The 144,179-nt window shown below is 38.2% G+C and overlaps 1 protein-coding gene across 9 annotated transcripts; it reads left to right on the top strand.

Annotated features, from left to right (window-relative positions):
- The first annotated feature begins 44,849 nt into the window (after window positions 1-44,849).
- Window positions 44,850-123,343, top strand: TLE1 (TLE family member 1, transcriptional corepressor). Of its 9 annotated transcripts, none has more exons than XM_038170651.2 (21): window positions 44,850-45,882; window positions 46,190-46,290; window positions 47,782-47,845; window positions 47,938-47,982; window positions 67,214-67,276; window positions 68,207-68,281; window positions 87,047-87,100; window positions 88,641-88,845; window positions 89,597-89,613; window positions 98,052-98,168; window positions 101,288-101,341; window positions 102,819-102,971; window positions 103,800-103,944; window positions 104,624-104,814; window positions 106,212-106,288; window positions 117,070-117,319; window positions 118,923-119,188; window positions 121,184-121,331; window positions 121,700-121,850; window positions 122,179-122,255; window positions 122,444-123,343. In XM_038170651.2, the coding sequence occupies exons 1-21, from the start codon at window positions 45,859-45,861 to the stop codon at window positions 122,549-122,551; spliced, it is 2,385 nt and encodes a 794-aa protein (XP_038026579.1). In that variant the 5' UTR covers window positions 44,850-45,858; the 3' UTR covers window positions 122,552-123,343. The 9 variants fall into 9 exon arrangements, with proteins under 9 accessions (XP_038026579.1, XP_038026583.1, XP_038026580.1 ...); XM_038170652.2 differs by having other exon boundaries at window positions 44,851-45,882; window positions 118,941-119,188; XM_038170655.2 differs by lacking the exon at window positions 87,047-87,100 and having other exon boundaries at window positions 68,207-68,311; window positions 88,644-88,845.
- Window positions 123,344-144,179: the final 20,836 nt, after the last annotated feature.

The raw sequence follows: 144,179 nt of genomic DNA, 5'->3' as shown, positions 1-144,179 counted from the left end.
TTGCCTTCTTTGAACAGAGTAGCATATTTTTTTTTTGTGAAATTTATTTTAACTTTTTATAATTTTTATACAATAAATACAGATTTATTGCTTATACTCATGTTGACTTTGAATTGTTTCAAAATTACTCATTATTATGACGAATAAAAAATGAGCACTTTGAATTATAAATAATGGTACATATAAAAATCTTATCAATTTTCATAAGAATACATCTGTTTCATTTCATATGAAAATCTTTGTGGTTTGGGTGTATAGTTGTAGGTACATAACACAATAGTCTTCCCATGTAACTTTATGCCATATGTTGAGATGTGAGTGTTTTCTATAGGAATTGCAAACACTTTACTTGGTTTATTATTTTCCTCTCAAGAGGAAAAAAACCTGTTTCTTAAATCTGTGGGCTTATTTTTATAAAATAAAGCAGAAATATTCTGATTCAAAAACAAAGCAACAACAACAACAACAACAAAATAAAATATTCATCTTTAAGCCACAGGGGGAAAAATAGAATTACATGTATATACATAGCTTTGGGTAAATACAACAGATCTTATTTCTTCCAACCATAATCCACAACATCAAGTAGTCCTTAAAGACTTTGCAAGGAAGTGGTTTCCAAAATGCCTGGATTGTCATGTTTGAATTCTGACTATTACTCATTTCAGTTAGGCTCAGTTTCAGGAAATCTGAAAAGTATTGAAACAACATACGTGCTTACATTTCTAACTGTTTTTATTTTGTTGTTGTTGATTTTTTCTTTCTTTCTTTCTTTTTTTTTTTTTTTTTACTATTCCTTTCATTATGTTCTCAACAACCTTTTCATCATTTCCCTTGACTTCATTCAACTTTCTCGTGCTGGCAACCATAATGAATATATTCACTGGTATAGGTAGGAATATATTACTGTTGAATATTCCCTGGAGCAAAGTTCCATCAACACTGCTTATCAGTGACACATGCCTACCCAGAGATGCAAAACTGCCTGATTCAGTCCTCCCTTTGCTACCCATTCTTGGTATATATGAATGAAAATGGAAGTGGGAAGAAGACATTCTTTGCCTTTAAGGTACAAATCTTTAAGTGTTTTAATTATTCTGATTCTCATCCAAGCTGCTGGGAGTTTACCTTAACCATGTGCACTGGCATCATCTAGCCAGCTAAAATAAGACTAGCCTGAATAACCTCATTGTTTGAACTCTGCTTTCCACAATTAATGCTCTCAGGATATTCTTTCAAAACAAAAATAAAAAATAAAAAATAAATAAAAAATAAAAATTAAAAAATAAAAAAGGAAATGCATAGGAAATAACACTCTTAAAATAACACTCTTAATTTGAATGACTATTTCCTGATTCACTCAAGTCTGTACACACAGTGCATTGCTATCAATTTCTCCAATGATGGGTTCAGTTATTTGCTTCCTTTTTTTTTTTCTTTTTTTTTGCCACCTTTTTTTTTTTTTTTTTCTTTTCTGAAGAACTGAAAACTTTTCCTTCTTTAACTCTAATAAACTGCACAATTACAAAATTAAGCCATCACTTCTACAGACAGTACTTCAGATGCAACCCTAATATCAATACACATGCTGCCTTTAGAGGATAGCAAAGCACTTCACACGTGCTGGTAAACAGCACTATGAGAAGGCAAGAGTATGGAAGTACCTTTGTACTCTCAGCTCTTTTGTGGATGTAGTTTGTTCTAGAATGTTGGCATAGGTGTATAAAACACTCATCATCTTAGGAGGAAATATGACCAGGATGGACTTAAAGAGTTATTCATCCCAATCCACCCAAAGATGGAAGGTTGTTTTAGGCACTGGCTTCCCAGTGTGCACCCACTGATACATTCCGTGTATAGCACATCTCTTGTGTAAGGAACAGTCTAGTTATTGATTAGAAATGGAGACAGAGGTACAAAAGCCTGTTTTATCAAAACTCATGTTCCACTGTTTAGCAAATCGGAGCTGCTTTGCATTTTTGGGGGAGGGGGGTTAACAAAATGAGAAGTTTTGCCTGGTTTTGGTATGCACAAACTATATTAAATCTGGTTATTTGGGGTACTTTTATTTTTTTCTTCTTTCTTTCTTTCATATTTGAAAAACAACCACATGCTGTCAGGCTCAAGTAGTTTATTTTGTATCAAGACAGTGGAGCAAATAAGCAGTTTCCAGAGAACGCAAATTGCTAGTATGTCTTTTACTCTATTGCAGACTGTATCTCAATTTGAAAGAGCCACTCTCTTCCACTAAATTAAGTTAGTGCCAGTCTTAAAGAGGCAGCATTTTCAGGGAAGTAGACAAAACTGCTGAAACATCTGTACACCCTAAATAATAAATAAATAAATCCATTATTATTATTATTATTATTATTATTATTATTATTATTATTATTATTATTATTATTATGTACTGTTTACTCAAAATGAAATAACTGAAGCAACAAAAACAAAAAAAAGCTATGCATTTGCCACTTATACCTTGTTGAAAGTTATGCATTCTGCACACTTATAATAATGTTGATTGCAACATGCTCTGTACCTGGGTTCAAAGTGAAATTTATGCCTTTGTTCTCTTGCCAAAATTTTTCTTCTTCACCAAAAGACTACTGCATCCTCCTTTGCCATTGTAGATCTGCAGTATTATTTTTATTTTTGAGCTTGGAGAAAAATGTATTTTAATATGTTTGCAACAAATGAGTGAAAGGGATTTTAAACCAAATCATTCTAGGCTTATAGTACTGGGGAGGCATAAAATTAATGTGAGCTCTTGTACTGATGAGAGTAAAGAGGAATTAAGATGCAATTGTCCAGACCAGCTTTCCACAAGAAGGAAGTGTTGAATGCTACTGAAAACAGTTTTCCCTTTCCCTCTCAATTTCTCTCTTTCCTTCCCTCCCCATGTTGTTAATTCACCCCCATGTTGTTAATTCAGCTCAAAGATATTTTGCACAGGTGTTTAAGTAACTGTGATACACTGGGAAAATTCCAACTCAAATTGATTCTGCTCAGAGATATCCTAACCACATTTCCATCACTGTTGTGAGGTGGTCTAGTACCCTTATACACTGGTAAATGACCAGTTCAAGAAAGTCTGCAGGCTTTTTCTAACTTCCAAAAATGGGCTCTTTAGCCCATGGTGTGTATCAATGCATCTATTTCTAGTAATGAATTTCCTGTTAGGAAAAATATTACACTCCTGATGCAACCAGGGTAAGAGTTTAAGTGACTGTCTTGCTTTTTCTTTCCCCTGTGGTATAACTGGAAAACAAATCTCTGTTTTACCATAAGTAAAGTTGTTTCACCCAATTGTCACTACATATTTTAGGGTGGGTCAAGGAGTTATTTAGGTTTCAACTTTTTTCAAAACTTTACCCTGCTATGCTGCAAAGATTAACTCTAAGAAATAAAATCAGCCTGTGTAATAAAGATATTTATTCACCATTATAAAAGCTAAATGCTTAATAATTTTTTTATACAAAATAAAAAATACATATATTGGGGGAAACGACCCTCTTGGCAAAGTTGCATACATTCATTTGAAACAAAGGGTCATTTAAAAGCAAAAAAAAAAAAAAGAAAGAAAGAAAGAAAGAAAGAAAGAAAGAAAGAAAAAAGGAACCTGCAGAGCACGTAGTCATTGAGAGTCTTTGGCTGTAAATGTTCCTGCTTTTTCTCCATGGAAGCACATGTCTTTGCCTGCTGTTCATCAGCCTTGAGTTTGATGGGGTGATTTTTAGTCAGCTGTCTCTATCATTTTGGCACAGACAAAAATCCTTTAAAAAATGTTACACTTCATCAAAGTGTATCATGAGACTTCACGGTCATTATCTCAATGGCCGCTCTGATGTGCTACAATTGGCAGGGCCACAGACGGTGGGGGGTGTATTAGAAGAAAGCCAGTGTTTCATGTGGAAAGCTGGCAAGCCTCTCCAAGCTTCTGTCAACAACTCAGCGGTCTGATCCGATGCACTGAGTGTTGATTATGCTCTTGTTTCTGTAGGAAGTAAACAAGAAAATGAATTCCACAGCACAACACAGCCTCTTTGTATCTTCAAAATGGTGTGGCTGGAAGCTGGCCAGCCTTGTCGAAAGTTTAGCCATTTGTGTCATCAGGGTGCTGGTACTGATGGAGGCTTTGATTACAGCTTGGATTCAGCATGGAGACCTTTCACGGACAACCACTCAGCAAATAAAGGCATTGATAGGTTGTTGGGTCAATTTAGCCATAAGGGTGCAGAGCAAGGTCCTTTTGAAAAGACTAATGGATTAGCTGCATAACCAGTCCCACTGTAGGGCCTTATTTCTCAAGTAACTTCATGACTGCTTTCCAGCTTGGCAGGAACTCTCTTCTTCTAAAGCTAGCTTCAGTACATTCTTGTTATCAATAGTGCAGCTCAAAGGATTAGATACAAAGAGCTTTACAATTTAATGAAAACAGCTGTTGAAACAACAATTAAGGCAAACAATAGTTTGCATGAAAAAGTATTAATTATGCAAAGTTATGCAGAATGTAGAATACTCTTTTATTCATAACTGCCTTACATGACTGACAGAAAGTTAGACACCTTCTCCACTGTTGATTTAAAGGTGTCAGCAAGTGGTGTCGCTTATCATAATATTCACCATCTTTTTGTTTTGTTAACATTTGAGCAGCTAATGATTTAAAGCCTGTCAATTCTCTGTGGCATGGCTGCAGCAGGAACAAGTAAAACAATAATCTAATGAGCTAATATTTCAAGTCAAAGCAGTGCTGAGCTCTCAAGTTTACTGTGCTACTTTACTAAGAGCAATGCTTTATGCAAGCAGTAGATGCCATAGCATTGCTTAAACATATTCCTCTGCACAAGTTTCTTCACCCCTTGCCCAGTCTCTTCCAGTGTGTGCCTTTATGGAAGAGCTTTAAAGGCAGTCACTTGGCCAAGTCATTCACCAAAGATTGCTCCAGCAGGACCCACTTTACAACCCCTTCAAATCCCCAGCTTTTCTTCTTCCACTGAACTGTTAGCATCCTACCTTCTTGTCTTCCTTCTCACTGACTTTCAAAAATTCATTGCTTCTCTATTTGCATTCTCCATCCTTGACTAGCAGTGCTGAGAATTGACTTGCAGTCTTTTTGAATACAGTATGTTCCACATTTTGCCTTCATACAGCACCTTGAGCCATCGTACCAAGCAGTCCCATTTAAAATGTTATTAACTTTGCAGATATAAACACTGTCTTATGCCTCCAACTATAGTTTATTTCAGGCTGCCAGTTAATTGGCATGCTCTAACACCCTTATTAAGCCAACTTGAAAATATTGCTTCAGAATGCCTTGGGAATTTAACTAATTTCATGCTAGAACTTAATAAGTAGGATCTGACACTCTTTCATATTTTCAGTAATCCATTAGGTGACTGTAACTTCTTTTAGTGACTGGATGAAAGCTTTATTAGTCATAGGGTCTCTACTCTAAACATGTCACCAGAATTTAGTACAGTATCAGCACTAAAATGCAATTGACTTTCTGACTAAATAGACTTCCAATGATGTCCTAGAAAGTAGTTTCAGATAACCACTTTGAAAGCTTTCTGCTAAACAGGATTATAATTTTATTCAACCATTCATTTCTGTTTTCCTGAGCAATTTTAATCTAACAACAAATATGTAGTGGTTACATAAAGTGATGTAAAATAAAGGAAAATAATAATTAAAAAAAAAAATCTATACTGGATCAGTTCCTCAAATAATGTAAGTGGATCTCTGCCAACTTGTGTTATTTAAGGATCTCACCCAATATTTTAATTGATGTCCTGTAAAGCTGTTTCTGTCTAAAATCCACTGCATAAACTTTCTTCCTTCCCCCATTTCATCTGTTAAATATCTTCATTTTCCTCTCTCTCTCTTTAATTAATTAATTAATTAATTTTAATTTATTTCACTCAAGTTCATAAAGTGAAGAGTTGTTTCATCCATACTGGCTGATACTTTAAGATTTGTTTTTCTGTCACCACTGTGTCTCTAGCAGGCTAAGAAAGTTCATTAGCACATTTCCTGGCAATAATCTATTTAATGTGTATTTATTTAAAATCTCTGAAATATTTTATTTTATTTATTTTATTTTTAATCAGAATATGCAAACTAATTTTCCAATGAGTTAGACTGAAATTAAATGTCCCATACAGAAAGTTGTAATTTTTATTTTACACTAGAGACTTCTCAACAACACCTGAAACTTGAAAGCAATTATGCCAGTTATCCACATGTGGATTTTATTATTTATTTTATTTTATTTTATTTTATTTTATTTTATTTTATTTTATTTTATTTTATTTTATTTTATTTTATTTTATTTTATTTTATTTTATTTTATTTTAAACAGTGGTATGTTTCATAGCTGTCATGCTGGCACAGTGCTCCCATCTCTTCATTACTCATTCAGCTCATGGAGCTTAATTGGACAAGGGTAGAGCGAATTTGACAAACATCACAGCAGCAGAAAAAGCAATCACTCTTTCAAGATGAAAATTTGTTTGATGTCTTACTGTGTAACTCATTTACTCTCCTTGGGCATCATGTGACCTGAATGTTAATCAGCCATTGATTGGCTTCTCTCTGTGGACAGTCACGTGGCAAGAATATTAACAGGATGGGACTGGTAGCAACACTGGTAGGCAACCTTTGGATTGGCTGCCAGGTTAAGATAGGGAGATAAGTGGGTGCTTGATGAACACTTGACAGAACTTCACAGAAAATTAAGACCCTAAAATAGCATGAGAAAGTCTTGTCAAATCAAGCATGATTATCATCGAATGCTTAAGGAATTCATCATCTGCATGAAATTGATACACTTCAGCACCAGCAGGCCCTGCAGTCAGCAGGGACTCATCAGACTTTTATTTATATGTGTTCACCAAATCACATTAATTCTGAGAGCTAAAACATGCTAAGGATGAAGGTTATTTTCTGTTCAATCTAATTTATCTATGACAATAATCATCACTAATAACATGTCAAATTAGATTGCAGTCATTTTATGCATGCATGCTGATTTGGAAAATAGCGTTAAACCGTCCCATAGTAATTAACAATTGGTAAAGGTATGCAGGGCCTGAAGTCATCAGTCTATCTAGATGGAAAATTACATTTTATAGATGCAATTTATAGATATGTATCCTTAGTTAATTCTGAATATAAATTATAAACAGTAAAAGCAGATGTATTTCTTTATGATGCCATTAGGGCTAATAATCATTGAGGGAAGTGTGGCCTTCTTTCCAAATTTCATGTCAAATTCTGATTCTCACAAAATTGAAAGGTATTATATTATGGTTTCATGGAAAAAAAAATTCTTTGTTCTTTGAACTGTCCTTTTTCTATCTTTCTAATAATTTACCAACAGCTTCTAGGTTTTAACACAGATCTAGCAAGGCTCTGTAGGTATTTATACATGATTTTATTCACTGTACAAGCATTCATAGCAGTGTTGGCATGTAATTACATGTATTATAACAAAGCACATTCAGAAACATCTGCCAGTGTTATTAATGTATTACATATTGATCATTATGCAAAGTTGGTGTGGGTTTTCTTTTGTTTGTTTTCTTTCTTTTTTTTTTTTCTCTCATTATCTCTTTTAGTTGAAAAAAACATCAGAAATTGTACAGATTAACCCACTCAGAACCCTCTATTCTTAAGAAATTGTTAAAGAAAAACAAAACAAAACAAAACAAACAAAAAAACCTGCTGAAACATTCTTAACTGAAGTTCTTTTTTTCACAGTAGGTATTTCATGGTACTGATTGCTTTAATAATACTTTTATAGTCACTTGACTTATAAAGTATTACTGTATTACAAAATACTTGGTTTTAAACTGTCTGCTTGGTAATGAAGTTTTAAGAGAGCATATGTATCCTTTTTGGTTGATGTCGTTACAAGAATTTTCACACACACATACACACACACATAATCATATTTTGGCTCACAGAATTACTTTTTAAAAATAAGAGGAAAATAATCTGTTATTTCTTATTTTCCTTATCCTAATCTCTTGTGATCCTGGTACTGCTTCTCTCTCTCTTTGGAAGCCCTCTTTATTGATTAAATGAATCTGTTCGAAAGACTGGTTCCCAGGCTCTTTGATCTAATCCGATCTGATCTTATCCGATCGCTTCAGCAGGACATTGGGGAATTAACAATAAGCAGCTTTACCACAAGTGTTTAATAACTCAACACAATCTCCTTATGGCTCCGAGCTGCTCATGTTCTCATCCAGTCAACAGCTCACGGTGTAACAGATTGGACATCCCTCTGAACCTGAGGAATTTTCATGCACTGTGAAACTAATCGCTTCAAGTTCCTTCATAAATCACACAAAGCAGATTTTAGCATCTTAACAAATTGAAAAAAAAAAAAAAAAAAAAAAAAAAAAGGAATGGGAGGGGAGGGGAGGGGAGGGAGGAATTCATCTACTGAACTAAAAACCAGGAAAGGGCACGAGCAGGGGCGGAGGTATAATTTAAATTCTGTCATCTCATTTAATGTGTTTCTCATCTGCTTAACTTTCACAAGCATAAAATAATTCAGGCAGGCTAAAGCTTTACAACCATTCAAGCCCACATTGACCTTATTTTTTTTTTCCATTATTGTAGAAAACGTGATTTCTACAGCAGTTGTGTTATTTTTGTTCCTGCAACAGCCCTTGAGATTTCTGGCAACATGCAATTAAGCAGGTAACATGTGATATGGAGTAGTGAGGTGTTTTAACTTCTTATTACATGTATCAAAGTTTGAATAGATGAGCAGAAGGGATGTCTTGATGTTGACAGGAGAAGCAGGGTTGTTTTTTCCTTTTTTGAAAGTCAAGAGCAGTAGCACCTTCACAATGGATCCAGTGTGAATTTGTTTAGTACTTAGACCTTTCCATGTCACTTCCCTCCAGAGAAAATGAGTTTTATTTCCACTTTCCAAACATCAAAAGAAGAGTCAAAGCCAGTGATATTTAGGCTGTGACTATCATTTTCAAACACCCAGACATCTGAATCTGTATAGGAGGAAGAGGTGATTTAACAGAAAACACCACACTTGAGAAATGGTTCACTGAATGTTAGAATTGGGAGCTAGACTTTTTATAGCCACAAGGAAGGAAAACCTGGCACTATTGTTGTAGATCTAGCTCATCTGGTCTGTGCCTTTGGTATTCAACTGAACTAGTTTAAAATGTTTCCAACATCTCAAAATGAAATTCTCTAAGTCCTTTCACAGAGTTGGGAAGAATTCCAGAGAAAAAAATAAATAGCAATATCCATGCAAATGTAACATATCATTCTATGTACATCTTAAAGATTTCTGAACACAGTTTTTACCAAGAGATCTTACAGTTCTAAGGAGATGTGAAAGATGCTTGATTATTGGTTTTGGGGCCAACATATTTATCAAATTATGAAGATGAAGTATGGATTTGTAACAAGCATTCTAAATACCATTTCTAAATCTTGCTATTAATTTAGTCTTGCTGTGGAAAACAGTTATTTACTGTTAGAAAATTCCTTTCTGGATTATTTATATTCAGAGGTTACTATTTATGTTGTAGCTTGTAACTGAGGATGGTTTTCTAGACCAGGTATAGTAAAGGTATCTCATCTTGCTCAGATCTTAGACTAATTGGAACTACTCAAGGTATTGAGGCAGCAGTTTATATCCAAAAGCATTTTTGAAATTCAAGTTTTAGATTCAGATACGGATATGAAATTCAAGTGCAATTAAATTCTTCTTCTACTACTCTCCTGTAAAGAGAAAACAGCTACTACTGAAAACATCTCCAGAAAGGATTTAAGGTCAATAGCAAATTCTTTTGATTTACAGTTCAATCAAGAAGCATGTAAGTCTTGAAGACTAGTTTATGTCTGCACCGTTGAAGTAATTTGAATATAAAATGATGACAAGGAGTGGCCAAATCACCTATTTATTGAGTCTTTTTCTATACTTAGGTTTGTTTTCTAATTATGAACAATGATTTTTGTCTGTTTATTATAATGGAACCAGCATGTAAGGAATGTTTAGTTGTTATTTCTTGCTCCGTAGCAATCAACAGTGACTACAGACTAGAGAATCATCCTGTATTTAATTGAATTTGGCATTAACCATTGATGATGGCTCTGCCATGGAAAACTTTGCTGAGTTATGATGTTATAGAGTTATGATGTTATAGTTAAGAGTTATAATTTCAAAACCATCCACAGAAAATCAAAAATAATGTACACTCATCCTAGATGATTACTGGAAACCAGTCCAAGGAAAAAACAAAATATAACATATGTTCTTAAATTGATTTAGATAGAGATGTTTTCCTAGCAATAATGCAGTATTTATAAAATTGAGATATTAGGCAGATGTTTCAGTAGGGGGATTTGTTCTGTTGCTGTTGTGCTTGGAGTCCCCTGGGACTTAGTGTTGATTTAAAACATTTACACCTAAATATTTTCCAGAAAGTATTGTTCTATTTGGAGACCGCATATTTCAAATATCACCAAATTAACCATATTGCCCTTTGTAAGTGAATGTAAGGACATTTTTTTTCACTATTCTTCCTCAGAGAAATAACCACAAAGAGAAAAAATAAAAATAAAATAAAATAAAATAAAATAAATAAAATAAAATAAAATAAAATAAAATAAAATAAAATAAATAATAAAATAAAATAAAATAAAATAAAATAAAATAAAACAAAACAAAACAAACCAAAACAAAGCAAAACAAAGCAAAACAAAATAATTAAAAACCACTGACCTTGGAAAATAATTTTGGAAAATATTGTTTTAAGACTGATAGTTTGGGAACAATTTTATGATACTGGCTGAGAATTTTCCAACAAAACATTTTTTTCAAAGCACAGATTTCATTAAAGCTTCTGTTGTGTCAGAGGAAGAACAAAACTTCATTTTTATGGGCTTTTGATGAAATACGGGCAGCATTCCTTTGGAAAGATATTTCTTGTCCTGACATCTCACCTATTGTGGTTCTTTAAGCCTAAAACTCAAAGAGTTTCAGTAGCATACCTGTTGTACAATTTGCCCTGCAGGTGCTGGACTGTGTCACTAGACAGCTTGATTTGTGGGGTTCATAGCATTTCAAAACTAGAGTCTGAAAGCCTGAGAAATCCCAGCAGCTCAACAGGAAGCTTAGAGGTCTCACAAACAATAGTTTGAACTGAAGTATACTTGATTTCTATGCCTCCTCACATAGTTGAAAACCAGACTTATGTCTTTATGTTTCCTACACCAAATATTTTGATTAATTTAGAATACTTTTTATGGATTATTTTCCATTCCATGTTATTTTATTTTTTTTTTTTTTTTAACAGCTTCTATGTGTTCCAAAACCTTAACTCTGAGTTTTTGTTATTTTGGGGTTTAGTTTCTGCTTTTCCAATTTTTCAACCAAAATAGAGGCCCTGAACTTTGATATTATGTTTGCAACCATTGTGATCCAATATGATTGTGGGATTGTGTCATTTTAACATCTTTCAAAATCGCAACACCTCATTTGATATTCCCAGGAAATGCAGCAATGACAGTGCATGATTGCCTGTATCTGTTTTCCTTCATGGTTTATGACAAAGAAGATGCAGGAAGAGCTAGAATTTTTCCTTAATTTCAGGGCCAAATGTGACAGCGAACCTTTCTCTCTGAACCATAAACACTAGGGCTCATCAGCTCCAAATCCTGACTTCACATAGGACAGCCTAAGAGTTAAACTGTGTATCAAGAATGTAGTCCAGATGCTTCTTGAACATCAACATGCTGGTACCATGACACTTCCCTGGAAAGCCCATTTCAATGCCTGACCACCTTCTCAGTGAAGAATACTTTAAACTTCACCCTCATATAAAGAAAACAGTACTGAATCTATAAAGAAATCTATAGAAAATCTAAGAAAATATAAGAAATCTATAAAGAAAAATCTACTAAAACTATAAGGCTAAATACATCAGCCTCTGAAGAAATCTGTCCTATAAAGAAAACTGCAGTGGTGTCCTTAGTTGCATGGGCTGTCATAAAGGTATCTAGTGTGCTGTACTCATAAGCTGGTTTATCAGAGAACCAGAAGACAAGCTAAAGTTTTAGGCATCTATATTTATCATGCTCAATGTTCAAAGTCTCATCGTATCTAAGAGATATATACCAGAATAAAGACCAAGACTGACTGCCAGTACCCCTGGAATAACAGAATTTCCTACTTCAAAACCTATTAATCACTATAGATTTATTATTAGTAGTAATAGTATTCATTTATTTATCTGGAAATACTGTAAGAATAAGAAATAAAACTAAAGGTCTTCACAAATTTTAACATTTTCTTCTCATATTTCCAAGAGCAAGTGCTTTGATTACATGAATATAACACATGCTTATGTAAGTATAATAAAAATAAGTAAACCCTACTAAAGTGAAAGACTGTGTTGTGTTTATAGGAGGAAGGGGAAGAGGAAACCAAACATGGCAAATATTAGTCAAGGTTTTTTAAAGCACAGCTGAAGGCAAATCAGATATGTAATGATGAGAAAGGTGTAAGAATTAAGTGCAAAAATGTTAGATCATTTGTTCATCTATACTATTTTTCCTGAAGTTACATTTCTGTAGTTAACTTATGACCATACACAAGTCTAATAACTAAGTTGGTAAAGAATGTGCTTTTTAGTGAAGTACTGAGTAGATAAGCCTGCAAAGTATGAAGCAGTGACTTCCAGAGATATGATAGTGAGGTATTATAACTGGAATTGAACTGAAGCAGTGCAGCTGTGTCCTTGCAGCCCAGCCTGTGGCTACACAACTGTTTTGCAAGACACTACATTGTGCTGTGTTAACACAACATGTCTCTGAATGTGATATAGACTCTCCTTGCATACCTTACTAGTCAAGGATTGCAAAATACCAGATAAGTATGACTTTTTGCTGGAGAATTATAACAAACAATACTTTTTCTGCTTTTCTCTGCTATTTGTCCACATTAAAATGACTGAAATTTGCAGATATCCTACTAACTATACTGACTATTATACCTGAACTCTGTATTTATCAAAACCTTAATACACAAGTTTCATGGTAGAACATCTGATTCTTTCTCTTTTCTATAAGCCTTTATAGCCTTTATCATTATTATAAAAATCCAACACTGATTTTATATTTTTTTAATTTGGAGTATCCAGAAAGATTTGGAAAACAAACTCTTTGTTCAGAATAGAACACCAAGCTTTGTCAATTATTTTAGTTTTAGTTTTAAAAAATACAGCACCAGCATTGTAAGAAACTTCCTCTTTCCAAGGTGACCAAATAGAACAAAGAAAGTAATTATGCAATGAGTAATTAAAGTCTAAATTCAAAGCAAGCACCTCTGTTTATATCAGAAATGGTAGTGAATTATACTCAGGACTGTTAAAGCTGAGTAGCTGAGAAAACTGTGTACTGACACACTGCTTATCAGGTATTTTTCTTCAGGTCAACCTTGAACACCCTGAGTACTATGTTAGGTTAGGTTATATTTTCTTCTTTATTAACCATGTAACTGAGGCCAATGATATTATTGTTATTATTGTTATTGTTATTAATGAGATATGATCTGAGTTGAGGCAATTACTTGATAAACAAATCCAAAGTTCTTTAGTCTTTGAAGGAACAGGAACCACAGTGTTTGGGTGATGGTCTAATGCTTAAGCAAGGCATCTTATCTAAGCAAGTTTCTAGGGAGATAAAAGTGTGTGTTTTTTTTGTTGTTGTTGTTGTTTGTTTTTGTTTGTTTGTTTGTTTTGGAGGGGGTGGGTGTAAAGTTACCTAAGAATATGATAGAAATAAAGCATAAATGTAGGGACTTATTCTGAAGATTCTGCAATGTTTAAAAATGAAACTCTTGATGGGATGGATTACTCTGTCCAAATCAAGATGTCTACATGTAAACTATTTTTCTAAGCTTCCTTATAGTCAGTAAAGAGAAGCAACTCATTCCCTTCAACCTATAAAGAAATAAAAATAAAAATGTTAGAGCTTAAATGAACCATGTTCTAAAAGTTTCCTTCTCACTCAGTTGACTGTAACAGGTTCTTATCTAAGACTTAGATGTCCATACTGTAAGCTATCTAGGTAAACTGCATCTTGCCCTCAATTCCCACTGGCATCTCTTTACACTAAAGAAACTCTACAAATCATACCAATGTGTTTACAGATCCATTCAACCTTTACGTACTTAGTTAAAATTGTCATTACCATCCAGGTTCCATAGTCAAATTCTTTACTGTTTATCAATTACCAATTCAAGGTTACTTGATGATGTGAATCAGTACAATATTCATGGCTTTAGGATTGTTACAACACAATAATACACACAACATCAAATATTGCAAAATATATATGTATATATTGTTTTGTAGCAGGTTGTTCACATTCATATGTAAAATAAAAGTGTTACTAAAAAAATATAAATAAATAAATACAAAAAAAAAAAGAAAAACCTTTCAAAACAAAACAACAGAAAAAAAAAAAGAGCAAAAAATAAAGCACTCTTTCACAGATGAAAGCCACAAATTGCAAAGGAAGCCTATAAAAAATGCATTACACTCTGTCTGGTTTTGAAATATGGCCAGACTGAACCATTAAATGCAGATCCTATTGCACAAAGTCTGTAGAATTCAACTACGAAGCCACTACAGCAAGAGTGTTGTGCCAAAAAAAATATATCAGGACTAGTTATGCTCAATAAAATCTCTAAATCAAATGGAAGTTCCGTATACGTAGAACACTTCCTCACACTTAGAATATTTCCTAATGTCAAGGAAAATACATGTTACTTTGTTTAAATATGGAAAGTCTTTTGATGTCATGTCATTTGTCAAAAATTTTCTAAAAAAGTCTAAATTCATAATATGAAAAAGAAATAAATTCCCAGTATTTCTTTATTAAGTTTAAGAGTGTACAGATTTTAGTGTACTTTTTAGTACACTTTTCTTTTTTTTGCACCAGTCAAAGGTTCACATGGGCTAAAGGTTTCCAGAAGCGAAGTGAGAATCTCTTTCACTTCTGATTAAACTTTAGAACAATTTGAGGATAAATGAAGCAGTGCAACTGAATAGTTTGTATGAATATTTATATATATATATATATAAATATATATGTGTATATACATATGTACATACATATGGGTACAGTCTAAGGGAGAGTCATATAGCCTTAATCTTGAGAAAAGTCAGGTAGTCTTCCTGTGTCATGGCCTATAACAGAAATAAAGACAAGCATTTGCTATTTTTCCAATACAAACACATGTGACTGAGAGTGTACAAAAATATTTTATAGGTATAATAATGTTATAGCCTGACCTTGACCAGAAGCCAACCACACACACATCTGTTTGCTTACTCCTTCCTCCCCAGTGGGATGGAAGAGACGATAAGAAGCATAAAAGCGAGAAACTCATGGGCTGAGATAAAGACATATTCCTCAATTAGTAAATGAAGGAAAAAGGAAAAAAAAAATTAGTCAGCACCTCCCACAAACAAACTGGGATTTCCCACAAGCAGCCACTCGCTCAGTAACAGCCACCCTGGAAAAACAAACAAACAAAATCTGCTTTGCTACCTCAGCCTTATTGCAAGCAAGGTATGGCAAAGTGTGGCAAGTATGGTGACTAGTTCTTGTCAGCTGGTCTGTCTGTGTCCCTTTCCAATTTCTTGCCAGCACACAGCCTACTCATTGTGGATGGGTGGGAAAGAAGAGAAAACCTTGACACTCTGCAAGGATTGTTCAGTGACAGCCAAAACATAGCTCTGTTATTAGTTCTGTTTTACTCACAAATCCAAAACATAGCACTGTACTGGCAGCTATGAAGAAAGTTATCTACATGCCAGACAGACACAATACAAACACTGAAACAGTTAAATGGCAGAATTTGTAATACATTCAGATAATGTCTCTCTTTGAAATACATAGGAGTTTATCTGTCTGATTCAAGTATTTCTGCCAACTACCTAAATAATGAAGAATAAAAGAAAGTATTACATTAAGTACTATATCAGACTTTCCTAAGTCAGCTTCAGAAACATATTAAGACGTTGTCTTTATTTGGAGAAGAAGCAGATCTCATTACTCACCTCATTGTAAAACTTCTATTCCTGGCAGTCCTGACCTTCCTACCTAAGCAAGGTGTGGAGATGGCTAACAAATTGTTTGGAAGTGACTGGTAACAGAAGCTTACACATAACATAATCCTTTTCAGAAAACTATTTGGCTTTCTAGACACAATGATCAAGGATGTTCTATAAAATCAGGTTCTTGATTATTTTTGAGTGACCTTATTTATTTATTTATTTATTTATTTTTCTATCATCGCTGGTCTGAACTGATGATAGAATGTTGTCAAGCAACATGAATTTCATTAGACATTTCACGTTCCCCTGCTCCATGAAAAAACAAACTAGCTAACTAACTAAAAACACTAAAATACATGTCACCTTTTTATGTACTGATCACCATGTAATTTGTGGATGATTTTTTTTTCCATTTTGGAAAAAAATAATTAAAGACAGACTTTATATTTTAAATCATTCAAATCAGGTCTTTTAAATTTTTTCTTATATGTTGAACTCATTAATATTGATGGCGTATAATGTCTGCCTGTGTAGTAAAAAGATCTGTTAGCAATGCTTCAAAATCTTGAAAAAGATAGTGGCCAAAACACACTAACTTACACAGACATCTATTAAATAAATAATTTATTTGATAAATAAATTTGATAAATAAATCCATTTGATAAATAAATCGGTTTCTCCACTTACACATCTATGTGTTTACGTGTATCATGCCTATGATGATTTCATATGAAATAGATGTTTTGGCCTGAAAATCAGAATATTAATTTTATAGGGAAAACTATGGCCAAGTTTCCATGAAAAATCTGCATATCCAAAATGAAAATGATACTGTGGAGGAGGAATAATCCTCTATTTTAATGTTAATCCAGTTCTTCATCTGGACCTGTCTGCAACACATGATAATTTTCAGTGAGCAAAGTTTATAAAAGTTCTTCAAAGCTTGGTAGTTTTTTACAGTTCTGAATACATCTCTTTATATCTGCCAACTTCATAAACAAAACTTTTCTCTTGCAAACATGGTTTCTGAGATTCATGAACTTAGTCATATGCATAATTTGAAGAAGATATGTGAACATTCATGTAAACTAATGCAGCATATTTTAAAAATAATTTAAAACTAATATATTTCACTTTAAAATAATCTCTGTAAGTATACAACACACAGTTAAGAAATTGAGTGTATTAGATATCTCTTTGAGGGATATTTGTTAGAAAGCTGACTGAGATAACTGGCATGAATACCCTAGTTTTCAGAACCATGTGTAATATAAATTTAATTGATTACTCTGTAAGTAGCTACAAAATCTATGAACCAGAGTGTGCTTTACATTGTTCACGTCAGATGCCAGTTTTTTTTAAAAAACAGAAGATAGCATAACTGAGACTAAAGATTTATTTTGCAGTTACCATTTTGAGATAAAGAAAAAAAATTATTCAGAAAGCAACCCAAATTATTTTTTTTCCTATGACTGCCTTATGTGTATTCTGGCATCCTGAGCTTCTCCTTGTCTCTACTCACATTGTATTAATGGAAAAAAAAAACAAAAAACAAAAAAAACATCCTTTTATTTGCTGCTTCTCAAAAGAGAGGAGAGATAAAGCAGTTTTGGTAATAAATTAGCATTCCCTGAAGCACATACATATATTTGGAGGCTCTCATGGAGTCTTAGGCAAATAGGAAAAATTGCTTGAACATTTTTCTGAAAAAGTCTGGTACTCTTTATTAAGAGGTATTTTTACCTCATCATCATGGTTTATGAACAGGGTTATGAAAAACCTGGCTGCCAAGTGCATAATCTGTGCGATTTGGTAGGTGGGGACCCTTGAGGTCCCACCCTTTAGGGGCTGCACTGGGGGCTGCAAGGTAGCTGCCTGTTTGCAATGGCACAACACATTTTTTGGCTGTACACTCACTTTTCAGTTCAGTCTACAGACATCAAGGAAGTGACAAAGAAGAAGTTGTGTATGGTCCCGGATCAAGTGGCTGAGACACTTTCCATCATCAAATTATCTGAATTAGAAATGTGAATGGCTTTCATGTCACAAAGAAAATTATACATCAACACAAAAAGGAGGACTAAGTAGAAACTCCATCCTTTACTGGATGCAGGAGGAAACTTCGTTACAAGAGATGAGGAAAAGGCTGAGGTGCTTTATGCCTTCTTTGCCTCAGTCTTTAGTGGCAAGAACGGTTGTTCTCTGGATACCCAGAACCCTGACCTGGTGGAAGGGGATGGGGAGCAGAATGAGGCCCTCATAATGCATGAGGAAATGGCTGGAGACCTACTACAGCACTTGGATGTATGCAAGTCGATGGGGCCAGATGGGATCCAACCGAGGATGCTGAGAGAACTGCTGGAGGAGCTGGCCAAGCCACTATCCATCTTTTATCAGCAGTCCTGGCTATCAGGGGAGGTTCCAGTCAACTAGTGGCTAGCAAACGTGACGCCCATCTACAAGAAGGGCCAGAGGGTATACCCTGGGGAACTATAGGCCTGTCAGTTTGACCTCAGTGCCAGGGAAGCTTATGGAGCAGATTATCATGAATGTCATCATGAGGCACTTGCAGGGCAAGCAGGTGATCAGGCCCAGTCAGCATGGGTTTATGAAAGGCAGGTCCTGCTTAACAAACCTGATCTCCTTCTATGACAAAGTGACATGCTGGGTGAATGAGGGAAAGGCTGTGAATGTAGTCTACCTTGACACTATTGACAGTAAGACCTTTGACACTATTCCCCACAACATTCTCCTCAAGAAACTGGCTGCTCACAGCTTGGACAGGCGTACATTTCGTTGGGTTAAAACTGGCTAGATAGCTGGGCCCAAAGAGTCGTGGTGAATGGAGTCAAATCCAGTTGGAGGCTGGTCACTACTGGAGTCCCCCAGGGCTCAGTACTAGGGCCAGTTCTCTTTAATATCTTCATCAATGATCTGGACGAGGGGATCGAGTGCACCCTCAGTAAGTTTGCACAGGACACCAAGGTAGGTGCGTGTGTCGGTCTGCTTCAGGGTAGGAAGGCTCTGCAGGAGGATCTGGATAGGCTGGACAGATGGGCTGAGGCCAACTGTATGAAGTTCAACAAGGCCAAGTGCCGGGTCCTGCACCTGGGCCGCAACAACTCCAAGCAGAGCTACAGGCTGGGAGAGGAGAGGTTGGAAAGCTGCCTGGTGGAGAAGGACCTGGGAGTATTGGCTGATAGTCAGCTGAATATGAGCCAGCAGTGTGCTCAGGTGGCCAAGAAGGCCAACAGCATCCTGGCTTGTATAAGAAGTAGCGTGTCCAGCAGGGCTAGGGAAGTGATTGTCCCCCTGTACTCGGCTCTGGTGAGGTTGCACCTCGAGTACTGTGTTCAGTTTTGGGCCCCTCACTACAAGAAGGACATGGAGGTGCTCGAGAGAGTCCAGAGAAGGGCGACGAAGCTGGTGAGGGGTCTGGAGAAAAAGGCTTATGAGGAGCAACTGAGGACCTGGAGCTGTTTCATCTGGAGAAGAGGATGCTCAGGGGCGACCTTATTGCTTTCTATAGGTACATTAAAGGAGGCTGTAGAGAGGTGGGGATTGGTCTATTCTCCCACGTGCCTGGTGACAGGATGAGGGGGAAAGGGCTAAAGTCGCACCAGGGGTGTTTTAGGTTGGACATTGGGAAGAACTTCTTTACTGAAAGGGTTGTTAGTCATTGTAATGGGCTGCCCAGGGAAATGTTTGAGTCACCATCCCTGGAGGTCTTTAAACGACATTAAATAAAGAGCTTAGTGATGTGGTTTAGTGGAGGACTTGCTATTGTTAGGTCAGAGGTTGGACTAGGTGATCTTGGAGGTCTCTTCCAACCGAGATGATTCTCTGATCGATTCTGTGATTCTGTGAAGGTTGCGCCCGTGTACACAAACTTGTTTCGCTGCTGTCTTCCCAAATAGCCTGACATTTTTTCTTAATGCAGATGGCTTTGAGATGTTAGCAATCTGCCAAAAGCTGAAGACTTGGCCAGGGCAACTTTGGGTTAGCTAATTGGTCAGCATGTGTTTCCAATATGTATGCTATTGGCTTAATTAGATTTAATTAACAAGTGTTTATATCTGTTATATGGGACAATGCCTATCTAGTGAAGGCTTATTTATTGGCACCATATGGCTTTCTGGTGAATGATTGCCAGAATAATGAAATGAAGCATTTAAAAGAACTTGTTCAGTTCTGCAACAGACTTTTGTAATATTAAAAATGTTTTGTAGATGTTGGTGTAGATTGGAAGGTGCCTATTAGCTCATTTATTTGAAAATGAGCATCTCACTCCTTTTAGCACCTTGTGATCTACAGGGAAGGGAGGCAGAAAAAAAAAAAGTATTGTAATAATGTAAAATAAGCGTAAATTTTCATATGAAACAAGAGATGTGCCACAAAGTATACCTAATATTATTCTCTATATATATTTTAAAAGGTTAAAACTCCTTTTCTATATTCTAAAATGGTTATATAACTTTTACTTTCAGTGGCATCAAAACAGGTAGAAACTCCATGTCAAGTGACACTGAAATGTAGCATTAACTTTAAGCAACTTTCAAAGCAGGTCACAGTCAGAAACTTATACTGTTTATAGACTCTCTACAGCCACAGATACTAACATTAGTTAAATAAATAAATAAATAAAATAAATAAAATAAATAAAATAAATAAATCTAGAATGTATTTAAGAAAATAAATAATAATTGGAAATATTAATAATTGGAAAATAAATAATTGGAAAATATTAATAATTGGAAAATAAATAATAATAATGGACACTGGTCTAAGTAAATACATATTTTATAACATAAAGCTTTTTAATGGATTGGCCAGTAAAAACCAAATTCCGAACAATAGTTTTTTATTAAGATTAATCTTCTGATCCAGAGTCAATGGTGACTGCATTTCTGTCTGAATTTTAACAAAGAGCTTGTTGTCAGCTTAACTGCCTCAGAATAAGAATCTTGTTTATTTTATGGATTTATCTTGAATTTTGCTGGAAACAATGGGGGTATTAGTCTTCATCAAAGTTCTCTCTTCAACTTCAAACTCTTGCTCTTTGGCCTGTATTTGCAAGCCCACAGTGGAAAAAAGTCACACCAGTTCTGGCACTCTGTGGAATAAAGTGGGATGTAAACTGAATTTACAAGCTTATGTGGAAGTTGCCTTATAAATGGAAATTTCCAGGAGTAATTCATCTTCATTCTGCCTTAATATTCTTACCATCAGCCACATCTCTGATACTACTCAGACTATCCATATCTTGACTCCTCCCCATATCTCACAAAAAGAAAAAGATGTCTCCTGTCTATGGGCAGTTACCATATCTCCTTTCTCTGAATTGTCAAAGTATGTGGTTAGTCTCTGAGGCTCGCAAGCATGGGCAGATATTTACATGCAGTCCATAAGGTCAAGACTCTTGGCCACCCATGCATTACACAGCTAAATTGTCATGTCCCCACTTTCACAAAATTCTGCACGTATTAGCTCAGCCACAGATTAGGTAAGGGCTAGCATCTTTTGCCTTTAAACTTTAAAAGCTCCATGGGTCCTGTTTCTCCAAGGCAGTGATGGTTTCTGCACCTCAGCAGAAAATACTGTAACTATGAGCTTAGTTGTAAGAGTTTTAGGATGAATCTGACAATGTCCTTCAAAATAAAAGGAATCAAGTTTACACTCAGGTTTGAAATACTGAAGTTATTATTATTATTATTATTATTTACAACAAAAAAGCTCATTGTTTATTTCATGTGGCTAGTGATTGAAGAAAGGAGAAGTATTCTTAGAGTGACTGAATGTGATTTAATATGATGATGGTAAATGAGACTGTATCTTCAGGTTATGTTTTATTACTGATTTACTCTCCTATACTTACAGTTCTTTCCTGCTTGTCCACTTGAGCTTTCTTTTGGAGCTGCTTTTTGACTTGGCTTCACACATACATAATTTTATGGATCATCTTTCCTATAATTAAGAAAAAAAATCTTAAAGAATTTATTTAATAGCAAAATATTTGCCCTTTACTGAGTCACTGTTATTTTACACCTAGAGAGGTGCAGGTATTATAAACACTTGTACTTTATAAAAGTAGATAGTTACAAAAGTAGTTTTTTATTGTAGGAGGAAGTAGGATCATTATTGCTATTTTGATAGCTAAGCAATCAGATTCTCTTCTTTTGTGTACTCATAGAGTGGCTTATTATTTTCCTCAGACAAATGATGCTGTTCTTGTATGGTTTCTACTTAGGCAATATGAGCAGCTCCTATGTATAAAGAACATTACCTTTAGCATGAAGTAGTAACATGTGATAAAATGATAAAACACTTCTGGTAACTAAACAATATCCATAGGAGGCAACAAATAAATACAACTTGAAAGTGGGGGATGGGGAAGAGGGAGGGGGGTGAAATACTATGTTCTTAAATAGTAAACTTTATTTTCTTCTTACAGGTCTTAATATGTGACAATCTTAGACTAGACAAACTTAGTAATATGCTCTAATTCAAAGTGATCTTTTTCTGTCCTATTTATATTGTTTTTCTACTTTACAGATAATTCCACTGAAACTGGAACTGGTATTTGAAAAGAATAGTTTCATTTAACATGAAAAAGGGTAAGGAAACTTATTCAGCTTGTCTAATTATAGTCTAGCATACTGTAAAGTCTTTGCCAAGAGCTAAATATTATCAAATAGTGAAATGGTATTTACAAGTGACAGATAAGATATATCAGTGTCAAGGGAAAGTGTGGTTCAGAGGTGTGCCCATAGGACACATACACCACCTGTTTAAAGACTGCTGGTTGAAGTGTGGACAAAGAGAGTCATAGGATAAGTCCTATGTGATTATTTCTGTAAAAGTTATTATTTCTTTTATCACTGTATCACTTACAAAGAGATGTCACAAAACTCCTAAATCATGGAAATTTGTGAAAAACTAGCTGAAAACAGATGGCATTTGAGTTTCTTGTTCTGTGAAAATAATATAAAATACTCTGAGGGAGTAAACTAAGTTTAATCTTGGCAATGTGCTTTCAAGAGGAAAAGGGAGGTTCTGTTTTCTACTAATCAAAATGCTATTACTCATATACAATATGTAGGACAGAGTTGTTTTTAAAACTATCACAGTCCTTCAGTGCCTTGATTCATGTGAATGATGCGAATGATTCATGTGAAATTTAAACATGCAGGACCAGTACAGCCCCCTCCCCCCCCCCAAACAAACAAACAAACAAAAGCTATGTCGGTGAAATTATACCTCTTACACCATATTTGATTTTAGTATACACTTGCTTGTTTTGATAAGTAGACCTAATGCTTGATTGATATTACAGTCACAGAAAATAAATAAATAAATGAATAGAAACTAAGAAAGTTAAAAGATAATTATTTGAAGTTATGACTATTGTCATAACTACTGTAGTTTGGAATCCAAGTCGTCATTATTACTGAAATACTTGCAGATGTGTGCACCATTAAGAATGTAGAAAATATGGATATTATCTAGGTTTCTTCATCAAAGTCTTATCAAAACTGTTTTAGCAAAATATGTTCTCAAAATAACAGTTTACTAATACTATGGTAGAGAGGAACAGCTCAGCAGCTTTGTTACATTGTTCAGTTGTTTGATAGGATGCTATGTATATGAGAAAAGCAGTCTTCTGAAACACATTCTTATTTGTAGAATGTTGAGAAACATCTGAGAAATGCTGGTGTGGCAGGAGTATTTCTTCAGTAAATAAAGAAGTACTTTGGGAGGTTGAAGTGTAACTAGGGCTGTTTTTTTAATCACTCAAAGGAAGACAAGATAAAAGTAATATACATATAAAAATGATACTTGAACATTAATATGGAAATTCTTGTTGTCCGAAAAATAAAGAAGCTTCAGGCCAAGTTTTTTTTTTTTTTCTCATCGTAATGGTGTGCCTCTCCATTTATGAAGTTTATGGGATTTTAATTGTTCATAATTTCCTAACACAAACACTAGACTTAATAAATCATAACTTAATGATTGACAGGGTAAAAACAGATCCTTCCTATTCTATAACTTGCTGACCAAAGTTTTACAGAGGTCCTTTAGGTGTACTACAATAAAAATGGAAAAGGTAGAATGGGAGTCACATGGGAGTAGTTTTGATTCCCCCTAGGCCAGCTCTGAACCCCCTCTAGAGGGAGGTTGCCAATGGCCAACGTTCTACTGAAGCAAGGCACCATGATGAAGAAAAGGATGGAAATCCCCCTTTTCCTCTCTCCCTCTTTTCACTCAATACTGAAGACAGTCTGCCTTGCACAGTTTTCATGAGAAAAAGGCTGATATTATCATGGTTGTGGTTGCAGGTATTCCATGTGAGAAATATTCCGCTGCAGCTCCAAGGCAAAGTGATGGACAGAGACAACAAGTAAGATGCTTACTGTCTTGAAATCTTCCTGCATCCTAGTTCAGGTAGCAATAGTTTCTACCCAGTGCTTTGAAGGGGCCTAGCTCTTCACACACATTGTTACCAATAGCCTGGATGCATAACTCCAAACCCGATGTTGACTATGGACAAAGAGGAACAAACACCTAAAAACAATGTGCTCCAATGCTCATCATTAAAATTCTGCATGGACCAGGGTCTCAATTATGTCTTGAAAATATCTCTACCCAGGTCAACAGGGGACAAAGAAAGATTATAACTAACATTTGATTTTTCTTCAAATGGGGGAAAGCATAACTACATGGTATTGGAAATACTTTTTTTTTTTCTTTTTCTTTTTTCTTTTTTTCCCCACAAGTCTTTTAAAATCATTTTCTTTCCTACATTCTTCAAAATCCCTATCATTGAGGCTTTCATCTTAAAACCAGGCACAATATTGCACAAAACCAAGATTAATGTTGTCATAGTGAAAAATAACCATCTGGCATTCTTGTTACAGTATAGCATTGTACTACTTTGAAAACAAACAGCTCATTTTAATTATCAATAATTAGTTTCATATGTAGTACTCTGACTATATTTGAAAATAACTTTAATTATTTTTACTTTCAATAAGGGGATCAATGACTTTTTTCCATAAGAAAATGGGTGGTGACAAAATGGAGGGATGTATGTGCAATGAAATTTAAAATTTTATTCCTCCATTTAAAATTCCGCTTACCTGCAGAAAATTATCAAATATAAAATAAAATAAAATCTAGTATCTGCCAGAAATTCAATTCCAGGTGTCAGCTTTCTGCCTCAGAGCAGTATTTCCATTTGCCACTCCTCTTCTGAACATGTCAGGCAGCCAGGCAAGCACTGGTGCTGACACGACCCTGATACACTGACATATGAACAGAAATGAAAATTATGATGTTCAGTCTCCCACTCATTGCCTGCATGCCCTTATAAAGATACTATTCAGAATGAGCATCTACTGTTGAAAAAGCATGTTTGCTTTGTTTATTTTGTGTAAGAATACCACTATTTTAAAGTGACATTCAGAACATGTTTTAAATGCTGGAGAAGAAGGATTAAAATTAGGAGACTACTTCCCTTCTATATGCTTATTCAAATCAAAAGTAGATGACAGTGAACTATTCTTAATAGTCTTATCTTGTTCTTGTAGGTTAAATTATATAAGGGAAAACTTCTGCACATAAAATAGAAGGATAGAGAGTAATTCAGTATCGGGTGCTTGAATATACATGCCTTGAATTTCTGCAACAGAATGGCTACATATAGTAAAAGCTGATGTTAAAAAGCAATGACTTTCAGATGAGCAGAGTTTTAGACTCTGATCAACTGTAGTTTCTGCAGTTTCTGTACTTTCTGCAGTTTCTGACCAATTTTGTAAAATCAACAAAAAACAGAGTCAGATAAGAGTAATTCAGAAGCTTCCTTCCTTCCTTCCTTCCTTCCTTCCTTCCTTCCTTCCTTCCTTCCTTCCTTCCTTCCTTCCTTCCTTCCTTCCTTCCTTCCTTCCTTCCTTCCTTCCTTCCTTCCTTCCTTCCTTCCTTCCTTCCTTCCTTCCTTCCTTCCTTTTTCTTTTTTTTTTTTTTTCCATTTAAAAATGATGGAAAATCTAGATGATGATTACACTCTTAACTCAAATTATGACTGGAGGTCTTAAAATGGCTCATCTCTCTATCCAATTAAAGAGCTTACCCAACATTTATTCCCCATGTATATTTCTTGATTTTCCATTATAGCAGTATTCAGCATCTTGGCGTGTATTTGTTATGTTCAGTTCATGTAAAGACATTTAGAGAGAGACTAGCTTTCACTTTTCTCTTCCTGTATTACATCTTTTATTATGATTCAATCTACAAAGAAGGTAAATGAGATCTTGTTTACCTCCTAGAGAGGAAAACGCATTCAAGGAGAGAGGAAATGTAAAGCCTAATTTCAAATTTTGAGTCTCTGAGGCAGGAAGTTTCTTGTCTTTTGTTTCTGTTGTGTGTATTACAGATGGATACTAAACTGTTCCTGGGGTCTTTACAGTAAGGAGACATTAATGATCTGTAAAAGACACATAGAAATGCAATCATATGAGCATGGCTGTTGCAGCATAAAATGGCTATCATACACATAAGAATTCATTTTTTTCAGCATGAAACAGTTCCTATTTTTAGAAAACAACAGGAGAAACACATAGTTCAGGGTGCCTAATGTGCAGTACTGCCTAAAAAGATTTTTTAACTTCTATAAATTAAAATGAGAATTATACCAACATAAGTTAGTAAAGTTAGTATGTGCAACTGGAAACCCATGAAAGAAAAGAAAAAAAAAAAAAAAAAAAGGGTTCCATATTGTAGAAATGGGAAATGTGGAGCTCTAGCAATTATCTTGAAACAGAAACCAAAAATGACTTGTGATATTTAAAAGAAAATTATTTAAATTAGGAAGAAAATAATAATAATAACAAAGATTTAAGATATACACAAAGTTCATAAAGATTTTTAAAATTACTAAATTTATGTTTAAAATTGAATCATCTTTCAATTTCAAAGAGTTTTGTTTTCTTTAAGTAAATTGAATTTACTTTGAGGTTCAATCAAAATTAATTTGTAATATAGGATAATGAAGTTCCACACTATAAAAGTGATACCCAGAGCTGAAACTTGCATGTGGGCAGTCTTATTTATTTAAATATTATATACAGAATTCTCAAGGCAGACATTTAAATTTTATGATTCACAAAATTATATTTTTATGATGTAACACGTCTCTATCCTATTCATCTAAAAACCTCTCCTCTCCTCTCCTCTCCTCTCCTCTCCTCTCCTCTCCTCTCCTCTCCTCTCCTCTCCTCTCCTCTCCTCTCCTCTCCTCTCCTCTCCTCTCCTCTCCTCTCCTCTCCTCTCCTCTCCTCTCCTCTCCTCTCCTCTCCTCTCCTCTCCTCTCCTCTCCTCTCCTCTCCTCTCCTCTCCTCTCCTCTCCTCTCCTCTCCTCTCCTCTCCTCTCCTCTCCTCTCCTCTCCTCTCCTCTCCTCTCCTCTCCCTCTCATTTCTCATTAGACACTTGGTTTTATGCAATCCAGAATATACATCTATATACACACAAGCACACACCAGTACACATATATATCTCAGAAGTAAAAGAAAACACAAATTATATAAAGATAGATAAAGAGGTATTACTAATAAAAGGGTTTCAGCAGTTAGCTCACTTTCTATAAAACTAGGTTATTTTATAAACTGTATTTACTCATAGAAGAGGATTACTGGAAACCAGAGACAGATAACTGTTTCTTTCAGTGGTAAACGTGAATTACCACTTTGTTTCCAAAGCAGTTTCACACGTCCTCTAAAAGCAGAACAACATGTAAGGTGAAGGCCAAGACTGGAAATATAGAGAAGTTGGTTTGGTTGTTGGCTTGAAGCTTACTGGAGAAGACAAAGGTGCAATAGACCCATATGTTGGCATCAGGCCATATATGGTACATCAGGTACAGTGCAGGATCATTAGTCATGTAAGCAAGGGAAACTAAAAGGATTAATAGGATAAATTATACCTTAGTTATCTCTACCTGAAAGTCTGGAATAAAATATTCTATTTAAACAGCATGTTAAACACTTCAGAAACAACGATAAAATGTGATAGTCTAGCTAATAAAACAGATTCTTACATCTAAGGTACTGATTAAACAAGAATAGAGTCAATGTTACAGTTTTTGCAGTGGTATGTATGTGTCTGCTTCTTTAGCATGGTGACATTTCTCTTTTAAGTGAAATATAATTTCAAACATTTTTTTAACATTTAGACATGTTGTAATATAATTTATTAATTGTTCAAATAATCTGAACCAGGTTATCATAAAATTTTTGTTTACTTTTTTGTCAAACTAAAACTAATATATGATGTGTAATGTATTAACATCAATCCATAATACATTCAATTAAAGTGCTTTTTGTTTGTTTGTATACTTTTGTCTAAATAATTTATCTTTCAGGGCTTGAAAACTATCTTACATGTATTACTGTCACTGCTTTAACTCATTAAAGACCTGATTTCTCATAATTTAGTTAATAGAATATTTTGTCATTAACTATGACAGGCATGGGATTAATCCACAAATGAAAATGGATTGATATTCTTTGCACTGGGATACCTACATGTACAATAAGAGACTCAGAAAGAAGAAATTCTACTTGGTAGACTTCTGCAGAGTTTTTATTAAACATTGACTTAGAGCAATCAGGATTGAGCTGAACATAAATTTTGTTCTCTCTCTCTCTCTCTTTTCTTTAAAAAAAAAAAATGTTTTAGGAAGTATTTTGTTGGATACTCAGACCAAGAAAAAATATAACACACACTTTTTTTTTTTTTTTTTTTTTTTCAAAGGAAAAATTCACTTTTAGCTCCGTAGATCAAGGAATCTTAGCCACAAAATGGAAATTCTGTTTTTCACCTAGCTTCAACTGCTGTGTTAACATTTTGCCTCACCCAGCAGCAACCCTGGGCTACCTGTCTACCTGGTGTACATTCAGCGTTACAAGAGTCAACATATTCTCACGGAATTTTTTTGATTTTGCAGAATCAGCATTTTGAGATGAAATACTGTTCCGCTGGATTTTTTTTAGTGATCTCTAATGGCATCAGTTCTAATCTCACAGATCTACCACAAGAAACCAAGGCTACTTGTCTCCAGGTCATATGCCTAAGCACAGGCTCTGTGGCTTTATGCTGCTCCCAAATATTTCTCAGAAGTATGAGCACTTTCTACATTGCTTTTTATTTTGATGTTGGACCAGAATTTTTCATGTTGCATTCTATTTTTTGAGGCCTGCCCACAGTCTGTCTTTGGGATTTATCTACCTCTCTTGTGTGAATCCTTCTGAGTCCTCTTAAGAGAGTACTTCCATGCAACAGGCAAGACCTATAGAAATGCAAGCCATGTGCTTCACGTTGCCTGGTCAGCAACCTATTTGTCCTGTTTTCAGAATATGTTTTATTCTGTATAGCTACATTTGTTGACAGTTGCTGCCATGAAATTCTTCCAGGGTTTTCACAGGGATCCATGACAGGGAAGCATGCTTACTTAGCCTCCTACAAATATGGATTAATAGAAGAAAGATTCTTTGTAGTGTCATCCAAATGCATTTCTAGTCTCTTCTGAGGTGAACGGCTGTATAATATTTTTAATGGTCTTCTGGGACCCCATATATGTTAGTTCTTTACAGGCAAAATTAACTGTTAGAGGCTTAACATTATGGTAATGTCCCTCCTCTGGTGATTAGAGTCTAGAGAGACTATTAGCACAATAGAAGATATATCTAGTGATGTATGGTAACAAGTTGGTATTTTCTATTTGTCAAAGTTATAAAGCACCTTTAAATTTATAATGTTTTAAGAGCATCTGTCATTTTTTTAAATCAGATAATACAGTATTTTACAAAGGAAACATGTTGTGCTACCTCATAAATACCTTACTTTTTCTTTCTATATGTTCCTTCTTTGTACTTCTCTCATAACAGCAATAACAACAACAAAGCCATTTTTCAAGTTTAAGGAAGTGAGTCTTCTTTTTTTTTTTTTTTTTTTTTTTCCAAAAAAACTCTGTAGAGAGATACAGAATAACATATGTTTCCACATAAATATTTATATTTATTTCCAGAGACTTAACTTTTGAAAGGAAATAAGTCTTTCAACAGTAATGTTCCCTTTGGACTACTGCACAACAAAATTTGTGACTTTTCATTGCTAATAAGTCCTTTGTGGGTATTTCTCCATGTGTTGATGTGCAGCAATGATGCTTGTATGTAAAAAACAGGAGGTGACTCAGGGGGTCTTTGAAGTTTTTTGAAAAGTTAACCAGATAATTTTAAGCAAAAAGAAATGTATCACTTTTTAGGAAAAGTGATATATTTGAGTTTAAATTTTTAAGTGTTTTTAACACCAGTATTGTGTATTGAGAGGTATAGCACGAAAATGTTATCATGAAGCCATGCCATTATATTACAAGATGTATGTCTCTTCTTTCAATAAAAAGAGCCTAAATAGTTGCTTTCTGAAGGACAGGAATGCAAATTCAAGGTAATTGAAGTAAAATACCAGAAAATTCCACCAAGGTCATTGAGAACTTAAATCTGTGACCATTTGTTGATCAATCTCCTAATTCCAGCTAAAAGTACTATACAAAATGTGTGTCTCAGTCCCAAAGAAATATCATTTATGACTGACAGAGATATATTTTTTTTTCTGATTAGAAAGAGTCAGGCTTCCTTGGGGAGGAACTGGCTCTTTTCTTTCCCTCAGACTGGCTCTTTTCTTTCCCTCTCTATGCTGGATTTCAGAAGTGAGACTCTAAATGAAGGACACCTGGTAGAGGTTTGAAACAGTGTCATGGTAGATAGAGAACTGAATAATTGAAAGATAACTGAATTTGACTTCTACCACAGAACACCAACTCACAGGCATTAACATTCTTTCTTACCTAAGCAACACTTACTAATTCCAACTAAGTTTCATTCACAAGCTTGGGACACCTGAGTCAATCCTTATATTTCATGTTATCATGAAAATAATATTCTGGAAGATGCCTTTTTTGAAAAATTCTGAACCTGAACAACAGGATTAAGAGAATCATATAATAAATTACCTTTAATATGTCAAACCTATAAATATATACGAATGACTGTGCATAGTTTTTTTATGAAAAAGTTCAACATATATCATGCTTAAAGTTAGATCTAAATCTATTTTGTTTGTTTGTTTGTTTGTTTTTAATGTTTTCTTAAAAGACAGCTTTTAAGAAAAAAAAAAAAATGCACTCTCTATAGAAATACCTGTTTATATTCCCAAAATTGCTATGAATTCCCACAAAAAAAATTGTTTTCAAGTTCTGTTAGGTCAGAGACAGGGAGCAACTCCACTAGAAAGAAAACATGGCTTAAAATCATACATTGGCTATGTGTAATGGTGTTGCTATTATGAAATCTGTATGCGTGTTGATGTGGCTCCTTCTCTTTGCAGTTATTGTAGCTCCATTAGATCTAGCTGTATAAGTGCACAAAGCTGTTATCCCTGATACCTGGGGTCCTTTCTTCTCTTAGTGGGTTTGTTGCTCTACCTCTGGGTACATCAGCTATCATTTTCTATATTTGTTTTCAATTCCATCTGTTCTTCTATCTTGAATTTGTGTTTAAAATATCAAACTTAATATTTGATGAAAACAGACAAATAAACAAACAAACAAACAAAAAAAAAAAAAGGAAAAGAAGTGAAGCACCTTCACGACCATATTTGACTATTCACCCACAACTTTTCAAGAGTTAGAAGCAAATTGTGGTAGTACAGAAGAACCTGCATAGGACATTTGACCAACAGCTACACCTTTGTGTAGCTACCAAGTACCAGAATGATACCCTCCATGTCACAAGGAGTAGGGAACCACATACTGTCTTATTTAAAATGCAACTTAAATGATACTCTATTTTAGACAATCAAGCTTTTCCTCCTGATGCTGTACTTACTGGCTACCCTTATATTCTGTGGAAATGTAGGAATTTCCTTCCCCTTCCCCTTCCCCTTCCCCTTCCCCTTCCCCTTCCCCTTCCCCTTCCCCTTCCCCTTCCCCTTCCCCTTCCCCTTCCCCTTCCCCTTCCCCTTCCCCTTCCCCTTCCCCTTCCCCTTCCCCTTCCCCTTCCCCTTCCCCTTCCCCTTCCCCTTCCCCGTCCCCTTCTCCTTCCCCTTCCCCTTCCCCTTTCCCTTCCCCTTCCCTTTCCCCTTCTCCCTTCCTCTTGTTTAGGTCTCTTTTTGTTGTTGTTTTTGTTTAGGTATTTTTTTTATTGCAGCATGACTCCTATTACATTTTAAATTTCCTTTTCCATATCTGCTGTGAGCATAGAACTGTATCATCTATCAGTGGTCATGGTCATCTGGAGAGGTTTCAGATGACTGAAGACTTGCTAATGTGATGCCCATCTAGAAGAACGGTTGTAAGGAGGAACCAGGGAACTAACTGTAAGGAGGAACCAGGAACTAACTGTCAGCCTGACCTTGGTGCGAGGATAGGGGATGGAACAGGTCATCTTGAATGTAATCACACAACATATGTGGGACAATTGGATCAGGCCCAGTCAGCATGAAAGGCAAGTCCTGCCTGACCAACCTCATCTCCTTCTATGACCAGGTGACCCGCCTAGTGGATGAGGGAAAGCCTGTTGATGTAATCTAACTAGACTTCAACAAGGCCTTTGACATAGTGTCCTATAGTATCCTCCTGGAGAAGCTGACAGCCCATGGCTTGGACAGGTACACTATTTGTTGGATTAAAAACTGGCTGGACGGCCAGGCCCAGAGAGTGGCAGTAAACAGAATGAAATCCAGCCAGTGACTGGTCACCAGTGGTGTTCCCCAGGAGTCAGTGTTGGGTCCCATCTTTATTGATAATTTGTGTGAGGGAATTGAGTGCACCCTCAGTAAGTTTGAAGAAGACACTAAGTTGGGGGGAAGTGTTGATGTGCTAGAGGGTAGGAAGACCCTGAAAATGGACCTGGACAGAATGGGCCAATAGGCAGAGGCCAGTGGAATGAGGTTCAACATGGCTAAGCATCTGGTCCTGAACTTTGGCCACAACAACCCCATGAAGCACTACAGGGTTGTGGCAGAGTGGCTGGAAAGTTGTGCAGAGGAAAGGGGTCTGGGGGTGTTGGTCAATGTTTGCCTGAACATGAGCTGGCAGTGAGCAAGAAGGCCAAAGGCTTGTATCAGGAATAGTGTAGCCAGCAGAACCAGGGTGGTGATCGTCTCCTTGTACTCAGCTCTGGTTAGGTCACACCTTGAGTACTGTGTTCAGCTTTGGGCTGAACAAGAAGGACACCAAGGACAAGAAGACCTTACAAGAAGGACATCAAGGCCCTGGAGCATGTCCAGAGAAGGGCTACAAAGCTGGTGAAGGGCCTGGAACAGAAGTCCTGTGAGGAATAGCTGAGGGACTTGAAGCTGTTTTCAGTCTGCAGAAGAGAAGGCTGAGAGGAGACCTTATTGCTCTCTACAGCTAACTGAAAGGAAGTTGTGGGGAGTGAGGGGTCAACCTCTTCTCGCAGATAACTAACGATAGGACTAGAGGGAATGGCCTCAAGTTACACCAGTGGAGGCTGGAAATTAGGAGAAGTTTCTTCTTAGAAAGAGTAGGCAAGCAGTGGAAAAGATTGCCAAGGGAAGTGATGGAGTCACCATTTGTGGGGGTGTTTAAGGAAAGGTTGGACACAGTGCTTTGGGCTATGGTTTAGTGGGTGACATTGGTAATAAGGGGATGGTTGGACTAGATGATCTTGGAGGTCTTTTCCAATCTTAATGATTCTATGATTCTATATATTTTGAATCAGAATCTTAAATAGTGCTTGTGAAGAACAATCTGGTTACATGAGTTTTTGTTTTTACCCCTTGAAAATCCACCTCTGAGTGTATGGAAGAAAAAAATACCTATTTTTAATATTCTAAATACATCCTCAGTTCTTATAAAGAAACACTTACTAACAAACTTTTCCAATGTATTTCTCTGTCTCTGGAGTTGGAACATCTTGTTCTGAATGCCATCTCCAAGCAACTGGAAAATAAGAAGTTTATGAGGAGTAGTCAACATGGATTCAACAAGAGGAAATCATGCTCAACCAACCTTGTTGCCTTCTATAATGACACCACCAGCAGTGGATGACCTTGACTTCAGCAAGGCTTTTGATACTGTCTCCCATGACATTCTGATAGCAAAGCTGAGAAAGTGTGGGATAGAGGAGTGGACAGTAAGGTAGGCTGAGAACTGGCTGACTGGCCGAGCTCAGAGGGTGGTAATTGGAGGCACAGAGTCTGGCTGGAGACCTGTGCCTAGCAGTGTTCCCCAGGGCTTGGTGCTGGGTCTGGTCTTGTTCAACATCTTCATTGACTACCTTGATGAAGGAATAGTGTCTGCCCTCAGCAAGTATGCCAATGACACAAAGTTGGGAGGAGTGGCTGACACGCCAGAAGGCTGTGCTGCCATTCAGCGAGACCTGGTCCGGCTGGAGAGATGGGCAGGAAGAAACCAAATGAGGTTTAACATGAGCAAATGTAGAGTCCTGCAACTGGGAAAGAACAACCACATGTATCAGTACAGGCTGGGGGACAACCTGCTGGAGAGGAGCTCTGAGGAGAAGGTCCTGGGGGTTCTGGTGGACAACAGGTTGACCATGAGCCAGCACTGTGCCCTGGTGGCCAAAAGGGCCAATGGGATCCTGGTGTGCATAAAAAGAATCATGCCCAGCAGGTCAAGGGAGGTGATCCTCCCCCTCTACTCTGCCCTGGTCCTCACCTGGAGTACTGTGTCCAGTTCTGGGCTCCCCAGTACAAAAAAGACAGGGATCTCCTGGAAAGAGTCCAGTGGAGGGCCACAAAGATGGTACGGGGCCTGGAGCATCTTCCCTATGAAGAAAGGCTGAGAGACCTGGGTCTGCTCAGCCTGGAGAAAAGAAGACTGAGAGGGGATGTCATCAATGTATATAAATAACTGAGGTGTGGGAGACAGAGGGATTTCGCCAACCTCTTTTCAGTGGTTTGTGGGGAGAGGTCAAGGGGTAATGGCCACAAGATGGAGCACAGGAAGTTCTGCACAAACGTGAGAAAGAACTTCACAGTGAGAGTGATGGAGCACTGTAACAGGCTGCAACATCCAGGGATGTTGTGGAGTCTCCTTCTCTGGACATATTTAAGGCCTGTCTGAATGCCTACCTGCTCTAGGGAACTTGCTTTGTCAGGAGGATTGGACCCAATGATCTCTGGAGGTCCATTCCAACCCTTGCAATTCTGTGATTCTTGTGAAAATATAACCCTAAAGTCAAACTCGATGTGATCCTTCCCTTCCCTTCCCTTCCCTTCCCTTCCCTTCCCTTCCCTTCCCTTCCCTTCCCTTCCCTTCCCTTCCCTTCCCTTCCCTTCCCTTCCCTTCCCTTCCCTTCCCTTCCCTTCCCTTCCCTTCCCTTCCCTTCCCTTCCCTTCCCTTCCCTTCCCTTCCCTTCCCTTCCCTTCCCTTCCCTTCCCTTCCCTTCCCTTCCCTTCCCTTCCCTTCCCTTCCCTTCCCTTCCCTTCCCTTCCCTTCCCTTCCCTTCCCTTCCCTTCCCTTCCCTTCCCTTCCCTTCATATAGGCTCATATTCAGCCGACTATCAGCCAATACTCCCAGGTCCTTCTCTGCCAGGCAGCTTTCCAACCTTTCTAAAGGGAAGGGAAGGGAAGGGAAGCAGCAAAGGCTGTCTAGAGAAATACTTTCTTTTTTTTAAGCTCTACATCTGCTGATAAAATATTTTTCAGTACTGTATTCTAGATAAACTATATTCTAGCACTTCTTTGTACAAGTAAGTAACAAGATCCAGATGTACTTTACAGCCTAAAGAAGGCATTAATTCTGGGCAGCAAAATTATGAAAGACTTTACAATGAGAAAGAGTGGATTAGGAGAAACAAATATTCCCCACAGTAAAGTTCTGCTAACTACATCCAGCAACAATTCTGCAGTTGCTCAGGTTGCTAGAGAAGAAAGCTATACTTGACAGTTAGGTTAAGATGGCTGAATCTGTATGTTTGCTTTTATCTCTCATTACATATCCTGACCAGGAAATCTCACAGTCTGTCTTAGGACACTCAGTTTATTCTGCTAGATGTCTAAGGTACCTGCGATGAAATCCTAACCCAGATAAGTCAATGGGAACTGTCAAATGAGTGGAACATGATACCTACAGAGTTGGTATGCTTGTACTTAGATTTGCAGGTCACGGTTTGATAATATCTCTTGTGATTTATGACCTAGTGGACAGCCCGGTTTGTGATATTAAACAAGTTCTCAAGGGACAAACACATGGAGACAGGGCTTATGGCTGTGCAGTTCAAAGCAAACCATCAGAAGACAACCATCTTGATGCTATACCCCTCCTTCCTTGTATGACCTTCTCTCCTACTGTGAGCTTCTGAGAGGTGTCTCACAGTTTGGGATAGAAGTAAGTTGGGAAATACAGTTCCCATTCCTATTGTTTTCAAACACAGGGGCAAAATGTGCCAGGCTTTGTTGAGCAATTTGCTTGTGGGAGTTTTGCTCAATTGATGATTCAGAATTTGTCTTGTGGTTTGGCTGACTAGCAGGGATAGAAACAACCAATATTCAAAAATTATTTAAAAACATGTGTGACCTTGTCTGCACCATCTGGACAGTTCAGCAAGAGCCCTGTTTTTAGAAGATGGCCTTTTCTCTTTCCATAGATTCTACCTCAACCTATGACAGAGCTAAAGTTGATCAATGACCTGTGATTAGCTTTTTCTCTCCCAACATTTATTTGCTTTTTCAGTGGAATTGATAACATATGAAAATAAACTGTGCAACCCTCTAATTCAAGCTAGAGTATGTGATTTCAAAAATTAATTTATTAAATAAATAAGTAAATAAATAAAAATATCTACTTAAAAGGCAAGTTGTGATAGCCTTTCATCTACAGCTCTCTGCATTCAGAGGTATCACAATTTATAAGAAACAGGAAAAATTAAGCTTGCAAGAAAACATTGTAAGTAATAATAATAATAAAAAGGATGAAGCTTTACAAGGTTAATGAAATGAATCAGATATCTTAGCACTTTTAAAGGATTTGTCTGAATATGTCTACCATCACTGTACATAGTACCTTCCACTTGAAAATTAAATGGCATATTCTGAAATGCTCTGCAAAACTGAAGAATATGCCTTGCAAAGTGCATCTAGAAAATACCCCTAAATGCTTACCTGTGTCTTCCTTTTAGTAGATGAATATTCTCTAGCTTTGCTCACCTAAAGCACAATACAGGGAAAAAAAGCATATTGTTGGTATGTTATGAAGCAATATTTTTTTTTTTCAGAAAAGGTGCCCAGCTTCATTGGACCTCATTAATAATGGTCTAAGCAGCCAGCAGCTTCTGTAAATCCCCAAATACTGTTTTAGTTTTTCAAGGACATCTCACTTGCAGATGTGAAGGGCACTGGTAAATGCGTTCTCAGATTGGACTGGCTTCGGAGGACCAATCATATATTCCCTCATTTGAGTGAAATACTGTAATTCAAAAGCAAAATACTGACATTTAAATGTTATCTGATCATGTGGACACTTAATATATGATTATATATAAGGACACTTAATATATAATTATGCCAAAAGCTGAATATGCACATCTATATACCTTGTCCTGCTTACTCCCTGCCTTTCATGGTTTGTACTGGTGGGATTTGCAAACTATTTTATCTCAAGTTGAATGATGAAGCAATGATTTCTTTTATGTGATACGGTCTGTTCCCACAGTACAATTCAGTGCCAGTTTCAGGACATTGGCATTCTTCTGGACTTCACTTGGGGAGTCATGTGATATCAAGATTTTCTTCTGTAAAAATGCTTCTGAACCCAGATGGTAGCTGAGCATCTGACTATGCATAAGCACATTAGCAGACAGCAAAACCAGAGCACAATGCAAACCACACTGTCCTCCCCTTCCCACCCGAGCAATTTAGCACACACCAGCACATCTACACTGTACTCATTAGGTGTGTTTTTATACATAAAATGTTCTTTCATTGACTTCGGCAGCTCCTTCCTCAACCACTAGTATTAATATCTTCATCTTATTTTCTACCTGGTAAATATGGAGATATTTGGATTAGGATTACTACTGCATGGTTACTCTGCTGTCTGTGTCATCATATCATGTGGTTTTCTTGAGTAGAGGTTTTACTGATAGTTCAAATGCAGTAATATTAAAGACTAACTGCAAGGGATAGATCTATTTTTCATCTCCTTTAACACCATTTTTATACCTGGTAACGCCATTGATTACACACGTTATAGTTGCAAGACTTTTGTCTTATTTTGCAACTGCAGTTGCAATTCTATTTGGTGGGGTGCTTCATTTGAGCATTCACTTGTTCCACGTTAGTGATAGATCCAAGCTGTGTCAAACTACCAAATTTAAGACTTATTCTGGGGAATGAATATGCCCTATTAATGATTACAGTTGTGGTTACACATTAGCTGCCTAGGATGCAAACCAAGACACTTGCATTGAAACAAGTGGAAAAGCAGCAAGTTCAGAGCATGAGGAGAAGCTGAAGTAGACAGTGCTGGGTGGCTGAGACATGTAATGATTTTCTGTTTATGCTTTGAGTACTTTGAGTAACAGTAATTCTGTTAGCAATCTTGCCTGAAGTTCTTTCTCTCCTCCCCCCCGCTCCCCCCCCCCCAATTGCATCAAATTCGTATTGAAATATTCTCTCCCTATAGAATTCCCCTCCCTCTTCCCAGATCTCCTCCTCATCACTATCCCTGTCCAGTAACTTCTTTCTCATAATATCTCCACTTCACATTGGATCCTAAAAGACATATTGGTAAATAAATTCCCATGAAAATATGGGAGCTCAAAACTTTTACAGCATGGGGAAAGTTGGAAACAGACCTCGTGTCTCCATGTCACCAGTGCTGGAAGAGCATCTCTGCAGATGTTGCGGCTGTAGCATGCCAGTGCATTACAGCATCAGCATTATGAAGAGACAGCAGGATAGCACAATCTGCTCTCATCTAGACTCCACCAGCCTGAAAGCTGAGGTCTGGAGTAGAAGGCTGGTATGAGAGCAGGTTTATAACCTCAGTGCAGACAAGAACGCAAATTCTGAAGGATTGAGGCAGAAGTATTAGAGAAACAGCTCCCAAGTCCCAGCCAACTTCCAGTTGAATCAAATTCCTATTGGCTCTCAGAGAGCCATGATTTTTCACACAGTGTTTCTGCATCACATCTGTACTTAAATAATTCCTCAACACTGCTGCTTTTGTACAGAGGGAGAACAGGTATCAGGGTAAATGGCAGGCCTTCATGTATCCCTGAAGGAGTAAGTATTTGGCATTTCTCACCATGAAATGCCAGCACACCTGGCACCATCTCTCCCTCTCTCAAATAGCCTTTCTATTTCTGAGATGAAACTTCCTACATCAATTTCAATATCTGTTGTGGAAGAAACATTTCCACTAGACCATTTGTCTCAATGGTATTTCCCCAGTTTATTCACGTCTATAGATGTTTGGTGGTCTGTAGACTATTTTAAAGATGTTACAGACAGCTTAAGGAAAAAAAAATCCTACTATCAGTATAAAAAGAAAATACATAGGGAACCAAATTGTCTTGGAAAAGTTTTAGGATTTTGCAAGTTGAAGAAAAATAAATTATTTACCATAACTACTCCACTGAAGTGGAACAGTTAACTAAGTTTCTCTAACGCCATTTCCTTTTAGGTAAATCCCCCCAAAGAGTGTAAGCCTCAGTCTTCTATGCCTTGAAAGCCTTGTTGGTGCAAACATACGGGTTTTACACGTGTATGCCACACACAACCTGCACACACAGAACACTGGCCTGATCTGATGAAATCCAACACATCTTTCGTTGACTGAGATGTCCTTTTTCATGTAAGCATTGTCATTGACTTCAGAGGGACGATTTCCACGAGTAAACTTAGTCATGTGTGTGATGACAGTACCAGGGAGTGGGCATGAGCACATGATCCTGCTTTCTGTACAGAACGGACACACATTGCCCCTTTTGTTATGATTTCCCATGGTGGAAACCTCATTCTGCACCAGGCTGGAGCGTGATAGACCGACAGGTGGTCCTTGTTAGGGAGGTCACTGACACTGCCAAGCAGCTTTTGAAAGGCAACATTACACCTAGAAGGTTATCAGGCTAGAGACACGAAGTCTAAAACAATTTCTCTGACAATGTTGTAAACAGGTAGTATATCTGGCGCATTTTCAGACTTAACAAAGCACAGGAGATTAAATTTCATCTTCACCTCTGTCCCCCCCTTGCCATCAGAGCACACACCTCCCCTACGCTTTGTCTAGAAGCACCTACGCTTTGTCTAGAAGCACCTTGCAGATGTAGTGAAGTTCTGAAAGAGCTACTTTAATTATAAGTGCTACAGTAATGAATTCAAGTACACTCATTTATCATAGAGGGCTTCCCCATCTGTCTCTAAAGTATGCTCAAAAATGTTGTGTATTTGATAACAAGAGGGTTGAGAATTTATCACATTTTAGTTTTAAACACTCCATTTTGGTTAGCTTTTTGTTAAGACCGTACAACTACATTTTGACTGAAAGAACAGATTGGTGTGTGTGTGAGCGTGCGTGTGTGTGCGCGCACGCATGTGTGTGGTCTCTTCCTAATTTATTTGCACTTCAACCCATTGGGATCAAGCTGCAATCCCTGTAGGCAAAGGAAGATTAGGGAAAGCGACTGCCTGTTTTTTCCCAGACACAGAAGGGAAAGCGACTTCTCAAGTACCGCAAGTTTTTCTGGCCAGTGTACAAATTGTTCCTGAGTATGGAGAGTTTCCAAAAGACCTAATTAGCAACTCGCTGCAAACATTTCTTTGCATTAGCTAATGATCCGGCTACACTTGTAAGCAAACAGTACCAACATATCTAATCAATGCAGAAAAACCAACAGAATGCCTATTAAACATCTGGATGTAATTTTCTAGTTACACTTAGAACAAAATGAAAACATATGCAGGTTTCTTTGATCTATGCCTCAACAAAGAAATTGTCGATAAAAAAAAATAAAAAATAAAAAAACCCACACACAAAAAAAACACACTGCCCAGTCAATGTGTCATTTTCATAAAGCCTGGTCATTTCTCTTCAAATGTTCCCAGTTTAATTTTGTTGGTTTCCTGCAATCTCTAATTTTACCATATTGTGTGAAACCACAAGGGATTCTTTGGATTTGATTTTATTTGAGGTTTTACTGCTGCACGATCTGCTACTGACTTTTTTTTTTTTTTTTTTTTTTTTTTTTAAGTTCAGCTTGGGGAATTTTTAAGGGTGAGAGAATGGAGGAAGGGAATACAGACTTGGTGGTAAAATGACCTTCTGATTTATTTATTTATTTATTTTAATTTTATTTTTATTTTTAACATTCTTGCCTACAAGGAAAGCTACTAATTAAAAAGAAATCAAATTACAAAGAGGGTACGCAATGGCTATTAGCCAAAAGATAGCGAATAATTAGAAATGTAATTGCTTTACCCTGCTCATATAATTTGCACTTCATAAATAAAGAAATATTTTAAAAGTTAAATTGTTTTGCATACTCTCATAATAATTATTTTTCTTGCAGATGAATTCATAGAAGTTCACTTCTATTCCACATGCACTGTGTGAATCAGATACTATTTTTTTCTCTATTCCACCTGTCCTGCCATTAAAAAAGACAAAAACATAACAACACCCTCCCCCCACGCAGATATACATAATTTTGTAAAGTACTCTGTTTCTCTTTTGGTTGAAAATCCAATGATCTCTCAGTCTCAAATTTACAAGTGCAAAATCTATTGAATTTTATAATTGCTTCCTACGCTGATGTGCTCTAACTACATAGGTAGTTGAGTGGTGAGATAAATCACAAATTCACTAAATTGTGTCCCAGCCCCCTGCTGCAAACTCTTGGTGATCAACATCATCAACATTTTTATTATATGTGCTGGCTTGTGGGAAGTTAAAAAATATTGCTTGTAAATAGTACTGCTAACAGTGAAGGAAAAAATACAAAACTATGGTAATTTGAACATCATACAATACATCATTTCCCTAAAGAGCAGATGCTACATCTGAAGCTCTTTCAGTACAGTCAAACTAAATTTTGGGCCCTGATACCACTTTTTTGTTGTTGTTGACTTAAAGCTCAAACTGCTTTCAGCGTGAATTTTGAGTACGTAGTCAATGAAGGATTAAGCCTTCTGCTATATGAGGTAAGAACACTACATTAAAATCCTTACAGTGAAAAATAATTGCTTTGAAAAGCAGATCAGAACTGATGATATAACAGAAGGGCTGGGGGTGGGGGTTAAAGACCATCTTCTTAGTGTACTTTTTAGAACAGAACTGTGGTATAAGCACAGCTATTTGCAATTCAAAATTAAAATTGTGTAGGGTAATTACAGTACTGTGGTGTAACAATCTCGTATAAAACACTACCTTGAGTCAAACACAGCTCTTTACAACATGCTTAGCCAAATTTTGGCCTACCTCTCAGTGGTGTAATTTTGCATTGCTGTGAAGTGAGGATGTTAAATTTTTTTTGCGGGATTAATCCAGATTTATAGCCAAATTAATCCTGATTTTTTCTAACAGGCAAATGTTGTGCTCCAATTGGCCAGAGATGATGAATTATAAATTAGCTAAATATCAGACAAAAAAAGATTCTATTGCTGCTTTTGCTGCTTTTACAGCTCTTCTATCTTGATTATGATGAAGAAGATTCAAAATGCCATTAAGTGTCTGATTTCAGAATCTAAGTGGGTTAAAGGCACTTGTTAAAAGAAATCAGAAAAGTAGAACTTTTCTACTTCTGTTAAAACATGCCTTGAACATTTTAATGATGACAAATAAAGATTACAAGACATTTCGACTTTCATGTAGGTGAGCAATTATATATATATATATATATATATATATATATAAACTTTTGTTTAGGTTCCAAAACATAGTGTGGTTTTAATGTCATATCTGTTAATATCTCATTAACAACCTGTGCCAGCAGGTTAAGCACAGCACAACCAAAGTTAGGTAAGCGTTACGTTATTACAGACTCCATAGCTACCAGGTACACACACAAAGTATATAATAATACACTTGTGTTTTATGGCATCTTTCATCTGAGGATCTAAGTACTTTATAAGCATTAATTAATTAAGCTTTCTAATACCATGAAGAGAGCTGTGAGTTGGCTTGTCCAAGGGAAGAGCTGGGAACAGAACTCAAGATGTTTAGCTCTACTCATGCATGTGCAATGCCAGGTTAAGTCTGCATTCCCATCCTGGGAAACACAATGCAATAACACCGAGATTCGACTCTCATCTTTAAAAAAAAAAAAAAAAAGAGAGAGAAAGAAAAGTCCTTGTTTGCTTGCATTTATTTTTATATTCACAACTGTATCAACGCACATATATTGGTCCTGAGGGGGTCCCCAGGGGTGTCTCGGGGAGGCATGCCGGGAGACCTCCGCACTCTGGCAGGGCACCTGCACCCTGGGGATATGCAGTGTGGCCGTGGTAGCAGAGAGAGACAGGATGGGTGAGGAGAGGGAGAGGGGGAGCGGAGAAGGTAAAAAGATCAAAAAAAAATGGAAAAGAGATGGAAAAAAAAAAAGGAAAAAGATAGAAAAGAAGAGAAAAAGGGGAGGGGGGAAGAAACTAAGAAAAGGAAAAGAAAGGGAAAGAAAAGGAAAGAAAGAAAAAGGAAAAGAAAAAGGGAAAAGGAAAAAATATAAAGAAAAAAGAAAAGAGAAAAAAGAAAAAAGAAAAGAGAAAAAAGAAAAAAAGAGAAAAAAGAAAAGAGAAAAAGAAAAAATAGAAGGAAAAAAGGTAAAATGACAAAAGAAAAAATGAAAACAACAAAAAAAAAGCGAAATGACAAAAAAGGGCAAAAATGTAAATGACAAAAAAGCAAAACGACGAAAAAAAGGGAAAAAAATAAAGAGCAAAAAAAAAGCAAAACGACAGGGAAAAAAAAAAAAAGAAAAAAAAATTTACCTGGAGAGGAAAATGACGAAAAGAAGGAAAAAAAAATAATTAAAAAGCAAAACGGCAGGGGAAAAAAAAAAGACAAAAAAAAAAAGAAAAACGAGAAAAAAAAAAAAAGAGAGAAAAAAAAAAAGAGAGAAAAAAAAAAAAAAAAAGAAAAACATGCAGGAAAAAGAAAAAAAAAAAAGAATAATAAAAAACCAGCCCCCACACCCCCAAGCTCGACCACCACCCGCGTGGGAACGCGGCCGTGCCGCCGGGCTCTGCTCGCCCCGCCCCGCCCCGCCCCGCGGAGCCGGCAGCCCCGGCCGCGGGCACGCGCAGGCGCCGCGCAGGGTGCGCGCAGGCAGCCCCGCCGCCCCGCCCCGCCCCGCCCCGCCCCTCCTCTCCCTTCTCCCCGCCCCTTCCCGCCCGCCCGCCCGGCGGCCCCACGTTACTTTGACTGACAGCTCGGCCTCCCCGCTCTCCTTCCCACCGACCTTCCCCTCCTCCCCGCCGCTCGGCGCGCCCCGCGCCCTCCCATTGGCCGGCGCCGAGCGCTCCCGCCGCCCCGCCACAAACGCTTCCCAGCGAAAGGCAGAGCGCCGCTCCGCCGGCCGCTCTCCCCATTGGCCCGCGGCCCCGCCACGCGTCACGGCCCCACGTTGGCGGCGGCGCCGGCGATTGGGCGGGCGGCGGCGGCGGCGCGCCCCCCCCCCCCCTCCAGCCCCGCGCGGCGGCGTGGGCGGGGCCGTGCGGCTGGTTAGCTGGCCGAGTGTGAAACCGCGTGTTAATGCAAGCGGCGCGCGCGGCTCGGCTCGGCTCGGCTCGGCGCGTCCCGCACGGACACGGCCGCGCGCCCGGCCCCGCACCCGCACCCGCACCGCTCAGCGCCGCCCGCCCCAGCCCAGCCCGACCCGGCCCGGCCCGGCCCGCCGGACGTCCCGAAGTCCATCGCGGAGCGGAGCGGAGCCGTGCGGTGGGGCGGGGGGAGGAGGAAGAGGAGCAGCAGGAGGAGGAGGAGGAAGAGGAGGATGCAGCCGCCGCCGCCGCGATGCGCCGCCCTCGGGGGGCTCTGCTGAGATGTGCGCCCCGGTGCGCGCCCGCCCGCAGCAGGCTGCAGCCGAGCCGTGGCGAGGAGGAGCGCCCCGTCTGAGATAGCCCCGACAAGGACGCTTCCAGCCTTTTGCTTTTCTTTTTCTTTTTTTTTTTAATTATTTTTCAATTATTTTTTTTTCCCCCGTCCGACGGGGCGGGCGGCTTTTGTGTCCCTTTTGTCCCGGGCTCCCCCTCCGCAGCTCCTCCGGGCTCTGCGCGCCGTGCATGTGCTGCCGGCGCTGCTCCGGCCGGGGCCGGCTGCGCGCAACCCCCCCTCGCCCCCTTCCTCCTCCTCCTCCTCCTCCTCCTCCTCGTTGTCCCGCCGCCCTCCCGTGCTCGGCGCCCCGCGGGCTGCCCATGCCCCGTCCCCCCCGCCGGCGCCCGGGAGCAGCTCGGCCCTCCCCGGAGACTTTCCCTGTGCCCCCCGGCCTGTGACGGTCCCGTGCTCGCCGCTCCCCGCCGCCTGGATTCCCCCAGCAGCCGAGGAGCCGCCCGGCCGTCGGGGCCGTCTGGTCCCGTCCCGTCCCCGGAGCGACAGCGACACAACCCCGGGGATGTCCCCGCGGCGGGGGCACTGAGCGCCGCCGCCGCCGCCCCCCCGCTGCCCCTCGGGGCTTGAGCCGCGCTGCGAGGGAGCCCCCGCGGCGGCCGGAGCCATGTTCCCGCAGAGCCGGCACCCCGTAAGTGCGGGACGGGGCGGGGGGGGTGCGGGACGGGGCCACGTCCCCGCTTTGTTCGGCGGCGGGGCTGTGCTGGGCTGAGCCGAGCCCCACGGCGGGCGGGACGGGGACAGGGACCGGGACCGGGACGGGGCGGCCCCGCGGGAGCCTCGTCCCCGGCGATGAGGGACGGGAAGGTGGGGAACAAGTGCCTGGGGGTGGGCCGGGCTCCCCGCATCCCTCCCCGCATCCCTCCTCCCCGCATCCTCCCTCCGGCCCCCGGCTCTCAACGTGCCTCTCTCTCCCGGTCCGGCCGCCGCCGCGCCAGACCCCGCACCAGGCTGCGGGCCAGCCTTTCAAATTCACCATCCCGGAGTCGCTCGACCGCATCAAGGAGGAGTTCCAGTTCCTCCAGGCGCAGTACCACAGGTGAGCGGGATGAGGGTGGGGGGGGGGGGGGTCAGGGGCCGGGGCCGGGCTGGGCTGGGCTGGGGTCGTTCCACCCCCCCCCCACCCCCCCGGGGCTCGGGGGGCTGCAGCGAGCGGCGGCGTCCAGGCGGTGGCGTGCGGAGTCGCGGCGGAGCCCCGGCTGGGGGCCGCGGGGTTTTGCGGGCCCCGCTGCCCTCGGAGCATCCCCCGGGGGCGAGCGGCGGGGCAGGGGGCGGCCGAGACCCGTGCCGGGTGCCCCGCACCCGCCGCCTCCTGCTAGTGTGGGTGCGAGGTGGCTGTGCCGTACGCCGTGGGTTTTGGGGGTTTCGGAGGGAGACCAGCGCGGATCCTGCGGCACAGAGCGATAAGGAGGTGACATCTGGGGCTTGCTCCTTCGTGTGAAGGCATGGTGAGGATTGTAGGAAGGAGCACACGAGTACCGGAGTTAACACAAAGTTAATGTGAGCCTGCCGAAGCCGTGGCTGCGTTTCCAGTTGCAGTGCTGCTCTCCTGACGTTCCCGTTGAAAGGGTTTGCTCTTGCTGCGGGAGAGCCCGCAGGGATTTAGGGAACGGGTTCTTGCGTGCAAAAGGTGTTTGTCCATAATCTTCTTGTATTTTGTACTCATGTGCACCTGGATAGGAAAAAGACTTCTGTGACCTTCCATGATAGAAATCGCTTGGTTTTGATTAGGCTTCCCTTTTCCCCCTGATGATGCTGTAGTCTGAGTCTTATCTAAGATTGTTACATTGTCTAAGCCATTTATTACGTTAGAAACACAGTGTAAGCTATAAACATTGCAACTGTAAATGGAAAATGGTGGCTTACACACTAATTGCTCCATAGGATGCTTCTTTGTTTCATTTAAAAAAAAAAAGAGAGAGAACAAAAGAGAAAAATCAGTTTGCCAGAGAACAAAGGGAATGTTTTGACTTTTGCCCTCAGTGAAAGTAGTCAAAATTATACTGCTGTTAGTGATAAGATAGGCAACTTGTTTTTCTCCTCTGAAAACAAAAATAGAAAACAAACTTGGTAGTAATTGATAGTCAAAGCTACTTACATCAAGCTGCGGGTGAGATAACAGAAGCTAGAGGTTCTTTAAGGTTAGGAATTGCAGACGTGCCCAAGTTGTAATTCCAACCGTGAATGGTGTTACTTGGCTGCGCCTTACTGAACGTCATATGCAAAGAAGTACTTTGGCTACTCAGAAGAACTTTGGAGAAAGTCTGTTCCTGTCATAACCTGAGAGTTGTAGTGCTTCGTCTGTGTAGCAGTTCTGGAGGCGGTTTCGGGGCTCTCATGCAGTACTCATGAAATACCTCCTAAATTTCCCGTTCAGCCCTTGTATTTAAAGTACGAATTAAGACTTTTCTCTCTGTGTTTGCATGTTTATGAGTTTCTTTAATTATCTGTTTCTGTCAAAATACAAATAAAGTGGTGAATGTCAAAACAATGACATAACAGTTACATTAAAGTGTGATCTATTTTGTAGCCTTAAATTGGAATGTGAGAAACTGGCAAGCGAAAAGACAGAAATGCAGAGGCACTATGTGATGGTATGTATGTTTGTTTTTCTTTGTTTCAGTAAATATCTTCTAATGCAATGTAAGCCCGCATAACCAAATAATGTATGCTCCTTTATTTGCAGTATTATGAAATGTCATATGGATTAAACATTGAAATGCACAAACAGGTAAGGCATTTTGTTTTCTAACCCACATAATCTACAGTCTGTCTAGTGTGTTTAAATGTAGCTGTGCTGTTTGTATTCAGATGACCTCAGCATGTGTCTGAATAGGCTGATTTGTAGCAGTGATTAGCAGACCTTTGCCTACCTGCTGTCAGGTGAGGTATAGGTTAGGTTAATCCACAGGACTTCCTTGGTATTGGTCCTGAAAGATGGTGTGAGACGTAGGAAAGGTCTTGTCTCTGTGGTTTTTAAAAACGTAATTCAGTGCCTTGTGTGGTTCTGTTTTGTCACTGGTAAGAGCCTTTGATTATGTAGAACTGGTCCTACGCGTGTGTAGCATATGTAGCGATAGTTGCTCAAATCCTTGCCATTTAGAGGTATGAAAAGATTAGTGGCTTGGAAAGCTCAAGTTATGACTATAAGTTTGCAAGTTCCCATAAAATTCACACTTACGGCCACTATAATGGTGAATAAAAAGAGTATTGAAGTGGAACAAGACACTAAGGACCTCATAAGAGAAGAAAAGCTAAATGATTGCTCAGCCCGGAGGACCCTCAATTGAGTAGTCATTGTCTGCCAAATAAAGCATTAATGGCAGGGTGTAAGTATTCTGTAGATACGCTGACATTCACTTTTTCATCAAGATGCCGGTACAATAAGTCTTTCAGAAATCGATGGCCTCTTAAAAAAATTATCATTAGATGAAGTTGCACAGTTGGACACATTTCAAAGTGCAACAATACAATTCTTTCTTGAAGTGTATGTGCTATTTCATCTAAAACTCTTGTTTCATTAAATTAAAGAGCATGGCTGACCGGTTAGGGCACAGCGAAGAAATTGATTAGTTCAGGCTTCGGATCTTCAGTATATTCAAAGACTTTCATTAAGTGAGTGAATTGCAGAGTTGAATTTTGCTTTTGTAACTCAAACTCTTTGATTTTTGTTTTGTTTTCCAGTAAAAATATTGCATTTCTTAAGGGTGGGATGGTAGTTCCACAATAACTTTCTGTTTGCAAAGCTGAGTAGGTATTCCATGTTGCTTTTTTTAGAGGTGTGCTTGTTTGAATCCAAAATGCTGGTAAAAGCAGGAATAAAAACAAGGAATAAAAACAAGGAAACCTCCTTGTTTTTAAAGTGATGCACTGTTGAGGCAAGTGGAACAACTGGAGTGGTGGCTGACTTGTTCCTATACCGTAGCTGCTGTAGTATTCTCTTCTGTGTGTGTGTTAGAAGAATATCATTCTTTCTGTAAGGCAGTTCTTTCATGCTCTGTGATTTTTGGAATCCTCTCTATTAATTTATTCTTAACTTCATGGCAGGCTAACTTGTGAGGAAGCCAACATCCATAAAGAAGCTTCATTTGGTTCAAAATGTGTGTTATTTTCGTAAGATTTTGACAGTAAATGTACTAGGAATTAACTTCAGGTAAAATCAATTAAGCCCACAAGATTAAAGAGTGTCAGAACTGAGGTTTCCACTTTGACCTTAACATCTGTGTATTGCAAGGGTTTAATGCTCTCTGTATGTATGGCAACTATAATTACATACCGAGTATTCAGTGATACTTTGGAAGCTTTTAAGATTTATGGCAGAGCATTATACCTGCATTGGTTCTAGCTGGGGAAAATAGAGCACATTTACTCTGTGTGCTCTTAGCAGAAGAAAAAGCATTTGAAGGGATAAATAATTTTCCCTGGTTATGAGTCTTAGATACCATGCTTTTACATGTTAAGTATTCTGATTAAAAGTAGCACCTTCATATTAAAGACTCTTGATTTAGATGCCTGCAGTGAGGATGCCTAACACTGTTAGAATTCAGTACGTAGGTGGTCTCAGCTTACAGGAGACAAAAAAAAAAAAAAGCCACCAATGACATTCTTTTGAATTTCCACTGCTAACGATAAGTTCTGAGGAGGCTTTTGGCAGATAGTAATCATAATTCTTATTAAAACTGGTGACGTCTAGCCCCAAGGGTGTAGCCAGGCTCAAATTGATGCTTTTTGCTGGCTGATCACCAGCATGGCCTAAGTGCTCATTATGTTGTAGAGAGGGCCTTTGGAGCTCTCATTACGTTTGACAGGAATTCTCTCTAGGGGGAAACTGGGCATTAGCTAGACTCCTGACAGGCTGAAATTATTCCTGCTTTATGGCTTATAACCAAATGCTAGCAAGGCATCATCAGGGGACACGAAAAATTGTCATTTCTGACAACATCTTTGTTACTGAAAAATGCAGTGATGGGGAAACTTTCCACTGAACAAGCTTTAATGTTCTTAAGGCCTGCCTCCTATGTGGATGCTGTACTCGCTCTGTGTGAAGCTCTTCAGTGTGCTTGGGCTGCTGATTTAAAAATAAAAAATTACACTGAGCTGGTGTTCCTTTATGCAGTGCGCTGCTTACATCATTGTTGAAGGTAGGGTCACTTCAATAAAATGATGTAGTTGTAGTTTGCCTGCTGATGAAAGGGTTGACTTCTTGTACAGATAAAGTTGCATCAGCAGTTTATTAAATGAAGAGTTATTTAACTCTCAATTCAATTCTGTAATCTGTTATAATCTCGCTAAAATAAAAATAGTTAGGACTTGAGTGGTGCTATAAACACAGTTCCTTGAGGTGAACTTTCCGTACACGAGCAGCTGTACTGCAGAGTTTTTCACTTGAGTATGTGACAGTATGTTTAAATACAGGTACTACTGTTGCATTTCAGCCAGTTGTCTAAACACTGGTCAAGAAATAATCTTCTGGGTGCATTTTTGGCTGGCTTGTATGGTGTTTTTTTTTTTTTTTGTTTGTTTGTTTTTTTGCTTTTGTTCTTGTTTCTGTTTTAATAAGACTTTCAAATCAGTTCTTAAGAGGATGTTGTGTCTGGATTTTTATACTGTTTTCAGAGGTAATTATCTTAAGGTGGTATATGGTTACTAATGTTAGCATTTCTGAAACAGAAACAAGTATCGGAGGATTTGTTTAGGATAGGTGCATTTCATGCAGATACCGTTTTCATGTTTGTCAAGAAGACAGAGTGAATAAGGATGTTTTGTATGGTCTTAAGTTTCTCATCTGGTATTTCATCCAAGTCAGATTTTCCCACTGTGACATCCGTGGCTGGCAAAGCAGATGCATCAACTACTAGTGCCAAGATGTAGAGTCTGTTGGGCGTTAAAAATCCCACTGTACTTAAAGGGTTGCTGCCCTTGGCTATTAGGGCAGCACCTCTTTATTTTCACCAGCTCTGTCTGTCATCCTCTGTCATAAGTCAGGAGATAAGACTTCCTGTGCGTTTAATGCCTAGATTGTTCAGGTGCAAGATTAGCTTTTGTTCAGTGGCAGGCAGCCAAAGAAAGAAAAATTCATCACTGCTGAACCAACTGACAGACTATATAAACTACTACGGTATTTGGGTGTCTGCTATCCCAATGGTGACAGCTGGGTTTCCTTCTCTTTGGGTGGGTTATTGTGATCTTTGTGACCTGCCTTGAGGCAGACCTGTCATTTAGTACCTTGCCTCTCATGGAAAAGTATACAAACTCCTAAACTGTGTTATGTTAACCAGTTGTACAGGAATTAAATGTCTGTTTTATCCTGGACTGTTTTATGAAATCATTTCTAATGCTATGTGTTCAAGGACCGAGTCTTCTACTGATATCTCATTAGAATATTAGTCTTCAGGAGTGGGTTAAATAGAAGGGAATTAAGAAGCTTAGTTAGCTCTCTACAGCTCCTGAGTAGGACGGCTGTGCTGTTGAAAGGGATTTGAAGATAAATTAATTTTTTTTTCTTTTTTCCTACTTGCATTTTAATTACTGAAATGAAAAAAATTCATGAATCCTAAAGGTTTTGATGGTGTGCAGTAAGTGTTTCAAGGGGATTTTGTAGTTGGCTCTGTCACGTATACGTGCAGAACCTGCTTTTGTTTTAAAAGAGAACATGGTAAATTTAATTGGGGCATATTTTTCCCTCAAAAATTGTACATACTCTACAACTATTGGACTTCAAAATGAGCGCAGTTGTATCACCAGCGTAGCCATTTCAGATGCGACTGGAGGTGCCAGTTTGAACAGAGAGGAAAGCCTGGAGTAATGAGCTCGACTTTCTCAACTTTTGAACCGCATTCAAGCTCAAGACTGACATTGTTAAGAAGTTTTCTGACAGATTCAGGGCACTCAGTGAAATATGTCTCCATGTGGCTTTTAGATAACCATATTGTCAGATACCATCTATTATGTCAACTTCATATACAACTTAATCAAAAAGTATGTCATAGTATTAACACTGTACATATGTTAAATACTGCCAGATCATCTCTCGTTTTAGACTTGGTCTGCCAGATTTCAGGTTCATCACAGAGCCACCGAGGGAAAGAAGGAGCTCTTTCCTACCAGCTGTGCTGTCAAACTTCCCTTGCATTGCCAGGACTTAAGTTACTAAATTTATGTTGGTGTGCTTTATTTGTGCATTGTTTCAAACAGGGAAAACAAAACAAACCAACCAAACAAAAACAAACAGCTGGTATTTTCTGGGGCAGGGAGAAGAAAAGGAAGGAAGATTCTTTGTGAAGCAGTAACTCTTCTCTGACAACAGATTCTGGGGAGAAAGCTAAACACTTTTACTCTTTTGCTGGTTGTAATACCAACTAAGCTGACAAGTATTTGAATTGCCTTTCACCCCTGCTCTACTCCAGCACTCCAGTTCTGTAACAAAGGGTAAAATTGCATTGCATCTCCTATGCAAAATGGAAGATAGTATCTGCTGGGTTTGATAGTGGGTCACCATTAGTACACAGTGAATGAATCTAAAACCAACTGTAGGTTAACTTACGTTTATCAGAAGACACTATTTTAAAAGCGATAGCAGACTTGAGTAGAGTTAATGACGTCACCTTTCCACTGAATGTAAGATTTGGGAGTACCTAATGGCAGTTTTGTCAAACACTATTTTCATCTTTTACATCGTGCTTCTTAGTTGGACCCTGGATGTATCTATTTGAACAATTGCAGTTACTGATATACTTTCAGAAAGGGGAAAACAAAAGCTGATGGGAAGAATTGCTGATTTTTCTAACAGGTAGTTTAACAAATTGGTCCTTGTTGTTATTCTTAGGCTGTAGCTTGTCAAGTGTTTGAATAAAGGTTGACCCATGTTCAGCCTGAATGTATGACTTTTTGCTGGTATGTTGTGTACTCTGACTCCCCGATCATCTTACTGGCGTCACACAGTGACTTGCTCCAGTTTGCTTCCTTCTCGACAAAAAAGGGGAACAAGAAGGGCAACATTTTTTTGTCTGTTTGTTTGTTTTGTTGTTGTGTGTTTTTTTTCCCCCTTCTCAACCAGCAGTTTATACTCTTACCATTGTGTTCTCCTAGGAGGTATTGCCATCATCATCAAAAGGTTGTGAGGCTGGTGCGTGTTCAAGTTGTCCTCTTCTGTAAAATTGCTTTCTAATGTGTTTTTCACCCTCGGTTGTGCTGTTCTGGGGAGAAGGTTGTCCCAAATGCAGGACAAGCAGGGCAATTGTTTGTTTGTTTGTGAAGGGAAACTTGATTTTCTTTGACCTAGTTAATATTATATTTATTTGATAGCCTCTAGTTCTCAAGGAAGTTTGGTTGTTCATCTCTAGCTGCCTTTTCCGTTCACTTGAAATTTTAGACCTCAGTCGTATGCTGCCTGTGGTGACTCATTTTGAGATTGGGCAGTCTCAGCCTACACAGCTCTTTAAAGTACGAGTTGTTCCATAGCTTTGATCTTCTTCCTTGCCTTTCCGTGAACCTTTTCCATTTTTAGTCTACCCTGTTGGAATGAGGGCACGAGAACTAAATGCAGTTCTCTGGGTCTAGGTGAACCAGAGATTTATATGACAGCATAATTGTTTTCAGGATTTTTTTCTTCTCTAATAAAGTTTTTGATATCTGATTTCTTGGCTACCAAGAAATGCTGAGCTGTTGAAGCCACCTTTCACGTTTGAGTTCATGCTCGTGAATGGTGATGGTTCCATCACTTACCACTTTATACTGAGGCTAGGGGTGGCTGCTCCCAGTGTGTCCCAGTGTATTCTATTTAAATGCGTTATTTTTACTGCCCACTTCAACTTGTAAGGTTTGTTTGCATTTCTTCAGTAAGTCCTTGTCCCTCTTTTGAATGAATCCTCTTATTGGGAAAAAAAAAAATATCTTGTATGCAGTCTTCTTTTGTACGCTGTCTTTTTCTAGACTGCACTGCAGAACAAACCTGTAAACCAGTAAAGATCCATATGAAGCTCCACTGCTTGACCTCACACTTTTATGAGAGCTGACAATTTTCCTTTGCCCTGTTTCCTATTTTTTGGCAATTATTTGTCTGTTTATGACACAGTGCTAGAGGTGATTGGGTAGGTTAGAACTTAAAAAACAGAGTCTATTCTTAACTGAGCACTAGTTTAAATCTGACTAGATTTAAAAAGCAGTTATTTCCTAAAGTCATTTATTTTAAAAGAAGGCCTAGTGATTAAATTATTTTTTCCCCCTGTACTTGGAACAGCAACAGGGAAGGTTGTTTTTTTTTAAGATTCATATGAACAAATCCATATAACATTGGATCCTCTTGCTTAGGAGCATAATCACAGTATGCTTAAATGCAAATGGAATGGAGTAAAGGTTTATAGCTTTATTTCTTAGAGTACTGGTGAGGATTTAGTTGCTAGCAAAACTGGTTATTAGCAAATATACTTTTTTGGGGGGATAGTTGAAGAAATGAATCAGTTTGGTAGGTTTCATTGAAGTTCTTATAATGATAACAGTATTTTGTGGCTAATAATGAATTGCACAGCATTTAAGAGGCCTCTAATCTCTAATTGGGCATTGACTGAGTTTCTCTTATTCTTTGTTCTTCCGGAGCAAGAACAAATCTGCACAGATGATTAAATTACAAATTAAAGTTCTTTGAGGTGCTGGAGGGTTTATCCGTCAGGGCTGCTTATCTGGAAATATCACATGCTACTTAAGTGATCAGAAGAGCTAACTAGCCTTTTTGGCTAACTAGCCTTTTTAGCGAAACAGAGGGCAGGTTAATTTGTGTTTTGTTGTGTTTTGTTTGTTTGTCTGTTTTTGTTGGTGCCTCCATCTTCCCCCAAGCATCATGGATTTTTTTTTTTCTATTTAGTATTTTTTTTACTTATCTTGAAGCTTTCTGGTGTTTGTATAAACAGTCGGTCAAAGCAACTTACTTGTAAGGTGACCAGTCAGTGTATTGACAAGAACAGACACAATAGAAAACTGCATTAGGAGGCAAGCCGTTGGGATTTGCAGTAAATATATTACAGAACACAAGTGAATTGCCGATACTGCTTGTTTAGCAGTTTGCAAGGGCAATGGTAGTATGGATTTTTGAATTAGAAGGGAAGGACTGTTCTTTCTCTGTGCTGGAACATCTACTTGATGGCTGAGGATAAAATTGATTTAGAGAGCAAAATGCTGCTGCCTGTATTTGTGCCATTTTAAAGGCTTCTATGGATTAGTAAGCAAAAACAAAAAGGGAGCTTTCAGTTTTGGAGAAGGGACCAAGAATGGGTATGCTTGTTTGGCTGCATCTTGATTAGGTATTAAGTCTGTGAGGAAACCTGCTTTTGTTAGGTCAGGAAAAGGAAAGGACATCTGAAAACAGCTATTTTTTTGTGATGAGTGACAGTCTGTCTATTTATGAATTTGTTTTTAAGTATGATAAAAATCCCAAATTGTTGTGGTTTTCACTTCATTATATACTGATAGCAACCTTCTTAAATGCAGAAATTTGAAATAAAAGAGGAAACACAAGCATTTCTTGGGAAAAATAAATAATGGAAAGATCATTCTTTTGTAGTTTTGCCACAACAATTTCTGTTTACAACAGGTGTGTTTGTTCTTCTTCTTCTTCATGTGTGAATTTGAGTGTAAAGTCGCTCTGAATTTCTACTTTTTAATTGATTTTTAAGGTTGCTAGCCATCACTTAGCAAACAGCTAGCTGACTATGGTCTCATATAATGGACATAAATTGCCAGTTAAGCAAACAAAAAATCTTCAATTAACAAGACCCGTGGGAAGCTTTTAGGTTGTTCCTTTAAACTTAAATACAATCTGTACAATGGCAGTGCTAGGAAGAGATGGGTACCTCCCTCTGTCCTAGCAGGATCAGCCCTACTTACCAGTGTTATTCCTGACAGGAGTCTCGTCTGATCTGTTGATTTAACAGATCAGACAGCAGTGACTTTAACAGCAGTGACTTGCAGGCCCTCTAGGTAGTGGAGCATCTTTCTGTGCTTTGTACTGAAGCGCTTCTTCAATTCTAGACACTTTTTTTTTTTATGTTGAAGCCTTAGCTCTTTTCTGCTTTTCTTCACCATGGATATATGGATATGGAGAGCATATCATTCCCTTTCCTTCCAGAAGCATTTGTGGACCTCTGCAGCCTAATGTTAATTCTCTGAATGCTTTTGCTCAGCTGAAGAACAATCCTAAAATAAGCACAGTCCTCCGTGGGGGAGTCACCATGCTGAGTGGCACGGAAGGTTTTCTTAGTTTATGGCTTACACTGATGGCACCCTTTTTAATGGTACACCACTGTTGTCTGGCTTTAACTTCTGAACTGCTGTGATGGAGAGATTCCTTCCTGGGTTATTGTTTCCCTATCCTTTATGTCCCTGTCTAGGCATGTTGTGGTTCTTCATGCATGTTTTTCCCTATCCTTCTTTTTGCTTTTCAGTCCATTTTTTTTTCATTCACTGCAAAGTAAGTTCTGAAGCTCTCCTCTAGCATATTCTGTCTTTCTCTGTTTGCAGCTCTCTGAAAATTAAGAATTAGGGCAAGTGAATAGATTTTTATGCTTGTTATCAGAAATATTAAAAAATACAGGACCTACCATCCATGCAGAACTTCTTAATTCTCAAAAGAGAGGGATGTATTAGTATTTGGTTTAATCGTGAAGCAGTTTTGCACATGTTCTCATGAAGTTCCACCTGAATTGTGCTGTTTGTTGCTCCTAAGAGTGCTATTCTACAAGTGTAAAAATCTTAATGAAGAAGGTAACATCATGTGCTTCACTTATCCATAAAGGCTTTACCTTGTTGGTCTTTAGTTGTTTCAGATACTTTCTGCTGTTGAAAAATCCTTAACAGTTGTAATTTGTATTCCTATTTCACCTAGCTGTTTACAGATGAGAGGTATTTTAATGCCTCATATTTAATAGTTATTAAGCTGGAGTGTCTTTTGCTTTTTTTTAGTTGCTGTTCTCTGTCAGGCATTGTCTTTTTACAATTTCATTTCTGCATGACACTTTTAGGTTCTGCAAGGTGTCCGCTATTTCAGACTTCACAAGCGTGCTCTTCTTTTTATGTATGAACTTTACTAGCCCTGGTTAACTTGAACACAATTTTACCTGAATGCTCTGATCTGTTCCTTTGCTGTTTGAGCTGCAGTATTGACCTTAGGTAGCTAGCAATTTATATTAATGTGTAGCCGAATACTGCTTGTTGTTTTTTGCAGTTAGGTGCCAAAAAAATACAGGCTTTGTGGCCTCGTTGGTGTGACTTGACCATACCTTTCCTTCTCTAAGTGAACAGATCAAACATGCTTTGTTCTCCTATATTTCATCACATTGAGTACCAGATTTACTTTTGCTGTCACTTACTAGTGACATGTAATTTTGTAGAGATGTTTCTGTGCTGTGTATATTTGTACCTGGCATAGTTTTGACTTCCTGTATGCTTTCCTGTTTGTACAACCTCAGCTGGAGGTTTACTCTTGGCATCATTGCATTCTTACCCTTTTTCCTCTGTCCATTCCTTTTCCATTCTCAGATGTATTATGTCTCACCCATATCCTTCATATTGTTTTATAAAGAAACTGTTAGCTTTCCATAGTGCATTTGTTATCTCCCTTCTCAGTAGCAGATCTTAGAAGGCTGACCTTACCAGTTGATACTTACTTTCCTGAAGACTTAAGAGCTTTATTATACTTACTTCTTGTACTGATGGTTGTAAACTCTTAACAATTGTCAGTCTCAATCAAATTACTTTCTATTTGGATGGTTTCAGTCAGTTCTTCCCTATTAGAAGGTAATCTAGGTGGCATTGTTCCTAGTTTTCTTTATTTTGTAAGCAAGAGAATGTGAAAAATGCATAATAAAACAGGGAGGAAATTTATTGACGTTCCCAGGTTTTGCTGAAAGACTTCCTAACTTTTTTCCTGTATAGTGAAAATCGCCATTATTTTCACCTTCCTTTCAAGTTGTGTGTGGTGCCTAATTGTGCTGTTTGCTAACAGAAGAGTTGTTGATCCTCTTAACTTGCTATTCATTAGTGAGTCACCTGAGAGCACCTGATGTGAGCGCTTTTTAAGGCCTTAAATTGATTCAGTGACTTGACAGAGTTTTGAAACTGAGCTGTGAATATAGTAAGTATTGTAAAAGTCTGGAATCACCTCTTAGTTACACAAGTGCATGTGACATTTGATACATCCATCTTGATTTGGTACTTATAAAGGCCCAGTGAACGTAGCTTATTCATTTTTTCCCCATGTCTGTCCCTTCTGTAGATACGTGGTGTCTTGTTTTTTGTCAGATTGCATACTCGTTGTTCTTTCAAGTCCAGATTCTACTGCTGTTAATGTCGTGAGTACTGTATGTGCTTGGCTGGAGGAACTTTGTGCTAAGCTTTGGAAGCTATGTTGTTACAGGCACTTTTGCAGTGATGTTAGAGCTCTAACTTTTTACCGCCATCCCAACAAAGCAGTTCTGTGTGCCAAGTGGTGCAAGGACGCATGCAGAAATTTGGTTGTGGCTTGTGGGAGCAGGAACAAAATAGGAAGTGTCTTTGGAGTATGTTCTAAACCACATGAAAAATCAAGGGTGAAAAGCCTTCTGATAAGGGTGTAGTAGTTACAAATATACTATTTTTATGGCTTCGTTCTTTTTCCTTTTTCTTTTGTCTACTCTTTCTTGTATAGAGTAGTGTTGCTCAGCTGTTCTAGTGTAAGTTAAGTTCTTAACGCCCTTGATAGTTCTTAATGCAAAGCATGGAACCATAGAATGGCCTGGGTTGGAAGGGACCTCATATAGTTCCAACCCCCCTGCCATAAGCAGGGATGCCACCCACTAGATCAGGTTGTTCAGGACCTCATCTAACCTGGTCTTGAACACCTCCAAGGGTGGGACATCCACTGCCTCTCTGGGCAAACCTGTTTCAGTGCCTCAGCACCTCTGAGTGAAAAATTTATTTCTAACCTCTAATCTAAATCTCTCCTCTTTCATTTTAAAATCATTTAAAACCTTGTCCATCATTATCTGACTGAGGAAGAAGTTCCTATTCATCTTTCTCATAAGCCCCCTTTAAGTACTGAAAAGCTGCAATGAGGTCTCCCTGGAGCCTTCTCCAGGCTGAACATCCCCAGCTCTCAGCCTTTCTTCACAGGAGAGGTGCTCCAGCCCTCTGATCATCTTCATGGTCCTCCTCTGGACCCACTCTAACAGCCCCACATCCTTCTTGTGCTGGGGGCCCAGCCCTGGATGCAGGACTCCAGGTGGGGCCTCATGAGGGCAGAACAGAGGGGCACAATCACCTGTCTTCACCTGCTGCCCACCCCTCTGTTGATGCAGCCCAGGATGCAGTTGGCCTTCTAGGCTGCAGACACACACTGCTGGCTTGTGATGAGCTTTTCATCCATCAGAACTCCCAAGTCCTTCTCTGCAGGGCTTGTTGGATAATTACAGAGAGCGTGTTTCCTCTAGAAGAACACTACAAGCATGGTGCATTAGAGTGCAGTACTGTGGGATGAGAGGAGCTCATCCAATAGTTCACTGCTGCCCAAACCCCCACTTCTTTCAGATGGGTTCTTCTGGTTCTTCCTTGGGCTACTCTGCTACCTGCTCACTTTACTCACTGATCTATCGGTCTCCTAAGCTGGTAGTTCTCCCACCTCCTTTAGTAACGTTTTCTGCTTGACGAGTGATTTAAGATGTTGGACAAATCCAAATGACTCTAGCACTGCTTTGAAAGAAAGTGAGGGATGTGTGCTTGTGGAAATGAAGATGGCGAGACCTTCTCTTTTGGATAGGAGTCAGCCTCTGGCTTGCTCAACATCTCATGAAATCTAAATAAATGGGAATGGTGTTAGCTGGAAAACAACTGGGAAGTAAAAATAAAGCTCTGTCCTGGCTTCGGAGATTTAAACACTATGTGTATTGAAGGTTGGCTTAGTCATGGAAACAAAACTGTGGAACTAAAATTTGGATGAACGTACCTCTTGTAATTTGAGTACTTGAGCAAGATGGGCTAAAGTTAGATTAAAAGCGAAATGTGATAACAGTCCCTTTTAGCCAAGTTTGAGAAGAGTCTTGACATAGTGAAGATGTGTGAGAGAAGCACTTTAACATCCTGACAACAGCTTCGTTGTTGCCAGTTGGCTTGGGTTCAACAGGATTTACAGCTGCAAATGGGATGGGCAGTTGTTTACAGTGGTTCATTGAGAGCTGTGTAGTGGCTCTCTCTATTAAAGAATGGATTGAAATTAGACATCTGAAATATATCCAGTCACTGCACTTTACAGTTGAACAGAGTCCAAACCTGTAGTAGATGTTTGGTAAGTGTAGCTGCTGACTTGTGCATCAAATGTAGCTTAAGTTTAAATTAATGTGACCTTTCTGTAATTTATACTGACATCTAAGAGGCTTCAGATAAATGTAGTTTAGGTACTGAATTAAAAACCAGTAATTTCATTTAGAATTTTTCTAGCATTCTGTCGCTTTGTCAATTTGAGCTTTTATTCTGTTAATATTTCTGTTGCTTCTTCCTCTCCCTACTCCCACTTGCAATATGGTGGTGTTTTGTTTTTTTGTTTTTTTTTTTTTTTTTCATGCTAAAGATTTTTCATGCCAGTCTGCTGGGATTTTAGCATCATCATCTCGTGGGTGGCTGACCTTGCGATTAAAATGAGTAGTACAAACGTGGGGCAGAGGGAAAACTGTATTTGTTAATATGTCATTTTAAACTGACAGCCTATCCCCAAAATACAGAGATTGTTCCTGTCGCTGAAATGAGCACTACCCATTGCTGCTTGTCAGATTGAATTTCAAATATCTGTTGAGAATAAACCTTCCCACCCCCTCCTATTGGTGTGAATGTTAGTAATGACAGTGTTTATAATTTAAAATACAGTTTGAAGGCCAACTTCCACAGTTTGTCGCATGGTGGTTAATACGGCTGTAAAGGGGAGATGAATGTGGCTACTTCTCCTGGTCTATTACTCAGGAGGCCAGTAAATTTGATTGGCTGCTGCAGTTCTAGCAGAATCATTCGATTTGAGAGCAATAGAAAGATAAGATATCCAATTACCCAAATGATTTGCAGGGTTAGCCAATGTTGTCATGGAGACGCGAGTTGGAACAAATTAAATTTTAAGCAATAAAATAATCTTAAAGCACGTCTGGGAACAAGAAAATTTGGCAGTGGCACTTACCTGAATTGAATCTTAGCTTGACACGCTGTTGTTTGACATTGATATACTATGGGGGCCTAAACTTTTAAATGGCATGTTGCCTTTATTTTTTTTTTTTTTCCCTCTTGCAGCCATTGCCAAAACAGATTGTAGTGTATTAGTTTTAAATAAAAGGGCATTAATATCTCAGTGCTCAATGTGGATTCAGTAACTCATGAACAGCAAAGTTCATAGAATGCTAGCCTTAATCATTTGAGGCTTTTGAATATTTAAGTTTTGAGATTTAATTATACCTCCAACATCCTCCCCACCCCCAAATTGTTTGCAACATATTTTTGGAAGTGCTTGAATCTTCCTGTAGCAAAGATCTATAACAGTATCTAGAGAGCTAAGCACTGTGCTTTTTTGTTTCTTTTTTTTTTTTTCTTGTATATGCTCTGTGAATAGGTGTGATTTCTGTTGACTTTGAAAATCTCACTCACAAAAAGAGTAAAGGCTACACCATTTAAGTCCATTGCTAGAAAAATGAAAATACAGAATGGATGCTAAGCTTTAGCTCAAGACTAGATTATACACATGCAGTTTCTTACCCAAGGACTTTGTAAATGTAGTTTTCAACTGATTTCTGGCTTGCAACAGGGATTAAAAATGGTCAAGCATGTCCTATAAAGAGAGCTTTTATCCACATGTCTGTTAGACAGATGGAGATGAAAATTGGTCTGAGGTCAAGCCATTTGCAGCATTCTCACAGCCTTCGATTTTCTCCTCATCCCCACCACAGATCATCTCAAATGATTCGGTAATGACCAAAAGTGCAACATTGACCTTTACTCCCTAGTGGATTACTGTGTTACATGGTATAAATTGCAGGAAGTCCATTTCCTTTTTCCAGAACGAATTCTATGTTGTACTTGGCTTTCTACATGTTGAAAGTGTAAGTGGAGGCATAATACTTCAGAATTGTCTTTTAAAGCTTTTGTGAATGTGTTTTGACAGTATATTCTTTTCTGTGCATTAAAAGCTGGTTTGTTTATTTATTTATTTAAGTATTGAGAGGAGTGGATTAGAAAATACTTTTTTTTGTATCATCAAAACTTTGTCTTTTCTTATGTTCCTCTTAATCACATTGCTCCATGCGTGAAGATGACGTAAACTGTCATCTTCCAAGTCTAATGACAAATATGACTTTCAAAATTATGTTGAAGCAACTGAAGTAAGTTTAAAAAAAAATAAAGAAAGAAAATTAATGAAAGTACAGAAACTTGTCCTTAAGAAATAGTGATAGAGCGCTTTCAAATACTGGTCTAACTTTGTAATATAGGAAGTGCTCTTCCCAGGCAAATACAAGTTTTTTAGCATACAAGAGATGCTTCTGACTTTGCGTTGTTTGGTAATGATAGGCCTGGACAGCTTTGTGGAGTGTCAGCGCTACTAATTCAGCAGTTGTCATAATACAGCTGATAATCACAATAATGTTTTGTAAGATTCAAGTAAGGTAATTTGCTGATTGGAGCAAAACCAAAACTGTTGGTGAAAACTCTGAGACTGAAGGGTGATTAATTCTCCTCAAGGGAAAGCTGCATTTTTTCACTTAAAAGTGAGAATGCTGGCTCCCTTAGGCAAGGGCTTTCATTATTACTGATAACACGTGTTAACTGTGTTGAGAAATCCGGGTAGAGTTTGATACTTTCATTATACCTGCTTCTTCTACAGTGCAAATACCTACAGTTGCTTAAGAAATCTTGTTTATTTAAGTATGAGATCTTACATGGTGCTTTGTAAAGTACAGCCTGTCAAAATGTAAAATGATCTGGAATAGACTACTGTACAGGAAAACAATGTATTTTTAACAATGAAGCAGAAAAAAAGTTAAAATTGTACATGTAAGTGCTTTCTTAACTGCTTAGTAAAGTGACTTAAGTGAATATTATACTTAGTAACTAGTCTTGCTGCTTAGTTATATGTCATTATGTTAAGAATTCAACTTATCAAGAGACAAATTTAAGTACAATCACTTGAGTTTGGCAATGGTTGGGTCAAAACATTTAAGTCCTTAATTAGATGGAATTAAGACAAAAAATTAGATGAGTGAAGACAATAAAAAATGTTGGCTCAACTTAATTTTACCAAATGGAGATGAATTCCTTCATGTTAATTTTTAATGATACTTCAGAAAGGAGGGTGGCACTTCAGTCAGGGGTCTGACAAGCTTGTCATTTGCAAATAAATCAAAAGACAATCATTGCAACAACAAGAACCAGTGAAAGCTTTAGATTTGTCATTCTTTGATAGGCCCTACACTCAAGCCCTCTATTAAAAATGAATGTATTCAAGAGGCTCTGCATTAAGAACACAAACAATTAAGGGCTCTTCAGATGCTCTGCTAAGAGCTGCCATAGAGCTAGGAGGGCTTTCATGAGAGATGCAGGCTTCTACAGTCTTCTTTACCAAGGAGCCAGAGAACATAAGCATGACTAATTGCGTGTCTCTGCTTGAAGCAGTTTTCTGCAAAATTTTTTCTGTTTACTCATTCTTCTGACTGCCCTACATGTCTCAAGATCACCACTTAGATAATAGCTATGTTATGTTGCAAGGACACTGAAAATATTTTTATGTTGCAAGGCCAATAAATATTCTTAAGGCTATCAAATAGGAGCCCCAAATCTGGAAAATACAGCTTGCTCCAATGCTCACCAATTACAGATGTTTAGTCTTGATTAACCAAACTGTCCTAGACTCCTTCAAAAAAGTTTTTGCTTCTGGAGATCAATATATATATCTATATATATCTATACATATATACAATATTTATGTGCACCTATTCAAAGATATTCTGTCTGGAAAGGTGAAAGCTCATTGCATTTTGAACAACTAGATTTGTATTTAAATTTATGAGATTTCCTTTTTCTCAATGCTGAAAACAATCTCTTGCAATTCCTGATATAGAAGACTAAGTGAATTGTGTGTTAATGCTTAAGTTCAGGAACTCACTGGAGAACAAAGATATTTATTTTTTTTGGACATATTTATGATTGAGAATACTTCTTACTAATTGTTGGAAGACAACAAACAGATGTTTGAGATCTGCTACTGGATAAATAATTTTAAGTACCTTTTTAAGTTGTGTGTGGGAAAGAGTACCAGTAGGTAAACTGCCTTTTAAAAGTGAAGACTTCGGTTATGAGTTGTGGAATAGTGTTTTTAATTTCCTTCCAATATAAATGCTTGTTACTTAGCACTTGTAACAGTAGCAAGAAATCTCAGAATAAATGCTTGTTTACGATTTGTACATTTAAGCTTATCCGCAACTGTGTATGAATATTAGGATGCTGTTTACATGTATAATTAGAAAAGATCTAATTGACTTGTCTTGGGACTGGTAACTAGCACATTACGTTCTCTTGTGTTACAGTGTGCTATTCTCTATTTACACTGCCACCATGAAAGTCAGATACCTGGGACCTCTGTGAGAAAACTCCACAATGTGGATGCTTGCATGCTTTGTAGACTCTACTCAAAATAGACTTTTGCACAGCTATAATAAGGATAATTTTTGCAGGATTGCACAACAGGGGGACTCGTGTGTAGGTAATGCACACTAAAACAGCTTTTCAGGAGAAAGCAAATCAGTGCATCCTGATCTACTTTATTCTCCCACTCCCCACCTGCTTATCACTTGGCTATGATTCATCCTGGTTTTTACCGTGAAAACAAAAGTAATCCTGTTGGTCAAGGGCAGTTAATTTGTTGGGAGCTAAACATCTCATCCCAGTCAGGCTGCTACATAACAGCCTTCTCATAGCTGATATATATAGTATTTGCTTCCAGAAAGTAAGGCATGTGGAAAAATGCCCTTTAGTACTCAAATTCTCCCAAACATATGTGTGCTTTTTTCATTAAGTTAACAGATAGTTGAAATACCAACATATCTGTCAAAAGTTTAGTCATGCAGACTTCCTTGTATTGTTTTTGCTGGTAGCTTATGTACCAGGTCATCTACAGAATGATGGATAGTTTGTGGTCATGTTCCAAACAAAACAGAAACAGTCAAAAACTGCTTAGTGTTTGATACTGTGTGAGAAGGTAGATGTTTCTGTTGAGAAAAGACAAATATTCATGTTGTTGCAGAGGGAGGAAGGTTTGCTGCAAAGCAGCAGTTGCATCATTGCCCCTGCCTGTAGGAATTAACCTCTTAGCCCTAAGACGAAACCACTCCCAAAGTGTTTGGAAGACCCTTGTCTCCATGAAACTGAAGAGTGGACATGCCCCACTGACTTTGGTCAGTTAGGACCGCAGTTTACATCAGTGTTTTACAAAACTCAGTGCTGTCAAGTATTTTCTCTTTCTCCCAGAGGTGGAGAAAGAGGTGTTAAAGCTTGTTGGCCATATTCAGACCCCAAGTCATGTGTCTCCTGAGACACAAAAACAGTGTGGGGTTTTTGTTTCCAAATTACTGTTTGACTGATGTGTAAACATCAGCATATCTCAGTGTCTTCCTAAGAAATCTGGGATGATGGAAGGCTTGGGGAAAGGCTCAGCAGATGAGTTAGCAGTATTTATCTGTCTTCTCTGAGAGAGTTTCTTTGTTAAGCTTTTGGGAAGTCGTTTCATGGAAGGCCCAACAGTTCTTAAAAGTGGACACCCCTGCCATGTCCTAAAACCAAACAAGAAGAAATATGCATATGGCTTAGTGATAGTGACTAGCAAGAGTTATTCAGAGCATCTTGCATATAGGCTGCATTCACATCTGGACATCAGTTTTCGTTTTGCGCAACTGTGCTCTAGTGACTGCGGGAGATGTTTTCAAGGAAAACTGTAGGAATTGTGCAAGTACCTTTTTACCTGTTTGTGGGAGTTGAGACTTCAAAAGCACAAAGCTCCTTTAAGACTTGAGGGATAGTTATAGTAGGAGATCTGAACGGTTGGCATGTGGTCTGAAAAGCATCCCAAGTAAGGCTGAGTAATAGCAGAGGAAGGGTCCTGTGTTCCACCATTGTGCATCCAGGTCTGAGTTGATGAACCAAATGTGAGAGATTCAAAAAAATAAAATAAAATAAACCACAAACCAAGCAAAAACGAGTATATACAAAGCTGATGGAAAGTGGGCCTTAAACAATTTGTGCTGCTGCTTTCTGTGTTGCTGTTATTGAAGGATTGTCCCTCTGCTGGTTTGTTTTCTTGCTATGCATAGTTGTACTAATTTGTTGTTACTGACTACTATTGCATTTTCTGATTGGCTTCTTTTTCTTCCTATCTGTGTTATTTCCGTTCACTCTTGTTATGGATGCTTTAGAAGTCTTTATTTTTTCTTTCTGTTCTGCTTCACTTCTGTTTTGGTATTTCATTTATACTCCTGTTGGTTTCTTTCTGTAAGCAAAACTGCCTTGTAATTGGCAGATAAAATTGATCATGAAAGAAACATTTTCCTCTGTGCCTGTCACCCTCATGTAATTCTGCTTCATAATTTGTGTAATAATAAATCTACCTTTTAAAAGGCTTTATCTTGGACTTAGTGGATTTCAGAAATACTTTACTTGTTAATGAGCTAGGTATGAGGACCAGATTTGTTCCTAAATGTGTAGACAGATTAGGTGCTGTAGACATGGCAGATGTCCTAGAGTAGCTGACTAAATCTCTGTCCTCATTTGGGCTTAAATATTAACTATTTATATTTGCAGTAGTATGAGGACATGGATTTCTTTATTTTCTCTAGTGTGAACTTAATATGATTCTGCACAATAGTTGATATATGGGAACAAGCAGAAAATGCATTTTAAATAATAATACTTTTCCTCTACAGACAGAAATCGCCAAGAGATTGAACACAATTTGTGCACAAGTCATCCCGTTTTTGTCTCAGGAAGTAAGTAAAACTGTTCAGCTGTTAAAGTGCAATTATGTTTCTTTTCTGTTTGCAAATTAGCTAGTTTTAAGATGTTAATTTTATCACAATGCACAAGTGTAAGGAACATCTGTTATAGTTGAAGTTTGCAAACCCCCTGCTAATTTGGTCTAACAAATCTGAGTTCAAACTAGTGACAATGGCTTAGCTTTATTCATTCCCAAAGGAGAGGGGCAGTCTGTAAAAATATTGTCAATGCAACAAAATGCCTTCATTTCTAATCACGGTGATTATTTATTTGATATCAAATAAATGACATAAATGAAATAAGTATGCTCATCTCGTCTACATGATTTGTATCAAATTTCAGTCTAAAAAGTGAGTAGTTAGCTCAGATGCAAGATGTTGTTTAAGGTTACAGACCTGCATCTGGCCTGAATGACTGATTGTAGTATACTGTAGGCAGCTACTGTTAAATTTTGAAGCCTGTTATTTAAAATATGCCTCTTCAAACTACAGTTTACAAAGACTGTTTGTAATTCTTGCTGGGTTCAGTGTAGCATTTATTCTTCCTGTATAAAATTTCTGTAGGTTTTGCTGTGTGGACAGAGTGTATAAATGTTGAAATTCACACTAGTGTGAGGTTGACATTATCATCCTGCCAGCTCAATTATAAACTGATTATCCATATGTCAGAAAATTAATTTTGAAGTGACATGGGGGGGGGAGGAGAATAGGTGGGCTTGACAGCCTTTAGGGCTCTCAGTTACCTTTGAAAGGGTGTGAAATGGGACACTGTTACCTTTTTGCCTTCATAAGGTGTGTCTTGCAATAAGCAAGTTGGGCTTCTGCAGAGAAACCAGTTACTCAGGTGTTAATGATCCTGATCTGATTTGTTGCAGTCAATACCCTAACACAAATTCCTCTCCAAACCCCTTCTTCTTTTAATAGCATCAGCAGCAAGTGGCCCAAGCTGTAGAACGTGCCAAACAAGTGACCATGGCTGAACTGAATGCCATCATCGGGGTACGTGGCCTTCCAGGTCTACCTCCTACAGTGTGTATAACTTGCTTTCATATCTTATTGCTTTGCTGTTTTAAAATAAGCTTAATGTTTTGATAGCTAACACTGTTTTGATGCCCAATGTTGTTCAAGTGTGTTTGATTTGCTTTGCACAGATTTTAGCAGGGGTAAAGTTAATAGTTTGCTTTGTCAGAATATCACTTTGTGCAGCAATGCTGTGCTTAACAAAACTTTTCCTCCAAGAAATACAGTGATTAGGACAGTTGCTTGTTTATTTGTAGGTATTGTATGTAGTAGTTACCTTTACCTCACGCTTTCTGTGACACTTGAATCCTTAGAGCCTGTTCAAGTATTCATTCTTCTTTCTTTCTCTTGTGAATCTTTCATGAATTTTAAATTAGCAAGCTACTGAAAAGAAACTTCACTTGCTTTTGAAGTAGTATTAATTGTCTGACACAGTGCTCTAATAGCCTTTCACCAAGTTTGTGCTTCTAAATATGCTGAAATAAGTTAATACTACTTGCTTGTGACTGGTTGTCAATCACAAGTCATTTGTTTTGTATTAATGAACTTTCTGAACCATGCATTCCTTCCACTGCATGAGTTCATTTCCCCCGCCACTAAGTCTAGAATATTTCTCATGTTTTCTGCCCTTCCAGACTAAGTGAAAGAAGTAGCCGAAACAAGAAGCCGTCCGTTCTGATTTTATTCATATGTGAGCGCCTTGAGCAGATTCAAATTACTCATTTATCAATTTATGTTAATTGCTTGTGAGAAGATGCCCTGCTGGTCTTTATAGTTCCCTCAGACACTTTGTAATGATAATTAGACATGCTGCTGTACGGATTAACAGTGCCATAGTCCAATGACGTCTGCAGACAATGGAACCAGTTAATCCATCTGTGCTTAAAATTACATCCCAACTGGAGATGGAAAAAAAAATAAGAGTGAGGGAGGATTAAAAGAATGAGCCTCAGCTTGAAAACTCTCCTTTCATCAGTTTCTCAATTGCAGATCTGCAGTCATTTTGCCTGTGGTAAGCTATTGGCAGTCAATTAGGTGAAATAAACTGGGAGGGTGACCTTCATTTCCTCTTAATAGCTTTTCCTCCCTGAAATGGGGAGCTTCAGTGGATTTTCAGCTTAAATTTTATTCAAGCTGCTTTATTACACTTGACAGATTAGCTTTGCATAAACAAACCCCCCCATTTCAAATCTGAGCTGTTTTTTTCCCCTTCATATCAAATTTGACTGTTGCTTAGTTGATTTGCTTAAAATCACATTTAAAAAACCCACACAATTACATCTGTATTTGTCACAATCTCCTCTGTGCTTTACTTGTGCAATGAATTACTTTATTTCAAAGATCAAATCAGGTATTCAAACAGCATGTGTACATTTCTGATATTTGATTAGCAAAGATTAGAGAACTGTACTTTCTTACATTTATTTGGAAATGAGTTCTTAGGATGAAAATGGAAATCTCTTTATAATGAACTAGTTTTAAAGAATATTTTATGTGGTATATGGAAATATGTGTTAAAAATATATTTAAAAACAATCTTGCTGAATTTAAAATAGTGAGATTTGGTTTGGCTACGTAGCTCTATCTCAAGCACATCTTTTACTTCTTTTTAAGTCTTCACAAAATAGTCTTTTAAAAGCAACTGGGATCAACAGATACCGCATGCAATTAACACTTTCTGTGGGGAGCACTTTTTTGGAAGTAGGAGTTGAACCTTCATCTTTTTCTCTTTCAAATAGCCAAAGATTGACCCAGAGTAAATACTTTCCTGCATCTTCTGAAACACTTCTGAGCAATGCTGTATGAATCCAAAACTACGAGTGAGGAAACAAACATACTAGGCACAAAATTTCTTTGGCCATGTCAATGCATGCATATGCATTTTACTAAAATTAGATGTATGTCACAGTGATCTTTTACAGTCTTACATGGTCAATAATTATCTTGTGCTGCACAATAAGTTTCATGCACTTGACATATGCTTGATTTTGTTTGAAAGGGACTGTGCGCATCCTGGAAAATCTGAATAGCATAAAATTGGGTTGACAATTCAGTGGACCTTTGCTCCCCCTCACTGAGCATGCAGTGTGTCAAGCCCTTTCCCCAGAGGGGAGGAGACATCAGAAGCCTGTCTGTTCCAAAGAGCGGCAGCTGCACTGGAAGTAAGCATGGCCCAGTTTGATAGCAGCTGTCAGTATTGTTCAGGGATTCGACTTAGTGTAAAGAACAATGGAAGGGCCATGCTGTTTAAGTGCAGTGTCTTTCAAGATAAGAAAAGAAATAGTAATTTAACGGTTTAGACATCTATTATGAGCATGAAAGATCATGAAACTTCTTTCAGAATGCAAATAGGATGGAGCAGTCTGTAACAGTAGAAAATCAAGTACTCACTGGCATCGTACTACTGAGGATGTTTGTGTACAGTAAATTTTGAGCATAGAAGGAATGTTTAATTTTTCTAGCTGATATCCACTTAAATAGTTTCTCTTTACTAAATCTTCATTTTTGTTGGTCTTTGACTTTTTTTTTCCATCTTTCCTTTCTGTCTTTAATAGCTATTGTTTCCTGGCACTAGATGATTCAAAAGTTTCCCAATTGTCTTCCTGAGTTAGAGCAAAACACGATTCTTCTTGCTGCTGGGCCACATGTAAATTCTGGAAGGAAACAAAACTTTTAATTAATGTGAACATTTTATTTTGATTTTTTTTTAAAATTTTTTCTTCTTGAGCCATCATAATTTTATACTTCAGTCTTTTTCCTTTTGAAAAAGTAGAAACCTGTTGGTTAGAGGAGAGACTTGAATACATCTTACATCTTCATGGAACTATAAAATTTTCTGGAGAATTTACCTAGAAACTCAAGACATATTTTGGAGTTGGTTAAGCATGCCCAAAGGAAAAAAAAAAAGTTAAACAAAAATTGACACGTTAAACAAAGGCGAGAAGTATATGTGGTCTTATGAGTGCTAGTCTTCTACACAGATTAAAACTTCTGTGGAAGATATTAGGCTCTTAATGGTTGTACCTCTGGCCATATACTTTTCCTGCATGTTCTTGAAGGCTTTACTTTCCAGCCATTGGGTAGAAACATAGCTAAACAAACTGCATGACTTCCTTTTTTTTTTTTTTCTTGAAATTGCATTATTTAATAATTTGTTGTATTCTAGTTGAAAGAACTAGAAGATTTATTAGGTAGTTGAATAATCAAACAAAAAACTTTGACTTAAAACTGTACCTGTTAACTCTATCACACTGTTGTAGCTGTAGGCAGTGTCCATGTTTGGGGTTAAGAGAGAATCCAAATCATAGTATGAAATAATTAATTAGATAATCATGGTTTAACTTGAAGGGATTTTTATTTTCCAGACATGATCAGCTTGGAAAACTTCCTGCTGAGAATGATAAGGCACAGTTACAATTGACCAATCTATTTAGATGTAAACAATGGATATTATTTTGTTTACTTCAGAATTAACAAAGTAGGCAGATTTAAAAGTAGAATATATAAATATCTGAAATAAGAACTATAAGCAGAAAGCTGGAATATTTTTTAGCATTGAATTTTAGATACATTGTTTCAATGTACCACCATGTATGCCTTATTTTGACATTTCAGATAAGTTGTTAATGCTCCTGTAAAACATATCTTTTGGATTGACAGTACTCTTGAGATAGATTGAGTTGTAGGCTTCCGTGAGGCCTCTCCACTGTTGCATGAGGTGATTGGCGAAAGGATTAGCAAGATGTGGGATTATTTTTTCTCTCCTGGCTGTGGTTGCCAGCTATCTCTGGGATTGTAGTGTGTGAAGCTTAAGAGGATGAGGTTAACCTCTTGAGGGTTTATTCTTATGAGTGTGTAGTTAATCCTTAAAAAGCCTATAAATAACTAGGCTGTATGTTTCATTAAAAAATAGAAATACAGACTAGAGCAGAAATGAATGCAGAACTTAGTGCAATGGAAGAGCTAAGCAGCTGTAGCATTACTTCAGATCCTCCTTGGCTGTGATATGAATTACGTGCCAAGGGGAGGGGAAACTGCCTAGTTCTTAGAAATCAAATAAAATGAGATCTTGTGAGCACAAGACCTCACTTTTAACATAAACCAGGTAGCCCCAAGTCTGAATTATTAAACTCCAGCAGTAATAGTTCAATTGTCTGGAAACTGCCTGGGTTATTCTTCGTGTTCTTCTTTCTTTATAATACATAGAAACCTTAATTACATGTTATTCTGTCATGCTTAGGTGCTGTTAGAATATAAAAGCTTAAGATTTGTAAAATAAGTTTAAAATAGGTAGCAAGTGGAGATATTGTTTGTCAGCATGACAACTGCTATTCTGAAAATGCCAGTCCTCAAGCAACAGTCAGATTTTTTTTCAAACATCACTAAGTTTTGAGGAAAAATAAGAAAGTGTTATTAATGTGTACTGATCATTTGTCCTACTGGAAACAGAAAACCTGGGAGAAGGTTCGTGAAATGTGAGTTAATATCACAGTCAAAACCACATTTATTTAATATTAGACTCCCCCTCCAAACTGGTAGTGGGATGGAGAACACTGATTTGTCAATATGGAGGAGGATGGTATCTTAACCAGACAATTCTCTGAAGATGAAAATACTTCGTCATTCAGAAGCGGAAAATTGCATATATTACTTAAGTGTAATTCACTTGTAGGTCAGATCTGTTATCTTGCAAAGTTTCCTGTGTGGGTGGGTAGAAAAAGCAGCACCTTAGATCTTAATCCCAAAAGAATCTGCAAGATGTTTAGGTGGCTCTCCTATCTAGATTCAATGTCTAAGCTTCCAGCCAAAGATGAGACCACGTGTATGGTTATAAATCCAACGGTGAGTTGATGCCACTCATATAACGAATAAATGTTGGGGATATGGTTTGTAAGTGTTAATGGAGAGTTGTATGTTGGCCTACGTTGCAGCAGAGAGGTGCAGCAGGGACTGGTAAGATTTAGAAGGACTTTTTTAGGTGGGAACAATTAATAGAATGTCAGGAAAGTCAATAGAGGATGAATGTGCAGGAAGATTCAGGTAGATAGAAGCAGAGGAGATACGTGAGAAGAACACGTTTCTTTTTGTGAATTGGTATCCAAACAGTTCTGTTAAACAGTGTTTCAGAAGGATTAGTTTTAGTGGAATGGAAAAGACTAAAATCAGGTCAAAATGTTGGAGGAGTACAGTTCAAAGCAAGGAAAATGTGCAGAAAATGTGCTCAGTGAGCTTTAATAAAGAGAATATGGAAGGGCTGCCAAAAAGATGAAATGGGGGTTATGGATGAGTGTGCTTTTGAAGCTGGTTGAAGCAGAGGAGTGTTAATATGTATAAAAGTCATTGGCACAGAAGGGTAGGTTACCTGATCCCAGAGGAAAGGATTGCTTCCTTTAGTCAGTAATTAAAAACATTTCACAATTAAAACATATGTAGGCAGAATTGCTTTCATGTTCATAGATAGTATTCACAGATGTTATTTTTTTTTATGAGTTCATAAGAAAGCTTAAGAAGACAAACCGAAGGGATGAGCATACCTTCTACTGTCTTTGAATTTCCACTTGAAGTAAGATAGGGGAGTTAAGAGTAGGTGAACAGCCAACAGGCTGAGATAAAAATGTGATGTGACCTTCAGCTTCCCTGGAAATAATTCTGATGTGTTGGAGGAAGAAGGAGTTGGATGGAATGAACAGAATTGGTTGGCCCAAACAGTTGAGAAACTCCTCTGGGTGAGTTTGCACATGAGGTGAAATCAAATACAGGGAAATTGAGTAAGGAAGAAGCAAAGCATGGCCGTGCAACGTAAGTAGAACAGGGAATGGTGTTGGGGTGGGGGAACTACAATTGGATGATGTAGGGCTGTAAGATGGACTGATTTAGTGTAGAAGAGAAAAGCAAAGAGCGAGTGAAGCGTACAGATCTGAAGGGATCTAAAACTATTGCTTTCAGAAGCAAATGCTGGTATACTGAGGTGAATTAAATGCCGCCATGCTGGTGGGAGAAAGGAGGGTAATCTCTTTATGTGGACTGTAAATGCAAAGTAAAACTCTGTGACTGGCAAAGACAGAGACAACATGAGCAGGAAAGTGCAGGTGCTGAGGGTCTGGAGGAAGACACAGGTAGACACAAATACTCTAAGTATTAAACAGTGGAAATGTACAAGAAAACAGCAGCCCACTATGTTTTTCTTGGAAGAATGATACAGAGAGTGGAGGCAGGGGCCCGTGTGGGAGGACTGGAGGAGAAGGGAAAGAAGCTTGCTTTTGTTTTGCACAAAGAGCGTAGCGTGGGTGTTTAGGATAACTTTAGGAAATACTAAAGACAGGGCAGACACAGCTTGTACAGCAGTTTACGGTACCTCATCACAATGCTGAAGAGTTTGTATCAACTACTACAGGATCCCCAGTATTTGGTAATTTCATGTATTACTAATTTTTCACAATATTGTTGAGCTGTCAGGGCTGCTGTCTTGTATAATACTTAATCTCCTGACTATGTCCAGTTCTGTATTTAAAGGTGCTAGTTAACTGTAGCTCTTTAAATCAAATACTTACAAGCAGTAACATTAAGACAGCAAAAGCAAGGATTAGCAGAAGTAGATTGCTCAAATGCATGTTCTGAAGTAACTGGGAATTGGGAAGAGAAGTTATTGAGGTTATACAGGGAATTTCCAATAAGGAAATGGATTTTCCATGGTATTTTTTCCATGGATTGGCAAAGCAAGTAAAAAGGAATGTGGTGCTTGTCTTGTGACTGATAAATTTTTCATTCTTTGATATCTCAGAAAGGTATTTGTAGTTAGTAGCAACTGGGGGAAAGTGGTTGATAAGCATCATTTGAAGTCATATATTGAACTTAATGTCTGGATTTTAATTTACCAAAAGATTGGTTTTTTTTGTACTCTATGATTACTATCTTTGTTTTCACCAAGATTTAAATTTCTGGAGAATAAAAGAGGCAGGAAGGAAAAGAAATACTTTTTAAGGTAATCATACATCTGTAATAAAATAAAAAAACAAAAAAAAAACAACAACCTGAAGTAGTGTTTCTTAAGTCACTTTCAAATTGGTGCATGCTCGAACTGGTTGTTTTTGGCTGCTGTGGCAGCAGGAACATGCTTTTGAAGTATGTTTAAATGGTAGTGACATGCTAACAGTAGCAAAAAAAAAAAAAAAAAAAGCAAACATGTAGATTGGGGTTAGAAGGCAAGTAATAGTGGGAACTTACGGTTGCCCCAGAAAAAAGTGTGTTGGCAGTTTTTGCAAACCAGAAGCAATGTGTGCTGGCAGCTTCATTCTACAGACTTAAGGCTTGCCTCCGAGTCTTTAGAACAAGCAATATGTACCTGTCTAAAGCTTTTTTTTTTTTTTTTTTTTTTTTCAAAAAAAAAAAAAGGCAAAAAGAGGAAAAAAAAAAAAGCTTACTTCTCTAAGAAACTTATGCTGACAGTGATGAGAAGAATATAATTGGTTTCAGAAAAACAGCTTTTGTCTTTCCTGGATCAAGCAATGGAGAATTTAAGGTTGTCTTCTGTGGTTTTTAGATTGTGGTTTTCAATTTGTTACTTTCCTTTAGAGTCTGAGATGTTCTTTGAAGACATGTTTTCCTGCCCAAGGATCCTTTTTTTTTTTTTTTTTTTTTTTTCCCTGCCTCTACCCCTCCTCCCCATTCTACCCTGTGGCATCTGTCCTTTATAAAAGCTTCTCTGATTCCTCCATTGTTCCCATGTCTTTTTCTTCCAGTGCTGACTTCAGCTTTGCTGTTTGTCACTTAATTCTTCAGAATTTAACCTAAGGAGAAAAAAGTCATTATTAAAACAAGAATCTTTAGAACTGGTTCTTCTGTGACTTATTTCTATTTTTTTTTTCCTATAAACTGTTTGACAGGATGTTGTAAAGCCAGGCCTGTGATAATTTTTTTTCAAAGCATAGAGATCAGTGGAAAAGCTACATATTGTTTGTATGTGCAGAGAAGGGAACTTACTTTAAAAATGTATCTAATACTTAAAATACATCATTGCATACATGAATACATAATATTTAAAATGTACGTATGTCTATACATACAAGGTTATGCTAGTTTCTTTGTTTAGTGGGCTTCTTTCTATGTTGCTGGCATAGCTGCTGATACAAGCACTAACCATGCTTTAATGGTCTACACTTGGTACAAAATACAAAGGTTTAGATTGGTTTACAACACATGCCAAAATGATGCCAAAAAGCCCTTGTGTGGATGCAGCTACACCAGTGCAGCCAAGATGTAGCTAGTTCACTTTAGGGAGAAGATGCTGCTGAACTGGAAGAATCCCATCTGCTGGCAGGATCCTGCGTCCTCGCTGTGGGACTTTGCGGATGTGGAACAAGCCTCAGAGGTTCCACGGCATATCTAGGCTGCTAGTGCAGGTTTGCTCTTGTGAAAGTGCCAGTCATGCTGGCAGGGCTGTATAATTATTCCCTCCATGTCAATGGGATATTAAAAATCATTCCATTTAACGATTATTACTAAACTTTTATTAAATAGTTAATTGCTGATCATTTTAGCAGAAAAACAGCTGACATGCTCATTCACTGGGTGCGGTGACAAATCTATTTGGGTGTGGTTACCCACATCTGTCATTGCTGTTTACAGTGATCTTTTTGAAGAGCCCAAAGTGTAATATCTCTTCAGCTTTCTAGTTATGGTGCCTGGACTTGTCCTCCAGAATGCCAGAAGGAAGTGCAGAGAAGCCTAGTTGTTAAGTGAGACAGAAATGCACAGCAAAGATTAGAGTTGCTGCTCAACATAGAGCTGAGGAAAAGGTAAAGTACTTCTTCCTCCACTGCAATCTGTGTGTCTGTGATCTGTAATGGTGATGTGGAAACTAATTAATGGTTAACAAGCTACCCTTTGAAATTACTTTTATATTTTGTATTTGCATTATATTGGGGAGCAATATAATTCTTTTTCTCCATTCTATAGGTGCGAAGCCAATGACAGTATTAAAACTAAAAATGAGATCTTGTGATTCCACAGAAGTCTGTGTGTACTTTTAAGTAGACTGGTACTGACTATGTAATTTGATTTGATAACAAGCCAAGATTTCCTTGTGATGAGAGATGTCAGTTTCCTTATTAAAAAAAAATAATCTTAATTCTTCATGAAGTACTGAACATATTATAAAATACATGCCAAAGGATATACTTGGTATCTCTGTTACATAAGTATTTTAAAGAGCTCTCAAACTCTTCCAGTTATTTTAATAGAAAAATGAATTTAGAGTTTTGCTAGCTAGGTGCAGGCTTCAGTATAGCTACTTTGCCCCCTACTGAGAATTGCTATCTCAGTTCCCTGCTGTAGGTTCTTTGGAGATGACCCATGTGCACCAGTGGTTTGTTTGCCCCAGGTTAGGATGTGTTGTATTTATTTTCCATGGAATAAATAAGTATTTTTTCTTCTGAACTACAGTGCTAGTCAACACCATGTTTTTTGCTTCAGATAAGTTGTGTGGCAGCTTCACTGCACACTATTTTTTTATCATGACTGCAACTAGTTTTTATTTTTTCTTTGATAAGCAATAACCTTTAGCCTTACATAGCAAATGTATGGGGAGTTGTGCTTGTAAGAGTTCATTAACTTTTCTTAATTTTGAAAGATGAGAGTCTGTTGCTTTTTCCCCTTCATTCTTTAGAGTTGGCCAGGTTAGGTATTTTTAGGTATGTTATTGTAAATTTGTGTTGTACAAATCCATAGAAGAAACACATTTTATAGTGAAGCAGGTATGCAACACTGTGTGGTTGGGAGCACCCATGCACAAAGTGCTCTTTTTTAATCTTCGTGGACCCATTGAAGTCAACCTTGCTTTACCTATTTTGAATTTTCTGAAGAACAAAGAGGAGGCAAGACTTCATTTCTGAAGGAGGATCTCACAGCAGACAGATGGAAATGAATCCTGAAAAGGAGGGAAATAACAGAGGGAAGAAGGAATCAAGTGATCAAGTCAAAAAGGAGTTAAGAAAGGAAGACAGAAGTTAGTTCACAAATGTATACTTTGTGTTCCTTTGCATTCTTTTCACTGAGTACTTTGAATATGCTGAGTGTTTCATATATGATTTTTCTTTTTATTTATATAGGTAAAGATGTTAGAAGAGCTGAGTTTATTAATGTGCTTGGAGTCACTGTATCAGCAAAGTAGTAAAATATAACTTAAAATATCCAGGGTTGGAAGGTACCCCAAGGATCATAGAGTCCAGCTGCTAGCTCTGCACCAGCACCACCCAAAAAACAGACCCTATATCTGAGAGCATTGTCCTAAGTCTTCTTGAACTACAGCAGCATCAGCGCTGTGACCACTGCCCTGGGCAACCTGTCCCAGTGCCCGACCACCCTCTGTGTGCAGACCCTTTCCCTAACCCCCAGCCTGACCCTCCCCTGTCCCAGCTCCATGCCGTCCCCTTGGGTCCTGTCGCTGTCCCCAGAGAGCAGAGCTCAATGCCTGCCCCTCTGCTCCCCTTGTGAGGGAGCTACAGGCCGCCATGAGGCCTCCCCTCAGCCTGCTCTCCTCAGGGCTGAGCAAACCAAGGGGCCTCAGCTGCTCCTCATATGTCTTCCCCTCTACACCCTTCACCATCTTTGCAGCCCTCCTTTGGACATTGTCTGATACTTTTATCTCTTTGTTATATTGTCACCCAAAACTGCAGACAGCTCAAGAAGACTGCATACCAGCTTGGAGCAGAGAGGGACAATCCCTTCTCTTGACTGACTAGTGGTGCCATGCTTGGTGCAGCTCAGGGCATGGCTGGCCCTTGTGGCTGCCAGGACACACTGCTGGATCACATTCAACTTGCTGTTGACCAGAACCCCAGATCCTTTTCTGCAGGACTCCAGCCTGCCATCCCCTAGTTTGTACAACTTTTCAGCCTTATTTTAGTTATCTTAGAGATGAAGCTAATTTGTGAGAAAAGGACTGCTTGGGAGTGTGTTTGAGGAAGCTGTCTTTTTGCCAGTATATTGTGTGTTCTGGTTTGTGTGAGGCAAATTGTATAACCTCTGTTCTAGAAAAATTGGTAAGATGTGCAACTGAAATTTATTAGTGTGGTTTGAGTTGTTTGACAAAGTGGAAGCAAGAGCTGCAAATATTTTCCAACAAGTTTTCTTTTCAGAATTCTACATTTTAATTTAAGGCAAATTCCTGTAGTAGAAAATAAAGAAAAAAAACTTTGTCTTTTCATCTTCTTCCTAACTTTGATATTTGCTTACTGATATTTTGTACATAGTAAAAGTTTTTTTTTATTATTTTTTGTGGGAGTGGAAAATATGTGTTAAGACCCAAAGATATTATCTATGCCTTTTCTTCATGAAAAAGGAAAAGGTTTTTTCCCATGAGACAGTTGGGTCTTTAAATAGTCATGTCATTGTCTCACACAAATGTTGTGTGTCTGAAATACATGGTTTTGGATAGCTTTTGCCAATCAGTCTGTCTGTGGACTTAAATCTCTGTAGCAAGATGACATTTTATGCGTTATATAGATAGAAGAGGCTTGCTGAAGACACTGTTTCTTTGTTCTAAGGGGACATTCTCTTCCCTCACTGGAGTCACTGTGGCTTGTTTGCATAATGGCTAGTTTTCAAATAACTTGTACAAAGCTACAAAGACTCCATTCTCGGCTCACAAGCTAGAGATGCAGTAGTGGGCACTTTCAAGTTTGTTTACTCTGATACAGTATAGCTTCCTATCTGTCAGAATTAAATCTATGCCTTTAAAAGAAGAGGTAGTAAAGAAATCAAATGAACCGAAATAAACACAGATGTTTCAAGGGAAAGATAGGAAATGAAGCAGTGACAGCAGTAGCTGACTCTCATTTTTCTAAAAAGCACTTAAACAGAGAAAACAGTAAACTGTAAGAAACACAGAATGGTTGAGGCTGAAAGAGGCTTTTGGAGGTCATCTGCTCTATCCCCACTGCTCAAGTAGGGCCACCTAGAATAGGTTGCCCAGGACTATGTCATGGTGGCTTTTGACCAAGGTGGCTTTTTGACTTTACAAAAGTGTAAAGTGTTTCCTGTGTTCCACTTCTTGCTTACTGCTTTTTGTCCTGGCACCACTGGCTTTGTCTTTGTACCTTCTCTTCAGATACTTGGACACCTTGATGATATTACCCCTGAGCTTTCTCTTTTCCAGGCTGAACAGTCCAGTCTCTCTCAGCTTCTCCTCATGGGAGAGATGCTCCAGTCCCTTCTTTGTTTTTGTGGTTCTTCAATGGCTTCTCTCCAGCATATCCAGGTCTCTCTTGTATTGGGGACCCCAGAATTGGACACAGTATTCCAGCTACAGCCTTACCATTGCTGAATAGAGAAGTAATATCACCTCTTTTGGCCTGTTGACATTACTTTGCTTCATGTAGCCCAGGACACCATTAACCTTCTCTGTGTCAAGGGCACATTGCTGGCTTATGTGCTACTTGCTGTCCACCAGGACCCCCAGGTCCTTCTCTGCCTCTGCTTTCTGGTCAGATGGCACCCAGCATGTACTTGTTCTTAGCTATGTTCCTCCCCAGATGCAGGACTTCGCAATTCCCTTTGTTGACCTTTGTGAGTTTCCTGACCATTTCTCCATCCTGTTGAGTTTCTTCTGGATGGCAGCATGGCTGTCAATCATTTCAGCCACTTCCGGTTTTTGTGTCACCTGCAGAAGAAAACAAACTCTCAGAGCTTGATTTTGCATGTTACTGCTATGGTATTGAAGAATAAGATTCAAATAAGAAGGAAATATCTTGTAGGGACCTCTAACACACTTTGCAATTAGTCTAATAGTCATAATATCAAAGAAAAAGAAGCATGCAAAGGCAGAGAAAAGGAAGCACTGCTGCTGCTGGTGAAGTAAAGTTAGAAAGTTGAGTAGTAAGCAATCCATGTTGGAAAGTATTGCCAGTATATATCTGTATACAAGTACATTCACATTTGTAAAGAAGAATGTGGATATATTTTTAAGGGAGGGTTATCTGGCATCATTGAGAATGTGCTTACCTGTAGGTGAAGTAGTCTTCTGAAAGTAATTACAGACATTTAAATGCAAGTGTAAGTTTATGCATTAGGTTGTCAAATGAGAGTTACTGCTAGGTTTGGCTTTTGCTAGTATAGGTGATGTGTGCAGGTTTTTGTCTTCCAAGGTAATGTAGAAGGCTGGATCTGGCAGGAGCATTATCTTCGGTTGTTTCCTTTTCTGGAAGGTCTTTTTTTTTTTCCAACTTTTTTTTTGCATTGGTGGTTGTAAGAATCTTTCTAAACAGAGAGAGAAAGGGTTTATTGGTTGGCTGGCTGTATCTGCTCAAACAGTGGCTCTCGTGTCCATTTGGCCATAAAGATTTTGTACTACTTCTCACCTCCTTCCACTTAAGCACTTGTTTGGGAAGGGACAGAATATGGCAATGCATAAACAATAATGCTTTTTGTTGTTTTGGTAGTGGTTGGGTGGTGGTTTTTTGTTATTTTTGTTTTGTGTTTTTTTCTTCATATCTTTCTGCCTTCTTGAGTTTAATAAAGTCACGTTTCTTCTGTTCTACAGCAGTTGACATGAAATAGTGCCCTTTGCATGTTAGGTCTCTAAATTACTTTTGTGCTTGCCATATATTTTTTTTAGAATGAATCTATGTAGCCACTGTTCATAGTGTTACCAGAGCTAGTGCAGATCATGTTTTCTAGAATTCTTTTTCTCTTCCTGGATGTTTGTTCAGAAGACCACTGGAGAAAACATCTATTGTAGTTTGGGACCAGATATGTAACCTTTTCCCATTGTTGGTTTGCAATTACCTGTGAATTCTGAATTCTGTGCAATTGGATAGATAATGAATAGTACATCACATCTGTTTAAGAATAGTAGTCACCTCTGTTTAAGAATAGAGGAATACTTGCAACCATTCAAAACTAGGAATTCAAAACTAGACTAAGCCATAGGTATTTGTGACATTAGTAGAACTGCTTTATGGTAGGAATGGGAATTACAGTGCTTCTTGGTCAGTGTTGACAGATAAAGAACCAGAAGTAGGTATGTGTTTGTGACATGGATTTCCTGTATATAAACAAGAACTTACTAACTTTGCCTCTGGAAGCCTGTGGCAGAGATTGAAAATTCATTCTGAATTTTGAGTCCTAGTTAAAGATCTCTGTATAATTGCAACTAAGGTGTTGGAGGAGAAGAATTGTACCACCTTTAAGATGGCTAGGAGGTGCTAGAAGGAAGCACTGTGTTTTTCACGTTTATTTTGGGGTCTCTGCAGTCTAGTTAGGGGGTTACTGGGAAAAAATAGGCAATAAAGTCTGATGCTAGACGGTAAGCTGAATGCACCATTTCTTTCCTCCCTTTGCAAATATGAAGAGCTTCTGGTTTTGCAACAAAATGGTGGGTGAACTATTGATGCTTTTAAAAATCAATGCTATGGTTAATTATCTCAGTGCAGTCACTTACGTATGCATCATTGCCCTCTTTTCTGCGTTCCCACATCCCTCTGAAACTGGACACAGCCCTTGCTCTTCAAGTAATGGTAATAATTGGTAGTAAGACAGACCTGTTACTCATCCTTTTCTGAGCACACTTCTTATGGCAGGTGTCTAGTTTTTAATTAAGTGCTAATGAACATGCCTAGTGGACCATGATACTGCTGCCAACTTCTTCAGTTTTATATCTCACTGCTGCTAAGCTCTTAAAAGGTGGCAGACCAGGCATTAGTGTCTTTGAAGTGACAGGAAAGTGATTATATGCATAACAATTGTTTCTAGGATGTACAATGGCAAATGTCTAGTTTCTAAATACATCTGGTGAGCACTGCTGTTATGCATCTACCCTGTCTTTAGTTTTTCTCTTTGTGCGCAGTATCATATTCCTTTTTCTAGAAAAAATGCAATATACTTTTGGCAATTCAAGTTGTATAAATAAAAAGGTAACAGGGTATGAACTTTTGGAAAGGATTATGTTTATTGGTGTGTTAGAAAGAATTTAACATCTTTGGCATTAAAGACCATGATCAGTTTTTTGGTCATATGTCTATTTAATATTGTTGCAAATTTAAGCATCTTTGTGAATTATTTTTTTCTGCTGCCCTAAGTAACCATTTTGCAAAGCTGCAGGGTATTGCGATGAAGTTTCCATCTACAGCTCTCGTACTATATTCTATACCTTAAACTGGGCGTTGCTCCCCAGCTTTCACATGCCGTTCTGTCAGAAACAGGATGTAGCCCTTCTGTGTCACATCCCTTCAGTGTTAAGGACTTCGTTGGAAGAGATTAATCTGTTCATAATTTCTGGGACTTACAAAATACACTTTGTGTAGGCTACAAAGCAGAGCAAGTGTAATTGCAGGTAGCATGTCCTTAGCAGGTTGGTTTCTAAAGAATTAAGCTTCGCTTCCTGAAATTGTGTGGATTAACTTATTTGCTAATTGAACTGGGCATGAAAAAGCAGAATCTTCACAGGCGTCCTGAAGCTACAGGGACAAGAATAGAAACAATTTAACTTCATTTCCCTGTTTTGACTTCCTGTGCCCACACTGCAAAATAAGCTAATTTGAGCTCACTGTTGGAAACAGGAACAGGTTTCTCTCCACAAAACTGATTTGGAGGAGAGAAATCAATTTTTGTTCTTAGCCAATTTCACACCACAGCTAGGTAATCCAGTGTGATAGTACACCTGGGGACAAGACCGAGGTTATGAATGCATTGTAGTGCTGCTGATGCATGTTGTTGCATGGGTAGAAGCGCAGATGACCAAGCTCGTTGATCAAAGAGGAACAGAATGACTTAAGATACCATCTCTCTTAAAGAGCCTTCCAAAATATCAAGTTTTCTCTTGAGTTGAAGAAATATGTTGGAAACTACTGATAAAGTCTGTGAGAGGGAGAGATATCCTCTTGTTCTTCAGAGTTTGAATGGGAAAAAAAAACACAGTATTGTCAGACTTCTGCAGTGCTCTTTATTGATGCTTCTGAAGAAGCAGCAGTGTAGTGAAATGAGGTTTCACTAGCAGTAGCAATAGCAACTTGATTTTGTAGAAGCTGGTCTGCTGCTTTAACTTTTTCAAATGAAAATAACTCCTAATGCTTCCTTCAAAATATTACTTTCTATGTTCTTATAAACATTAAAGTAAAAGAAAAAGAGCTACCTTTCTCTTACCTTGTCTTTTAAGTGTATTTAAGAGTTGGTAAGAATAGAGATGAGAATGTAGAATCATAGAATCATAGAATATAGAATATCCTGAGTTGGAAGGGACCCTTAAGGATCATCAAGTCCAACTCTTGACACCGCACAGGTCTACCCAAAAGTTCAGACCATGTGACTAAGTGCACAGTCCAATCTCCTCTTAAATTCAGTCAGGCTCGGTGCAGTGACCACTTCCCTGGGGAGCCTGTTCCAGTGTGCAACCACCCTCTCTGTGAAGAACCCCCTCCTGATGTCAAGCCTAAATTTCCCCTGCCTCAGCTTAACCCCGTTCCCGCGGGTCCTGTCACTGGTGTTAATGGAGAAAAGGTCTCCTGCCTCTCGACACCCCCTTACGAGGAAGTTGTAGACTGCGATGAGGTCTCCCCTCAGCCTCCTCTTCTCCAGGCTGAACAGGCCCAGTGCCCTCAGCCGTTCCTCGTACGTCTTCCCCTCCAGGCCTTTCACCATCTTCGTAGCCCTCCTCTGGACACTCTCCAACAGTTTCATGTCCTTCTTATACTGTGGTGCCCAGAACTGCACACAGTACTCAAGGTGGGGCCGCACCAGCGCAGAGTAGAGCGGGACAATCACCTCCCTTGACCTACTAGCGATGCCGTGCTTGATGCACCCCAGGACACGGTTGGCCCTCCTGGCTGCCAGGGCACACTGCCGGCTCATATTCAACTTGCTGTCTACCACGACCCCCAGATCCCTCTCTTCTAGGCTGCTCTCCAGCGTCTCATCGCCCAGTCTGTACGTGCAGCCAGAGTTTCCCCGTCCCAGGTGCAGGACCCGGCACTTGCTCTTATTGAACTTCATGCGGTTGGCGATCTCCCAGCTCTCCAACCTATCCAGATCCCTCTGCAAGGCCTTTCCACCCTCATTCGAGTCCACAACTCCTCCAAGTTTGGTGTCATCGGCAAACTTGCTCAAAATACCTTCTATTCCTACATCCAGATCGTTTATAAAAATATTGAAAAGTACTGGCCCTAAAATGGAGCCTTGAGGGACCCCACTGGTGACCGCCCGCCAGCCTGACGCAGCCCCATTTACCATAACCCTTTGGGCCCTGCCCGTTAGCCAATTGCTCACCCATCGTATGATGTTTTTATTTAGCTGTATGGTGGACATTTTGTCCAGTAGAATCCTATGGGAAACCGTGTCAAAAGCCTTGCTGAAGTCCAAGAAAATCACATCAGCTGGTTTCCCTTGGTCCACCATAGGGGTGATCTTATCATAAAAGGAAATCAGGTTAGTTAGGCAGGACCTACCCTTCACAAACCCATGCTGGCTGGGACCAATGACTGCTTTGTCCCCCAGGTGTGCCTCAATAAGTTCGAGAACCATCTTCTCCATGATTTTACCAGGCACTGACGTGAGACTGACAGGCCTGTAATTGCTAGGGTCTTCTTTCTGACCCTTCTTGAAAATCGGCACATTTGCCAGCTTCCAGTCTACTGGGACCTCTCCAGATTCCCAGGATCGTTGAAAAATAATTGAGAGAGGTTCTGCGATGACGTCCACCAGCTCTTTCAGCACCCGGGGATGAATCCCATCCGGACCCATGGACTTGTAGGGATCCAGGTGGAGTAGCAAATCCCGCACACGTTCAGGGTCGGTTGGGAGTTTGTCATCCCCACCGTCCCGGTCCTCCAGCTCAGGGCACCCTGGGTCCCAAAGCCCATCATCGGCATTGAAGACAGAGGCAAAGAAGGTGTTAAGCGTCTCTGCTTTGCCTATGTCATTGTCTGTGAGGAGACCTTCTCTAACAAGGAGTGGCCCTGTGTATTCTTTAGTTCTCCTTTTTCCATTCACATATCTAAAAAAAACCCTTTTTATTTTCTCTCACAGACACAGCCAGCTTCAACTCTAGGTGTGCTTTAGCCACACAAATTTTCTCCCTACAAACACGAACAGCATCCCTGTATTCTTTCCATGACACCCGGCCCTCCTTCCAGTAGCGAAACACTCTCTGTTTCCGCCTAATCTCCATTAGAATGTTCCTGGTCAGCCACGCCAGCCTCCTGCCCCGCCTGCCTGACTTGCGGTATTTAGGAATTGCCTGATCTTGCGCTTCTAGGAGGCATCGCTTAAAGAATGACCAGCACTGGTGGACATCGAGGCCTTCAAGAGCAGCTTCCCAGGGGGCCTTGCTGACTAGTTCCCTGAGCAGCCTGAAGTCCGCTTTCCCCATATCTAGGGATGAGGTTTTGGTGGCACTTTTCCTTCTGTCACCGTAAATTTTGAACTCAACCACTTCATAGTCGCTATGACCGAGGCGGCCACCAATCACCACATCTCCCACCAGACCCTCTCTGTTTTCTAGCAACAGGTCAAGGAGGGCACCTTTCCTAGTTCGCTCCGTTGGCTCCGCTTCATTGCAATACATGTACATGTACATGTATTGCAATGAAGACTAAATTTTTTGTACACCATATGAAAATGAATTTGTGAAATTTGGTCTAAGAAGCCAAAGTTTTGGTACAGTTGTGGCTTTGTATAATTGCGTGAAGGGGTTTTAGTAGATTTTTGAGGTTTGTCCTGTATATGAGAAACAAGTAAATGATGGATGCTTTGCAGGTGGGGGCAACAGAGAAGTGCAAGCATAGCCTGTCCAGTCCAGAGTTCTTCAATGTGAGTTGCTTATGTCTGCAGGCATTCTTAAACAGCTCAAGGAATGTCTTGGGTGGACATGTATGAAATAAAAGTTACAGAGGTACGCTAGTTATCTCAATAGTAACGTAATTCATCTGCCTGTAGATACTATGTGGGTGTTGTTGGTTTGTTTTTCTTAGAGTCTTGGGAGGTATGGAAGAAGATATTTTGGAGTAATTTGTGAAATACTGTGATCTTAATTCTACCTTCTGCTTAGGTGAGCTTCCAGTAGCTCTCAGCAGTACTGTAATAACTTTGCCTACTGTTGACAGGATGACTGGCATTGAGTAGGTCAGACATTTGCTTGTGTGACATCTGCTTGATTGCATGACTTCAGTGATATTCCCTTGCTTTTTTGATGATGTCTACATTCAGCAGTGGGCGGGTGGAGTGTGTCCAAGCTTGTTGTTTTCTGTTCATGTGCCCAGGCACAAGAAAGCAGGAAAGAGGCAGAACATCTGTTTTGCTGTAGCAAACTAAAGAGGAGCTATGATTGAGCTAAAGATGGTTTTGAAACCTAATTTTCCCAAGAAATCTGTGCTCAGCATTTTGGTCAAAATAAATGGTTAGCTGAACTTGGAAAATGTTAGTAGAACCATAACAGCTTTAATTAGAAAATAACTTCCCTATTGAGTAAATATTAAAAAAAAATAAAATACAATAAAAAATCATCCATTATAAGGAATCTGTTTCTAAAATTGCTTAAAGGTTATTTTGTCAGTTTCATCACTGGGATGTTTATGTTTACTCATCAGGGTACTGACCCTGCCAGCTGATTTTAAAATAAAAAGAGATACTTTAATTCATTACTACCATATTTCCTTTGGGGAGTTTTCTGATGTTGTTGTTGCTCTCTGGAGTACCTGGATTTTAAACTCAAAATTGTTTCCTAAACACAATGTTATCTTGTGAACAGCTTTTTTCAAAAGCTTTAGTAGGAAAAAAAAAAAAAAAAGATTTAACTATGCTTAGTATAAAATTATGTGGTGTCTTTTATTTATTTGTTAATACTCAAAATATAAACCTAATTATTCTTTCCAGATTTGGGTAGCAGGGGTGATGAAGGTGGGTTTAAATCAGTCTTACCAGAGAATTTTTTTATTATTTTTTATATTTTTTTTTCCCAGAGCAGTAGTATTCCTTTTTACAGAAAAGGAAGATTTTGAGGCCTTCTCTGGAGTTCTGCTACTGCTGTGTGTTTGTCACTCATAATGTTATGACAGAAAGTGGCTGCCTAAAACAAAACAGCTTCCAATCATGGAATATTTTTCTCAGGCTGTAGAACAAGTATTCAGTTAGTCTTCTTGTTTTATAGGTTATGATAAGAGTTGTCCACAGACAGCATAATACAGTGCAGTATCTATAGTGTATTGGGATAAAAGGAAAGCCTAGATTAAAAAAATAAAAATAAAAATGCACTGTTGGTTTTCAATAACTAACCAAACCTCTTCTCCCTTTTCCTTCCCAAACCATGTGCTATGCATTGTTCTTCTGGGGATGACGATAACGCTGGGAACAGCAGCAGCAGTTGCAGGCTCAACATCTCTCCCATGGCCATGGACCTCCAGTGCCTCTAACACCGCATCCATCAGGACTTCAGCCTTCAGGAATCCCTCCACTCGGAAGCAGTGCTGGCCTCCTTGCCCTTTCTAGTGCTTTGGGTGGGCAGTCTCACTTGGCAATAAAAGATGACAAGAAGCATCACGATGCAGAACACCACAGAGGTGAGAGGCATGGCAGGCCTGATTAGGACACTGTCAGATTTGCGCATTGCTGCAAGTTATGTGCATCTCTAAAGAAATCAAGTTACATAGAATGACAATAAACTGTTGGCAAACTTAAAAAATGTCTGCATATATACCACTGAAGCAAAATTCAGCTTGGAAACCTTCAGTATTTTAAATGGGGATCACTAGGTGTCATATGCCCTATAGTTTGCAGGGCATTTTGACATCCTGGTAAATGTTTAGTGCAACACCAGTGGCCTGCACCATATTGTGAAAAACTGTTAAACTGCTTAAATGGGTAATTTTTTTTCAAAGAAAGTAATGATGTTAAATGGGTAGGTGGGTGGGAAGGTAGGGGGAATGAGAAGTTAAATTTTGAAGTGAATGTGTTCAAACAAAGGATTTAGATAATTGCATCTGTTACTTTAGTTTCATAGGCTTAAATTCTAGTACGCAATTAAATATTGGGCAAAATTGCACTTGACTAATTTTTGAAAAGAAAATAATTTATTCTGTCATGAAATAAAACTAGGCTTTGTGTATGGTTAAACTGTAAATCATGTTTACAAAATACTGTAATTTTCAGGAAATCACTGTATTAGGAATGTGCAATGACTTATATAAATAAAAGCCATTTGAAAACTGTTTGTGGCTTGTGTTCTAATTTTTTCCCCCCTTTTTTATTTCTGTTCTTGCCTCTGTGTCTGAACGGGCATGTCTGTGCATTTCTTGGTTACTACGGGAGCAGACAGAGAGCCGGGCACAGTAAGTACCAATACTCCTGCTAACCTTTCCTCTTCTACCTTAAATAGCTATCAGAAGTTGCACTGTTTGTCTGATTTGTCCTTTTGATCAGTTTCATAATGGTCTAATATCCCTTGGTTTATGTGAAATACTAAAGTATTTTGCTTGGAGGAGTTTAGGAATCAGATATCTGAGCACAATCATGAGCTACTTGATTTTTAATTCTTATATAAAAAAAAAAAGTAAATCAAACAACTTTGATTGTAATTTAGTCTATAACATTATGTCAGAGTTAAGATGTTTCCTTGAGGATTTTCAGGAACAGAATTGCAGGACGGGTAAGAAATTTAGAACTCGTGTTACACTATGTTTGACCTTAGTTTCTTTATATGAATCTGCAAGAACTCCTTTACTTATAATTTGTGCTTCTCTAGCAGTACTGTTTTTTCTTTAGATATAATATGTAACAAATTTTGCCTAAGACAATCTTTGTAAAGCAAAAACCAAACAAAAATCCCACGCCAAAAATAATGCAGCCAAAGAACTGCTTTTTATAACAGCTTTTTATACTGTTATGTCTTGTGATTATTGTTGTTAATCTGTTAATGCAGTGGAGGTGGACAGGTACAGCTTTCACATCTTTTCTAGTAACAAAACTAGTTCTGCTTATTGATGCCAGAGGTGAATTAGAGCTTTGTGTATTTGTCTTCATCAGAAAAGACAAGAAATGTGAAATAGTTATTAACTATTAAGTTTATGATACTAAACTCCTGACTTTATTGCTTGATTATTTTTGTTGGTTGGTTGTTTTGTTTGTTGTTGGTTTTTTTTTGGTTTTTTTTTTTTTTTTTGCTATGCAGTTGGCTTGTTCTTAATACTAGGGCTTGACAATTACTTTACTAGAAACTTTCTGCATATCTCCTAAGGCAATTATTTTTTATTTTCAGATTACTAAGTAAGAACATTCATTTCACCTTGCTTAATGCCAGTGTGACTGAGGAATTAATTTCAGGCTGGGTTTTCCTAAGTCTCAGACCTGTAAGGATATATTTCCTTAAGTAATACTGGCCAAGAGCAGGATTCTCTAGGACTTTTGTAAGAGTCATTGTGTTCACACATGCACGTATACCAGAGCAATGACTTTAAATTTAAGCTTGGTTGTTACGTTATGTTTCCTGTTCTTGCTCTCCCCAACCTTTTCATCCAAAACTAAACCACCTATTTTGTTGTAGGAGGTTTGCAACATCTCTTGCTTTGTTTACTGTATATGCCATTTTTTTCACAGTACATACAATCATTATTCTAGTTACTTCTGTCCCCATGTATATAACTCAAGCTTTCTTGTTTTTTATATGTACCAGGTGAGATACCTGGCTTTTTTATTTATTTTGAGTTACCACTAAGTGTGGTAAACAATCTGAGTCTTGTAATACAGATAAATTGAGTTTGGGTTACTATACTACTGTGCCTGTAATTTCTTTTTGGTCTCAGTGGTGAATACATACTTCATACTTAAGTTATGCTTTAATAGCTGAATACAGATCAACTTAAGTTTGAACTTAAAATTGTTTAAACTGTGTTGTCTTAGAGTCTTGGTTTAACAAATGATATCTTCAGTGAGAGATGAAGTGATAGCGACATTCAGATTTGTAGCCAAAATAGTCAGTTGGAACTGAATTGATCTTTGAGCTTCTCTAATTGTCTTAAATCTTTAATGGATTATTTTTTTAATACATCTTAAGGGTAATATAAAATTGGTCACAAGTATACAAGGCATACCAGCAGGTCTGTTTAATTATATATCGTTTCAGCTGAGCAGTAGGCTCTCATTTTGCAAATTACCATCTAGGTCATCAAGATGAGATGAAGCTGATTTTTTCAGACTTACATTTTAAGTGTAATGCTGCTGCCAGAAATCCTGACAAAGGCTTGCTTTCATCATCAAAGAAACCAAGACCCATGCTGTTAGTTACCTGAAGCAACCATGATGTTTGGTATTACCATGAAATACTACAGCATGATTTTCATCAGATATGTCTAGTGTGACCTTTCAGAAGCTCGTAGTTTGTATGTGCAAGTCTGAAACACCCTTTGGTTTAAAACCAAACTGAGTTACAGCATATTGTGGCATATTATTTGAGTATATTCTTTTTAAATGAGATTTGGCTTTATTTTTTTAAAGTTTCTGTAGGCAAATATGCAGTCAATATTTTTTGCATATTATATGTTTAGAAATACAATGGGATTCATAAATGGATGTAAGGTAAAATGTGAAGAGAGAGTGATTTCATTGTTCTTGATTGTGATCTGTGTCCATTTTACACCTTTGCTACATTTAAAAGTGCTACTTTTTTTTCTATTACTAATGAAACACTAATATTTTAGAAATTAGTAAAAAAAAAAAACAAAAAAAAAACAAAAACAACAACAACAACAAAAAACATTTCATACATGAAATACTAGAATTACTTGGTCAGAATGAAAGTATAAATCTACATAAGTAACAGCCGGTGGGTTTTGGCTGATGTAGCTCTAACAGTCCAAAGCTAGGTTATGTTATTGTGGGAATTCAGGCATTCCTATGATTGTGACACAGTCCATCTGCAGTTACTGAAATCAGGGAAAGTAAGCACATTTTGCAACTGAAGTTCAATAAAGTCTTTGGAGACACCAGTGCAAAAGAACTTTGTCTACATTTTTCTCTGGGGAACATACTGGCAATGTCTGTCAAACTCATCTTAGGTGTTTGTTTGTCACTTGTCTTCCCACTATTTTTAATGTCCTTCCTGAACATCATAGAAATGCAAATGCTTGTCAAGTGCAATGTTGGATCAGTAATCTGTAGACAGTGAAATCTGACTATACTATGTGCTTTGGATTTTCATTAAGGCTGGTGTTTACCTTTTGTTCTCATGAAAAATATGCTTATTTTTAAAAACTTATTCTTAATATTTGCAAGATATTTTTTTTTCTGCCACTGTTGGCAAGCATAAATGCTGTTGTTCTTTTGTAAACAACTGATCTCTTCTTAGAGCAAGAAATATTCTGTCCTTCAGTCTCTGTCCCATTCTTCCCATTGTGGTCTTGAAGGAAGGGGACATGCACAACTGAATGCTACTCTTTGTTTGATATTGAATGTGAGTTGGTTTTGTTCTGTGTTTTAATTCCTTTAAATGAAAAAGAAAAGGGAAAAAAATCACAAAAGGAGTTACATGAAAGCCTAGAGTAGTTTTCACTATTACATATATATACATCTTTGCCTTTGTCAAGAAAATAGTATTTTTCCATTATAACAGCTTCAATTTAGGAACTTGAATTTCTTTAATCAGTCATGCCTTTTATTTTTATTGGCTTTGTCAACTTAAAAATAAGTCTTACAATTCTTATGGATGCAAACCACATATTAGCTTCAGCCAGAGTCAGTTGTGCAGAAGAGCATGGGATGCTGTGCTGCAGTTCAGTTTGTAACTGATATAAACCAGCATGGGGCTGGTGACAGAGGTTACAACACAGGGCAAGAGGATTGGAGTGTTTTGATGTAAGTTCTTGTGGATACTTCCGTTTTGACAAGCATTTGGTAGAAAATGGCAAAATCAACAGAACCTTTATTCTCTCTTAGTTTCTCATTATTACTGAATCAATGTGGAGAGTGTTGCTAATCCATCTAGGCTTCTAGCCTCCTATGTTTGTAATATGAACATAATAGTCTATGTTAAAATGGTGGGAGAAGAGAGTGTGAAGTCAGTAGCTTTCTGTCACCAGTAATATCAACCAAAACCCACTAACTTGTATTTTTGTGTTGTTATCTTGTGTGTTTGCAAGAAACACATTCAACAAAAGGAATTTAATAATTCTTGAGCAGAATAAGTACAATCTTTCTGTATTTTGGGGAGTGGTTAAGTGTTAGCTTGTTAGCTCCCCCTCCAACTTGAGACTTACTCCTGTTGCTGAGTCTTGGTAGGGAGCAGTGGGACTGCTGAGTGACCAGTGAGTCGGCTGTGTATGTTAGACCTGGTCCTGTTTTGCCTGCTCTAACAGAGGACTGCGTTTATTTCTGAATACATGTGGGTATCAGCAAATAGCACTTTCGCATTATACACCAGCTCTTTTATAGTATAATGGTTACATAAGCAGAGCAGCCAGTGGTGGTTGTACTGGCAACTGGGTGCAGTTGATGCAGATGTACAGCAAGCTGGTGAATGACCAAGCACAGCAGGTGTATGTGTGTTGGGTAAGGAGACCACTGCAACAGAAAGTCTTGACTGCAACCAGGTGTGGTTGAACCACAAGTACAGCTGTGATGGACATGCTGTTGTTTAACTGCTGTAATGATCAGTGTAGCATTAATTAGGACTGAATGGACTAGTGAGTTGTCTGTGCTGTATTACAACAAAGTGCTAAAAGGAGATACTGTGGGCTCTCAGCCTGTACTTGTGACACGCATACTTCTGGTTTGGAAGTAGTTCCTACCGGCAATGAAATGACATGTCAGTCAGAGAAATGCATTTAAATAATGCGCGTTGTATTTCTGTTAAGGAACCTGGAACAACCTTCTCACTGTGTATCACAACTGTTTTCCTTTCATATTTGCTTCTGATGCTTTCAGTGTTTTAAAATGTTGCTGGCAGAAAAGTTGCTTTGAGATAGCTTGTTGTAAAGCCATTAGGAAACCCAGTAGCACTGATAGGAAGAGCTATACATGGCTTTTTTATTTTTTCTTTTTCTTTTTATTATTATTTTGAAACTTTATTGAAGAATGGTGTCCATGTGAATAACCTTTAGTTTAGGAGAACTATAATATTTGTATTAAATTGATTTTTTTTATCATTTGTTCTGATCTGAGATTCATGATCTACAGACATTGCATTTGATAATCCTAATAAATTGGACTCCTAGTAAGAAAACAAGATTTATCCCCAATTATGTGTCTAGTTTATTGAAATTAAGACAAAACATAAAACCACTATCATGCAGTTTCTCTTTAGGAAATCTTTGTGTGTGTGTATGTATACACATGCATACTTCTTTTGTTCTTTTTGAACAAACTTGAATGTCACAGAAGAGTAATCCCAACTGAAAGTTTTTGTAGCATTATCTTAAAAAATAAATATTACAGCTAAAATGGAACTCTTATAATCCTACTTCTGATGGTAAGTCAGATGTCAGTAGGCCTAGTAGAAAACTAAGTACTTTTATGTTATTACTTATTTATTTTAATAAAAGATGAGCAGAACTTTATCATGCGTGCAGCTATTGCTATTGGCAAATAGAAACTATACCAGAGCTTGTGTGGAAAGGTGTTTGTTGTTGTTGTTGGCTTTTGTGTGTGTTGTGTGAGCTGTCTTCAGGATAATTTCCTTGAAGTTAACATGACATCTAATGTTACATGTATCCATAAGAGGTCTGAGTAGCCCAGGGTTTATTAAAGCATCTGGTTCCCAATACTTATTTGTATTTTCATTTCTTTCTATAGTGTTCTAGATATATCATAAGTACAGCTTTAAAAGATGCATGGTTCCACATTTTTGAATGAAATTTTACACAACCAATAGTTTTAATAATCGTAGTAGCTTACAGCAGCAAGCTGTTTTTTAATCTAAAGTTACACTTTACCTGATTTTGGTCACAGTTGTTAACAGTTTCTTGTACTCCTAAAGGGGGAAAAAAACAAAACAAAACCAACAGTAACTTTTTAGTTACTTAATGATAATTTTTTCTAGAATACTGAGAGGTCTTATTTCCTATATATAGTACAGCTATTGTGCAACAAACTGTTCTGCAGCAGTGCCTAACATGGATTCTCTGATGCCAATTAATTAAATTAATTAATGTGATAAGCTGGAGAAACAGTATAAACATCTGTAGGGGGGAAAACTTCACACAATGGACTTACCAGATGATTGGACTTACTATGGACTTACTAGATGATTATAATAATGATCCATTTACGTGATAAGTAAGCAACCAGTATTTTGACAAAAAAAAAAAAAAAGCAAACGTGATTTTAATTTACTGTTTGGGAGAGGGTGGGAGCCATAGACATTTCCCACAGTGCTCCAGTTGCTGCAAGTCTTGGGTGGTGCCAATCAGTTGGTTCTTGGAATAGAGATGTTTCATCCCAGTAACTGTTGCCTATTTTTGCTTTTATGCAGTGATTAATTTCACGTCATAAATAAGTGAATATCACAGTAACTGTGATACATTCACATACTCAGATTTTATTTTATGTAAATCTAGGTTTCTCGTTAAGTTTCTCTGTATTGAAACTCCAGAAGACAAGCTACTTAATATTGTTAGCATTGTCTAGGTAGACTTTACGTTAAACCAGATAAAAATTAAAATAGATAAAAACAACTCTTGTAACTACACATTTTATGCCAAAATTAACAAGCTCCTCCTTACGGTTCTGCGGAGTAATTTCAAATAGCAGAGTTTCTAATTTTTTCCAAGCTGCTGCCCCCTTGCCACCTTTCTGTTGGTCATGCTTAATTTTGGCAATTTAAAATGAGAAACTGGATTTATTCACCTTTCTACACCTAACTTACTGTTTTGTTCTAAGCTTTTAATCAATAAAACAGATACAGATTTTCTATGTTTTTTTTTTTTTTTTTGTTTGTTAAGGGAAGTATCTTATCTTTTCAAGGAAAAAAAAAGTTTTTAAGAACAGGCATTTGCCTTTTCTGAAATCTGTGATCAAGTTTGAATTTTCAAACAAAGTTTGAATTTAAAGCTTACTGCTTAAGATGTTTCTACTGTTAAAGTCATGATGGATTCTGTATTAAAATGTTGAAAATGCATTTCAATGTTTTCAAACTAGTAAATCCCTGAATTGGTATGCATGTGGGAAGGAGATGAAGGGTTAAATTTAGACTATTTGTCAAGGCAATTAGTTCAGTGATCCAACAAGCCCACCTTTTAGCTGCAAAACATTGTGCTAAAGACATTATTTTGAGCTTCTTTATACTGAATTTCATTAGACCCTCCTATACGCTTTATGTAAGCCCCTTGGCATTTGTTTAGCTTGAATAGTCAGGGATAAAAGAGCTTAGAGTTGGCTCTAAAGCACAGTGTCTGAAGTAGGAAAAAGAGGATTCGGATTGCCTTATGTACCCTGTATTGTTTTCCTTCTCCTTGGGACTGAACACTAATACATGAGCAAACTACCCTGGCGTTTTCAGGTTTTGAAGGGAAAGCCATTCAGTGTGCAGTTTACTGGCTACTAGTATATGTTTATGATATATTAAGAATATTTTTGTCTCTCTTATGTAAAAGTAAGTATTTATTTGAGGGTTTGCATTCATAGCATATATGTTTCTAGTAGTCTTTTGTGAGATATACATGTGTACTTGTAAATATATATTTATTTGTATATTTATATGAGTATATATTTATTTACGTAAGCATGTGCTTGGCTTTTAGGAACTAGGTTTACCAGGTCTTCATGAAAGGAGACTTATTTTTCTCAAGTCATTCAGTATTGTTCACAGCATTAACATATCACTGAACAAATTGTGCTTTTGCATATGCTAATCCTGCACTTAAAAGAACTCATTGTAGCACATTTTAATGCTTTAGCTGGAATGGAGATGGAGATGGGAATCACAGACATGTCAAATTGTCACATGACTGAAAAAATGTTAGAAATGCCTTTCTCTTTGGGTCAACAGTTTGTATGTACCGTATCTGAATGAAAGTAGTCTGTGTAGTTTGAGGAAAAGATTAGTCTTTCTTTTCATCGTGTGTGTGCGTGTGTGTGTGTGTGTGTGTGTGTGTGTGTGTGTTGGCATCAGTTTTCCACACTGGGTCTGAGTAAATAGGATTTTAGCCATAATTTCACACTAAGAGTGAAAGTTATGTCAGGAAAAAAAAATAAAGTGATCTCCATACGTTTGTTGATGATACCCAACTGGAGTTCGACAAAGCTAACAGATGCACACTGCATAACCTCATTTGTTATTCTTTAAAGAGTTAAAGGCAAGTTGTCATGTATCTCTCCATGATTGAAAGAATAAACATACCAAAGCCTCATCTACATATGATTTCCTAGAGGTGAGCAATCAGTTAGGTTATGTTTGAGTCTTTTGTTTGTAAATATATATATGTATATATGTAACAAAAAAAATAATATATATATATATAACAAAAAGATGCACATTACTGATGAATTAACAAGCTTTATTTTCTAAAACAATAAATTTAGTTGAATTAAGTAGTTAAATAGGTGGTGAATGACAAGTGAATTAGACTTTTGGTAAGTTGCGCAACGAAAAACCAAGGTTCTTAGAATGCACTAAGCTGTACATGTTTGCAGGGAGGACTTTGGGATGAATTAAATGGAATGAAAGATTATGTAGGTATTGCATTTCTAAAGCATCTTTAACATGCAGTTTGAATTTTAAGTTATATATAAATGAATCTTGAAAGGAATTTTTGACTGGCCTTGTTTTTTGTCTTTACAGAGTAATTCTCTGTTGGTCCCAGACAGTCTGCGAAGCACAGATAAACGCAGGAATGGCCCTGAATATGCCAATGACATCAAAAAGAGAAAGGTGGATGATAAGGATTCCAGCCACTATGTAAGCAAATCTGTGTTAAAGAAATGATTAATTTATTTGCAGATGTATTTGTAAGAGGAGTAAAAGAGCTGCAAAGCACAAGGCAATGTGTTTTCTATGGCTGCTGTAGTACAGGAATGCATGTGCCAGAGAGACCATTATTCTTGCTGTGGAAATAGTAGTGACTCAATAGTTAGGGCTATTGTCAAGTAATACTTCTCAACAGGGGATAAGGAGCCAGGAGTAGCCATTTGGGATTCACAAGTGCTCTAAGACATTACTCTGACTTCCAGAGGATGTCCTTTCCGGATGGCTCAAAAGCTTACCATACTGCAAGTTTATTTGAAGTGGAAGGGTTTGTTGATTTGGAAGATTTTAGAAGATTTTTCTTATATGAGCTATTATCATGTTGAAAAATAATTACCATTGGAAATAGCGTATGTTATGAGGTAACATATAATAACATATTTAAAAATCCTAAAGTTTGTGTTTGGTTGGTATGTCAGTTTCAGCAGAAAAGAAACTGATATAAACAGCTTGCAGTTTGTGCTCTGCATTTTTGACCAGCATTGCTTACTGCTTCGTTTGAGAGAGGCACTTCAGTACAGTGTGGCCCATGTGAACCTCAGAAGGTTTGCATGTGCTTTCAATTTCAAGGCTAAATGCTCAGCCAGATCGCAGGATGATACTTGAACTGCCTGCGAACAGGGCTGGAGTGAAAGAGCACTGGAAAGAAGAACATCAATCTAACAGCAGATATTATTTGACATAGCAGTAGTATGGTAAAATACCTGGTTTATATGAGTTCAATCAAAAAATTAATTCCTAGCTGCTGAAATCCAAGAGACAATCAAGTGCCCCTTTATTTCCTCAGTGTTTTGCAGCATAATTTCTCACCCCTTAAACCCCAATGCTCTGGGGCAGGAAGGCTGGCTCTCAGTGAATCTTGCAGTGGAGCTACTGATAGCACATTGGCTTTCTTTCCACTTTCCTGCTTATCGTGGTGTTCTCATACTGTTGAGATTTTGCAAGTCATCTTCCCACCACTTTATAATAACATAGATTATAGAAAACTTCTGGCAAACTTCCTCAAACTTACTCCCTTAATTTAAGGGTTTGGTATTCTAGGTGTATTTTTCCTTTCTAATTTGTAAACTGTGCAAGCAAAAAAAACTGCCTTGCTTTTCTTGAAGTTCTGTTAGAAACAAATGAAAAGTATATTGCACTGTAGAAGTATAGTTTGTTTTAATCTGCATTTTAAATGTGCAGCTCTCTTTGCTTTTCTCTTGAGGTGGATTTTGCAAGTAAAGGCAGTAACAAAATAAAAATTAAGCAAAAATAAAATTTATTCTGGTGTAAAAGATGTTTTTTTTTAAAGTTTTCTTAATTCAGCACATGAGTTGCTGAGTTCTAGCTTACTTTAGAAGACGTCCTCAGAGGGTCAACAGGTACCATTGCATTTGTCAGAAGGGAGACAAATGAGCTGTACAAATTTTCACCTTGGAAATAAGATGCTCAAAACACTTCCCCCCCCCCCCCCCCTTTTTTTTTTTTTTGACTTGTGACTAGTTTTCATGTTAAGATCTGGATAACTTCAACTTGTAGGTTTGTTAAAGAAGAGAATCTTCTGATATGAACAGTACCTATAGGAATTGCCTGTGATAGCCATAGTAAATTTCTGTGCCTCAAGATGACCAGAGTACATTTAATCATACCTTTGTAACTGTTTTTGCCTGCATTTGAGGTGATATTTCTGTTGAAGAAGTGTCCTATCTATTGTGATTCCACATATTGTAGCCTGTTCTTGCTTGCTGTATCCTTTGTACTTCTCAAATGGTGGCAGATAACCAGGTCCAGAGCTTTTCTGTTTCTTTTCCTGTTGCACCCTTTGATTGGACAGCTTCTGAAGTGACAAATAGAGACACCATTCTCTCTTTTGTGACACTCTTGCACCCCTACTATGTTTAGTGTATTTCTTGAAGCAGTCAGAGCATAAAGGAAGGAAGGATTGTGACCACCTGTAGAGCTTTTGTGTTTTTTTTTTTTATTTTTATTTTTTGTTTGTGTGTGTGCATTTTGTTCTGTTTTTTTTTTTTTGCTGTTGATGATGGTGGTGGTGGTGGGTTTTTTGTTTTGTTTTTGTTTTGGAGCTAAAGAAAGGAAATGGTCTTGTACTTCATCTGCCAGTGTTAAGTGTGGTAGCCCAAACATGTTGAAAGCACTGCTGATTTAATTCAAGGCATGTGGGACACATTGAACAGTCTTGTAGATCTGATTTGTTTGCCTAGAAACTTTTAAAGTAAAAGTATAGTTATTGGAAATGTCAGACTTGCCACAGGAAAGATTTATTGCTCACCATTCATTTGATTTGTTTTTTATCCAGACGCTTGAGGGTGAACCACCAAGTGGAACTCATTGTATCACTGTGTATCATAGAATGTGTCTGCTGGGTGATCCCAGCATGTTCTGGAGACAGGGACCAAGGCACACTTGAGTAATAGCTGCAGTGGGGCACCAGGGCAGCTCAGGTGAACACAGATTTACGTAAGAATGCATCTCGACAAGCTACAATAACACATTTCAGTTTAACAATGTCAAAGTATTTTGTTTCAGTAGGATGAAATGTTGAAATGTCTTGGCATTTATGAAGCATTTTCTTCCACATAAGTTTCCATTTTCAAAACTTTTCTTTCTTGAAATGGAGAAAATGTTGTGCTGTCACTTTGAAGAAGCTGATTAATGAAACAATTGCCAAAATAATGGAGTTTTAAGATGTTAGTGTGTTTTTTTAACTTATCCACAAGCATTAATATTAACACATAGGAGATTAACACACGAGTGGTATAAGCTTCTTTTTATAGTAAAAATTATAACACTGTTTATGATGGTAGTAAGGAAAGGAATTGGACCGTCTTGCAATGTTAGTAAAGCCACCACCATTCAAATAGTTCTACCTTATATGGGTGTTAATATTGAAGCAGAAGTAAGGTCTTGTATTCTTATTTTCACTGTTTTCCTGATTGCCAATAAATAATTAAAAGCTGTTTTGTTTTTTGTCTAGGAAAAACAACAAATGTGTGAGTAGATATAGTCTCTCTTTCAGCTCTTAATGTACTAATTGAACTATTTATTTTTGATAGGACAGTGATGGGGACAAGAGTGATGATAACTTGGTCGTAGATGTATCCAATGAGGTAACTTTTAATTTATGTGGTATATATATTTAAAAATATGCACCACCTGATCTTTTTATTAATCCTACAGTTATGTGTTCCTCCTAGCTTTGTGATTGCTCTCAGCTTTTTCTTCTGCTGCTTTGCATAGGTCTGGTCGCTCCACAGTTAGAATATAACATTTCACGGCTATTCTGTAGTGGAGACAGCTGTGCAGCTGTGGTGAGGTGCAGATGGAGGTCTGAGATTTCCCAACTGCTATCTTCAAATGAAAAGGGAAAACAGTACTGAACACTGTAGGGGTATTATTAAAACCGTTCTTGTGGATTAAAAATTACTAGTATTTTAACTGCCTATGTTAAAGATGGCATTTTCCGGACATGCTTGTTAGGATGAAGTCTGCACAAGTCAGAATGAAGTCCGTTCAGAAAATTGTCTAGAGGTGGTAGCCACTTTATTTATTTTTCTCCAAAATAGTGGTGTTTTTGTTTTGTATTGTTTTGTTTTTTGACAGTGACATCATGATGAAGGGAATAGTCTTATCTTTTCTTCATCTTAAATTTCATACTACAAAAAGATTTAGGTAGCCTGACTATGGCAGAAACATTCTTATGCTCCATGAAAAGTACAGGGAGAAAAGCTGACAGAGAAGTGTCTCAGCAGCCTCAAGTGCCCAAATGATGTCAGCCAAGTAAAAACAATGTGTATCTAGCTAGGGATTTTAGTAATCTTTTCAGAAGTCCTAGCAAATCAATAGTCTATAATCCTAGTTGTTCAGTAATCCATCAATAGACTAACTCTATGTGAGGATGGCTTCTTGCTGATTTTCTTACGAGCCAAAGGAGCTTGGAGAACCTGCAGAACTGATGGTGTTGTACCTTGTTGGGCAGCAAGTACTTAAGTAAGTGCAAAAAATGCCTCTGGGAGAGAAAGATAATCACTTGAGAGATTATTGCAGTTTTTCTGTAGACTTACGTAGCAAAATAATAGATTTTAGGAAGAAGTAACATATTGTAATATATAAAGTCTGCATCTTTTTCTCTTTTCTGAAGATGGACATGATCAAGGTGTGTTTTCCCTTTAAAAAAAAAAAAAGTGTTACTGAAACAATTGTTTTGACTAGCAGCATGTGAAGAACATACATGGAAGTGTACACTGATTGCAGTTTCTGTAGGTCTTTCTTGCTTATCACTTGTCAGGCATGCTTGCCTTCGTTTGTACTTATATTTACGTAGGTTGCAAGCTCTATGCTTGAAAACAGTTTATGCTAATGTAAGGTAAATAGATCTGGATTTCTTACTATATGGACTTACTTATGTTTCTAGAAGCGATGAAGGGATTTAAGCTTTTTTTCTACAGAGATAGAGAGCAAAATACTATTTCTTTTGAACTTACTGCTTGAATTCTTCTTCCCCCCACACCCCTGGACTCTTTAGTGGTGTTTGTATACCAGATTCTAACAGAAGCATGTGCTGCTTTTTCCTTCCCATTGTTTTAGGATCCCTCCTCCCCACGGGCAAGTCCTACTCATTCACCACGTGAAAATGGTATAGATAAAAGCCGTCTGCTAAAGAAAGATGCCTCTAGCAGTCCAGCATCTACAGCTTCTTCAGGAAGTTCCACGTCCCTCAAATCCAAAGAAATGAGTTTGGTGAGTGTTAGAAGCAGTCTGTTGTCCAGGGAAATGTTCATTTTCTTGTGAGGTCTAACTTTGCATTCTTCTGCAACTATTTTTTTGCAGATGGCACATTTAAGAATTTCAAATTTAAGAATTTGAAGCTGAAGTAGACTTCCAGATATTTGTAGCATTTCAGCTTTTCTTCTCAGCAATAATTTCTCCTTTATTTTGATTTCCTGTATATGCATTTCTGTCAAATGAATTGCACGTTTATTACAAAACACAAGATTCACTTAAGCTATTGCTCAAGAAAAGCATGGTTATGTTCTAACTCTCCCATAGATTTGCATATGGTCACTAAGAAGTTCTCTAGGCTTTTCTTTAATTCTTCTAAGTGAACTGTCACTCTTTGAAATCTCTTTCTGCAGTATAATTAATAATTTGGTCAGGTTCTATGTCACAATTTCGTTGATGTTATCAACTGTGGTGGTACGTTTGTTTTCACTTAGATCTACTGTGTCCAGTAATAGACACAATAGTTAGTTCACGCTAAAATAATTTGGTGATGCTTACTGTATTGTGTCCCCCCCCCGCAAAAAAAAAAAATTAGCTCATGCATTTTTTCTCATGCCAATTGAAGAAAGAAAAATAACATTTATTTTGCTTTTTTAATTTTGGCAGTAATCAAAAAGGTCAGCACTTCTTTCTCACAAGTTAATGTTGTCAGCATTTCATGGATTTATGAAAATTGGCTGGGGGACTAGGTAGTAGATGCCCAGCATCCCAGCTGCTGTTGTGATAAATTGTGTAATATGGCCTGGATTAAAAATAATACTCATTTAATTTGTTTAATGATACCAGCATGAAAAAGCCAGCACGCCTGTCCTGAAATCCAGCACACCAACTCCTCGAACTGACGTGCCAACCCCAGGCACTAGTGCAACTCCAGGACTTCGTCCAGGCGTTGGCAAGCCTCCAACAATGGACCCTCTGGTTAACCAAGCTGGTAAAGCATTGCTTCTCTGTTTTTATAGTTCCAAAATTAATCTTTTTTCCATATGAATGTTAACCAAGTTCTTGTTTCATGGTACTAAGAGAGGGCTTGATGAGATGCAGATGTGTGGATTATCAAGAGTTTGAATATCTTTCCATCTTTTATTCTTTGTTTACTTTTTTCTTTATCTTTTTGGAAATAATCCAGAGACTATGCAGTGAAAGACTTCTGAGAAATTTCTGGCACTTTACTCTGAATGCAATCTCTTCTCCAGCTCTTTGTCTGAATCTACTAATATTTGCTGCAGTGTAAATCTTGACAAATGCAGGGGGAAGTTTACTTTCGCTATTCGGGCTGGTACAGCACAGTTGCTTCAGACGTGAGCTGTGTAAACCATGTCTGTCAGCTTTAGTGCTTAATTTGGCAAAGGAGAGATTAATGTAAACAGGGTAATATTACAGAAATGAAAATGGGCAATGCTGGAAGAGGTTGTTAGAAGTAATCAGCAGGTTCATACCTCAGTAGATCTTATTTACACTGAGTGAAAAGAGGAGGTAGTAGTGTAGATAAATTATGGGAATGTTTCTTGGCTGTGTGTGTGAGGGGAAGGTTAAGTGTTGTAAAAAAAGCTGTCTTCTTCCCTAAGTGCAAGGAAATACAAATAAAACTATTTGCTTTCATTATTCTGTAGCTGCAGGTTTGCGGACACCTTTGGCAGTACCAGGGCCATACCCTGCTCCATTTGGAATGGTGCCTCATGCTGGCATGAATGGAGAGCTAACCAGTCCAGGGGCAGCCTATGCCAGCCTGCACAACATGTCACCCCAGATGAGTGCTGCTGCTGCTGCAGCTGCTGTGGTTGCTTATGGAAGATCTCCTATGGTAGGCCATAAGTTGCATGCAATCTTAGTCGTATGAGTTGCAGTTCACTGAGGAGAGCTGCATGCTTCATTTAATGTGCTGTCGAATTCCCAAGTTATAACAGTGCCAGAGGCTTGACTGCTTCACTGTGTGTTTCGCTTTGCTGCATGGTTGGAGAAACAAATTTGCACCTTGAAAACAAATAATATCACAGTATTGATGTGTTACCTTTTTTTCTTCATCCTCATCAGTACCTTGGTTGATTAATAAATGCCAAATTGTTTATACTTTAAAAAAAAAAAAATAGGTATAAATCGTCTCAATGGTCCTGTGAGCATCTGCTTTTCTTTTGCTGCATAAGATTTGTGATCTGTACAGACACACCAAATTAATTTCAAGTCATGTAGAAGTTATCTACTTTTGTCCTTTTATTTTTTGTGTAAATAAGCATGAAGACTTGGTCAGTTCATGTCTTAAAACTCTGTGATAAGATGTGTTAAGAGGAGCTGCTGTTGTGGGCATAACCCTAACGGACCCTAACCCTGCTTAAGTAAACGGAGTATGGCAGTCATTGCTCCTATTGATCAGAGTAACCTGGGAGCCTGATTCGGCAGAAATGAGCTTGATGGTAATTCTATATATACACAGGCTTACCTACTTGTGAGTTTGCAAGATTGGATTTAAGCTTGTTATTTCTTGTTATTGTAGATGTGGCTACTTTTCTGAACTGGAAAAATCAGGGTTTATTCAAAAATGTGGAAATCCTAAATAACATTTGTACTCCTTGAAGCAATAAGAATTGTGTTTCAGGTAGTGTTCAGAAGGAAAAATGTGTTTGGTCCAGAACGTTTGACTTACTTGGTGTACGTGTTTATTCTGGATTTAGAAGTGTAGTGGAATCGCACTTTGTAAAGACAGCCTGTGTAGTATATTTAAGCCATAGACAAATTTGTGCACACCCTGCAGTGTAGTTCTGCGAGACATCTCCTAGCTGACATGCCTGCACAGTGCAGAGCTGTGCCAAGATCCTAGCAGGGGCCCAAAGCTGCTTCCGAGCACACCACACTGCACCTGCACAGGCCAGCACTCACTGCCACCGAGATACAGAGCACTGGTATGGCTACATGCCGGAGCACTCCCGAGCCCAGCTCCAGGGCGAGTGCCACACTAGCATGCAGGTCTGTGTGTTATGCTCAGTACTGTGAATGTGTGATACACATTACGGGTTTTCTCTTTGAATATGAGTACTTCTAGCAGAAGCATGTTGGGGGCAAAACTTGTTTTGTCTATTACTTCTGCCTACCTAATTTTGTGGGTAAAAGCTATACTTTGGTTAAATGCATAATACCTAGGAAGGGAAGAAATGCTTGCTGAATGAGAAATTGCAAGTGTGAGATTAATTCATTTTTCATTGTCAGGTTGGGTTTGATCCTCCTCCTCACATGAGAGTACCTGGAATCCCTCCAAATCTAGCAGGCATTCCTGGAGGAAAACCGTAAGTAACCTTTTAAGACTTCAGTAACATCTGCAACATCTAGAGAGAATACAGCTATATTATCTGTGAACAGGAATTCCAAAGAGGGTAGTATCTGGTTGTTCCCAAGAGATTGTTTCAAACTTCTCCTGGCAAGTATGTACAACATAAAAGTTCTAGGATGGTAGTTGACATGTCCCAAAACAGATGTGCACGTACTGGTTTCCAAGCAAAATCTGTTGAAGGTGCATCTTGTGTATTTTATTTTATATTATTTATTTCCTCTTTTCTAAGAGAAGGGAACTACAAACTGGTAGATAGTCATAAAATGTGCAAAAAAAAGACTGATACTCAACTTCATACTATACTGAGCATAAAACTGGAGTACAAACTCAGTGTCCTTGTCTAGCACCTGTTTTAACAAGCATGAGAGTCTGAAACTTTGATTGAAGTGGGTATCTGAAGCAGTTATTTTAGCAACTGATACATACTTTGTGTACTGGAGCAAGCTTTAAAAAATGCTTTTGTAAGTATGCAGCTGGAGAGAAAATGGATGAGGAACCAGTTGTACAGCTGGTGGTGTATAGATGTAGTATAACTTTCACAACTTATTATTGTTAAAGACTTTTAATTACTGGTAGAGGTGTCTTGAATGAAATACTGCTGCTGTGGTACTCTGGTGAATTTATTCACCAAAGCATCATATTGATGCTGTTTTATTTTTACTTTTTTTCCCAGTAATTTGGCTCTGGTAAAATGTTGAGACCCGACTTAACCATGTGCAGTTGTCATGAGCATGTATGATTTCCTTAAAAAAAAAAAAAAAAAGTGTATTTTATAAATATTCGTGCAAAAGCAGTCTACACAGATCCAAACATGCAAGTTAGATTAATGTGTTTTCTTGGAGAGAATCATAGATGCCATAGATACCACCAATCATAGATACCACAAAGTCGAACCATTAACTTAGCACTGTCAAGTCTACTGCTAAACCACATCCCCAGGCACCACATCTACACATCTTTTGAATACCTCCAAGGATGATGACTCTACCACTTCCCTAGACTGCTTGTTCTAGTGCTTCACAACCCGTGAATGCAGAGGGAATTAAAACACTTTTTTGACACTGTTAAAGGTTAATATCTATTGATAAGTTGTAATGTCAGTCATGCAATCATCCTTAAGTATTCACCAATTTTGGGGGAAAAAAAGTTTTCTACTCTTTTTCCATAGCAGTAGGAAAGCAGTAGGCTTTTTATATTATAAATGTCATGTTAGATGTGTTTTCGTTCTTATCCACCATGTTTCTGAGAACAGACCTAACTATTTGTTGGCAGTGTGAGAAAGTTCTTATATCTTGGATTTACTTGTAGAAAAGTTGGTGGTATGTTGACAAGACTACTGAATCAAGGAGTCTGAGTTGGTGTTATGTATCAGATGGTGGTGTATTTAAACTTAGCACATTTAAAGAACATGCTTTGTTCTTAAAATATTCTCTTGTTAAGGGTCAAACTCATTCTTGCTGACTTCATTAGAATTTGGTAACCTTAAATAAAATATTTTTGGAGATCACACAGTGCAGTGATTGTAAGTTTTTACTTTTAATCAAGTGTATTCGCAAGCTTTCGGTGACTTATTCCATTAGTAATGTTTAGCAAAATACATGATGAAAACCTATTTTTGTTCAGTCAGAACTGGTCTGTGGCTGAATCCTACCTGTTGCATTGCTCAAGGCACAAAAACAGTACTTGTGTAATTTTATAATTTCTATGATAGTATTTCATAGCTAAATTATGGTGTCTCTTTTTTTTTTTATTCAAATTTTATTTAGTCTTTTCAGCTCTTTATTCATACTGCTTCATAGATCACTACTTTGATGTGTGGCCCCTAATCTCCTCTTGACTTGATGTGTTCTGTACTGTTTTTTGTGTTTTTCGATGTTTTTCATATTATTTGGACTGTCAGTCGTTTCCACTGCAGGATCTTCTTTGCTTGTCTTTATTAAATGTGTCAAACCTAAATTTCCAGAAACTGAACTGTTGTCTTTCCATTGATAACTTTAGAATCACCTTGTCTTAGTCTTATTTGGCTATGTATACCTAGATGCAGTGCACTATGTGCAACATCTTTGTGTAGTTTTTGTCTGCATTAGTCAAGTCTCCTATGTTATCTATACAGAGTATGTGTTAAATAGTTATGTAAACTAATGGAATACTCTAGGTATATTTTCAAAATCTGATTTATCCAAGAGTCCAGCTAAGGTGCCACATTTATATTGCTTTATGAGGTGTGGAGTTCTAGTAAGTGGTAAAGAAAACTTTCAGATTGAACTCTATAAAATCTCCAGCTATATGTGTATGTTCACCAGGGCAGGTTTTTATCAACAGCACTGTTTTTTCACGCAGCCCTGCTTCCAGGAGAAACATCACCTTCTTCCCAAAGGAATGACATGTCTGATAGCATCCAATTGTCTTTAACCCTTGTGTATTCTGAGATCTGTTAATGGTCTAGCTTGTTAGAAACATTAATAGCCTCTTAAGAACCTAGTTGTACTCATTTATCTACTCTTGTCAAGGGAATGCTGTCTGGAAAGCTTGTCCATTGCTTATTTTGTAACTGGACGAAATGTTAAGTGTTTACTATCATCTTTGTGTCTTCCTGAATATGAATCCGACAATTTTGCTCTGTGCAGTCTAACCCTGTTATCAGTGATTATAGATGTATTTTGACAATGGAGGTAGCAATACGGAAATTTGAATTGTCCTCACTAATTTCTTAAATAAAAGAGCTAGGCATTGCATTTGATAGCAAGTTTTTTTTGTTTCTTTGTTTATTATTATTTCTCTTTGAGCATTTCCTTTGGGGCTTTTCACGTTCTTCATATTAATATGATATTTCTCTGCACATACATGTTGTCTCACATTACTTGTTTTCTCTCTTCAGCTGGTCAGTAATTAATTTGAAGGAAAAAGACTTGATGTCTGTATGTGTGGACAAATATGCAAAAAAATGTGGTTTAATATCCTTGTTTTCAAAGTGGCTTCTTGCCAGTAAATTACTCTTTTCTTAGCAGCTGTTCTTGCCCCTAGCGCCAACATCCCTTCCAAGTTGCCTTGAGCCATTACCTAATCAGTAATTGTCTTGGGTGGTGATGGGGAATATCAGTCCTGTTTTGGGCATGGACATTCTTCTTTCTTTTTTTTTTTTCTATTCACTGAATTATGCCCTGTGCTCTAAGTTCTTGGTGTGTGGCTGTAAACATTTTCTGTTTCACATAGCCTTTCTACCAAAGTAATTATTTAGCTTTTAGCATTCTTGTGGATTTCTCCATAATGTGAACCACACCTTCTAATAGTTGGATGGTGTAATGAACACAGATTTTCAAGTTCTTTGAGACATATGTCCATAGTGTTGCTCATCTGATGTCTAAAACTGTGAAGTAATGGTGATACTGAAGTCAAGTGTATTTCTTTTTTTTTTTTTTTTTTTTTTTGTAGCTTCATTTGGACTGTGAGGTGTTAGACACCAGAAAGAGATGAAAATGTTTTCTCTTTTAGTAGGACAAGGGAATTTCATTTGGTAAATATTAACTCTTGTAAGTTCTAGGTATGAGCAAATTTCTGTGTTTTCAGAGGGGAATAGTATACTGTTCTGGAACTGCTCAAAACAACAACAAAAAAAAGTTTTCTGTTCAATCAGTCTTTACATTCTGTGAATGTAAAAAAGGAAACATTTTAAAGGAAAGATAATTTTACTGTATTCCAGAATAATGGATTGTTGTTTTCCCAATTGTATTTATGGATAGAAGTTAAAAGGATGTATGAAGTTGAAAGGATTTGTTATTTCTATAAAATATCTTTATTCCTAATTCTTGACCTTTCGCTCCATATATTGAAACACCACACATAGATATTCAATGTTTTTTGTGATAATGACAACTGAAAATAAACTGGGGCACAAAGTAGAGCTGAAAGTAAAATGCACTTATCAACAGAAGAAACAGTCTGCTTTTATGTTCTTCAACTGAGATATTTCTGTGCTAGTTAAGCAATTCCGTTTGAATTGGAGAGATGAACTGGAAGCTGTTTTTTTTCCCTTTTTTAACATGTTACTTTAAGGCAGAAAGTGCACTCATTATATTGATCTGAATACTTAGAGTAGCTAGGTTGGTAGTTGATTTGCCATGTTCTTGAGCAGTGAATTAATGTGGAAGCCTGTTCTTCTTGAAGAGGAGAAAACCTTTTATTTACTCACATCAACATGTGAGAAGGTAGTCTTGTAACTGCTATTTTCTGTGCTAAACTTTACTTTTTGTTCTTCATTCCAGTACAGTTCTTCTACTGTGTTATTTCAATATAATACTTAGTTAAATATGAGTGTAAGTACAGATATCAATTGATATGTTCTTAGTTTAGAATCATATAGTCATTGAATAATTTGGATTGGAAGGGGCCATTGAGTTCCAACCCTCCTGCCATGGGCCAGGGACACCTCCCACCAGACCAGGTTGCTCAAAGCCCCATCCAGCCTGGCCTTGAACACCTCCAGGGATGGGGCATCCACAGCTTCTCTGGGCAACCTGTTCCAGTACCTCACCACCTGCATAGTAACATTTTTTTTTTCCAGATAACCTGATCTAACCCAACCCATTTTTAGCTTATCCCCTGTTCTGTCACTACTCTCCCTGATAAAGAGGCCCTCTCCATTTTTCCCTAGTGGCCTCCTTTAAATGTTGGAAGGCCACTGTCAGGTGTCCCCCAAAGAGAGTTCTCTAGGCTGAACAACTCCAATTTTCTCCTATAAAGCCTTTCTTCATAGGAGGGGTGCTCTAGTCATCTGGTCATCTTCATGGTCTTCCTCTGGAGCCGCTCAGAGGGGTTTGTGTCTTTCTCATGCTGGGTGCCCCAGAGCTGAACATAGTACTCCAAGTGAGGTCTTGCAAGAGTGGACTACATAGAGTCATCTCACTTGAGCTGTGGCCATACTTCTTCTGATACAGGCCAGGACTTGCTGTTTAATTGCATTTGCATTGAATAAGAACTTTCCCTTTTTCTCTGTGATTGTTAGCCCAACAGGAGGGTTCAGATGTGAATAACAATTTGGTGAGGAGAAACACTGAGGGGCAAGGGGTACCTGCCAAGAAGTATCTTCAAGGTGAACTTTAAAGAACTGAAGAATTTAATGTCATGAATTGTAGAATGGCTTGGGTCAGTAGGGATCAGAGGGAGGGGGGAGGGAGGGGAGAGGGTGAGCGAACGGCTGCGTGGTGTTTAGCTGCCGGCCGGGTTAAACCACGACAGGATCTTAAAGATAATCTAATTCCAATTCCCCTGCTATAGCCACGCACTAGATGAGGCCAGAGCCCCATCCAGCCTGGCTTTGAGCAACTTCAGAGATGGGACATCTGCAACTATTCTGGGCAACCTGTTGCAGTGCTTCACCTTCCAAGTAAAGAATTTCTTCCTAACATCTAATCTAAATCTGCCTTCTTTTAGTTTAAAACCATTCCTGCTTATCCTATGTCTGACCATGCAAAAACTCACTCCTCATCTCCATATAATCCCCTTTTATGTACTGAAAGGTCTCCTGGTGCCTTCTCTTCTCCAAATTGACCGTCCCCAGCTCTCTCAGCCTTTCTTCGTAGGAGAGGTGCTCCAGTCCTCTGATGAACTTTGTGTCTCTCCTTTGGATCTGTTTTAACAGATTCACATCATTCTTGTGCTGGGGACCCCAGAACTGGATGCATTTCTCCAAGGGCAGAGCAGATGGGGGACAATCACTTGATGCAGCCCAGGATGCAGTTGGTCTTCTAGGCTGCAACCACACGTTGCTGGCTGATGTCAAGCTTTTCATCCACCACAGCCCCCCAGTCTTCTGCAGGGCTGCTCTCAATGAGTTGCTCTCCCATTCTGTACTCATGCCTGAGATTGCCCAGGCCCAGGTGCATCACCTTGCTCTTGGACTTGTTGAAACTTACGAAGTTCACATGGGACCACTTCTCAAGCTTGTCCACGTCCTTTTGGGTGGCGTCCCTTCCTTCTGTTGCATTGACTGCACCACTCAGCTTGGTGTTGTCTACAAGCAGGCTGAGGAGGGACTCAGTTTATCATTGATAAATACATTCAACAGCACTTTTTCCAAGGCGGGTTCCCGAGGGACACCACTTATCATCAGCCTCTAGGTGGACATAGTGCTTTTGACTGCAACTCTGTCTGTGGCCTTCCAGCCAATTCCCTATCCACCAAATAATACAGCTTTCAAATCTCTCTAACTAAGAGGTCAGGATGTCATGCTGGAGTTTGTCAAAGGCCTTACAGAAGTCCAGGTAGATGACATCAGTCAGTTTTCCCTTGTCAGCTGATAGGGTCACTCCATCATAGAAGGCCACTAATTTGGTCAGGCACAATTTGCCTTTGATGAAGCCATGTTGGCTGCCTTGGTTCTTCTCCTTGTCCTGCATGTGCTTCCAGGAGATTCTGTTCCATGATTTCCCAGGCACAGAGGTGAGGTTTGCCATTTTGTAGTTCCCTGGATCTTCCTTTCTACCTTTTTAAAAGTAGGAGTGATGTTTCCCTTTTCCCAGTCACTGGGGGCTTCACCTGACTGCAGTGACCTTTCAAATACGATGGAGAGAGGCCTAGCAACTACATCATACAGTTCTCTCAGAACCCTGGGATGGGGGTCATTAGGCCTTCTCCAGACTTGTACCTGTTCATTTTCATCAGATGGTCTAGAACGTGCTCTTTGCCTACAGTGCAAGGGACTTTGCTCCCCTGCCAAAACCATATTGATTCTGTGAAGGTTGGAACACCAAAATGCTCCTCACTTTCAAGGATTCAGGCCTGTGAATATATCTAGTGCATTAAAATTGTCATTTCTTAAGCATGTAATTACAGTTATGTTGTAGGTGTAGCACTGGAAGTACAATCCTGCTCACAATTAGTGGGGTAGGCACTCCAACATGGTGACCTGCTGGAAATACAGGACCCATCTGGAAAGCAGCTTTGCAAAAGAGGACCTGAGAGTCCTGGGAGTCACCAAGTTGAACATGAGCCAGCAATGTGCCCTTGTGCTAACATTGTTCTTGGCTTCATTAGCCAAAGTATTGCTAGTATGTCAAGAGATGTGATCCTTCCCCTCTACTCAGTATTAGTGAGGCTGCACCTGGAGTACTGTATACAGTTCTGGGGCCCTCAGTACAAGAGAGACCTGGACATACTGGAAAGAATCCAACAGAGGGCCACCAAGATGATCCTGCAGTCTGGAGTACCTCTCCTGTGAGGAGAATCTGAAAGAGCTGGGATTGTTCAGCCTGGAGAAGAGGAGGCTCAGGGCAGATCTTATATATATATATAAAAACTTCCCATGAAGGAAGAGTGCAAAAGAGGATGGAGCCAAGCTGTTTTCATTTGTGTCTGGTGCCAGGACAACAGTCAGTAGGCACAAACTGGAACACCAGAGGTTGTATCTGTACATTAGGAAGCACTTCTTGTGCAGGTGATGGAACACTGGTACAGGATGCCCTGAGAGGTGGTGGAGTCTCCCTCCTTGGAGATCTTCAAAAGCTATCTGGACATGGTCCTGAGCAACCAGCTCTAAATACTGCTGCTTGGGGAGGGTGGTTGGACCAGATGACCTCTAGAGGTCCCCTTCCAACCTCAACTGTTCTATGTTTCTGTAACCCAATGTTAAGGTAGCTTAAGACAACAGTGCTTGAGCAGCAAGTAGTCATTTTCATTACTGTCACTGGTACCATTTTTTCTGAAAGAAGCTTTCTTCATCTAGGGAGTGTCAATCTTGCAAATGATGCAGGTTTGTTTTGGGAAAAAAAAAAAAAAAGAGGGAAGGTATGTGTAATGAAAAGTCACACCGTAGTACCTAGTAGATAGAGGTTACCAGACTATATAAATGTGCTGACAGTGTTTATGTTTGCCTGACATACCACATACCTTGAAGCAAACAGGAACATTTACTTTTTTTGCGTGCTTATCTTGGCAGGGGCAGAGGCATTTGGCAATGTACAGTCATTTCTTTATACAGTGGATTGCTGATAACTTGCACCCTAGCAAAAGCTGCTTTGGCTTACGAGGAACTTTAACTGGTCTGTTTGATAGGCTCTCAGACATAGTCATCCTGAGTGCTGAACAGTCTTGTAAGCAAAAGCCCAATCATGATAATAAAAATTAAACTACTAATATGATATATATCCAGAATTTAGAAGTGGGCATGCTAGTAAGATTATACTTGATTAAAAATACATTGGGATAAATCACTGGCATTTCAGAGTAGAAGAATCATCTTAATGCTATAGTACATGAAGCACTTGAAAAATGTTCCTATTGTCTTCCTCCCACCCCATCTCAGCAAGAACTGCAAAAGTTGTGTATATGTACAGAAGCATTGGAAAACACCTGTTATTTAAGTACTATGAATTGAACAGAATATTTATGCAGTAACTGTGGAAAAGCAAGTGTAAAAGTGTATTATCCATCTTAAATATAATGGGAAAATTTGCTTAATATGTGCTTAATTGCTTTTCTTCTGACCAGGATGAAAAACAAGGGCAGGCCCCTTCAAAGTTGTGCAGTTCTGTGTACTCTTCTTGCTAACAAATATTCTGCAACTGACTTTGATCTGTAGCTCAGGATGAGTTCCAACCTTTTAGCCTCATAAGTGCTATGACTCCTATTTGGATTCTGCACCTGAATCTCAGCAGTTGTTCAGCCTTGAGCAGTCTTGTTGCCACAATTCTTTGTCTCATCTGTTTGGTGAATAACTGCTTTGGGACAGCAGTTGAGAAATGATATGGATTTCTACTTAAGCCTTCTTATTAATGCAATTCCTTATGCAAAAAAAAAAAAAAAAAAGGATGCTTTTGTCATCTTTCGTGCTCATACATGTGTGTTCTGAGCATGTCTTCAATTCACTTGTCCAACCATCCAACCATGAAACATAAATGAGATACAGGAATCGCATGCATAGACATTATCAATTTGTTTGGTTTATAACAGTCAACTGCCTTTTACCCTTCCCTTCTGTGAATATTGTGGTATTGCATTGTGTGACGGTTTCTAATGTTACCTTCTGTAGGAAACAACAGAAAAGTAAAACTTTTTTGTTTCCCTCTGGCTCCTTTTTAAAGAAATATCTTATCAGCTCTTGGGCATATTCAGTTGCTTTAGGAAACAAGCCCACGTATATAGATGTCTATTATGGATCCAGGCATCTTGCTTGTTCCTCTTTCAAACTGTGCAATACTGGGAAACACACAATAAAATACTTTTGAAAGTACTAGCTCAGAACAGAAAATGAAATTGAATTGCCTACTGTTGGTTCCATTGGAGATTGATGCAATGCTTTAACTTGAACTACAGTAACTGAAAATTTCTGGGAAGAAGGTACATTTGGAAAAGAAAGAGCAGTTCTGAACACAACAATATATTAGAAAAATAAAGATATCACTGGGGAAGAAGTAGCTTATTATTAGAAAGGATACTCCTGTCTCACTGTTTTTATCCACTTTGGCCTCTTGAAGAATGCTGTGAATGTAACAGCAGCATCTAAAATGTGAGTTATTGATGCACTTAAAAGAGAAGAGCAAAAAAAAGGAGCTCGCCAGTATAATAAAAAGTGTTCTTTTGCAGTAGTATTTTCATTATTTTTAAAAACAAATTAAAAATACCACCCTGAACCTGAAGCCTTTATTAGCAGCTACCTCTGCCCTGGTCCTTGAGTAGAGAAGACTTTAAACATCATGGTGAAAACAAAGAAATAATTTTGTGTACTTTCCCCAAGGAGTAGTCCCATTGCTTGTATTCACTATCTCAACCTTCAGTTTTCATGTACTTGAAATCATGCAAGGAACAAAAATAGACATCACAGAAGTGCTAAAACTACCAGGGAAACTGAGCCTTTCAGCTTTTCCAAAATACTTACTCAAGAAAATGTAAATTTAAACTAAAAGAGGGGAGATTTAAATTAGATATAAGGAAGAAATTCTTTACTACAACGTCAGTGAGGCACTGGCACAGGTTGCCCAGAGAAGCTGTGGATGCCCCGTCTCTACAAATGTTCAAGGCCAGGCTGAACGGGGCTTTGAGCAAACTGGTCTGGTGGGAGGTGTCCCCACCCATGGCTGAGGGTTGGAACTGAATGATCTTTAAGGTCCCTTCCAACCCAAACAATTCTATAATAATTATGAGGAAATGGTATCAGCTTTCTGATGAAAGCTGTGTGCATGCAGGTTCTATTTTCTATTTAAAACACTAGTTCCCAGCTAGAAAGAGAGACATAGGCACACAGCTAGTGCTGATATTGAAGATGAAGTGCAGGAACAAGCATAGGACAAGTTTAACTTTTGTCATGATACTACACGAGCAACAGGTAGAAACCTTTTGTGGAAGATGTCTGGAAGAGCAGTGACTAGCCAGGGATTGCTGCTGCAGGACTTATGGTGCTGCAGCTCAGAACCACTGGATAGAAACCAACAGCTGGAAGATCTTTTGACGGTTGAGGTGACAGAGTGATATCCATGGCCATTATCAGTAGAGTTAATAGTACGATTTAATGTGGTTTCCCACTTCCCAAATACGTGAGGTGAAACGAGCTGAAAATGTTTGCTGTGACTCCTTTTCTCCCTCTGATGTTTACGTGCCTTGTATTATTTGTCACTGTAGCTTTGATTTTAACAAGTAAGAAGTGGCAAAGAAATAAATCGCAAAGTACTGTCTTTTTCTTGCATTTCAGCGCTGTAGTTGGCTGATGTGTTTTTTCTTCTCCTTTCTTTCGTTTCCCCAAAAAAGAGCCTACTCCTTTCACGTTACTGCAGATGGTCAGATGCAGCCTGTTCCTTTCCCTCCTGATGCCCTCATTGGTCCAGGAATCCCTCGCCATGCCCGCCAGATCAACACTCTGAATCACGGGGAAGTTGTGTGTGCAGTTACCATCAGCAACCCCACAAGACACGTGTACACGGGTGGCAAGGGCTGTGTTAAAGTCTGGGACATCAGCCAGCCTGGGAACAAGAGCCCTGTTTCTCAGCTGGACTGCCTGGTAAGTGAACAGGAACTTAGGCAGAAGGCTAACTTCTCCTCGGAGACTCAATAAGGAAATAGCTGTCCTTGTCTGGATTTTGTTCGTATTACAAGGAAATAGCAGGCAGTTCTGTTTCCTGCTTTATACATTTAGCTGCCTTTTTTTTTAAACACTGAACAGGTGGTGTTACAGAAAAAAGGAATGGGTTTGTTTATGGATAAATATCATCACTAAGGGTGAAATAATATTTTAGATAAGACTTCTGAGTAGAGTGTACCTGATTATTCCCCCCACCCAAGTCATGCTGGTGATTTTTGCACTGCATGGGTTTAAAACAAAAGTAGCCTGTCTGTAGGGTGTTTCATTTGTGCCAGGAGTCATGACCACTTTTTGTAAGAGGGTAGCAACCATAAAATAAAATAACGTCACAAGGTACCAACGTCACTTTCTGTTGTTACACTATTGTTATTGTTCAGCACGTTACACATCCTTCTGGTTTGTTTTCACATTTCCGAGATACAAAATGGATTGAGTGAGGTAGTACAGCCAAAAAGCTAAATAGAAAACCTAGTTGCTCAGTAAGATGCTTCTTATACTAGAAGCAGTATATAAACTAGAAGCAGACAATGTCATAAAGCACAATAATATGTGTATTCCAAATTGAAACAATTCTAGTTTAAGTGTTGATCCAAGTAAATGTTTGTTTGTTTGATTGTTTGTTTTGCTGTTGTTTTATTTTTAAGTCCTTGCCTTTTATTTGCTTCTAATTCCATGGTGTCACTTGTTTAGCAGTATACATGTGGTTGTGTATGCATTCTGTTTCATGGCAGGTTTGACTCTACTCAGTCTTAGCTGCCTTCATGTTAGTTATGGAACTGTATGGCTGGCTAAGCCAGCATTTCCACTGTAATACTTAACTTCTCCTTCTCTGTGACTTAAAAGAAACAACAAACAAAAACAACAGCAAACCCATAATTATAGAAATGTCTTTGATTTCTACCTGCGCTACTTTTTATTTATTTTGAGTTACTGATCTTATCCCTCAGTTTCCTAAAGAACTGTTACCATGTTGGAAAAAATGTCATCAAATATATGTAAGCTTAAGGAGTCAGAGAAATAACAGAGAAACAATATAAATTCAGGACCAGAATGGGAATATTCTGACTCAACATCTTAACTTTAAAATGGTGAATGCAAAATATTGATTAAAAGAAAACTCCAAAATTTGAAAGGCATGAGACTCGAGCTGTATTTTCCTAAGTGATTACAAATGAGACGTCATTTGATTTTTGGTAAATATTCTTGTGGTGCTGGTAGTCTTAACTGATGTAGTGCACTTTCTCAAATGCAAGCTTACTTTGGCTTTGTCTCTGTGTAATGAGATGAAGAACTTCATTGGGTTCAAAATATATTAGACTCTAGCAATAGGAATCTGCAGTTAAATTTCTGCAGCTGCAGTCTCTGGTTAGTAATGAGAAGTAGACATTTGAGACCTTTCAGGGTCTGCTGGTTCCTTTTTTGTACTTTGGTACTGGAAAAAATCACCTACTGTTTAAAACTTGGATGCAGTCAGAATCATATTAGTGGCCATTATTGGCATGCATGTATTAACATAACCAAGATGATTTGTGTTGTACAGAACAGAGATAACTACATCCGCTCTTGTAAATTGCTGCCTGATGGATGCACCCTTATAGTTGGCGGGGAAGCCAGCACATTATCCATATGGGACCTGGCAGCACCAACTCCTCGTATAAAAGCAGAGCTGACATCCTCAGCCCCTGCCTGCTATGCTCTGGCTATCAGCCCTGATTCCAAGGTGTGCTTTTCATGCTGCAGTGATGGGAACATTGCAGTGTGGGATCTGCACAATCAGACATTGGTCAGGTGAGTCATTATTTGTTTACAGACAACTTTTATTAAAGTTAGTCTTTGAATAGCTAGATAAACATCTATCTCCCTGAATAATGGTTCATAACAGCAAAACAAATAGTATTTCTCTTGTAAAGAATGAAGTTTGTGCTCAGGTTGGACAGAAACTATTTCTGGTAGCTTCAGCCTAGTCTGGAAGATGGTTTTTGAGGACCTAAAGGTCTGTTACATAACCTATTGAAGTCAGTGTAAAAGTTCTTGTTGGTTTTGTTTAGTCGAGATTTGTCTTCAGGTTTCTACAAGCAGCATTTCTACTAGTTTGTGTTTCATTTGGACTGAACTTGCCTTATAGTGAACTGAGTTTTTTTCTTTTCCATTGTACTGAGCATTTACTAAGTAAGAAGAGAATTTTCAATTCGTTTTAAGTGATGATATGTAATAAAATTAACCTTTCAAAAGTAGTTGAAAAGCTAAATCACACCAGTTCTTTATGAAAATGTAGAGAACTGATGTTTGATCGTTCACAAGAGAAAAAAAAATTGAGTTTTGGAGGATGAATTTGATCTCTAAAACTTGCAGAGAGCACAATACATGTGTTGCTATAAAAGTTACTTCAGAAATGTATATATTCTTTAACTTTAGATTACAGTGTCTGGTGGGTTAATATTCAACATGGGTGCTACGCCAGAGAAAAAATGATAGGACCACGTGTGTAATGGCTCTTAGTAACAAGCTGTATGCTTTTACTAGAAGATTGGTCTAGGCTTTTCAAAGTTGTGATGGTTTAGAATATTATAAGAATGAAGAGCCTAAATTGGGAAAGACCATGGTATCTTAGAGGATTTGAATACATACACTAGAGAAGATACTCTTCTCTGTGATTTAATTAGATTTTCTGTATCTCAGTAATTAGCCTAAATTTATGTGCAGATATTCCTATTAATGTATGTGCAAACCTGGCTTTCTGTTAAATAGCTGGGTCAGAAAACACTTTAGTTATATAAAGCCTTTAGTTTGCCTTACACGTTTAGTCTCTGTAAGGGCGAATTTTCTCCATCTATGACTGTTTTGAATGAATGGTACAAGTTACTTTTATTCTTATGAGTGTTTGCTGTGTGTAAGTGTTCCCGGTACTTGCTTGCTGATCTTCCTAATTGATAACACGTGCAATTTTCAGACCAGAACTACAAAACAAAATGTGCCTCGTGACCTTTCTGTGGTAGCGTTTAGTGAATCATACTCTTCATTCCCAAGCTAGTTGTCTTCTCCCCCTCTCCCTCCACCTTTGACATCGATGCAAAAGACTTTCCTAAAGCTAATTGCTGATGAAAAATGCAAAAGGCTTCTGCCAAAGGATTAAGGAAAACTTGAGATGACCTTTTGGTTGTTGAAAGCTGGGAATTCCTAATGAGAATATTTTAAAAGAAAATACACTCTCCACTTGTTTTGTGATCTCTTGATCCCTTGCCAGAGAATGTAACTGTGCTGACTCGATGATGCTCTTGCTTGCCTTACTGGATCTTTAGCTGGATCGTTTCCTATTAATATCTCTGCTCATTATTTATCATGTTGACTTACAGCCAAATAAAAACACAGTAGCTGTTTTCTAAAACTGGAATTTTGTTCCTTCAGCACTTGTTTTGCTTTAATTTGAGTTGTCATTTAGTACTTCTAACTGTAGTTACTGTGCTTTAATGTACTCACAAGCATTTTTTTAATAACCAAAAAGAAAAAAAAAAAAACACAAACACACACAAAACTTTTCAAAACCTGATAGAAAATAATGAGTTTATTCAACTAACTATGATGCAATCTATTTCTTTAGCACCTGGAAAATATTTTTGTAATGCCATTGTGTTTTGTGCCAATTCATAGGGAGGGGCTGATCTTTGCCCATCAGCAGACACAGAAGAGATGACACACACATACAGAGTCCAAAACTAACACCACAACAGTGTTTACCTTGAGCTCTGGCAGGAAATCATTATTCAATCTGGTTTGTTTTATCAGGCAATTCCAGGGCCACACAGATGGAGCCAGCTGTATTGACATTTCTAATGATGGTACCAAGCTCTGGACAGGAGGTTTGGATAACACTGTCAGATCCTGGGACTTGAGAGAGGGGAGACAGCTACAACAGCATGACTTCACATCACAGGTAACTAGATTTTCCTACATCTTGGGTGGGGAACAGCGGAATGTTTAGGGTGAAAGCTGAGAAATGAACCCAATGCAACTGGCAATTTTTTTTGTCTGATTGTTTTGTTTGCTTTGGCTGTTCATAACACAATATTTTGGAGCTTTCATATGTTAATCTGCTCTGAAACAACTGACACTACTCTCTTTCCATATTTTTTTTTTCTAAGGTAAGAGGTAAGAATGGGTAATTTAGTCACTTGAATTTTGATAAGCTGTTTCACTATTGAACTACGTCAATTCTGTTTGGCCCTTGTCTTCCCACCTCTCTCAATTCATTTAATCACTGTATGAAAAAAATAAAAAGTGTAAATGTTGCTGAATTTTCAGATATTTTCCCTTGGTTATTGTCCTACTGGTGAATGGCTAGCTGTGGGAATGGAGAGCAGCAACGTGGAAGTGCTACATGTAAATAAACCAGACAAATATCAACTGCACCTTCATGAAAGTTGTGTATTGTCACTCAAATTTGCTTACTGTGGTAAGTTGCCCTGAAGATGTCAGGAATTTATTTCACGCTTATTTCACACTTAATTGCACAATCATAACTTTTTTGATAATCAAGATGTATTTAATATCTGTTAATTTATGAGTAAATATCTCTGTTTTATGAATGCAAATGTATTTAGCTATGAACAGCCATTTATTTATTTATTTAAAGGATGGTGTAAGAGTTGAGTTGTTTGTAAAACATTGTTTCTGCTTAGTGTGGGCTTTGTGTAATGGTAATTAGCCAACGGATTTCAATTTGACCCAAAATCTGTCAGATGATTCATCTGTTTTCATAGTTTTTCTGTTTCATATTCTAGGTAAATGGTTTGTGAGTACTGGGAAAGATAACCTTCTTAATGCATGGAGGACTCCGTATGGAGCCAGTATCTTCCAGGTAAGCACGATGATGTTTTTAAAGAGAAGAAAAAAAAAAAAAGGATTTTCTAGTTTTTTTTAAGTCCCAAGAGTGGATTCATATCTCTTTACCTATGTGATCTAACCAAAATGGGATGCTGAGATAAGGGTAATAGACTTTTTTTTTTTTTTTTTCAATGAAGTAATATATTTCTATTTTTCTTCTAGTCCAAAGAATCTTCATCAGTGCTTAGCTGTGACATCTCTGTGGATGATAAGTACATAGTCACTGGCTCTGGAGACAAAAAAGCTACAGTCTATGAAGTTATCTACTGAAAAATATGCTGGGGATATAACTTTTTAAAAGTTGAACTGGGCCAAAATTGTTCTTAATTATAGAAGTAGAAAGGTTTTGCCTTTTAAAAAGGAAAAAGAGGATTGAGGTTCCAGACCTTGTCATGAAACTACTCCGATTTTTCAAAGTAGAAGGCAATGTCCAGCAACTAAATATTGGCTACGTGGACCAAACAGAACAAAGAGGCAAGATGGACAGATGTAGCCTAGTTTTTTGACGTAGATTTTAAAGCAAAGTCTGCTGAAGAATGTTGAAGCCTTTTTTTTTTTTTTTTGACCTCATGCAAATTGTTCTCATTGCCTGAATATGGGGATAACCTTTTCTGTTCCTTGCAATTCAACTTGCATTCTGTCCTGTGTAGAGCAGCAGTGTCTCAGATGAACTTGTTTCCTGGTTCTGCATCTTGTGATATGTTTTTGTATTTTTGTTTAAGGTCAAACATTTGTATAAATTGTAAATATGTTTAGTTTATTACAGTAAAAGCTTTAGTACAAACAACCACTCTTCTCCCCCCTCCCCTTCACCCCCTGCTTATTTAAAAAAAACTTTTGGGGATATAAGTACCTTTTTAGAAGCAAAAGTAAACACTATGTATAGTTTGAAAACTGTCTTATTCTTTATAACTCTTCGTAGATTTCTTTATCATACTTCTAAGTAATTGTTTTGACATATTAGGGTATCAATCTGGTAGATACTGTCTTGTGCTGCAGAAAAACTAAAAGGCAATTTTGTACTAATTATAGTGTAAATATAAAAATTGAACATTTCATAAAGTTGTGCAGTTTAAGTTTATTGTGATGTCCCATGTATATGTTATTTGGCAGATACATTAATATGTGCCTGATCATAATTATTTTGGTTGTCTCTCTAGAAGAGATGATGTCCCTCTCCTTTCTCCCACAGCTGAACAGAGTTCATGAAGGACTACATTTCGACTAAGTACATCAGAGGCTTTATTCTTTTAACTGAGGATGTGTATGATTAAACAAAGCTAGATAAGTTGTGTCCTTCATATTTTACAAAGGAAAAGTGGTAGCTAATAACAGTTTCCTTTTTAATGGCTTGTCTATACATAGATACTCAGGTAAATTTAATTAAATTACCAAAGTGTTTTACAACAAAGAGTTTTACAGGGGATCACTTAAATGATGTTAAATACTTGCAACGACTGCAAGTGAAGTGAATTAACCTAAATTAAGTTAAACTTGCTTCTTAATTTCTTGTGGGCATATTGGTAAAGGATTTTTTTGCTTATTAACTAATACACTGTATAAATTAATCAGAATTAATTTTCTAGTGTCTCATATTAGACAGGCCTATAGGCTCTACGTATCCATACTGAGCAGTCTTTGAGTCCCTCAACTGTTGCATCAGTGTGACATCTCTGAAGAGCTATGCTGAGCAGCCAGTTACCAAAGTTATGCATCTTTAAATCAAGTTTTCTCAATGTACTCAAGAGAAATGGGTGAGGAGAGAATGTGTACATTTTATTCCAGATATGGGGATTTTTTATTTTTTCTTTTTAAATTAGTGAGTTCTACCACTATGTGCTGGACAAACCTAGCTATTATGCCAGTGAAGGCCATACATTTCCTATGTTCTGTAGTTTTATTAGAACTTGTGTTGCTAAGGGAGATCACAGACGAACAGAAGGATGTCTTTGAACAAAATATTCAGTTTACACAAACTGGCCCAGAAGTTAACACTCATCTTTGAAAAGCTACTTTTTCATTTTGCTAACATTTGATAGTAACTTATATCTGTGCTTTATCAAAGACTCATAACCAGGAAAAATTAAGTTTGACTTACAGAGGCATTGACTGGATATGGGATTTCCCATCTGAGGGTCAAACCTTCTCTTCAATTTTCAGTCTGAAGAGACAGTTTTCTTTTGAATTTACATGACCATTCTACTGAACCGTTTCATAGCATCTAGAATTGTAGTAGCACTAAAACATAGAGTTTGCGTTTGGAATGTGAAATGTTAATCATTCAGGATAATGTAGTTTCCTAGACGTTTAAAATTAGCATTCTATCCATATGTATCTATATATTTGTCTATAGCTGTGTTGTGAATATGTATCTGTATGAAAATAACAGACCAGCTTTAGTGGTGGTCATGTTCCTTTCATACGTACTGATGCAAAAGCAGAATCTTAGGCTCTTCAGAAAAAAAGAATTATATTTGCTACACTCAAACACTGTGAAGTGTTACGCCATTTTAAAATGAGAAAGTTAAAAAAAAATAATAATTTGTACTAGATTACTTAATTTTTAGGCTGACCCTGTTTTCGTGTAGAAGTTATTCCAGACATCTGACTCTGTCTGCTTAGTAGTAGCACTGGCAAAGGCCAAGACAACAGTTTGCTTCAGTTGAGAACATTTGGATTTCTTCCAAAGAGATACACAGTCACCGTGGCTTTTAATTCACAAGTATTCTTTTGCCTTTCTTAAAAGCTGATAGTAGAGAATCCAAAAATGCAAATATTTATATAACTATTGAAAATAAACATATGTATGTCATGGTTCTGCTATAAGTTGCACCATAGTACTTGTTAGTAAGACTGACCACATTATTGGTAATCTAGAAGTTCAAAATGATACCATCAGGAAAATCATGACATATCTTGTCTTTGTCAGTCATAGTCTGAGCTGCTATGGAACGGGACATTATTTATGCATGTGCATTAATTTAGTCGCATTTATACATTATTTTTTTTTTCAATTGTAATGAATTTTTTTTTCCCAGTCAGTTATACTTGTAAGCCTTGTATCTGAAAGCATGAGGACTCAATTTACAATAGTCCTCTCAATTTCTTGTTTCATGTTTCTCCTTATATTTTGCAAAAGGTTTTTTTTTTTCATTTGTCACAGTCAAATATATTGCACCAGCAGATACATTTTTTAATGACACAATAGATTTGATGAAATCTTGGTACATCTCTTAACTATTACCTACAAAATTTAAAACTTGTAGAGCTTGAAACTTGTGTAAATTCCTTCAGCACTGTATAAAGTAGTGGTTGGAGATAACTGCATCTTGAATGAAGAAACAGACCAAACCAGACCAGCAGTAACAGGGCACTGGGAAAGAAAATGGAAAAAAGGGAGCAGCAGTAACTATGGGGTAGGTAATTATTATTTTCTGTCAATTTAATTACAATCTTAAAAGATTCCTTTGATTAGCCCCTTTCTGGGACATTCTTTGTTCGCTGGGTGGCCCTCCGTATTCAGAGATGTCTGAATGCCACTCTGGCAAACAGTAACGCCAGACAGAAGCAGGGAGTCCTTACAAATGACATACTGGATGTCAGTGCAAACAATAACTAGTGAACAGGAGATTTGTGGTAATATCAATTAAACTGAATGAAATTCTTCGCAAATTCTAAATACTATATTTTGTATGCGTACTAGGCATCAACTTTTATAAGTCAGTTGTGCACAACGTCATGACAATATTCTGTGCAATACCATTGTCAGTGTGGCAGGGTACATCTTTTTTGCTGTAATTCAAAACAAAGATATTTCCCCACATCAACCCACAAGTCTCTAGTTCTTGAGAAATAATTTTCATCCTCATTAATTCTTTCAAATTCATTTAACATTTCAAAAGCTTTTATTTTTTTAAAGGGAAGAGGGAGCACCAAAAGGAATATGAAGTTCATATCTTTTCTTTTTTTTTTTTAAATAAGCATCAAAATGTAATCTGTCATTTTATCACATGCATACTTTTCTGTATAAATGACTAACCATTTGTTTGTCTCATCTTGGCAATGGTAGTGCAGGCAGAGTTTTCAGAAGCATCTAATTTACTACAGTGACATAAATGCAGACAGACAAATTGATATTTTGCTATGTTTTTTGGTTTGGGTGTTTGTTTGTTTTCCCCCTAAATGACTGCCCATACATTAACTTATGGGATCATGCTATCTAGTTGCAGTCCTTCATACTTTCTGTTGAATTGATGTAATTTTGATTTGTTGGGGGAAGTTCCACCATTCCAGTGATTTTAAAAAACAACAACAACAAAAATGGATCTTAATATTTACACACTAAAGAAGAATGGAAGAGTGCTGAATCCACATTTCAGACTCATGATAGTGCGTCTACTTACAACTTAGTTGGAGAAGCTGAACTGTCTTCAACTGTTTGGTCTCTTGAAAGGATTTTATTTTTTTTTCCCATCAAAAATGCATAGAAATAATGTGAGAAAGTAGGTGTATGCAGGACTTAAGTCATAGTTTCGTCATCATGTCATTTTGAGTCCTTTTTTAACAGAATAGGAGAGCTGAAGCAACTCAGTGTAGAACCTGGTGAACACCAGAAAGAATGAAAGAGTTGAGGGCAAAGAATAAACAGGGAAAGAGATCACCTATTGCTCCAACCTGTTCTAGTGGTAATTTAACAAGTGATCCACAAAATTTACTTAGAACAAGGTTTCAGTATGCAATTTCACTGAAGACTATTTCTCCATAAATTTTCTGCCTGGTAATTCAAGGACACCTGAACTGGAATTGAAAGTGGACGTTTCTTTGACATTCATAAACAGTCATATAATCCTAAGAGGAAAGGGAGTTAAATCACAACCAGTTCTCAACATTTTCCATTACCTAATATTTTTGTAGCTAAAGCTCAGCTTCCCAGCACTTGATAATCCCATTTTCAGCAACATGCTCCCAGATGTCCCATTGCAGCTTAAGTGCTTAGTGCAGCATGGTAAATTTTGCTAGGGAAACCAGACATACAGTGCTTTAAAAATCTACCTTGTAGTTCTAGCTTACTGTCATTTCTGAGTTTACTCAATTTCTGTGGAACTATATAGGAGACCTCATCCACTCATTAAAAAAAGAAATATCTCTAGAAGAGCCAAAACAGTGTTTTGAACGCATTTTAGCACATGGGTGTGGGGATTTTTTGCTTTTAATTTTGTTTTGTTTTGTTTTTGTAACTTAAAAAAGAATCTCTAAATTCAATACAAGAAAACACAAAGGGAAATAGGAATAATAAATTAAGAATGCTTTATTTTCAGTGGGCAGAATGTTCTTAAAGATGCTGTACCTCGAAACAAAGGAATCTATCACTTCTGCAATATAACAATTCTTGAGAAATATCAATTTATGTTTCTTTGGAGCTAAAGTGCTTCTCTCAGAAAACAAAGTTGGTGATGTGGAGACTCACATCAGTTATACTTCCAAATCTGAGGATTTTTTTTTTTTTTTCGTTTTTCTCTCCATATTCCATATTGCCAGGTTCCACAGTTCGCTCCTAGAAGCTGAACATCAAACTGTGCCCTTTCTGGCTCATGCTCCAGTAAGAATTTTGTGTCTAACAAGTCTGTTGGTGATGCATAGACCACAGGAAAATCTGTGGTTTATGAATCTTTCAGTGGATAGCTGCACAGATAGTATCAGCCAATGTATGTTGTAATAATTTCCTTTACTAAAGCAAGTAACCAGAGATAAAATAGTGTAATTGTTCATACTTTTATTGTTTGCAGAATGTTTGGTCAGTATAGTTGACTCAATGTATAAAAAACCTGTGGTGTCTATGGTGGCTCCTGAGATAAAAAGTTGATTTTGAGATTGTTTCTCTCCTAAAAATTCACATGCAATTTTTCCCGCAGTAAGATTATATAGATTCATAGAGAGACGCTGAAAGGAGCACTAGACAAGCTTGGCAAGGACTGTCTTTGTTATGTTTACAGTACAACGGTACAGTATCTCTTGAACCTTATTTCTATCTGTGTTTTTTTTTTTTTTTTTTGGCAATAATGTGTTACGCAAAGATAACACACTGTTTTGAGATTAAGTAATCAAACGTACTATTATATTTTCCTTACCCCTTTATATACTGACATTAGCATAAAAAGTGGAGTTGATGGCTTGTAACTGAAAAATAGTAAAGGCCAGTTTTCCTTCAAGAGCAGATTTTAATGGCAGTTTTAAAAAGTTAACAAGCAGAATGAAGGAATCATAAATGGAAGTTAACCCATAGCATTGGGAAACTTAGAAATCACTTGTTACTTCCCTGGTAGTGAGCCTAATTTGTTTAAAATAAAATCCATCTGTTCATTTCACAGTCTTTGTTCCACTTCTTACAACAATCCACAGTGGATTACTCCATTACTTTAAAAACTGGCTGCAATTATGATAAGCTAATAACTCTTATTTTGTGGTTTGCTGTAGCAAGATGTTTTGGAGAACAACCAAGATTTCCTTTATTCTTAAAAAAATAATCCAGCTATTGACTTAGTGGTTTGGTTGGTTGGTTGGTTTTCTGCAGCTGGACCTGAGTATTTTCTTGATAAGGCTTCAAGTAAATATATAATCTGATGGCTTTACAAATTTACAATATTTTCTATGGTTGGGGAATCAGCCAAACTCTGCTGTTGGGTATGTAAATGACCCTAACGTCACTTTGATATTTGCTTAGAATGTCACGTATGCCACAAAAGTTTGGGGTTCAGCAATCTGATTTTCATGGCCACATTAAATTTACTTCCTGAAATACACGTTTTCTACAGGGACCAGTTTACTGCTGTGCTCCTGTGTGTCTCCTCTTGAATACATATTATTCCTCTACAGATGTTTTCATGTCTTTTACATTAATAATAACTTTTTCTGATTGATAATTATGTAGGGTGTGAATTTCCAACATTCGTTCGGTGACTATTCACTAATCTAGAAATATGAGTGAGTTTTTGAATGTGTACTTCAGAGAGTTTATAAACCTGTATAAAGAAATCATTAATTTTAGTTTAAATTCAAGATTCTCAAGTCCTGGTATTATTTTGTGTTTTATTAATGAATCCTTTAAAGAAAATTTTTGTGTTTTTTGAATGGATTTGATAGCTTTTTTTAAATTGTTTATGTAGATGATCTTCTTTGTTGAGTGCAAATTATTGACCTGGTACTCTATTTATAATTTTTCCCTAGTTCTGCAATACTTTTAGTTAGCTGTAACTTATTAAAAAACACAAAAATGAAATGGGGATATTAATGGTGAGTGGTTGAAATTTGAGAGTTTTCAAATGCATGTTAGGATATTTCAACACTTTGTTCAGTGTAATTTTACATTTTTTTCATTACTTAAGTAATTAAGAAAATCATTAGGGTTGAATTACAGTAAATTTTTATACATGTCAGTACTCTACACAAACTAATTTTATCTCCCAGTGGACAGCAATAATTTAGATTTTTTTTTTAATTCTGCCTAATTTATTCTTACTGACAGAAGGGGGAAATATTAACCTTACAATTTTTGCTAAGTAGCATGAATATTGTTGTTAGTTCTTAATAATCTCCATGCCTTCAAAAACTTGTTCTTCTATATTTTGAAGTGAAACATACAGATATACAGGGTACTGTAATAAAATGTGTTTACAGTATTTATCCCCTGGGTTTGCGGTAATAGAAAGGGGGAAGTGCAGTGACAGATATAACTTGCAATAGTTGCTAGTGTTATGTGCCTTTGAATCATTTTCTTTAATTCATTATTTTTTGTACCTTAAGTGAAGGTTAGTGGATCAGTTTAATTTATGTTACAGCAGGTATGTTAATACGTTCTTAAAGCTTTTCTAATTTTACTAACTCTCCAAATCATTTTAAATAAGTAAGGTAAATGATTTGATAGTATGGATGGTTTTGAACTGGTTGTAGACTGTTCTATTTTACTTTTTAGGTTTAAAGCACTGCTAGAGTAGAGATAGAACTTATCAGTGATATTTGGCTTTTTTATGCTTTCATTTTGTACTGTATGTGATTAGTGGGGATTTTTTATTTATTTTTTTTTACCACAATAGGTGTGCCCACTGTAGTGGCTTTTTTTTAAATATTCCTATAGTTTGCACTGTGTGATTCATTTGAATTGAGCTTACAAGTCAATCCCTTTTTGTAGCCATCTGCTTTGTACCTTGACAAGTATGAAAATAATCAAAAATATCACTGTGCTTAACAGTGAGGCTGTATATTTCTCTGTTTCTGAATGTGAATTGCATTTAGCAAGACTTGTCTAGTTAAAAGGCAGTTAAACTAGTAATCATACATGATCCATTTTTAGCTGTCGTTTGTAGAAAAAGGGCTGCAAAGTGATATGTGGTGATAACAAATTCAGAAGGAAAAGAATATGAAATTCAGATAGCAGCTTGAATGATTTGCTGTTAGCATGGGGCCCAATAACACTACAAAGCTATAAACTCTGTCTTTCTAGATTGCCCAGTTAGGTGGCAGAGATGCAATTTGTCTTTTCTGAAGCCGCCTGCTGCTTGCTAGCTCCATCTCCTGTCACAGCCTATTAGCTCCCCAAGAAAATTGGTGGGAAATTGCCTGCAGATTGTAGGAAATTGCATCTCCAGGCCCTGGAAAAAATGTAGGATAGCACAACACTGACCCTCCCAGAGCAGCTATTAATACAGCAAAAGCTGACCTTTGGCATGGTGTGAAACGACTTTGCTATTTGCTGAATAAAGACTGTATTATGTGTGGTTGAAGGAGGGTACAAATTATTATCCTGGCTATGCCTGTAGCCAGCCTGCTGCAGGAAGCTTAAGTATTAGTGACAGGTTTTGCTGTTCCCCACTCTTTCCTCGTGGAAGAAGGGAGATGATACATTAGAGGATCATCAGGAAATTTCGTTGTAAGATGGGCAGAAGCCACCATGTAAATTATGGTAGTATATTCAGTGTATGAAGGTATAGTGACAAAACTAAAAGATGTCTTAAGAAGCTAATTTCAACTAAAATTATTGCTTGTGCTTGGCCCAGTTTTGGTCAGAAAAGGAACAACTTTGTGGCCATATACATTCTGTGTGTATATCCATAACAGATATTTTATTTGGGGGCAGTTATAATGAAATGGAGCTGATTTGTTCTGTAACTGCTGAGAGTCAAAGTCATGGGACACACATCAATTCTGATGGATTTTTGCATGAAATTTCTTGCCACTAGGAAACTCACCCTTGTCTTGTTTAAACAAATTCACGTGTTCTTTATGGTGTGATAATGCAATGAGTTTCATACTCTGTCATTTCTACTAGAGCTACCTGATGATCTTGTACTTTACCTCTGTTTTATAGGGCCTTTCAATAAAAGAATTCTCTTTTCTGAGAGGGGATATGTAGAAGTAGTTTGCAACATAAATAATAATGATAAATAAAGGCCAACATTTTCTTTGAGTTTGTGATTTTACTTAGTAGGTTCAAATCCTCCTTAGGAAGGCATATGTGTGAATCAGAATGATACATTGATCAGGAGAAGTGAGTGTGAGGAGGGTATCAACAAGGAAAAAGTCGTTTAGCAATCAAGAATATTGCTGTTTTCAAACTCAGCTGAGATCTGTTGGTAACTGGTGGCTGCCCGGGGATCTGAGTGAAATCAGTATGATCATTTCCTATTGTATTAGTACCCGCTAATGTAAATGAGCTGACATGGCTTACTAATGCTCACACAACTGATTAGAGAAAATTAGTGGCCTGCCTTATGTAGTCAGGGCAGAGGAGCTGAACATAAGGCAGCACGACAAAATGAGTGCTGCTGGTGATTTAAAGCACACTTGAAAGGGATCAAGAGCACTTCGTATTACGGGGCTCGCTGGGCTTCTATTTTGAATGCTTATGGTCATGCATGCACATGTATGTCAATCTGAAATGCTAATCTGTTGAGACATTGTCTTTCTAAATTAGTCATAGCACCTCTCATGGAAGTTATACAGTTCAATACCATGTGTCTTTCCTTGTAAAACACAAACACAGGAACTGAAGAGCTGTGATGCTTGAGACTTTTTTCTATATTTACAATAGCTGTTCATCTTCCAAGATGTTACATACTAATTGCATTCTCAAAATAAACCTTGCCATTCAGGAACAAATGTGGGGTTTTTGTACAATGTAATACCTATAAAGTATGAACAAAGAACATTTAGAAGAGACAGAATGTGCTCTGGCTGATCACTGAATTTGCCTTCTTTTCTTACAAATAAACAAGATTAGGTGATACAATATCCTGAAATAATTACTTCTGGCTGATGGGATTATGAACACTCCTACCTGCATGCCTCCTCAAGCTTTAATGAGGCCAAACCCATTATAATACACAGCATGAGGAGGTAAGAAATCATTCTTGTGTGAAAAGCAGAAGCTTGTCACAAATTCAGAGTTGCAAGCTCTTGTTTTGTTATGGATAGAACTAAAAAACAAACAAACAACAACAAAAAAAAAAAAAACACAAAAACAAACAAACAAAAAAGACTGGGCTGTGAAGCATTTGGAGCACACCAGGGTTGATGGGGTAAAAAAGAACTCACACAAACCAGTTCTCAGCCAGCACTACATGACTGGAAAAGATGTGCAGACCATAAGTAGCACCCTTCATCCTGGAACAGTTTGAGCTCCAGCAGAAGACAAGGCACGCAGCTGTGCTTGCTTTCTTTTTCTGTAATTAGTTCAAAGAGTTCATTGTAAATCTAAGCTCTGGTCAGTCTGAGTCAGGTCACATTTTTTGTATTGCATAAGTACAGCCAATAACAGAATCAGAAAAGAAAAAAAAAAAATCAAGTTCTTTAATCATCCTGGCTCTTTCCTTTCTTTATTTCCTAATTATTATTTTTAAGTGTTGTCTTCCTTTGCAACACTTCTCACCATACTATAAAAATACAGCTTTTTTTGCCAATCTTTGTTCAAATTTCCAATATTTCAAATGTCTTAAAATGGTTCTAATTTACTACAGTATCCTGTTGAATAACAATACTTTGTGGGTGTCATTTTTTTGAGTAGTAGTTCATTGTACACAGAGTCATGTTCACTGTCATTCACTGAAACAATTCAGGTTTACTTTTTTCATGCTCTCCATTAATTGTTTCCACTGGATGTTTAATTTCATGAGACAGCTTATCTGAGCATTCCTGGGCTCTGCCAAAATATCATTTCTCTTGCATGTACCTTTCTGACACACCAGCTGAGAGCAAACAAACCTCGTCCCCACTGTTTGCTCTTAAAAGCCATCTGCTATAAGGCAAAATCTAATAGTGCTTGGTACAGTTAGCTAACAAGCTTATATTTCTATGAAATATCCCAAAGCTACACTGGAGACTAACAAAAAAAAATCATTGTTTTGGTTATAAAAAAAAAAAGTCTCTAAGCAGGGCTATAATAAGAGCACAGCCCTTCTAAAGGCTTTCAGTGACAGGACAGGTTGGAGGGAGCAAGCTGAAATAAGAGGGGGAAGATGAAGAGCAAAGCTTCCATTTTGGAGAGTTTTTTCTCATGAGTACTTAGACACAAGGTGGGTGGGAGATGGCTGGGGCCTCTTTGGCTACAGGAGAGACCAGTGATGTGCATAGCCCTGGGAACAGCGCTTTGGAGGGACCTCACATGCTATGGCTTGGCATACCCCTAGTGATGTTGGTGTGGGCAGTGACAATGTGCCCAGCAGATGGTGGGGTAGGGCATGGCCTCCTGCACTCAGCCATCCCCAGGGCGTGAGGATGGCTGTAGGACTGGGCTGCTGGATGGGGAATTGAGGGAGGGTCTGGCCTTTGGGTCCCGCTGGGAGAAGGGTCACCAAGGGAAGTTGAGGAGAGAAGAGTGTGGACAGTGGGAAACCAAAGTCAGAGGTATAGGATAAATAAATCTCTTTTGGGTGAGGATGAGCATGTGAATGGATAATTTACATCTCCATCTTTAAGCGTTGTTTGGAGGCTGGCGTTGCCCAAGATGTTCCAGAGGTGAGTGAAGAAAAAGGCCTGGAGGAGAGCAGTTTGAAGGATGGTATTTGATGTTGGCTTGCTGTTGCTGTTTCTACTCATGAGGTGTCAGCTGAGTCAATGATGAACTTGTCATCTCTCTCACCTTCCTGCAACAAGCTGCTCTGCAACAGATCTGAAGCATGTGAGGGAAAAGAACGATGCACCCTGGTTCTGCTGCCTCTCTCCAGCCAGGGTGAAGGACTGTTTTGTCTGAGTCTTCTTTGCTGAAGAGAAAGGTGACTGTCGATTGGATTGGAAAGGAGCACCCTTCTTCTGCCATCAGGAAAGACTTTCCATTTGCAGAGGAAACGGAGATATGTTAGAAATAGCAGATGCAAGCTCCAATGCAGTTGTAACACCAGAAAGGTAAGCCAAGACTTTATACTTGATTGAAGAGAACAGGATGGAATATTACATTTTTGTTATACAACTAAATACATCAAACCAGGACACTCTGTTGGATGTTCTCTTTTTTTCTTAGTACCTTCAGGAAAAAAGGCAATGGAAGAGCAAATATCCAAGCAAATGTTTATCTGTATGCTTGATAAGTTCCTGAGAAATGGTCCTGTCCTGCCAGGCGATGGCTAACCACTGTGGTTAAAGTGTAATGTGTTTTTGGCAGAGACCTAGACATTCTGGTTCTGAGCCAGCTTGCTTGGATTGTTCTAATGAAAATGGGATATAGAGAGAGAGTACCATGACAGTACTATCTTCCCAGAAAAACAGCTTTACTTGTAAGGAATTTTGCCTTCCTCTTCAAGAAAATAATATCTAGAAAAGACTGAAAATTCTGAGTGCAAATGTGTTGATGATTAACACTTTATCAGTAGTGCTGGAGACTTTGGAACCTCGATGTAGGTAATAGATGAGGTATTTGCACAGGTAAAGCCTCTGCTTTTTGCAGCATGGAAAATATGAGGTCTGAATCTTCAGGTTGTGAGAAACATCTCATACAATTTTCTTCAGACAGGATCTTCTGTCAAGCTATTTTATTCACAATTGTAATGGTGGGCATCCTGTCAATCAGGAGCACATTTTAGTAAGCAAATCATAACCTTTTATTCCCTATTACCTGACACCCGATCACCTCCTGTTTCTTCAGTGGATGAGTACTCCAGGTTCACAGGCTAATCGATGCTCCTCTACACCGTATATGTACAATTTTTCTTTTTTTCAACCCTTTAATTTCTCCTTTCTTATGTTTTGAGAACTTGTGATCTATGTTTTACTCTTCTCACACTGCTCAACCTGTTTTTCTCAAGCTTCTACCTTCTACCTTATTTTGGAAGAGTCAGGCCTTCTACTGTCCACTTACCTACTTAGCATTTCTCCTTGTTATGACTACACAACTACCTTTGAATACAGAAAACTAGTTCTCTACTGCAACTTTGTTTCTCACAAGGTCTGCTTTGTCCAAGGGGGGAACAGTGTAAACTTTTGGATCTGTTGTTGCTGTGGTCAGAGCTGAATAAGGATATCAGGTTGTGACTTCAATAACTCCTGTTTTGGAACTAACACAGGCTGGTATCACAGACTGCTGAATGCTGTATGGCATTCACCTTCAAAAAAAAACCTTTGGTAGTCCTACTGAAAATTCTTTGTTCCTCATTCTTTGCAAACTAGTAAATAATACAGAAAATTGCAGGTATCACTCAAAGACTTTGTTGCTTTTCTAGGATTGGTTCTATAGAAAACCTTAAAAGTGAATTTCATATTGTGTAGGTTCTGTTAATGTCTTCTATGGTGACAGAATCTTCTTCTGTCAGGAACAGAATAGTGTTCTGCCCTGTTGCTTTGAAATGTACCACTATATGTGCTATCACAAGTGTCTCTCCCACTACACTACTACTTTAAAGTCTGAGGCTTATCATTGGCAATTTCCCATGCTTTCATCCAAAGCCTGAAAATATGCCTCAAGCAAGACATTCAATCAAAAGTAAAACATTGTCAGTTATTTGACTCTCCGTCTAGCTCCTTGGGAGGTATAGCTTGCCGCTACACCAGTGTGAAGAAACTCATGTTACAAAAGCAAAATGAAAGAAAACAGAAATTAAACAATAAGAACAGCTTCAGCTCTGAGCAATTGACTGAGTATCCCAGAGCAATCAAGTTTCCCCTTCTATAAAATCAACTTTAATTTGATCTTACTTTCACTGACATTTTCTGTTGCAGTTTTGAGCTTTTTAAAGAATAGTTTGCTTTTTGAATGTCTCTGATCAGAGGTGGGAAGGATTTTTTTTTTCCTTGTCTTTTGTGCGTTATAGGGTTTCACACAAGTATAACATTCAACCCTCTTTTGTACAGTCCTAAGGAATCACTGTGATAAGTGAGCTGGGGTGCTGGACTATTCCACAAGAATTAGTAAATCAGGACTTACCTCTTTAGATGAAACTAGCTATAGATAGTATGAAATCCCGATCTGCTGAGCTTTGGCTGTAGCTTAGGAAGTTACAGTGTTCAGTATCTTGTGCCACAAGAAGTTGTTTTGTTATTTCTGTTTGCTTTGCAATGAATGTCATGTGTAATCAATATGTGTTTCATTTCCTGCTGTGGGTAGAGGGATGGATGCTGTTTCAGAACTACTTATTCAGGCATCCAGTGGGAAAGCTGTTTGGGAATAAATAAATAATTTACGCGTCCACCAATGGTGTCCTCAGTTATGCATGCTAGGCATTGCTAACACCTATGTATGCTTCAGCCACTTCTCTCCTGTTGGTCCCATAAAACTACCCCACTCATTTAGTAAAGCCCTCTAGTTCTTTTTTTCTAGACTTTCTTGATGACCACTTCACTAAAACTAAGGAAGAAACATAATCATCATGTCAAACCTTACCATAAAGGCCTCTGGCCTACTGTTAGCTCCTTTCCCACAAAACCATTTCTTAGCAAAATTACTGATTACTGGGAGGCCTCATCTGTCCATCACAGGACCACAAAAAAAGTTTAGATCAAAAGGACAAGGACAAGTTCAAAGATAAGGCGGATTGCTTAGGACCTATGCAGTTTAGTTTTGAGTAACTCCAAGAATGGAGATACAGCTGCTTTTCTGGATAGCATGTTTCAGTGCTTAACTGTTCTTCTTCATATATATATATATGTGTGTGTGTGTGTGTACATTTATATACATATACACACACACACACACACACACACATAGATATTATAATGAAAACATATATAATAATCTTATGTTCTCACATAATGAGAACAATTAAGCATATTTCCAGTCAGAGTAAGAACTGTTGCCTCTTCTCCTTTGGCTGCACAGTCCAGAAAGCTGTGCACAGTCCTGACAGGCAGAAATAGTTTGACAGAAAAAATCATTTGTGGGTGGTTCTTTCTCCTGATGACCATCTCCTTTGCAAGAAGATCAGGAAGGGGACCAGTAAAACCGCTGTTTTGGACTTCCGGAGGGCTGAATTTGAGCTGTTCAGGACACTGGTTGGTAGAGTCCCTTGGGAGGCAGTTCTGAAGGGCAGGGGAGTCCAGGAAGGCTGGGTGCTCTTCAAGAAGGAAATCTTAATGGCTCAGGAGTGGTCTGTCCCCATGTGCTCAAAGACGAGCTGGCAGGGAAGAAGACCGGCCTGGCTGAACAGAGAATTGTGGCTTGAGGTTAAGAGAAAAAAGAGGGCTACAATCTTTGGAAAAGAGGGTGGGTCACTCGAGAGGACTATAAGGATGTTGTGAGGCAGTGCAGGGACAAAATTAGAAAGGCCAAAACTCATCTGGGGCTCAACGTGGCTACCGCCGTCAAAGACAACAAAAAATGTTTTTACAAATACATCAACGCAAAACGGAGGACTAAGGAGAATCTGCAGCCTTTACTGGATGTGGGGGGGAACTCAGTTACAAAAGATGAGAAAAAGGTGGAGGTGCTTAATGCCTTCTTTGCCTCAGTCTTTAGCAGCAAAACCAGTTGCTTCCTGGATATCCAGTACCCTGAGCTGGTGGAAGGGGATGGGGAGCAGAATGTGGCCCTCACTATGAGGTTTGGCATCCTGCTACGACACTTGGATGTACACAAGTCAATGGGGCCTGATGGGATCCACCCGAGGATACTGAGAGAGCTGGCAGAGGAGCTGGCCAAGCTGCTTTCCATCATTTTTCAACAGTCCTGGCTATCGGGGGAGATCCCAGTAAACTGACAGCTAGCAAACATGACACCCATCTACAAGAAGGGCCGGAGGGTAGACCCAGGGATCTATAGGCCTGTTAGTTTGACCTCAGTGCCAGGGAAGCTCATGGAGCAGATTATCATGAATGTCATCACATGGCACTTGCAGGGCAAGCAGGTGATCAGGCCCAGTCAGCATGGGTTTATGAAAGGCAGGTCCTGCTTGACGAACCTGATCTCCTTCTATGACAAAGTGACATGCTTGGTAGATGAGGGAAAGGCTGTGGATGTGGTCTACCTTGACTTCAGCAAGGCTTTTGACACTGTTTCCTACAGCATTCTCCTCAAGAAACTGGCTGCTCACAGTTTGGACTGGCATATACTTAATTGGGTTAAAAACTGGCTGGATAGCTGAGCCCAAAGAGTCGTGGTGAATGGAGTCAAATCCAGTTGGAGGCCGGTCACTAGTGGCGTCCCCCAGGGCTTGGTACTGGGGCCTGTCCTCTTTAATATCTTTATTGATGATCTGGATGAGGGGATCGAGTGCACCCTCAGTAAGTTTGCACAGGACACCAAGGTAGGTGCATGTGTTGATCTGCTTGAGGGTAGGAAAGCTCTGCAGGAGGATCTGGATAGGCTGCACCGATGGGCTGAGGCCAACTGTATGAAGTTCAACAAGGCCAAGTACCAGGTCCTCCACCTGGGGCACAACAACCCCAAGTAGAGCTAGAGACTGGGAGATGAGTGGTTGGATAGCTGTCTGGCAGAGAAGGACCTGGGAGTATTGGCTGACAGTCGGCTGAATATGAGCCAGCAGTGTGCTCAGGTGGCCAAGAAGGCCAACGGCAGCCTGGCTTGTATCAGAAGCAGTGTTGCCAGCAGGGCTAGGGAAGTGATTGTCCCCCTGTACTCGGCTCTGGTGAGGCTGCACCTCGAGTACTGTGTTCAGTTTTGGGCCCCTTGCTACAAGAAGGACATGGAGGTGCTCGAGAGAGTCCAGAGAAGGGCGATGAAGCTGGTGAGGGGCCTGGAGAACAAGTCCTACGAGGAGCGGCTGAGGGAGCTGGGCTTGTTCAGCCTCGAGAAAAGGAGACTCAGGGGCGACCTTATCGCTCTTTATAAGTACCTTAAAGGAGGCTGTAGTGAGGTGGGGGTTGGTGTATTCTACCGCGTGCCTGGTAACAGGACGAGGGGGAATGGGCTAAAGTTGCACCAGGGATGTTTTAGGTTAGATATTAGGAAGAACTTCTTTACTGAGAGGGTTGTGAGGCATTGGAATGGGCTGCCGAGGGAAGTGGTTGAGTCACCATCCCTGGAGGTTTTTAAAAGATGTTTAGATGTTGAACTGAGCGATATGGTTTAGTGGTGGATTTTTAAGTGTTAGGTTAGAGGTTGGACTTGGTGATCTTGAGGTCTCTTCCAACCTAGACAATTCTGTGATTCTGTGAAGTTAGACTGCCTTCCTATTCCCTTCATTGTTCCACTCATAGTCCTTGTTCAGTTTCTGTTCTATACTCCTCATCTACAAATCGTAATCTGCATTAACTAATGATAGCAAGGCATAATGTGCCATCGAGAGTAGTAGTAGACAAAACAGGACGAATTGAAAAGAGAGGAGATTAGACAGGAAAGGGGAAACAACAATGAAGGTGACAATGGCTGGGATGAGAGGAGCTAGAAAAGACAACATTATGTAGGGAGAAAAAAAAAAGAATTCTAACTTTTCCATTGGTATGACTCAGTCTTGAGTGGGCTGCAAACTCCTGTCATGTCCCTCCCCACCTTCTCCTTTTACTTGGTGTGAAGAAGGAATTCATACCATAAAAATACCATTGTTGTTTCCATCCTTGAGAACTTAAAGCTGTGAAAATCACTCTCTCCGATGCAGCAGCTGAGGTCCCTTCTCACTAACTACAAGCGCAACACTTGCACATAGGATGGACTTTACAGAGAAGGACTTATTGTTAGGTGAACTGCAAAAGTACTAGATACTTTTTATGTGCTTTCATTGTGTCTGAGCTGTTCTAAATGCACTTTGTATAACCTGAGCAATTATGGAACTAGTGTATGCACTGGAATAAGCCTGCTTAGTGACAATGATAGGAAACATGGATATAAGATGAGAGCCATTCCTGTCTGAAAGCTTTCCTCTGGACAGCCTTAGTGGAGAAGACTGGAAGGACTCTACCTCTACTCTTGGTGCTGCCGGATATGTGCATGTGTCCCGAAGCAGTGCATTGGACCAGAAGAGATTCTAAGAGAGCTGTTCTCCTACACCTCCTGCTTGCAAATGTGGCTACTATAAAAGCCCTACTAAGTTCTCATCCAAGGAGACACCATGTACTCTAATATGGCATTGAAATTCACAGATTAAATTTGTTAGTTATCAATTTTAAGTCCAAGTTCCTCTTAGGCAGAAGCCCTGCTTCTTGAGAGTAATGACCATGGACCAAGAACTGTGTGGGTATTGTCAGTACGATAACATGTGGCCTAGCAGATGAAATGCAGTACTTAATATGGCTTGTAGACACAGCTGAACAAATTGCTCCAGAAGCTTCAGGGGTCACTGCAGTGTAAACAGAAAACATGGGTGACCTGTGCTGTGCTCTCAAGACATAATAAATACATTCCTTGTGCTGCTGCTTACCTTCTTCTGAGTCAAATATTTTAACACACTGTGGGATTCTTTTCTGGACAAATGTCTGAGACTCAATTTCCCATATTTCAAAATGGATTTTTTTGTTATCTTTGAGCGGTTGCGTTTAAGTACATTTAGAGCTTCAAAGGCTTTATGTGGCATAATATAAGGGTCTGCTTATAAAATTCCATCTCCAGGAAGAAAAATTAAAATCTTTATGGTAAGATGGCCATGATCTGGCTGTAAGATGTAAAGTTCATTCAGTTTGGTAAAGAGCAAGTACCTTATGTTAAGTGAAGGTTTGTGCTACTTCAGTGTCCACTAAACCTTCTTCTTCACTTATGTGCTATCTGGGTATTTTTATTTGTTGATTTCTATCTTGTTCATTAATTCTAGTATAAAAAATATAGTTTGTTTGTTCCTTCTTTCAGCTAAGAAGGGATAAAAAATGGAACATGCATCTGTCTTGAGAAGAGTGAAGAAAGTGTAATCAATTCAAATAAGTTCCTCTGATTTATGCCTATTTTGCACTTCTAGGTCATGAATAATAGCGGTCTTATGGGCAGATACGTGTTTTATCTTTCTTTTTTTATTTTTATTTTTCTTCCCTTTTGGTGTAAAACATTCATTTTAGACGCTAATTAGTCCGATACACTGACTTGTCTGTCTGTAAAGGCTACCTACTGGATGTATGCTGTGTAGCATCAAGACAAGAAAGTGCTTTAGCTATCTTGAACTGAAGAAAACACAAAATGAGGCGTTCTTTGACTGTCATTTATCATTATGATTACCATTTGACTTACCAGGTTTGGAACAGGTACCAGCAGGCTTTCAAAAGAGCCATGGAGCTTATCACAGGTTACTGCTGTGCCAAATATGATGTTACTAGACGTAACCGTGTGGGACTGAAGGAATAAAAATACTCAGCAATCTGCCATAACTTAGTCCAGATGGTCAAGTTTATGTTTTCTTTAAAATGCAAACTGTCTCCAGTGAATTCATTAGAACCATATTGTAGCTTTCTTTTCTAGTATAATTTTAGTGACTAGGTTAAAAAGAAAAGCCTGAGACTACCAAACTAATTTCAAATGCTTGATTATTTTCTTTCTGGATGATTTAAACTGTTCAATACTTCCTTTTTTTCCCCCCTCTTTTTTATTATTTTTAAGCCAGTGTGCAATCCTGTGAAATATTGGCTTAGGTTATCTAGAGATAGCTCACATGCTCTTTTTGTCTGGGAATAATCAAGATGTATGAAAAGCATGCATCTGCCATAGTGGCAGATTCAACAAAAGTATCTGCCTATTTTATCACGGATGGCTCATTTATTGAAGAAGAAAAATTAGTCCTAAGCATGCTAGATATCCTTGTCTACCTGTGTCTCCATGCTGTGTCTTGCTGTACCCCTTCTGTTGTTATGGATTTTTTCTCTTGTTAGCTTTAAAGATTTGCCAAATTACACAAAACTTGGGATGTGTGTTTTTACATAGTTTTTAACCAGAATAGGCTAAAACTGAAGAAGAAACCTTAATACTTTTTAATATAAATCAACTGATATAATTAGATCCATAAAGAAACTCTAACACCTACCACCAGTGATGTTGAAATTTCCATCTGAGTGAAAAACAAGCAAACAAAGCCATCAGATGTTTATACCCAAGTGTTCCACGTGAGAGCACCAGATTTTATTTATTGTTCTTTCCTGATAGTGACTTTACCAAGAAAACAGAAAATAAAATTTCTAGTGAAATGGAACAGGAATATACTGGGACAATAATAGAATATCTACTGACTCATCTGCAAAGGTACAGTATTAATTTTTAAACTTGAGAAAAAAGAAGGTAGAAAAGATGGTTCAGGGTGTCACCAATTTATAGGTTTTTAATCAGTTTTTAAATAAAATTAGCTTTCATTGTGTGGAAGGTGGAGGAACTGAACTGCTGCCATTTACAATGAGAAAAGATCCTTCGGTGGGCATTTCTCAGTATGCCCTCACCATACCCTTTCCTTCATTTCTTTCAGGAACTTCCTGTGTAAGTTGCTTGTTGGAAATAGTATGACTATTCCCTTAGATGCACAGGAGCGGTGTACATGGAGTCAACTGGTATTGTCAAATACAGCATAAAAACAGCAAGTAGTTGAAGGAAATATATTGCACTTTTTTTTTCCCCTGATCTTTGTTAAGTTACAAGGAAGTAATTCTAGAGAGTGGTATGACATTTAAATTGATCATGTCCTTTGGATTACTCTCTTTGTATCTTGATTCATTCAGAAAACATCAAATGAATATATAAATAAATTGGGAGTCATAGGATGAAGTTTCTATTTGCTCACTTACATAGATCTAATACAAAGGAAAGATGTGTGGTGCTGGGACCAGAGTTGTTTTCACCCTCTTGAGACATACACAACAGCTGGACAGTATGTCCTCTTTGAATATTATTGTCAATTCAGTTCAGACTCTTTGGTTATTACCTTCTGTTTTTTGTTTTTTGTTTTTGTTTTTTTCCATGCTAGATGTCCTTGAATATACCAGGTGCAAAGTTGTGTTGTCTCATATGCATTGTGCAGTGCAGCAACATCTCAAGACTATTCACAGTCCAGTAATTGGCCAAAGTCTGATCTATTACTGTTGCACAGCTTCATTGTGTTTTGATAGCAACACAACTGGAAAACAAAGTGTGGTAGTACCCAAGACCACATAAACTATCTGTCATGTAAGTGGTAACACAATGATAAGTCGAAGATCGAAGGAGTAAGAGATTATGAGTGGGATAGCAGAATTGTAGTAAGATAAAATGTACTAGAAGAGGGAGTATGATTGTTTTCATTATATTTACTAGGTAATTATTATGCAAAACAATTTGTTTACTAAATTGCTTCAATTTTTACAATGAATTTGAACTTAAATGTATACAGCCCAGCATCTGTGTACGTGACAATAAGATGCAATTAAACATGGTAATGTTAAAACATTGCTTGTTGTAGCTAGTACCATGGATTTGTTCACTTTAGGAAAGTGTTGCTTTCAGTACTGCAGTAGTGTCCCGCAGGGATCAGCACTATATAGTGCCTCCACATATTGAAACAAACAAAAAAATGCTAAACACCACAAGATC

The sequence above is a fragment of the Anas platyrhynchos genome, chromosome Z, assembly GCF_047663525.1.
Source record: "Anas platyrhynchos isolate ZD024472 breed Pekin duck chromosome Z, IASCAAS_PekinDuck_T2T, whole genome shotgun sequence".
Taxonomy (NCBI): Eukaryota; Metazoa; Chordata; class Aves; order Anseriformes; family Anatidae; genus Anas; species Anas platyrhynchos.
The sequence above is the reverse complement of the archived record's forward strand: the minus strand, read 5'-3'. Positions and strand labels throughout refer to the sequence as shown.

Coding starts and splice junctions, on each gene's coding strand:
- TLE1 (XM_038170651.2), top strand. CDS start 45,859: ATGTTCCCGCAGAGCCGGCACCCC. Junction 68,282..87,046: donor AACTGAATGCCATCATCGGG/GTACGTGGCCTT, acceptor GATGCTTTGCAG/GTGGGGGCAACAGAGAAGTG. Junction 87,101..88,640: donor CCAGTCCAGAGTTCTTCAAT/GTGAGTTGCTTA, acceptor CGCTGGGAACAG/CAGCAGCAGTTGCAGGCTCA.